Source organism: Micropterus salmoides, unplaced genomic scaffold, assembly GCF_014851395.1.
Source record: "Micropterus salmoides isolate LMB-PRFRI ecotype aquatic unplaced genomic scaffold, ASM1485139v1 Ms_hic_scaffold_20, whole genome shotgun sequence".
In the NCBI taxonomy this organism is placed as follows: Eukaryota; Metazoa; Chordata; class Actinopteri; order Centrarchiformes; family Centrarchidae; genus Micropterus; species Micropterus salmoides.
The window spans coordinates 8912180-9017376 of record NW_024041151.1 but is presented as its reverse complement, the minus strand read 5'-3'; the positions used below and the strand labels follow the sequence as shown (position 1 = coordinate 9017376).

The 105197-nt window shown below is 39.0% G+C and overlaps 8 protein-coding genes and 1 long non-coding RNA gene across 11 annotated transcripts; 5 read left to right on the top strand and 4 right to left on the bottom strand.

Moving 5' to 3' along the window:
• The first annotated feature begins 9114 nt into the window (after positions 1–9114).
• LOC119914106 (torsin-1A-like) lies at positions 9115–13103 on the top strand. The gene is made up of 3 exons (XM_038733132.1): positions 9115–9406; positions 10720–10803; positions 11193–13103. Exons 1-3 carry the CDS (start codon positions 9221–9223, stop codon positions 11235–11237), a joined length of 315 nt encoding a protein of 104 aa, XP_038589060.1. The 5' UTR covers positions 9115–9220; the 3' UTR covers positions 11238–13103.
• Positions 13104–16700: 3597 nt separating this feature from the next.
• LOC119915081 (torsin-1A-like) lies at positions 16701–21242 on the top strand. Its single transcript, XM_038734657.1, has 5 exons — positions 16701–17023; positions 19490–19755; positions 19846–20021; positions 20478–20602; positions 20702–21242. The coding sequence occupies exons 1-5, from the start codon at positions 16849–16851 to the stop codon at positions 20944–20946; spliced, it is 987 nt and encodes a 328-aa protein (XP_038590585.1). The 5' UTR covers positions 16701–16848; the 3' UTR covers positions 20947–21242.
• Positions 21243–22906: 1664 nt separating this feature from the next.
• On the bottom strand, positions 22907–24998 carry LOC119915082. Its single transcript, XR_005446888.1, has 4 exons — positions 24835–24998; positions 24113–24323; positions 23641–23796; positions 22907–22989 (listed from the first exon to the last, which is right to left on the bottom strand). It is a non-coding gene; the product is annotated as an uncharacterized LOC119915082 (long non-coding RNA).
• Positions 24999–48472: 23474 nt separating this feature from the next.
• Positions 48473–49436, bottom strand: LOC119914974 (torsin-1A-like). Its single transcript, XM_038734518.1, has 3 exons — positions 49405–49436; positions 49023–49144; positions 48473–48731 (listed from the first exon to the last, which is right to left on the bottom strand). Exons 1-3 carry the CDS (start codon positions 49434–49436, stop codon positions 48484–48486), a joined length of 402 nt encoding a protein of 133 aa, XP_038590446.1. The 3' UTR covers positions 48473–48483.
• Positions 49437–55141: 5705 nt separating this feature from the next.
• LOC119913989 (torsin-1A-like) lies at positions 55142–69103 on the top strand. The gene is made up of 5 exons (XM_038732959.1): positions 55142–55494; positions 65683–65948; positions 66038–66213; positions 66327–66448; positions 66540–69103. The coding sequence occupies exons 1-5, from the start codon at positions 55323–55325 to the stop codon at positions 66812–66814; spliced, it is 1011 nt and encodes a 336-aa protein (XP_038588887.1). The 5' UTR covers positions 55142–55322; the 3' UTR covers positions 66815–69103.
• Positions 69104–76134: 7031 nt separating this feature from the next.
• tor1 (torsin family 1) lies at positions 76135–83458 on the top strand. Of its 2 annotated transcripts, none has more exons than XM_038733736.1 (5): positions 76135–76460; positions 78420–78685; positions 78792–78967; positions 81780–81907; positions 82010–83458. In XM_038733736.1, exons 1-5 carry the CDS (start codon positions 76250–76252, stop codon positions 82252–82254), a joined length of 1026 nt encoding a protein of 341 aa, XP_038589664.1. In that variant the 5' UTR covers positions 76135–76249; the 3' UTR covers positions 82255–83458. The 2 variants fall into 2 exon arrangements, with proteins under 2 accessions (XP_038589664.1, XP_038589665.1); XM_038733737.1 differs by lacking the exon at positions 76135–76460 and adding an exon at positions 76771–77072.
• Positions 83459–84965: 1507 nt separating this feature from the next.
• Positions 84966–88885, bottom strand: nsa2 (NSA2 ribosome biogenesis homolog (S. cerevisiae)). Its single transcript, XM_038733738.1, has 6 exons — positions 88728–88885; positions 87416–87603; positions 86227–86377; positions 85931–86110; positions 85567–85759; positions 84966–85274 (listed from the first exon to the last, which is right to left on the bottom strand). Exons 1-6 carry the CDS (start codon positions 88728–88730, stop codon positions 85207–85209), a joined length of 783 nt encoding a protein of 260 aa, XP_038589666.1. The 5' UTR covers positions 88731–88885; the 3' UTR covers positions 84966–85206.
• A 221-nt stretch (positions 88886–89106) lies between these two features.
• Positions 89107–95594, top strand: gfm2 (GTP dependent ribosome recycling factor mitochondrial 2). The gene is made up of 20 exons (XM_038733732.1): positions 89107–89431; positions 89526–89610; positions 90208–90253; positions 90344–90441; positions 90834–90959; positions 91043–91131; positions 91229–91317; positions 91402–91462; positions 92014–92199; positions 92303–92383; positions 92477–92625; positions 93299–93439; positions 93552–93651; positions 93735–93921; positions 94004–94080; positions 94169–94307; positions 94493–94675; positions 94789–94904; positions 94984–95166; positions 95260–95594. Exons 1-20 carry the CDS (start codon positions 89390–89392, stop codon positions 95386–95388), a joined length of 2307 nt encoding a protein of 768 aa, XP_038589660.1. The 5' UTR covers positions 89107–89389; the 3' UTR covers positions 95389–95594.
• On the bottom strand, positions 95537–102799 carry hexb (hexosaminidase B (beta polypeptide)). 2 transcript variants are annotated; one of them, XM_038733734.1, is made up of 14 exons: positions 102477–102799; positions 102154–102305; positions 100548–100613; positions 99618–99664; positions 99419–99529; positions 99232–99333; positions 98983–99115; positions 98638–98818; positions 98460–98546; positions 98295–98367; positions 96712–96892; positions 96216–96306; positions 95988–96092; positions 95537–95864 (listed from the first exon to the last, which is right to left on the bottom strand). In XM_038733734.1, the coding sequence occupies exons 1-14, from the start codon at positions 102731–102733 to the stop codon at positions 95801–95803; spliced, it is 1650 nt and encodes a 549-aa protein (XP_038589662.1). In that variant the 5' UTR covers positions 102734–102799; the 3' UTR covers positions 95537–95800. The 2 variants fall into 2 exon arrangements, with proteins under 2 accessions (XP_038589662.1, XP_038589663.1); XM_038733735.1 differs by lacking the exon at positions 96712–96892 and adding an exon at positions 97560–97734 and having other exon boundaries at positions 102477–102798.
• Positions 102800–105197: the final 2398 nt, after the last annotated feature.

Here is a 105197-nt window from a genome sequence, read left to right as displayed (position 1 = left end):
AGAGATGATTTTGCCCACTGAGGTGAAGAACCTGTAGATGGCGCTACGCTGTTTTGGCGGTGTCATCAGATGATGTTTGACAGAAGAGGTGATCCACTGTTCAATTTCTGGATTCTCTAATTTCATTTTAACCAGCACCACCACTGCATTGCCCCACTTGCTACACAGGTCCTTGTAAATGGCCTTGTCAAGGTTTTTAACAGTTTCTGGGTTGATATATAAATTTGCACCCTCGAGTTCGGCCCATATTTTTTCTACCAGACGCCTGATGATGTGCTTTGATTGTTCAAAGATGTGGGCCTTGTTGCAGGTCCGCCAAACCAGCCTCTCCATGATCGCCCTGACATACATCAGTTTTTCTGCCTGTGCTGTTGCATCCTGCACTTCGTCTGCAGTGTCCTCCTGTAACGGTGTTGGTGCCAGTGATGTCACTGTTTCAGTGTCCCTTATTGCAGCTGTTGCCCTTTGGCTGTGGCTGCCAACCTGAGTGTTCAGCCACCAGCTCATCAGTGCCAGGAAACTCCACACTTTGTTCCGTATGTCAGTATACATGGGAGCATGTGACTGAGGAACAGATATCCTGCAAGATAGCCTCCTTCTAGCTGGTTGTGGGATAATCTCGGGCGTCATCCCATCTGTGATGTGAGCGTAGAGGAGATCACTAAGTTCTTGTGTTAATACCAGCACTTTATCACTGGAAATATCTTTGAACTTCCGCATCACAGCAACCTTCTTTCCAACTTGTTTTTCACCACCATCCCTCAAAAGAGAGTCGACACCATCTATGAATGACTGCACTGACTCCATGCTTTCAGCTTTAGATTCATGGAAGAATTTGGTCTTCAGCTGTGTTGCCATGTTGTGTATTGCCGCTTTGGCAAAGCGCATTGCAAAACAGTTCCTGATCTTGATCCTCAATCTTTTCAAAGACTGTTTGCATTTCTGTTTGGGTTTTGTACTTAGACCTGCAGCATCTGTCGTGTCCAAACTCTTAGCCTTTTCAACAATTGTCTGAGTAATGTCATCTATGACAACCTTAAGGTCCTGAGAGGTTTCAATTTGCAGTAGCTCATATGTAGGGTCTGACACATGATCCAAAAGCGGTTCAGTGATTTTACTCACCTCCTCTGTAAGGATTTTCTCGACAGCTTTAGTTGTTGATGTCACAAAGCTGTCCTCTGATGAGTCCTTTTCTGTAGTCTCGGGTTCCACTTTTCTGACTGGTGACTGAGAGTCAATGTCTACCAACTTCAGCTTTTCTTCTTTCTGTCTTTGTTTACGTGGTCGATGTGTGCAGAACACGTTTATCTTGGCCGCGAATGCCTTTAACATTTTGCAGGCATAACCAACCATAGCATTAAGCCTGCATGGGAGAGTGATGTGCTGATTTAGTAGAGGCTCTGCAGTGCCCATATGAGTGGAGAGGTTGGACTTGACATTTTCCAGAACCTCTTTACCAATCAGGTCTGTCAAGTGTGCTGAGCTATCACACGGGACGTGGTCCTTAACGTCCAGAACCTCGGCAAAACTCTGAGGGAGTGTGTCGCCCAGACTGGACAGAACATGCTCCTCAGACACGACTACATTCAAGTTCTTAAGAGCCATCAACAAGGCTTTTGACACGGATGTTATTATGTCCAAAAGCAGGTCTGCCAACAATATTTTTGTGGCATCATCAGGCGAACCTGATTTCAACAGTGCCCACCGTTCTGCTGGCATCCTTGTTAAGAAGGTTTCGATGAGTGGGCGAACAGCATGGTCTACTTTAACCTCCAGGATCTCCTCAGTCTGTGACATTGCTGTTCTCTCCATGGTAACTGTAACAGTTTTCTATGTATATTATCTTCGATGCTTTTGAGTTTTCTGAACTTCTTGGATTAGTTTTCACCACCTGTCTGTCAGCTGAACACTAGCAGGAGTGATGAGAACCTGAATGCGTGCGGCACAGGTAAGTTCTGGTTCGTCACGCGAATGTTACGTCATCAGAGATCAAAGGAATGCTTTGATCGTCCGGCTGCAGCGTGGCGTCACTCTTCGGCAGACTTCTCTTTTGTCATGAGATTCAAATGTAAACATTAATTGTCATGCGGAGTTTGTATGCCAACCCGATCTCAGGCGGATATGTGAGACGCCTGCGTTTGGCTTTTTGTGAATAAAAAAAAAACATTGAGCTTAACATAGGCCTTTTTGATAAAGTACCCTAAATGTCATGAAAAATATAATTTATTATAACATATAACGCAGAAAAAAACTGAAATGATAGGGGCCTACCCTTCACTAATGTAAAATATTGTTAACCAGTGGTGAAAAAAGTCAAAATAAGTCAAAGTAACAATATAACATTCATTACTCAATTTAAAAGTAATAAAAAGTGCTGCATTTAAATTCAAAACCATCTTATCACTAAAATCTAGCCTAATTAATTAAAAGGCCTAGTAGCCTACTTATTCTACATATAAATTGCCCCTAGAGTGATATAATATATAAAATTAGGACATAGGCTTGTCCAGCATTTTATTGTTGTATTGTATTAAGTAGCATAAAATGGAAAAACTCAAGTTACAAGTTACATACATACATTAGTACATGAAAAGAACAGCTACCTTAAGTAAATATACATAGTTACTTACATTACTGGTTATTTGATCCACTTAGCCTATATAAAAATAGAGCAGCTTCAAAGTGAAATAAAGATCAATATTCAATGCCTGACAGTTTAAACAGATCATACCTTCCCTATCAATATTGTTGCCCATGTGAATCTTATGAAAAGGGTCCCCAGGTCTTACTTCCTTTACTCCCCTTGCATGAAAAAAAGAGCCACAGGAAGAGTTTCAGGGCAATATTGAACTCTTCATCATTGGACTGTTACCTTAAGAGCATATAAAACTGTAAATGCAACATAAACTGATGTATTTTAGAGTGAAAACTAACAGTGAGAAAGACAGGAAAACAGAGGGGAGAGGGTGATGACAGAAAAATAGATTTTTTGACCACGGCCTCGTAAATTAAGTAATAAATGATTATCTAGGTGAACACTGCACATGATACACATTTCCTTGATATCCTACATATTTGTTTTTGTTAATTTTGGTATGTATTTTTCATTACCACATTGGTGAAATCATTTGTAGTAACTGTAATGTAGTTATTTGTGTTCTGCACTTCCCAAAAGACATCCCATTTTGCACCAAAAAGACAAAACCTGTTGCCAGTGAGCCCCTCCTGGTGGTGTTAATGGGTATAACAGTTCAGTTACATGCAAGTATCAACACTGTACACTCGTCTGTTTATTTTTAACACATAGCTTTACCACAGCATTTATCTTTCTATATGTCTGTCTAACTTTTACCTCCCAATCATGTCTCTGATTTTCTCATCAAATCCTGCCTCTGCAGATCATCTCTTTTTGGCTTCACAGGAATGTACCTTATTGGCCCTGATTCGAGTCTTTATGTGTCTATCCAGCTTGAGCTGCCACAGGGATTGGGGTTAAGGCAAGGGTTAGATTAGGTGAATAGAGGGGGAGTGGGGGTCAGTGCGTGGTGGCAGTGCCCTCTGTTTATAGTGAGATTAGAGTATGACCTGCCCTCTCTGTTTCCCCCTCAAAGCCCCGACAACCTCCACAAGTGCCCTCTCCCATTCTTCAACCACTGAATGAACCAGCACAGGAGAAATTAGTGAGGATAAAAGAAGAAAAGGCTTCCAAACAGGCAATAACATATGAGGTTCCCATCCCTCCCAAATGACTCTCTAAAGGGGCACTCCACCGATGATGTCAAAATCAGTTTACTAGTCAGGAAAACTCTGTGCCTCTGGAGGAGCTTTCTAAAGTCTATGAAAATTACACAAGTCATAACTTGAGTATTTTGGCTTGAGCTTGGAGACTACAAATGTTTAACAGAAAGCCTGCAACTATATTTTATTAATCAGGTATGGTCTAACTCTTTCTAGTTTCATTATGGGAATTGACTCTTACTAAAAACTTAAGGTCATGATATCTTAGCCTCTGGTTGGTCAGTTGATTCACTACTTTGGTGTAGATGGAAATAACAACTAATGGATGGATTGTCACGATTTTTGCTAAACATTCGTAGTGCCCAAAGGATTCAAAATCCGGATTACTTGCGATTACTTGTGATCCTCTGATGTTTCCTCTGGTGCCACCATGAGGTTGATGTTCATGTCCCTCAGGATTAATTGTAGTAATTTGGATGATCCATTAACTTCTCATCTAGGGCCATCAGGTTGATTTTAATTTGTTTGTGAATTACTTTTAATAGTTTAATACTGTGCAGCTATACCGCACCTACTGTAAAATCATGAAAGGAACAGTGCATAAAATCTGGGTACTTTTTTCCAAAGTGCTTGTGCAGATGCTTACAGATAACACAGGAAAATGCTTCAAGCAGAACAGGTATAGGGCTGCTTTCAAGTATTTCACCACAGCTTTCACAGCATTATCAAAGGAAGCTTAAACCCCTCCTTTCCCTCAGACTTATCTCGGCCCATGAGGGAGTCTGGGCTTCATCAGGAGTCACGGCCCCCTTGCTGTGCCTTTTCCCCTCCCTGACGAGCCACCCTGAGGAACTCGAGGAAGAGCCCTGATCCTGGAACATAAGGATCTGACCCTCTCCAGACCAGGAAGGACACGTCGCCTCAATGACAGGCTGGAGGAGAGGAAGGAAAAACACCAGCAGCAGCAGCAGCAGCAGCAGCAGCAGCAGCAGAAAACGAAGGTCCTTTGTTTGCCTTGTACCTCATGAGACAGTCTGTGTGGGCAGATTTATGGCCAACATCCTGATCAGGAGTTTCGTGCCACAGAGGCTGGGAGTCCGACTGCTGTGGAAGGAGATAAAAAATGGGAATTAAAGTAGCACTAACTTCTCTTTACAGCCGATAATTGGTCATTTTAATGTTAAAATGTTTTCCACAACAGTGCTGCTCTCTTTTACCTCTCTATCTCTTTATACGCATTTTTATTTTGTCCATTTACTACATATCCCGCTGCAAGATCAGCTTCAAACCGGTTCTCGGTTACACCAATCAAATCCATATCCTGTCCTCAAAGTGTGCCAAAGCCCAGGGCCAGGGGCTACAGAGGCTGCAAAGAGGATGAAGTACAGGAGGAAACATTTGGTATCTATAAACTACGCTTTCTTATTATAAGCAAGCCTGATCCAGAGAATAAAAACATGAACATGGAGCAAAAGGTTTCCTCGAGAGGATGTCCTTATGACACAAAGCAAAAAGAGGGCATTACCTCATATTGTCAAAATAACAGAAATGTTTGAGTCTGCCATTTCAAATACACTGAGTCAAGTCATGTCAAGGTTACATTATTCATAACCCAAATATCGCATACATTGTCTCAATGGGCTTTAAAGGCCACAGCAGCAGCAGTTCCTAGCCCAAGTTCTCTATGAAGACAAACTCCCCAAATATAGGGCAAGAGTAGTATTTGTCCAGAGCCTGAATGAATTAGAATTGTCAAATACAACATTCCCCTTTGCTACATTAAAACCTCTGGTTCAGTGGGTTGTAAAGAGTTTGATATGTATGTACCACTTTCATGCATGTGTACTTACCCAAAATTATAACGCTGGCTAAAGAGAAGGCATTAATCATCAATAAAATCACACACTCAACATTACTTCAATGTGATTAGATATGTTTTCCATGTTTGTTTGTTTTCTCCAGTATAGTATATTTTAGCTTTTGTTTTACTTTTTTATTTATTTGTCTATTTGTTTAAGTTTTACTTGATTAATTGAGTATAGATCGCTGTTGCCTGTGTGCGAGGATTGAATCTGGTTGCTGCTGCTGTAACAAATCTTATTTCCTGCGAAGGATCAATAAAGTATCTATTTATCTATCAAACCAGCCAATGTAAAGTGGACTCAACATTGGCACTTTTGGTGCATAACTCCTCCAAAACTGATCCAGAGGTTTGCATGGCTTTCAGGATGTTGTTTGAGAAGGATGGCATAAATGCGGGTGCTACAATCCTGATAAGTCCAAAGATGGAAATGGACAAAGACGGGGTTAAGAGAGGGAAGGTGCTTTTATTATTGCAGCTGCTTTTCCTATGGTAGCAGCTTCCTGCGTTATTTAAGCCACCCAAACTACCTGTATGGTTTAGACTTTTAAATACAAGTGAAAATATTTAATTTACATATCTTATTATTACTTTAGGACATCTGTAAAACAAATTTTTTAAATGTTACATCTTGAGACCAAGATCTTACCGGCACAAGCAAAAGTCAAAAACCTTGGTGATCATTCAGATGAATTGTAATAACTTTAGTGATCCCCTGACTTTTTCTTTAGTGCCATCATCAGGTAAAAATATGAAAACACTTTGGTTTATAAAAGAAAATGTTAAAAACTATTTGCATCAGCCTCAGCTGTACTGTTTGTGCTAATAATCAAACGTTAGCATGTCTGTGAAGGTTATCAGTCATCCAGGTCATTATATTGATAAATATCAATATTATCAAGATGATCGATACAGATGGTTTGTTACTGCTCCTGGATGTTGTAACGACAGTTGTTATGGTCATCAAGCCACACAAGGCACAGTCATCATTGGCATTCCCACCTGAGGCCAAAAGTGAACATTTGTTTAGTTTCCTAGTGATGAAGAGGACAGCATTGTAAATGGGTGATAAGTAGTGTTGCAGACCCCTTCCACTGTTAAGCGATGGTTTCTCAACCTGGGTGTAAATGGCTTCCTTGATTGCTATTTCAAACCACCCATCCTATCTGTCCAAAATGTGCATCTAGTGGTCTTTATCATTCAGATGTAGGTAAAATGCCTAGTCTTGACCTGAGGAACTGGCACTTCTGTGTTGTGTAGTGGTTGCTTAGTTTCCCCAATATACAGGTCTGTGCATTCCTAACAGCATTGGATCGCATACACTAGATTGCTTTTCTTGTGTTTGGGTGTGCGGTCTTTAGGGGGGACCCGTATAGCATGTTCTTGGGTTTAAAAACACAGGGAGGGGGTGGTTGTTAAAAATCCTCCTGAGTTTCTTTGATACGCCAGACACGTATGGAATGACAATGTTGTTATGTTTACTCTTCTTTTCCTCATCCCACATCATCCTGGATCTTGTGGCTGTTTTCAAAAAGGTCCATTTAGGATATCCACAGGCCGTAAGTGCCCCCTTCAGGTGCTTCTGTTCCTTTCTTGGGCTTGTGCACTGGGTGGTATGTTCTCAGCTTGGTGGTGCAGTGTTCTGATGACCCCTTGCTTGTGCTCCAGTGGGTGGTGGGAATCTAAAAGTTGGTATCGGTCTGTGTGTGTGGGTTTCCTGTACAGTCCAATGTGTACGGCCACCAGGTGGACAATTTAGACAGAGAAGATGGATGGTTTGAAAGAGGTGTCAAGGAAGATATTTACAGTTTACCTAGACATTAACCTTCCTTGGATAAATATTAGCATGCTTACATGCTAGACAATGATGGTGAACATGGAAAGGAATATATCTTTTTAACATCAGCAAGTCTCTTCATAGTTTTCAAGGCAATACCTGGTGTTTTGTCATGTGTATGTTGATTTTACTTCCATCATTTTTTATTATTTGTTTTATTTTTGGTAAAGAACTTTAAGGCGTGATAAATAAAAAAAGAGTTCAATACGATTTAGTAGGCTTATAAGTAGGCTAAATGTTTACAAACCTTACTTAAATTGTCACCTATGTAAGCCTATGCCTATTAAGAGCAATCTGTATTGCAAACAAATTGTAAACATGTTGTGTTATTAATGCAGAACGTAATGTTTGCTAGAAATCTAACCAAAAGTTCATTGGAGACTATCTGCACATCTGCAAAATATGTTCAGGTGCCATACTATTAGTCATAAAAGCAGGTCAGTTTAATAGTTGAGGAAAAAAGTTTGATCATATTTAGTTGAAATTGAAAACATAGTCAATTTATAATTTATCAGGTTTATAAATCTTCCTGATCAGCACCCACCTTATTGTGTCACTTTATTGTGCTTTAGCCACATAGACCCAAACAAAGTTACAATTTATTATTTTACTAAAAACCACACAGTAAATGTGGGTTCGGCAGGTAGGCTAATCCAGTCTTGCTTCCAGAGATTGCTTGTTTGGCAACTTTTGCAAACATATGCACGCATAGAGAACAGCTCGTGAAAAATGTTGCAGGACCGGTTTCACCTTGTCAAAGGTTAGACCGACTGCCATGAAGAAGCTATTTGTCAGCTGAATCAGATAGGTCTTACTGTGTTAAGATTGTTTTACAAGATAAAAACTCAGGACCATGAAGGCGACACACTTATATTTGTTCTTATACGTTTTTTCGACAGCCAGTGTGCTGGTAAAAACGTGTGATCATATTTTAATCCCAGTACTAGTAGGAAGTGTCAGTATAGTGTCAGTATATATAGGGCTGAGGATCGTTTTTTTTATCGGAATATGAAAGTTGCGGGCAGGAATGCATAGCCTTCAATGAAAGAGGTGAGAATGTGTAGCATGTAGCCTAAAAATGTAAAGGGACAAATATCTGTCACGGAAATAGTTTACCTTAACGTTCAGTTTATACGACAGTGAAAGTGCCATCATGTGTCAATCGTCGAAACGAAACCTAACTGACTGATTACCTTTCAGACCCCTTCATGCACCCTGCCACCCCGTTTCAGGCCAGGACTTTAGTGAGATACGGTTTAGAGTCTTCGTGCACTGTTTTATTGTTAGTGATTATTTTCATTGTTGATTAAAATGCTGTTTATGTTTTTAATGAATTCATTTATTGTTGAACAGCAGCCCATTCCCCAGAGACAGCTTGCTGTGACATAAAACAGAAATGAGCTGGGAATTCACAATTGAGAATCTGTAATTATCTTGAACTTTCATTTCTGGGTTTGTGTGCCTTCCAATAATGCTAATTTTGTTTTAATATCAGCTAGGCTATCAGTCACCTGTAAAACACTTTTACTCTACAAATTAAATTTGATTTCATATATTTAATGAGTGAGGCTGTTGTTTAAGCTGTCACCTAATAATGAAATGGCTAATGACACAAAATAAAGATAAACAATTTCCTGAGGGAGATGCTTCAGTCAGGTGTTTGCTGCCACTAGTCCTGTTGACTTTCTGCTGTGCACTCTCCAGGTCTCCAGGTTGACCTGGAAAAGAAACTGTTTGGACAGCACATTGCCTCACTCATCATCCTGAAAGCTGTAAATGAATTCATGAGAAACGACAACCCACCGAAGCCCCTGGTGCTCTCTTTGCACAGATTGTCCGGCACAGGGAAGAACTTTGCTAGTAAGCTGATAGCTGAAAACATTTACAAGAAGGGAATGAACAGCAGATTTGTTCATCTTTTGGTTTCCCCACTTCACTTCCAGCATAGTAGTGAAATTGAGACCTACAAGGTATGATAAAAAGTAAACACAATTCAAACACACTGACACTGACCTACTGTATAAATTAAATATACTGATGTTTTATGTACACAGCAGAGAGATGAGTGTGATAAGGCTGTAATAGAGAAGGAAAATTATAAATGTATATATTGGAGGCCTTAGAATGAGACTTTGTGCAGTTTCTTCTAATTAGATGGCACAAACAATTTTGAAAGTACATTATTTAAAATGAGTGATATTCGAGGTAACCTTAGTAGAGCTGTGGTTGGGATATGAAGCACTCTGGTGCCTATGGAGACAAGAGTGTTTTTTATGTTCTTCACACAATGTTTGCATTTGGACTTAATGGTCAGGCATTCAATGTGAAAGAAAATGTCTGTAATTTGCAACATGTTTCTTGCTGAACAACCACGGTTTCTGCTAGTCGTGCATGTTTTGTTTCTGCCTTTGCGCAGTGTTTGGTCATACTTTGATATGTTGCAGCAGAAAGCCAGTAGTCTATATCCTTGATGAAAGCCCAACAGAGTTGTAACAGATAGAAACAGTACAGTATCCTTCACAGATGGCAATAAAAATAAATAAATAAAAATAATAATAATAATACCAGCTTTACAGCAATCAATGGAAAACATAGACTTCTGAAATAAATATTAGTATCACACACAGTGGTGTACAGAATGTGAAGAATATGCAACATAAAACCAGTCAAAAAAAAAATTATGCATCTCACAGTGATTTTTAATTAACATATATAACATGAACAAGTGGATGTACAAATAATAAAAGAAATATGCATCACACATTGAAGGCTTTTTTGTAGGAACGAGGCCAGTTTATAGTTCCACCTCAAATACAGTGTAGGCACCCCATAAAATTTAACTACACTTCGGAGCGACAGTTTCCGGCTTCATGAATTATACAAACCATCTCCTCTGACATCTTCTCTCATATCTGCGTTTTATTAATTTCACTGAAAGTAACTGCTGTTCAACACCGATAAGCTCCAATTCCCAACATTAACACAGTGGAACATAGAAGCCTCTGACTGTTAATGTGTAACAGCAAGAACCTTCTATGAAGCGCTGGACCAACACACTACTCATCTCATTAACATCTTCAAATCTAAAAAGGAGTTGTAGGCCAGTCACTTGATCTCCTCCTCCAGCCAATCGTAGAAGTGATGTTTAACATTCTTCATCATTACCCCCTTATTAGTGTACTCACTTGACTCAAGCCCTACTGTACATTAGTATACATTTTATTAAGTGAATGGGAAAGTGTTTCCAAACTTGCTTATTGTCTTTTCACATCTTTTCCATTAGACCCAAGACATTACCACAACACGCACTGCTGTCGTGCCCCTGTATCCTGGAGATGATTCCAGTGAGTTCTTCCTCAGTTGCTCAGTAAGTACAGTCATTCATAATGATCACATTATATCCATCATACGGTGTACATATGATATCATCAGGCCTCAGCTTTTGCTCTCAGTTTTCGAAAAGAACAGCATAATTCCTCAGGCTAACAGAAATCAGAACAGTCTAGCACAGAAAAGTCAAACCAAACACTGGCTTTGGATAGGTACTTTTACAAGTTTCCTAGGTTCACGATACCCATTGTAAAAATATAGGGCTGGTGGCTGCCACTCTCTGCGTGGACACACCCAAAGGTGAGTCACAGAAGTTAGCACGCAAGTTAGCCGTCACTCACAGTTGAAGGTATGGGTGTGTCCCTGGTGTTATTGTGGGTCATAAATCCTACCTTAATCTTTTCCCTTGTTTTTTAATTTTTGCAGGGTTCTGATATAGCAGCTGACTTCAGCCATGTGCCTGAGGATTGACCACAAGAGCGAAACACCATTGCAGTCATCCTTGAAGTAAACATCTCATGGATGACATTTCCACACAGCATCAAGCACATTGCCTTCTATTTGGCATAATCTATGCACTCCACCAGGATTAACTGAAAAGTATGTAGTACACATGTGAATTTATCCAGAAGATATTGTTGAACCTCAGACATCTGAAGCTCAGCCCAAAACTGTAAACACTAAAAATATGCTCTTTTGAGCGGTTGTGTTGAAACCAGTTGAATAACTTATATTTCAATATTATATATTATTTCCTTTATTTTTCTATGTAATAATGAAGGTAAACTGACAAAACACTATTCTAAACATGTTGTGGTGCTTTAGAGATGTCCAAGTCTCCAGAAATGACAACACTTTTGGTTTGTACACAATTCAGTGAGATTGAAAATCACTGCAGTAACTGTAAAAATAACAGTCTGATTTTTGTTTTTAGTTTAATTTTTTTGATGAATTTCATTTATAATGTATTTTTGGTTCAGCCTTAATATGAGTAAGTGTTTTAGAGGGTGTTAAATGTATGTAAGATTAGCTCTCTGTGAAGATCATAAGCATTTCATACTCGAGTGGGTCAGTATTGTTTTGATTGTGTATTTACTGCACACTGTTACTGTTATTTGTTCATTAGCTGTTTTTGTATTTGAAGGTCAAATGAAAGCATATGACTATTTGGAAGGTAGCATAGGCTTGATTTAGGTCACCGTCGGTGCATGTGTTAACAATAACATGGATTAGTATTCTGAATTTTTGTCGCACTAATTATTAAAGTATATAAAGAAAATGATCATACAATATACACAACTGTGTATTTAGTGTTCCCTTTGGGACATGGTTTGGTTGAGTCAAAGTGATTTAATTTAAAAAGCTGGCTAAATGTTATCATGTCTTTTGCTTTACGGTGTTATTTAGGAACATGACCACTGAGAATCCAGAGCTTTCTGTTGGCTTATAACCAGACCAATCAGCTATCAAACATAGTATCATGCACTCACATACGTTTCACATTTATACTTACTCTTTGTCACACACAAACATGAAAAGCAGAATTTTAATTATAAGAAGATTTTTTTGGTTTCTTCTCTGTTAATTTTTCAGTCAGGTTGCTTCTCTTTGCTGAGAAATGCAGAACACTGAGATGTGGTAAACTTACATGCCTATTAGTGTTTACCAAACATGAACATGTAACACATAATCAAGTGGACTGGTATCCGGTATGGACACACAATGGTGGTATAATGATGTTGATTATGAAAAAGTAGTTTTAATGACTTTGGCTTTTTTAGGTGGTTCATTTGGCTAAACTGCGTGCAGAGATGTCCTACATTTAAATTAGTTTAAAAACACAGGAAATACTCATAGCTTATACTTCATCTTTCTGACAAACAAAGAATATCAAGGGCAAATAGGAGGGTTTAGACAAGGGCATGACTTGCTGAACCAATAAATCTGAAAAATACAAGGAATGATCAGCCTGACGTTTTCAAATCCAGTGCAGTTAGGAATCTTAATCCTTCAGTTTTCTCCCATCAACTCACTGATTGGCCTGGTTCACTGCTAACAGAAGGGTCTGGACTTGGGCTGTTCAATAAATCTTAATATTGGTGAACATAAATGACCTTGGGGGTTTTTGTTGATGAAGTGAATAGTTATCAAACTTCAAAATAGATATTGTGGTGCTAAAAAATGAGATTTAAGGAAACATTGCCAATGTTGCAGTGGAATAGCACTTGTTTATGTTTATTATATTGTTAATTTTTAAATATTCATTTACATTCATATATTTCAGCCACAACGTTTACTCTCAGTGGTGTATTGTCAATATTCTTATTATATGAAGAGAATTGTCAGTGCATGTGTACAAATATTCATGTAAAAATAAATTAGGTTTTTCGGAACCACTGGTTTGTAAGTTTTTATTTCAAAGTTAGCAACACTAAGGTATATTATGTGTGCATTTTACTTACTTGTTTACGTTACTTGTTCTTATTGAGTTCTGTCAACTTTATGAAGGTTCAAATCACTAATATAAAATAAGTGTTGAGTATTTCAACTTTCAAGTAATGCTCACTGGTTTTGGCAGAATATATCAAGTTAATGCTACTTATAGCTTTAGAGTTTAACAACTTAATTGAATTTGACTATACTGAGATTAACTAATTGCTCCCATCTTTAATATCAAGTACAGCTTACTCAATTAAAGCTAATTTTAAACACATACTCATTATACACAACGTGACACAGTTCAGTTCCTGTACTTACTTTTCCATAGGTAATCGGTTTCCTACCTATTTTTAAGTAAAGTTAACTTGTCAGAATTTACAGTGTACTGGAGGAAACATTTGGTATCTATGAACTACGCTCTCTTATAATAGGCAAGCCTGATCCAGAGACTAAAAACATAAACATAAAGCAAAAGGGTTCCCAGAGAGGAGGACCTTATGACACAAAGCAAAAAGAGGGCATTACCTCATATTGTTAAAATAACGGAAACGTGTGAGTCTGCCATTTCAAATACAAATAAGTCATGTCAGGTTACATTATTCATGACCCAAATATCACAGACATTGTCTCAATGGGCTTCAAATGCCACAGCAGCAGTTCCTAGCCCAAGTTCTCTATGAAGTAAAACTCCCCAAATATAGGGCAAGAGTAGTATTTGGCCAGAACCGAATAAGAAATGTCAAAGCTAAAGACAGCGTTCCCCTTTGCTCCTAAAGGATTTAAAACCTCTGGATCAGTGGGCTGTACCTCTGTAAAGAGTCTGACATGTATGCACTACTTTTCTGCATACTGTATGTCTACTTACCCTACCCAATACTCTCAATATACTACTCAATAAATACTCAACAAAATCACAAACTCAACCTTACTCAAACCAGTCAGTGTAACTCATCTTTGGCTCCATAGGTGCATTCCTCCTCCAAAACTGATCCAGAAGCATGCATGGCTTTCAGGATGTTGCTTAATTTGATGGAAGCTTGAGGAGTGAGATATAAATGCGGGTGCTACACTCCTACAACCCAAAATGCTTCTTTCCCCCCATCACCACTAATCAGTTTATAAAATACAATAAAACTCTATTTGTTTAACTTTTCTAATCATCTTTTGTTTTAGTCCTGGCACACATTTAATCGTTTAATTATTTCCAAATTGTGTGCATACAACATTTCTAATTTTGCTTACTGACACTACTGTTTTCCTAAAGCTTGCATGCTACTGAGATGGATATTGATCCAAGGTTTGTGTGTAAAAGGAGGTGTAGTACTTACGGAGTCACTAAAAATAATAAATGATTGGTTGCTATTTGTTTTATAAATTCGAAATGGATTTCCTTGCAACAGGTCAGGATATGAGGGGCTGGGTATCACTTGATAATCTGTAATTCAATTGTAGTTCAAAAACACCAACAACAACAAGGAAAAAACATGTACATCTGTTATTTGTTTAAACACCAACAAAACCTTTTTTTTAGTGTGAACATCAAAAAACACTAAAAATGGACTGGGTAGGCAATGTTGGAGTCCTAGCAAGAGGCAGCAACATTTTTAAAGTATCCAACAAAAACACACCAACCCTTCCCTTCAGGCCTCCCTCCAAGGCCACTCCAAAACACATTTTTACAACACTACCAAAACACATTTTCATGTGTAATGACCGCACGAGTACACACAGGTAGGCAGACTACATAATGGGCACTATTTTTACTATATGACAACATAAAATCCAGCAGGTTAGTGCTGAATGCAGAGGATGCTCTTGCTGTTACAGCCTAATAATTTGACGTCAGCAGGTTTTGTCATGATTATATAGGAGCTACATTGGTGTGATGCGCGGCTCAACTCTGACAATATCTTAATAATCATGTAGGCACAAATAATCCTACGGCCCCAACCCAACTAATTACTTTCTCAGAATTATCTCCACCTCTAAACTATTACCGATTTCTTTTTAGTAATGTGTTGTATAACTGCATGCATTACAGCAAAAAGCGATACATTAGGCTACTGTAATTGTGTTACTTTTGTATGCGCGCATTTCTACTCTGGAGCACCCCTAAGCGAAAATGTCTTCCCGTGCGTCTGGAGGAAGCTGTGACAACGTCTAACAGCAGGATGAATAGCTAGTACACCACTGTCCCCTTTCAAAAGTTATTCCCTTCTGTTTATCACGAGGGGACAAAATCAGCCATTTCAGAGGGGACATGTCCCCAGCGTCCCCAGTGTAAATGACAACTATGGGTGGATTCTTGCAGATGGAGAAAGCCTGCACATCCGATCTCTCCTACTACATCTAATGACAGCAGCTGGCTGCTTCATGAGTAAAATCAGCTCATGAAATGTATGAAAAAGCTACTGCGCTACAAACGTATTGGACTGATATAATGGAACTCAGCGATCGATCGGTGAGGAGTGATGTGACTTGCAAATAAATTGTATGGAGTAGTGTTAAACAGTATCTGATAATGAAATAAACAGAAAACCTAAAGCTGAGCGTCGGTTTTGATGTAAGTTCAATTTAACCTTTAAATTACATTTAACCTGATAAATCATAATGTTTAAAAGACACCATGATCTTCTAAATTATTCTATAATAAATTCAGAATAAAAAATCGGAATATCTATAAATACAGATGCAGATATTGAATAAATAATAAGCATTGTGCCAGTCGAAATGATCCTGTGCCTCTGAGTAGGAAACAGTATACAGAATGCAGGTTGGCCTTCATGTGCAGGTGTCTCTCTGTAGCTGTAACCTGTTAAACAGAAATATGGAGCTCAGTGATAAGCGTGAGCCTTTATTAGTATCAGCACAGAGTGCATATGTATGCAGACACAAACTCCAATTAAAAGTCACTCCAGCTGCCAAAAGACTGACAGCTGATCCAGGTGTGATCTGCATTGTCAGTTCAGGCGTTGCTTCAGGTGACGCTTAGAAAAATGTTTCCTAGTTCCTTCTCTCCTTGCATGGTTTCCTTGTGTCTCTCCAACCAGCCGGTGGTTGGAGAGACACTGGATCTGTTAAAGGGAGTCAAGTTTCTATAGAGAGCAGGAGATCCGGCTGTATGAGGGATACGCCAGAATGAGTTGACTAAACATTCACCTTATCAAAACTTGCATAAACAGGAGTGGCTACAATGAGGTTGTCCAACGCAAGGCAGCAGGCACATGAAACTCAGAGCAAACTGTAAAAATATGCTTTATGTTACTGGATTGCCTATTTCTTGCCTTAGATGTTTACAGAAATATATTTTAGTGTAGGCTAGGCCTACTGTTAAGCTCTAATTTGAAAATATTTCGGACCTGGCTCTATGTAGAAAACTGTCCGTTGACAGGTGTTTTTCTAGTTGGAGATACCTAGAAAGCAGCTCCGCCCAACAAGCTGTTTCGTCCCCCACTGGCAGTTCATTGGTAGCTGAGTACAGATGGTCCAGATGCGTGCTGGCAGTCTGTCTCGCGTTAAACCTGCAAGAGAGAAAAGTGGTGCAATTAAAGCATAGAAGCGGCACCCTTGGATTCATCTCTCTCGTAACATCGTCAGAGTAAACTGTAAGACGACTTAGGTTAGGAATTAAGTGGTTTCGGCAATGAAAGTGACACGCTTATATTTGTTTTTACATATTTTTTCGACAGTCTGTGTGCTGGTAAACACATTAGACCTATTCACAGTAACAGTGGCTGTAGGTGTCGGTGCGGCTCTCTGGAATTATTTAACAACTTGTGAAAGATGCGATCCGAATTGGATAGTCTTCAATGCAACAGGTGAGCAGCTATGAATACAGCACTATGGCGGCTGGTGAAATATTTTCTAGGCCGGGCTATGCCTTATCAAGTTCCTTATTGCCTCTTAAAACGTCTCTGGCCATATAATGTCAGTTTCGAGCATAGACTGGTTTGGAGTAATCATCCCAATACATTTTAACACAAATTGCTGGATACCAGTGCTCTGTGAAATAGTAATTATTTATTGCCAATATAAAAAGTTGAGGCATTCTCACACAAAAACATAAACAGCCTTTTGTACAAACAGTAGCCTAACATTAGCAATAGTGGATGAAGTATCCAGATCCTTTACTTAAGTTAAAGAATATAGCCTAACATAAATATATAAGTACAATCAGGAAAATATACTTAGTAAAAGTACTCAAAGCAGAAAGAAAAATGTCCCCTGTTAAACTTTTATAGGCCTATATTAAATCAGTAGATTATTATTACTCATGCATTAATGTATTTGGTTGAGGTTGAACTATTTTGTGTCAGACAGCAAATAATGATTATTTTCGTTATGGATTAATCCATTTTAAAAATTCTGAAAATAGTGAGAAATACTGTCCAAAATGACAACTTCACAATGCTTGTTTCGCTCAGGATTGGAATAGGCCGGTTTTTAGCTTAATCAGCCATGACTGGTGACCGGGGCGAGCAGCTTCAAATATCCAATTTTCTGCTGGTCACATTTACAGGTTCAGTGTGTAAGCTTTAGTGGCATCTAGTGGTGAGGGTTGTGAATTGCAACCAACTGTCCAGTTTACCTCTGCCCCCTAACCTTTCAAAGGGCGTAGGACAGCTCCGGTGGCTGAGTAGCCTGTCAAGAAATTAGGTTTCTGTAGATATATTAAGAAATTATATTTACTTAAGTATTCAGTAAAACCATATGTTGTTGTGACTTGGCCACTGACAGATAACATGGAAAAAGTAAGCCAAGAGTGTGAAACACTGTCACTGTTTCTGCACCCCAGTCCATTATAAACCAGATAATAGATAAAGTATATACAAACATTGACAAGGGAAACATTAATTCTCTCGGTGATTATGGATCATCGCCAAACTGCCCAGCAACAATAATATCTGGCCTGCGGTCAGATTATGGTGCTTTAATAGCGGCAAATAATATAAATAAATAAATTCTTTGATAGCTGTGCTGAAATAGATCTCAGTCATGACAGCAACAGTTACTCACATACTCACTTCCTCTTTAGTGGGTTTGCCTACAAAATAAAAGTGCAAAAAGCTTGTTTAATGTAATGCAGTCTTTGGAGTTGAACTGAGCTTTTACTTTAAAAATTCTGAATGACATTAAAAGAGTCTGTAGCCTGCTTGACACACCTCTGAAAGAGCCGTCAGAAAACGTGATTCAACTAAATTTTCTCTGCCTGGAGATATTGGGGAATTGCAAAAGCATTCTTAGGGTGATGGATGTGGATCAAATACTGAAACAAAAAAAGTGCAGCACATCTGAAAAACATTCGCTGCAGAATCTGTTTGTTGAATAGAGAAAAAAAAGGTTGTCTTGAGGTGGGATCAAACACTCAGCCCTTGGGTTGGGAGTCCTGCACCCAACTGTGCAAATGGAACAACTTGTTGATGCAACTCAATATTATGGCTTATATTCTCATCCACCATGGTTGAAAATATTGCTCCGATGCAAAACTTATTTGCACAGTATATTATTACTACTTCTTCTTTTTCTAACGTACGTATTCAACATAGTGATGAGTGTCTGCACAATGGCACAGACAGTAACTGACTATTGTCACAGCCACACAAACACGCTAAAACACACAGAAAGAGACACTATGCTGTATTAGTTTAGGAAACGCGGACTCTGTGAATATTTTAAAGCACAGACCAGGTAATAAAACAGTAAACACAGCTGTATGTGCCGATGTCAGTCCCATGGTGGTCTTGATTGGTAATTAACAACAAGCCTCCTCCACACCGCGAGTTGTCGTTATAAAAGTGAGGGAGAGAGAGAGACAGGTGTGTGCATGTGTGTCTGAAGGGAAAAGCAAGGTGAGCAGAGAGATGTGTGAACTACTCAATGACTCATCAAAACGGTTCCCCGACACATTTCTGACACATCGCCGACACCAGCCAGATATCTAGCATGCCAAATATCTGGAAGAGTAGGACGACTCCATATCCACATCCAGCCAATGAGAGCAGGCAGCTGGCAGAGGAGGCAGCTACTTTTCTGGTCTTATTATCAGCTAATGTCAGTTACCTGTAAAGCACTTTGATAACACTTTCGCTATAGAAATTAAGGTTGATTTGATATAGCTATTTAATGACTGTGGCTTTTTTTAAGCTGTCATCTAATAACAAAATGGATCATGATGCCAGATGAGGCGAGATTTTGGTGGCTACCTCAGCTAAAGAATTTCCTGATGGCGACGCTGAGAGAGGTGTTTCAGTAGTCCTGTTGACTTTCTGTTCTGCACTCTCCAGGTCTCCAGGCTGACCTTGAAAGCAAACTGTTTGGACAGCACATTGCCTCACGCATCATCCTGAAAGCTGTGAATGGATTCATGAGAAACAACAACCCACAGAAGCCTCTGGTGCTGTCTCTGCAGGGATCAACCGGTACAGGCAAGAACTTTGTCAGCAAGCTGATTGTTAAAAACATTTACAAGAAGGGAATGGACAGCAGCTTTGTTCATATTTTCACATCCGATTTTCACTTCCCACATAAAAGTGAAATTGAGACCTACAAGGTATGATAAAAAGTAGACACAATTCAAACACAGTGACTTTGTTCTGTTTTGCCTCCTATGTGAATTAAATATACTGATGTTTGTCCTCAGTCTCAGTTACAGCAGCGAATCAAACACAGTGTCAACAACTGTGCACGCTCCATATTCATCTTTGATGAGATGGACGAGATGCATCCGGGATTGATTGACAGCATAAAGCCGTTCCTGGAGTACCACAACAATCTGGATGGAGTTTCTTATCGTAAAGCCATCTTCATCTTCCTCAGGTAAAAGGATGAACACATTTGTTAAAGTATGGCCAATCTGAATTGTTTTTTAAAGCACAGAAAGGGGAATTCTGGAGAAGAAAAATGAAAAACACAAAAGAGACAATAGTTTTGGGAAAAAAAATAAAAAATTCAAACCTTTATGGACACAGGCAGGAGCACTAGGAGAGAGCTGTATGTGTACAGTTTTACAAGCAGAAATGCTGTCAGATAGGATGAAGATGTTTTTATCTTTGGAAGCCTTATAATATAATAAAGATTTTTGAGCAGTTCCTTCCAATTAGACCATCAAAATTGATGTCTGACTTTTTGTATCTACTAATAATTTACAGAATAATGTACATATTGACATTGTATGTTGCTGGTCACTGTTACTTTTGAGAGGTTACAGTACCCTGCACAGGTTTTAGGCACTTTAGATGTTAAGATGTTTAACAAAGCTGATCTTCCTCTCAGCAATGCTGGAGGGGAGACCATCACACAGACAGCTTTAGACTTCTGGAATGCAGGACGAGATCGAGAAGAGATTGAGCTGAAAGACCTGGAAACATCTATCTCTGTATCAGCATTTAACTACAATGGTGAGTAGCCTACATCTTTTAGTCTTGGTCATCAAAAAAACTAGTTTTTTTTATTTTATTACATTTTTTACTGAAGGATCTCTCAATCTCCTCCTGTAGGTGGCTTGTGGAATTCACATTTAATAGACAAGAACCTGGTGGACTTCTTCGTCCCGTTTCTGCCTCTGGAGAAACGGCACACCATCCAGTGTGTCATGGACGAGATGAAAGCGAGAGGACTTCGGCCAGACGAAAATGTGGCAGAGCAGGTGGCCAGAGATTTAGTATATTTCCCGAAATCGGACAGAGTTTTCTCTGTTAAAGGCTGCAAGACGATACAGAGCAAATTGGACTACTATATATAGTGTCAACATGTGATTGACGCTAAGGAGTATTTAGTTAGCAAATACTGCGCAAAGGTTTTAGGTAGATGTGGGAAAATGGTAAGAATGATTTCAAAATATATTATTTATCAAAATGCAAAAAGAGTGAAGAGGAAAAAATCTGTGAAAAAAATTTGTTGTGACACTATTTACCTTCAAAACTGTATCAATTCTTCTAAGTACACTTGCAAGTTTTTATGCACTGAAAAAAACATTATGTTGACTTTACTTAATTTTACTATGTGATGTGGTTGCACAAAATAAATTTATCTAATATATATCCTTCCAGATATATTTTTTAAGTTGAGTGTACGTATATTTTGTAAATTGGTTGTACTTCTATTTTATAAGTTGAGTGTATTAATCTCTTTCAGTAATTTCAGATCAATTATATTTATAATTTTAGCTAAACTATTTTGAGTAGAATTTACTAAATTTTTCTATGTTCAGTACACTAAAATGAATTATGTGCATCCAGATCAATTTAATGGTTTTCTTTCTACATACTAAAATGAAGTTTAATCCAATAGTTTCTTAACTTTCATTAATATTCAGATAAATGAAGCAAACCAAATATTTTCAACTCTTTATTTTCCTGGTCCAAGAGATAGAACACCATTTTTGCTCTCTCAAACAAGACTCCCAGTAATGTAACTCAGTAGTCACCATTCCTCAAATTGCTTTCTTATAACAAAATGCCTTAGTATCTTCCATTAATATAAAATACATTGTACCATTCGTTACAAAAACAAAACAAATGAACCAGAATAGCTTAAAGACAGCAGTGAGGACCCTGTGTGAGATTACATTAAACTGCAAACACATTGAGTCAATACCCATTTTTCACAAAACAAGCACCTATTTCTAGGATTGCAGTATTCATTTCGAGTAAATATTCCAAAACATCCCAACTACAGCTTTAAATGTTCACAACAGTAGCTGTATACATATATCCGCACACATTACTACAGACCACCACTCACTTTTCATACCTTCTACAGCTGCATTTCACATCATATTAAATTTGCTTTATCACTAAACACCACCCTAAACACACAATGACAATGCAGCTTAAAAGGGTTCACAATAGCAGCTGAAGAAAACCTACAGTCCAGCATTGATTTTGTTCTTTAGTCAAAGGACTTTGAAGGAAAGCCTTTTACCACCCATTTGCAAGAGCACAACATATACAAATAACAAAATACACCAGTACTATACAGAACAAAAATACTATAGAACCAGACCCGTCCACAGCGGCAACACTGAGGACCTGCTGCTGAGATTACAAAAAACTGTTAACAGTTACATTCAAAAAATACTGTAATTGAAGAAATATAATAATATACACAAAATAGATTTTATGCTTGGCTGAGGTAAAAAAAGTTGGTGTATCAATATGGAAACAGACTTACTGAATAAATCATGATATACATGAAACATGTGACTTAAATGTCCACTGAAGCTTAAGCTCCTCTGAGAATTATAAAAATAGTGGTAAATGAACACATCACATCTGTGTAGAGCAATGAGGAGGCTGTAACATTCTTACATGAAACTAACAAGAAATGTCATAATTCCATGTTTTCTATTTTAATGACGTCATCTCATTGTGTCCTCTTCTTATGCAATGGTTTAATAGCGCAGACGTCACCAACTGTTTATCTCAAAGTGCTTAACTCCTCCCAAACCAGATGTAAAAATGCAGCTTATCGGCATTCACAAGAGCAGCTGAAGAAATGCTATAGTTCAGCAATGATTTTGTTCTTTAGTCCAAGGACTTTGGGGGAAAGCCTTTCTCCATCCATTTGCAAGAGCACTTTTTGAATGAATTCATAGAAGTATTTCAGCTCTTTGGGGTAAGCCATGTTCAGTACATAGATGACTCCCAGCATCATTGCACATGCTTGGACTACAGATCCAATGTTTTCCAGAATGACTTCTCCTTCAACATAAATGCCAATGTCATCATAAGGTCCAATTTCTCCACCTTCCTTGCTGATGACATATACGCATGTCACTTGTAGCCTGTGTAAATAGATTAACTATTAAAATTTAATAAAAATATAACATATATACACAATGACTTCATTATACATTCTGTAAATGAAATGCCATCTTTAGCTAAAGAATGTTAGTGTATTGTGACTTAATTTTCATAAAATATCAGGTCTGAATGTGTAGGGCGATAGCACTATTGTAACTTCTACTTATTATCCTCACTGTTTACACCTAGAAGCTCCTAGAAAAACTAGTCAGATCTGCAGGCTACTGAGGATTTTCCCCACCTAGGGATTAAACTGGAACATTTCCAGTCACAACCCTGCTTCTCTAACCTGTATGCCACTATTGCCTCATAAAGGCATCATCAGATCTCCTTAGAAATCTATAAAACACTACCATGGAGTTTAAAATGAAAAAGGGTCGGCAGCGTTTTAAACCTTCTCCGTTTTAGGTGTTCGTAGCAGTTCAGTCTGGAAAGGTGCAAATGTAGCAAAAGGTCTCCATTTTAAAACAAAAATATTTTAGTGTGGATGTAGCCTTAGGAACCTTGCTCCTTACAAATAATCAAGGCTGGATTTGAAGTCTTCAAAGGTTCCATGTTGTACTAGACAGGTACATTTCAAGTACATTTAAGTGCATATGATATTTTCTACTACAATGTAAAAATATATTTACCTCTTGCAAAACAGCCAGATGTTTGGCTAGGTTCTGGCCAGAAACACCTGCCTTCTTCTTGAAAATAGATGTCAGCTGGGGTAAATGGCTGTCCAACTGAGCCATGAAGGTTGTTTCAAGTGGGATTGTTGTTATGCGCTGGAATTCAGCATTTATCTATTACACATACACACAAAAACAACAAAATAAGACAAAAGCACTGTCATCAGCCATCGGTGTAATGGTATTTTGTAGCTACTGTATCATTAAAAGATATTCTAATTTTGACCTCATTATTAAGACTGTCTCTGATAGCATGAGTATTGTGTGTTCTAGCCAAACATATTGCTATCAATCAAGGGTAATGGCAAGAAATTTAAACTGGACCAGCAGCCTGCATCCTTATTTAAACCTTGCTAATATTTTTTTTAATTTACAATGGGTCAAAGTGCAATGTAAAAACCCCAATTTCAGGGAGCAAGCATGTGCTTACCTCATAAATATGAAAAAGTGCAGGCCACCTGGCTTTAAACTCTCCGGCAGCTGGATTTTCCTGCACTACCTCTTTTCTTCTGTAGGAGAACGTTTGTGACATCTTTTTTACACACGGTGCAGTTTCTTTGTCTGACATCATTCAACAGTTCAAGTCTGACATTTTCTAAGCTTTCATCTGTTTTGCCAGCAGGGTGTGAAGGACACATAAACTAGACAAACCACAAAGAGAAAAGGGGACAAAAATCAAACATTAGTGATAATGTTGTAACAGTCACATCAGGGCCATGGTGACCCGTATCAACTTTGATGACATAAAGCTATGCTCTGTAAAGACAACTAAATGTATAGTTTAATGTGACTTAAAGTTTGGGCCATGGAATCTCATATTAAGCAAACAGAAGCTTTACTCAACAGATTATGGGTGTACTCACACTAGGCGATCTGTACCATGCCCAAGCTCGTTTAACGTCATTACTGTTATAGAAAGAACAAATACACAGAAGCACGCCTAGCAGGAAGCTACACATGAAGAAAATGTCTGTGTGTACTGGTACTTTTATAGCAGCACTTCTCTATGAATTATATGATAAAGTACCAGCGTTGAGATCCCCCCCATAAATAAAGACAAAAAATGTACACCACAGTTACAGAACATTTTTCTATTTTTCCTTAGCAGCACTGCTGTGATCAGTATAGCTGTTAAGAGGTTGTTAAATGCACCAAAACAATACGAGCTCCCCAAAGAATTAGATTCTGGTCCACATCACACCAAGACAATCAGATGTGAGAAAAACCTGAAATAAAAATGAGCATGAATTAAAATGATAAATCGTAAGCATGTTGAGGAAAAAAGTCCAAATAATCACATACTTGCGTCAGCACAGAACATGTTAAGCCCACGACTCAAATCAGATCAGTACAAACTAATAACTATAAAAATATCCAACAAATGGCAGATTAAGAGGGTGGAAGTGGACAGACAGACATGGACTTCATATTCAGGAAAGATTACTTATTTATTAACTTATTTGTTTATTCACAGCTGGACTATTTTCTTGCAAGTATGTTATTCCTCTTATAAATTACTTTAGAGCATTTAGAAATGACATCAGAAAATAATGCTTTTAAAACACATTTTATGAAACAAGAGAGGTATATTGACGTTTATGGTGTTTATGGTGTGAGTTAAGTACAAAACAGATTTGGTTTCTTAAATTAACTACCATTATGTGTACAACAATACATCAAATATAAACACCTATACAATATTTTAGAATAAATAATTGTGTAACATTATTTACACTGTGTCAGATCATATTGTATGCCGATTTTTTATTAACTGTTTGTGAAATCAGAAACAGAAAAATCTCTTCATAATGCAGTCCACTACAACAACTAAGTACATTGTGAGATATTATAACTGAGTCAACTAGTCAAGACCGCTTCCAGCTCTTAGTTTTGTGATTATGTCTTCATGCCATATAGTATTTGTATTTTTCACATTCCACAGTGATGCAGTGCCAACATAATCAGTCTTTGTGTCTTTGAGCAGAAACAAAGTTAAACAGCATTAACCTACTAGCTAAACCCACATTCTCATCCCTGTCATCTTCTGCCTGCCACTTCAGGTGGTCTTTCACTGGGCTGTGCTCGTGCTCTGCTAACGTTAGTCCTCTTCTGTCATCTGCAAAGCTCCTGCTAGTTAGTTATGAAGCATTTGCATGCTTCTACTTCAGCGGGTAAACTTTCAGCCCCACCTTTAGCCTACGTTTTAAGCTTTGTTAACGCGAGGTGAAGAGAAGCTTGTTTTTTTTCCTCTGATTGGTTAGTGTTCGTTGCCTTCGTTGGTTAGTTAGGTTGGCGCAAGTGGAGTGACAGGTTTTGAAAAATGTCATGGTCGGTCGGAGCCAGTCAGCGCCAGAATAGGGGCGGGTCTTCGCGGAATACGGGTGTGAAAAAAAAAATACATAGGCTACTTTTAAACGCTCCTGGCAAACAGTAACTTAAAGATAAATTGCTGTTGCAGTCTGCCGCTCACTTTGTGTTTTGAATGAACTTTAACGGCAATTCAGGCACCTAAGGTTACCTAGGACTGCCATTATCTAAAAATATAAACTCTTGCCGTCAGTGCACATTAACCACCTTTTACCAACATGATTTCACAGGTGTATTTTGTCCTAATGTTAACAAATTGACAAGATTAGAAAACATGCTTACAGCCAGTCGGGAATAACGTTAAGTTACAGTAACTTACAGCAAGGAAGGTGAAGCGACAATTAACGTTAACAATGGTAAACCTGTTTTGTTTTTATTCATAGTCCACAAACTAATAAATAAGTCTAACAAGACAAAGACTGAATTCACCACGTAGTTACACTTAAATTAACTTACTAACATTACACAACTCACGTTAAGTTAGTTGCTGTAAGGTTAGCTAATGTAATTTAATTTTTTTTTAAACTTAGCATTAGCTAAACGCATTTTTTATGTTTCAAAGTGTAAACAGAACCCTGTTTAAGTAACAAATATAACACACCAATGATTGTATAAGAGTGTATAACGTTCATTCCCTCGCCTTCAGTGGCGGCATGTGTCTGCACATGCGCAGACCGGAGAGTATGTGGAAATTAAATTAAACATATTTTTTTCTAATCACTTTTAATTGAATGAAATAAACTTGTTTTAAACAAGGGCAGTACATTTGAAAATTACTTTAAAAAAATAAGTAGGATTAAATAACACAATAAAATCTATGAAATAAACCAGATAAAAACATGTAACATTTACAAACCGTCATAATCAGTTTCTTCAGTGTGGGAACTTGACAGGTAAGTTCGCCCAGATATCACAGTTCTTCTGTGGATTTAGGCAGATTTAATCACAAACAGACTTAATGATGTTGAGATCAGGGCTCTGTGGGGGCCATACCATCACTTCCACTGAAAATAGTTCTTAGTGACTTTTGCTGTATGTTTGGGGTCATTGCCATGCTGCAGAATAAATTTGGGGACAATCAGATGCCTCCCTGACGGTATTGCGTGATGAATAAGTATCTCCCTATACTACTATATTCTGACCAAATCCCCAACTCCATTTGCAGAAATGCAGCCTCAAACATGCAAGGAACCGCCACTGTGCTTCACTGTTGCCTGCAGATACTCATTCTTGAGCTTCTCTCCAGCCCTTCTGTGAACAACCTACCTTCTGCTACAGCCAAATATAAATATTTTTGACTCATCAGTCCAGAACCTACTGCCATTTTCTGCACCCCAGTTAATAATAATAATAATAATAATAATAGTAATGATAATAACAATACATTGTATTTATAGGCACCTTTCAGAACACTCAAGGTCACCTCACAAAACATAATAACAGTGTAGATATAAATTGATAAAATGAACAACTATAATTACAGTGCATAAAATCACGGTACATAAACAACTGGAAACAAAAGATTGCTAAACACTGATCATGTTGGATATGCTAGTTTCCTCCCAGGCGGGATTAAAAATGGAAATGAGTCATCAAATTGTCAAGCAAATTTGAAGTGGACTTTTGGCAACAAAAAACAAAACAGGTGCGTTTCCATCATCTGGTTGGAGCAAATTAACAAGACTACGGCAATCGTAGTTACGTCAGTAGTTGACGTTACACATGGCTGTAATAAACAAGATGTAGGTCTATACTTTCGAAACCACAAATAAAACCAGCCGCATGAAACTGATGGCCATTGATCTTGATCTGATGGCCCTCAGAAATGTGTTTCAAGCGGGGAAACTCATAGACAGTAGACTGTATTACTGGATGAAGCCACCCAGAAGATTTGAATGGAGAAAAGTGAAGCCAGTTTATGACCAATAAAATATTAGTACAGGGCTACTTCCTGTTGGCACCAGCGTCTACTGCGCATAATCGCGCAGCATATCCATGATTTAATGACGTAAAGCAACGGAAGAAACATCGTAATTCTGGTAGCTGCATAGCTGCGCCAACAAAAACTTTCATGGCTCAGTGTGTTTATCTGACTCTGATTGTCACTGTTTAATCAGCCCACCTACGTAGCTCACCTGCCAAACACCAACGCAGCATCACTGATGGCTGAAGAGTGTTTTTAGATTCACAGAGAGTTTATAAACTAATCAATATGGTTACATCTTGTTGAGTTTTAAAAAGTTACAACAAACTTAATGTACTCCAGTGTTTCGGTGCTTTCTTCAAATGTAAACCTGCTGGGTTTTAGGCCAGACAATTGCATTAGAATGTTGATTAAACCATTGTTTGTATCCTCTTTGTAATGTAAAGAAAACTGACACCTCTTTGTTTAGTGCCAGAAGGACAGTTTTTCGACTGTTTCATTGACACTTAAGACAGGGTGTCAACCATTTTGTAGACAAGCCCTGTTGTTCTCCATGATTAGTTTAGAGCAAAAGACTGTTTATTCCTGTAGATTGAAGGGGGTTTCACGTCTGGGAATTGGCGCTCTTTTGTTCGACCAAAAGTACTATAGAGCAGTAAGGTACACCCTTCCTAATTGGGTGACGAAGAAGTAACCAAATGACCAATGGCTTTGGTCCTGAGCCATTTGAAGGAAAAGACCCGCCCATATACCTGGAGGATATTAACAATTAGTTTTGTGAGAATCAGGACTGTAAGCTGTAAATCTGAAAAGAGGAACAACTTTCCAGTCCACTGCAGTGTTATTTGTTTGTTCTGTAATGCCATCTCTTTATTCACTAATTTTGTAATTAAATCTTTTTGTTAATTTTCATTGGACTGAGCCTCTCCTTTCTCAAAATCTGAAAAAACGCAACAATTGGTGACCCCGACGTGATTTTGAGAAAAGGAGGACAGGACAAAACTTCAGACGGAGAACGGACGACTGCCTGATTCTCACACGGGCCCAAATATCGAAAGGTAAGAACAGAGACCTGTTTTATCAAAACTCTGTAGGTTATATAGGAGATTTTAGGTGTGAGAATCAAGCAGCGTCTACTCCGTAAGTCTGTTAATATTTTAAAGTGATTTAAAGTGAAAATACCGATTGTTAAATATCAGTCGAGATGGCAATATAGAACAATAGTATTTTATTGTTTGTCTGAAGCTTAAAAGCCTGTATGAAGGTCCATGGTATGTTATTGTTTGTCTGAAGCTTAAAAGCCTGTATGAAGGTCCATGGTATGTTATTGTTTGTCTGAAGCTTAAAAGCCTGTATGAAGGTCCATGGTATGTTATTGGTTATTTAAAGCTTAAAAGCCTGTATGAAGGTCCATGGTAAATAGTGCACATTAGAAGTCCGTGGCGGACGGCCTGGTTAGACCCAGTTAAATTTTAAATAGAAAGACCGTGGGGCCGGCGACAGAGACAGTCTCTGTGAGGCACGAAGGCGGGAATAAGTCTTTTTGAAAAAGCCAGGGTGAAGCCCTGTGAGGGAGTAGGGGTTGGTAAACGGGAAGCGCGGTGACGACGGCTTCTTAGTCCCATACAAAGACCTCTCATTTTCTGCCTTTGTGATCCTAGAGGTAAAAAATAAAACCTGTATGTAGGTCGAGAATTCTCTGAATTTTTCGGAGTCTTTCGGGAGTATAGAAAACAGTAGCGCCGTCTACCTATTTTTGCGCTACCTAGAGTTTCGAAAATTCAGGGTTTTTTCGGGGGTACAGAAGGGAGAAGCGCAGTCTTGTTCCTTTTGTATCGCCTAGTATTAAGTGTGAAAAACCTGTATGAAGGTTCGGTACCTTCCGAGGTCCGAGGTCACAAGAGTGAGCCTAGTATTGTGTGTGAAAATAGGTATCAATTGAATATAGGTCTGTACATACTGTAAATAAGTAAAAACTTTGTAAATAAGGATTGTTTGCATTGAAATCAGGAGTCAAAAGGAGTGAAACAAAGCAGTGTTTCAAATAACTGTTCTGTGGTGACTGAGCAATGTTTTGTTTTGTTTGTGTTTTGAAAAAACTTTGTTGAGATATTGGTTGATACAGATATTCAACTCTTATTGACTCTCTCATGACTGCTTCTGAGGTGAATTAAGTTGAAAGCAATCAGTACCTTGAGTTCTATTTTTATTTTATTTTTGCATAGGGTAAAAACAAACAAACAAACAAAAAAACACCATAAATAACGCATCTTAGAAAGACATTCCAGATGTTTTCCGTATAGAGTTTTAAAGAGTTTTTGTGAAGTAATAAGTGTTTGTTTCAAACTTTATGTTCCACTATAGAAGGAAAATATCTGGATGGGTATGAGATGATAAATACAGAAAACTCTGTGATAAACTCATTTCAGTGTCTAGCATACACAATTGTAAACAAAAACGAATGCACAATCTTGCAAATGTCATAGGACTGAGAGAATTTCTCCAGAGTTAGTGTGTGTTTGATAAAATCTGTCAGTATTACAAATATGGGAAGATCAGAGTGATTGTGTGAATGAAAAACCATTGCAAGTAAAAGCAAGTCTGTTCCTGTGAGTCAGTATAAAACATGGGGAGCAAATTGGGGAAACTTAATTCTTGCCTGACACTCTTTCAGGTCCAGATAAATTAATGGCAGAAAAATGGGGAAAAGGTGTGGTTGTTGATGTTGGCCTTTTTCCTATCCCGGGCACACTAAATACAGATTGTTTTAGGAAGGTGTAGAAAATATGTTGAAAAACCATAAGCTACCAGTCTTTTGCCATTAAAAAGAGACAACTCTTTCACACATAACAATTAGGCCTAGGCTACTGACCCCCTGCTGACCAAATCCAGAAAGAAGCTGACACACAGGTGAGGGGACTGTGCCCTGACCTGACGACTGTTTCCCCAGTTCACACAACAGTGACTGAAGTAAGACGATATGGGGAGAAGACTCAAACTAACTGTCCCAAGAAGCTTCTTTTTTCATTTGCAGCCCTCGAATACTGGCTCAGGAGAAATGGTGAAGAGGGGATGCACAGCTGTTGCAGATGGTAACAGAGTGACATCTCCAAATCCCCTGCCGCAACTGACGGGAGGGCAGGAAACACGCCCACTGGGATTCAAAAGGGTCTTTGGACAGATCATGGGCAGCTGGATGAAATAATACAAGTTGCAGAAGAACCACATAACCCTAAAAGGATTGATGGTGAGGGTTACATCAAAGAGACAGCCAAGTGAAAAAAGGGGACATGGTGACAGAAAGAGGGAGATGGAAAACACACTTTGAACAGAACAATACAAGCAGAACAGGAAGTGTCGGCACCGGAACTCCAATGACAAGACCTGTTCCTCCTTCCTTCTCCACCCCGGATCAAGGACAAATGTGTAGAGAGAATGAGTGCACTGGAGATGGAGCCTTCAGGCTCAGGGAGGAAGCCACAATGCTGGGAAGTGAAAGACAGAGACTGAGGCAGAGACAAACAGAAGAGGAGAAGAGAAAGATGAAGAGTAAGAAAAAGCCTAGAAAACATAGGACTAGTTATGACAGTGAAGGACAAGAAGAATGTGAAGAAGAAAATGAAAGGAAGAAGAAGGGATGTGTGACACATCCAGAGAGGAAGGAAAAAGGTGAGGACACCTCCAGTGATTCTTCTGAGTCAGCAAAAGAGGACAACAAAACATGCATACTCAGACTAAGGGGCAAAGTAAAGGTTGCCCTGCCCCCCACCACATCTGAAGGAGATAACAAAACAGAGGGAGGAGCATGCCATCCAACTACTCCCAGATGCCAATGACTGCCTGGGAAGAGGAACAAGGTCCAGAAGAATCCTGGCCACACGCACCATCTGGGGGCCTCACTGTGCAGTTTCCAGGGGTCCAGTCAGTACAAAAATAGGATGCAGCAGAAAGCAGTGAGCAGCACATAGGCCTAGACACAGACCCACACGTAGACACCACTGATGGGAGGGATAAACCAGTATTTACATAAACACCCTAGTCTGATTTCTTGTAGACTCAGAAGCAGAAGTTTCATTGATTAAATCTAAAGTGCTCCATAATGCTCATAGAACATGAATTTCTCATTCCTGACACAGATGTTGAAACATCCATCAAACCTATTTACATGTAGACACAGATATTTTACACACATTTATTTTTTAGGGAAAAGAATATACCAGTTGTGAAATGCTCTTCTTACACCATGCAAACTCCCCCATCCTGCCTCTAGAGAAAAGGGTCTGCTGGTAGTTTTTCAAGATCTTAGGGAAATAAATAAATGACCTTATGCGGTAAAGCTATTGTCGTGGGTTCTAATAGCTCCATGTTGATTTTCTGTGATTGATTCAGCAAAATGTACATTTAAGCATTAAGTTTTCATCCTGACTCAAGATTCAGTTTTGTCTTCACATTTTTGCAATGGGTGATGATTATATTTGTGTGTATCTCCCAAAACAGGAGATTGTCAAAGTGACACAGTGTCACTATTAGGTTCTTAGCAGAGAACTGTCATAAGGATTTTTCAAATAATAAGGTGGATTTCGTTCCAAAAGGGGTGCGTTTTTAATTTGGATCACAAATCAGGTACAGGAAATCCAGGATTTTCCAAAGACCACAATACTAAATTCTCTTGGCTCTAGCAGGCTAGTGCCTTTCATGGATTATAATTTTTCCTTTGTGGAGATCTCCACCCCAGACATGGGGAAACAGCTGGCCATTGACTGATTCTTATTTTTTGATTTTGAACTGCTAGGCAGACACATTTTTCACTGACTTAAAAGCATTTTGACCAACTTTTGACTGACTTTAATGACTGGAAGCAGGATTCTGTCCAGCTTTTCTTTTGTTTCAGACTGTTTGACGCAGCTAAATCTTTCTAACCTTAACTCTGCTTTTTGTTTTGTAGATGGAGTCAGTGCGGGCAGCTATGTGACTTGATTTGTAGCATATGGTTCTTTGTCACCCTATAACAACACAGTATGCATTTTGATTCCCAGCATGCATTAAAATGGCCTTTTCTCTTCTACAGGTCCGGCTCACCAAGAATTTCTAATCAACCGATTGTTTGCATTCTTTCCTCACCTGCCTTCTACTGCTGTATGCAAATTGTAGGCCCATACAGGTTTCTAACGACCCGGTGATGCTGCCCTGCTTTATCCTAACTGCATTTGCTTTCTACTGTATTTTTTCCCTTTAAAGATGTCTCCTAGCATTGATACATGGTTCTTCACCATGTATCAAAAGGAGGGATGGGGAATTGTAAATATTATGGTGCGCACCAAGGGTTTTGGGTTTCAAATTTAATAATTTTTTTTGAGTGGTGTGTTGAAAATGTTGAAACTAATCGACTAACAAAACTAATGAACTAATGCCCCACAACATCCAGACAGGCAGCGAAAGCAGTGAGACCATCACCAGACAGTTAATACGGCAGGTGATACGGCCAACTTCAACTGCCGCCAGGGTAGTTGAGAGGGACACATGGGTCCATGCATCACAGTGCGAAGTGTTTCCCCAGCGAGGATGCCCTCCAACAACACAGACAATGGCTGCAGTGCTCACCACTGTCCTGGTCAGCACAGCTAGGGTACTCCAACACCAGCTCAACAAGATAGCAGACGTTTTTCTACAAGGAGCTCTCAACAAACAGACTCCACTAGTACTCATATAACCACAACACTGACACAGATTATAGATTCATTTGCACTCACCAGTCGAACTGATGTCATTTACACTGATTTTCACATTCACACTGTTTCACAAAAGGAAGGAAAATAACTGTCATAACCAGTGAAGATGCAAGAAGAGGATGCAGAGGGGAGACGTAACATTGGCATGTTACCAACGCAGGAAGAAGAGGACAGAAGAAGAGGGATTCAGAAAAACCACAAATAAACCATGCAACCAAGAGAACACCACCTTACACATTGCACATCCACTCAAGCCCCCTCCCAATCAATAGAGGAGGTTAGAACTGATTTGGCCACGCTGTGAACATGAATTAGGATTATACACAGCAGATCCAGAAATGTTGACTCTGGTAGTAGAAAACTCAGTCATTCTCTATTTATATTTTATTTTTTGTTTGTTTTCTTTTTCCTTCCACATTTACCTCATTTGTTTTGAATCACAGTTTCACCAGCAAGACAAAAATGGAATTCAAGGGAGGGAATAAATTTAGGCACCTAGAGTTTTGTGGGATAAAGGGAACAATATCAACTTTAGCCGTAATCATTTCTCTAGTTATAACAATAATCCTATAGTCTCATCTCCAGAAAATAGGTCAACCACAGAACCCATTCAGCCCATTAATACTGCACACATAATAAACTTTATCCCACCAAACAGTACAAATTTCACAAAAGATTTAGAAGACCCAGGAAGATTGCTCAACCCATGGAAGACGAAGAGTCAGATAGTGAGGTCAGAGAAGAGGAAGATGATTTCTTTGCTTAAATCATGATTTGATTTTACAACTTCTGACATTTCAATGACATAATTGTAGATATGCTAAGTCTAATAGTGATTTCACACCAATAAATGGTGTGAAAGGAGGGATTGTTGAGTTTTAAAAAGTTACAACAAACTTAATGTACTCCAGTGTTTCGGTGCTTTCTTCAAATGTAAACCTGCTGGGTTTTAGGCCAGACAATTGCATTAGAATGTTGATTAAACCATTGTTTGTATCCTCTTTGTAATGTAAAGAAAACTGACACCTCTTTGTTTAGTGCCAGAAGGACAGTTTTTCGACTGTTTCATTGACACTTAAGACAGGGTGTCAACCATTTTGTAGACAAGCCCTGTTGTTCTCCATGATTAGTTTAGAGCAAAAGACTGTTTATTCCTGTAGATTGAAGGGGGTTTCACGTCTGGGAATTGGCGCTCTTTTGTTCGACCAAAAGTACTATAGAGCAGTAAGGTACACCCTTCCTAATTGGGTGACGAAGAAGTAACCAAATGACCAATGGCTTTGGTCCTGAGCCATTTGAAGGAAAAGACCCGCCCATATACCTGGAGGATATTAACAATTAGTTTTGTGAGAATCAGGACTGTAAGCTGTAAATCTGAAAAGAGGAACAACTTTCCAGTCCACTGCAGTGTTATTTGTTTGTTCTGTAATGCCATCTCTTTATTCACTAATTTTGTAATTAAATCTTTTTGTTAATTTTCATTGGACTGAGCCTCTCCTTTCTCAAAATCTGAAAAAACGCAACAATCTCTCACGTGCGACGGGATGTCACGGGGTTTTGACGTAATTTTTTGGCGTCCATGCAGGGTTTGGTCGGCTTCACTGTTCCAACTGTGGTTAACCCCCTTGGAATATCCGGCCAACAGCGGAAACAGACGTGAGTTCGCTACGTCAGAACTTATTCAGCAAAAGTGTTTCCATCTTCCATTTAGCACATTAACAGTTTTTCGAGGCAAAAATCAAATTAAGGATTTTTTTTCAAATGTTGCCATTTCCAATAACCTTTTCTAATGCGATTCTTCAAAATGCACATAAAAAAACATTGATGGAAACACGGTTAATGGTATGTGTTAAGAAGAGAGTTCACACACATACGCTTTAATTACTTTACGCTTTAATTACTTGTTTTATGAAATGTATGAGGTTCATTGTTCTTATGTAGTTTGTGTGATGCTTTGGCAATATTGTTGTTATACATTCATGCCAATAAAGCTAATTTGAATTGAATTGAATTGAACTGAGTTCCAGAGACCTAAACTCCATGGTGGTCACATGAGCAGGAGGTAAAGTGAGGTGAACAGAAGAAGACCCAAGAGTATGGGTCGGTGTGTTGATATGAATTAGTTCAGTGAGGTACAGAGGAGCAAGGTTGTGAATGGCCTTGAAAGTCAGGAGCAGAGTCTTGAAATCAATGCTGTATTTAACTGGGAGCCAATGAAGCTGCTTAAGGAGTATTATGATTAATAGAAGAGGTTCTGGTGATGAAACGGGCAGCAGAGTTCTGAACCAGTTGAAGTTTAGGAACGGCTCAACTAGTAGTTGAGAGAGACTGTAGGAGTTGAATGAACTGAGTGCGGCCAGAGAGGTAGCCTATAATTTAAACCAGTCCAAGGGTATATCAGAGATTGCCAATAGAAACTAATTTGTCAAGGAGGATGTTATGAGAGATGGTGTCAAAGACTTTTAGAGATTTTAGAGAGAAAAGGTAGGTTAGAGATGAGGGAACAATACTAGAGGGAGAGAGTAATGGTAGTTATCAGGGAGGAGAGAGAGGGTGAAGATGTTTTTACCAAGATAGAGCGTCGAGCTGACAAGTAGTTGGTTTCATGTCAAATATTTTAGCAACGGAGGGAACCGAGAAACTCGAAAAAGAACAAGAAAGAGGTGTCGGGAGACCTGAAAAAGACAGACTGTTAGAGGTATTAGTAGTCAGTTGCTGGTGAATCTTGTGTACATTGGCAATAAAAAATGACATTAAGGAGTTACAGTAAGTGATTGTGAGTGGATTTGGCTGTAGAAAGAGCGTCCTTGTAGTTGAAAATGTGTTTTTTGTACATTTCTTGGTGAACAACAAGTCAACATTCCAGGCAACGACCTTTTACTTTGAGCAGGGGTAGTTTGGATGTAAACCATGTGGCAGAATGGGTGAAGGAAACAGTCCGGGCTTTTAAAGGAGCCAGAGAATTTAAAATGTTTTCTAGGCCATCGTCAACCAGTTCATCAGTGTTGGATAAACAGTTTATACTGGGTAGGCAGTCATTTCCACTAGAGAGTGTGTTTAAATTAATGTCCTTAATATTTCTGAATGAAATGACACGTGGCAGTTTTATTTTGGACAGTTTTAAGTTGATTAAAATAAATTAACGTGAACAGAAATGGGGAGGTCGACTGCAGTGCAACCACAAAGAGTGACACCTGAGCAGCAAACGTCCAAAACATGACCTTTGGAGTGAGTGGGAAAATGAATATTTTGCTACAATCCAAAACTGTCCAGGCAAGATGTAAATTTCCTTGTGTATCCATCTGTATATTAAAATCCCCCAGCAGTATTATGTTAAGGGAAAGTGAGCAAATAAAGGTAAGAAAAGCATGATTTTTAAAGTCAACATTGGGCTTAGTTGGACGATTCACAGTGGCTACTATAGTAGGAATAGGGCTGTTCAGTTGTAGGGTGATGGATTCAAATGAACCGTGAGAAGGCACAGAAACAGGTGAGATTTTCCACTACTCACGATAAATTATGGCCAGACCTCACCCTCTGCCTGAGTCAAAGGGTTGACAGATGTAAACAAACCGATAGTTCCAGTGTTTCTATGCATAGTTGCGATGTCTTGTTTCCATATTGGATGTATAGCTTTTTGGCCACAAGTCTTCCATGAATGCCACTACTGACCAGACTTCTCCAAACAGTAGATGGGTGTACCAAGGTCCCACTGTTTTCTGCAGCTCTGAGCTAATGGCAGTACTGGACATCTTCTGATTATGGAGGGAAGTAAACATGATGTGTTACTCATCTGCTGCAGTAAGTTTTCTTGGCCGATGACTACGGTCTTCAGCATTGCCTGTTTTCTTTGTGGTTCCAAAAGCAATTCAGTTTTAGCCTCCCAGCCATATCAAACGAGACAAGAAGACAACAATCAATCAAGCATTCAGAATCACTGTCAATGATATCATATTGCATTTAGGCACCAGAACAAAGCAGTGAATACACAGGTCACAATACATAGACTAACCAGGGACCATAGTATAAATAAATAGATAGATAATAATACTAAGTAAATAATTAATACAGAGGTTTATGATGCCATTATCAGCAGTATTTAAAAGCCTGATGGCAGAAGGAATAAAATAATTTGCATATATCAGCCATGTTGTGTGACTTTTGACAGTAAACTGTCATCAACAGCTTCACCTTAGCAGAGTTTCCGTGTTCACCCTGTTTCTCCTACACAGCTGTTTCTGTTTCAGTTAATGATTGTTTTTCAACATCCTTATAAATGTATGATTTTTAGCACCTGTTTGGTACAACTGTTTACTGTAATCATACCCCTGACGATTTGCTTATAAAACCCTTGACTTTGTACAAGGGTACCTAGAAAAATAGCTTGTGTAGACAGACACTGGATCTCACTCTTTGTAGACTGTATGTTTCTGTGAACTATTTCTTGCAAGAAATAAAACTCTTAAAAACAAACAGATGTTTCATGCTTTTATTCCATTAGACTGACAATATTAAATTTCCTTGATGTTGACTGTAGAATATATGAGGATACTTGTAGGTACAAGACAGAAAGTAGCCTTGTGAGAGACCTGACTACTCATCACCAATTATACAAATTATGAAAGAAATATGGTGAATATTCTACAAGTTAACTCAAATGCGTGATTTGATTTAGTTTTCCTATAAGCTACAAGACAGTCTCAGTGCAAAACAGTTGCAACAGAAGAAAATGGAGATTTATTCATAAAAGAAGGCAAAGAAGAACATGTCAATGAAACATGTAATTTTGATGAAAAATCATTTGAAAGCTTTGTCGTTTTGGAAGGCAGAATCAGAAAATAGGGGAAAGAAGAAGTGTGTCAAACAAACACCTTATAATAATGGACGGGATTGAGAATAATGAGGGTTTCTGGACTTGGAAATCAATGGTGCACATCCTGAAGCCTCAACCTCCCCATAAATATGGTAGACATGGAGCACATGGGACCTGAGACTGGATCTCACCTCTGCGATCAAGAACTAACTGGAGAGAATATTGATAATAAAGTTTAATAATTTGGTTCATTAGAAATATTGGTTGAAGTATTGTTATTGTGAGTATAATAAGTTTGCAATTACAAGACTTGATTAAAACCGACTCCAATATTAGGCTAAAACATTAACAACTACAAAAGATAAATTGGGATTTGAAGGAGAAAAAAAATTAAACAGTGGTGTATTTAAATTTTAAACATTTATCTGAATAATAAACGTTTATGCTACCGGGTAAATTGAAGATGATAAAAAGGTTGCTCATTGTATTGTGACTAGAATCTGAACTGCTTGAACATGGGTTTAAACACCAGCTAGAAAAGTCCAAGGAAAAAGGAGACCTTTGACAAGCTTTTGCCCAGCTTTCAGCATGTGTTGACAAGTTTTGAACCAACTGGATGTGTGGAAAACTGACTGTGATGTTTTGTGATGCTGAAGAGGTGATGGATGAGAGACAGAGAAAGAAAGACGAAAGAAGAGAAAACACCAATTCCAGGTTGGTAAGTGGTAAAGTTGCAAGCCTTTGAGAGGGTGTGGACATGGCAAAGGATGAAGTGATGGCACCATTCACCACTGAGCCAAAGACTGTCCGAAACCAAAAGAGAATGCCGAGACCTGTCCAACTGGGGAACTGAGGACAAACAAATTGTTGTCACATGGAATGTCACCTAGTCACAGGAGGAACAGGGATAGAGGTTGTTAGGCAGGAAAAAAAGCTCTACAAATTATATTTTATAACTTAGAAGAACCGTTGTGTGTGTGAGTGACAACTTACAGGAACAAATCAACGATTGGATGTGCCAGAATTTTCTTCAGTTAAACAAAGATAAAACTGAAGTGATTGTTTTTGGAACCAAGGAAGAGCTTTTGAAAGTCAGTGCTCAGCTTCAGTCGGTAATGTTAAAAACCACAAACCAAGCCAGAAATGTTGGTGTAGTCATGGACTCAGACCTGAATTTTAGCAGCCACATTACGAAAATTACAAAGTCAGTCTACTATCACCTGAAGAATATATAAAGGATTAAAGGACTTATGTCTCAGCAGGACCTGGAAACCTTGTCCATGCATTTATCTTCAGTCGACTCGACCACTGTAACAGTGTCTTTACGGGGCTCCCTAAAAATCAATCAGACAGCTGCAGCAATTTCAGAACGCAGCTGCTTGCGTTCTCACTAAGACCAAAAAAGTGGATTACATGAGTCTAGTTCATTACACTAGCTTCATCTCTGTCAAATAATTCATTTTAAAATACTGCTGTTGGTTAATAAAGCACTGAATGATTTAGGGCCAAAATACATTTCTGATCTTCTGTTACATTATGAACAATCCAGACCTGTCAGGTTGTCTGGGACAGGTCTGTTTTCTGTCCCCAGAGTCAAAACTAAACATGGAGAAGCAGCGTTCAGTTTTTAGGCTCCATATATCTGAAACAAACTCCCAGAAAACTGCAGGTCTTCTGAAACTCTCTCTTCTGAGACTTTTCTTCTTTTCAAATCTAAGGCTGTAGATTAATAACTTTTACTGTCCTGTTGTATTGTGTTTTTATTTTCTATTCAGCACTATACAGCACATGTTTGAACAGAGAACCAGTGTAAATGACACCAATGTGTGGATTCTTGCAGATGGCATGAAGAGCACTAGGAGGAGCCAGAGGAACCAAATTTTTCCCACTACAGAATATCCCTCTAATGTTCTAACATCAGGATTGTAAAAGTTTCAGCAAATATGACAAAAACTAATTTTTAAAATTCCCTACTGCAGTTTTAAACAAATTTAAATGCTACCTGACTCAGGCTGCTTGTGAGTGGCACGTTGCTGTCACATCACCTGTCCTCTTGTAGACTGTCACATTTAGCAAGCTTGCTATCAGACGGAGGAATCAGAAAGAAAGATTGAAATGGCATGTTCAAAAGTGAGTGCTGAAAACATTTACAAAGAGGGAATGGACAGCAGCTTTGTTCATGTTTTCACATCCAAACTTCACTTCCCACATAAAGTGAACTTGAGACCTACAAGGTATGATAAAAAGTAGACACAATTCAACAGTGAGTTTGTTCTGTTTTGCCTCATGTATAAATTAAATATGTTTGTCTTCAGTCTCAGTTGCAGCAGTGGATCAAAGACAGTGTCACTAACTTTCCACTGTGCATGCTTCATGTTCATTTTAATGAGATGGACGAGATGCATCCTGGATTAATTGACAGCATAAAGCCGTTCCTGGTGTAAAACAACAAGCTGGTTTTATTTGTCGGAAAGCCATCTTCATCTTCCTTAGGTAAAAGGATAAACACAATTTGTTGAAGTATCACCAGTCAGATGTTTTTTTTTTCATTTATTCAAAACAAATCAAATGTTTGTTAACGGTTTTACAAGCAGTAATGCTGTAATTTCTCTCAACTCTTTTTTTTCTCTTGACGCTTTGACGCTTTCTTGACTCCAATGTGATGACACATTAATTATGTTACATGGATTTTAGTCATGTGCCTTCACAGCAAGGTCTTTTCATGGAAGAAGGCTGTTTTCTTATACTGTCTCATATTACCTGATTTCCCAATAAATGTGAATTCACCCTATTCACTTCAGGGCCCAGGGCTCAGTTGTTCAAAAGTAATCTGATCGGATTTCGGCTATCGGATTGGTTCAAATCTTGAAAACGGGTTGTTCAAAAGAAAAAAAAGGATTTTGAAATTGGATCAGATCACCTAATCCAATCCTGGGTTTGATCTGGATCAAACCTTCAGTTTGTGTTGTTCAAAACATTTTAGTAGAATTGGGATCCCTTTGATCCAAAAAAAATCAGGATTATCCTGATCCCAAAAGAAGGGTGGATTCAGGGTGGATTTCAGGAACAAAATGTGATAAAACTTTTGAAGTTTTCCCAATAATACACATTTATTTATATTTTGTGTTCAGATGGTCTGACTGTAAATTTAAAATGGAAGGAAATGTTTGTGTTGTTTTATTGTGCGTTTTCTGTCTCTTCAAATAAAAGTGACTCCATGCAGACTGTTCTACCTGTTGGTTTTTATATCACTAACGGCCTACATTGTGATATGTATTTGTTAATCTTGAAAAGTTTGTCTCTGGATAAGGGTGATCCAATCAAATGTTGCTTTGAAAAACCGGCACAAAAGTAAGATTGATTGTGTGATACTGGATAGCAAAACATGGGATTTCCAAATCCGGATCATTCTGATCCAGATTAAACTTTTTGGACAACTGGGCCCTGGGGCCCTGGACGAGGAGGAGACATGAGGAGATAGGAGTCGAGGAAACATTTATTTAACTACATGAGATGTCCTTGCCTCGGAGCTGTCATTTTAAAGCAACGTGAGTTAAATATGATGTGCTGCAGAGCTGCATCATCTGTCCCTTGTTTTGAGCCTGCCATTGTGATCCCTGTCAGATGAGCAGACCAGCTGTCGGCACTAATAGGCTACATAAAGGCTAAGAACATATCTTCACAAAACAATCACGGATTACAGTAAGCTATAAGCTATCAGGCACCACACAGATATCCAGTAACTGTTTTTTGGAGGTGTGCCTTTTGCCTGTAAACGGGAGATCATTACAGCCCTCATCTTGATGAGGTGAGCGTTTCATTACATGTACCTGTAAGAAATGACACAGCTGCACAAAGTGAAACCCAACTAATGTCAGCATGTTTATTAGAAGTAAGACGAGATGTGAAATTAGGACAAAAGGAGGACCACACCTATTTTTTAGCACAAGAGTCGGACATGTCTGATACATGAGCTGATACAGAGTACATGGGACATAAAGAAGTGTACAGAAGCCTAGACAGATATATAAGAAGACATAAATAATAAAAACTTTTCCAGGGGTCGTATATATTATATTGACAGTTTTCACAGTCTTTTTGTTGTTGGATTTAGAAATTGAATTGATATAATGTACAATTTCAAGGAGAAAAGGTACAGTTTTTATTGCTAAAATTATTTATGAATGTGGAATTATGCCATTAGGATTAATGGGAAAAGGGCCTCTCCGAGGCACGTAAATACACACTGAGCAGTTGGTGGCAACTCGCAACCCTCACCACTAGATGCCACTAAAACTTGACACTGAACTTTTAAATTATCCATCCACCCACCAAACTAATTATTTTCTCACATTTAGAAACTGCACGGGCATGGACATGTTACCCCACCTTTACCTGTCACTGTAGCTTTCAAGGTGATTTCTTTATTGTGTTGCATGACGTATAACTGTTTTCTTTAATGATTAACTTTAATGATTAGAAAGCCTGCTATCACACATTTAAACGTTTCCATGCATGCAGTTACAGTCCCCTCCAAAAGTATTGGAACAGTAAGGCAAATTCCTTTGTTTTTGTTGTTCACTGAAGACATTTGGGTTTAGGATCAAAAGATGAGTATGAGACAAGAGTTCAGAATTTCAGCTCTTCAACTCAGGACATACCACATTTTGTTTGAACCCACCCATTTTTCAAGTGAGCAAATCTATTTGAACATGTGACTGACAGATGTTTCTGCCTTTTAGGTTGATTGTCCAAACATTAAATAGTTCTGCATGACTAGTCTAAGTTTTCATCCTTGGTTCAAACCTAGAAAGACTGCATTTCCTGTTAAAGAGGATAAACCAACATGAAGACCAGAGAGCTGTCTATGGGAGAAAAGCAAGCCATTGTCAAGCTGAGAAAAGAAGGAAAATCGACCAGAGCCATTGGATAAACATCGGGGAATAGCGAGCACAACAATTCGGAACGTCCTGAAAAAGAAAGAAACTACCGGTGTACTGAGCAACAGACGTCAAACAGGTCGGCCAAGGAAAACAACAGTATTTGAAGACAGAAATATCGTGAGATCTGTGAAGAAAACCCCCAAAACATCAGTAACTGACATCAGCAATGACCTCCACAGTGCAGGGGTGAAGGTATCACAATCCACTGTTGGAAGAAGACTCAGAGAGCAGAAATATAGAGGCCACACCACAAGATGCAAACCACTCATCAGCAGGAAGAATCGGAAGGCCAGACTGAAATTTGCAAAGAAGTACAGTAATGAGATGCAAAAGATCTGGAACACAATCTTATGGACTGATGAGACCAAGATTAATCTCTACCAAAGTGATGGAAAGGCCAAAGTGTGGAGAAAGAAAGGAACTGCTTATGAGCCGAAGCATACAAGCTCATCTGTGAAGCATGGTGGAGGTAATGTCATGGCTTGGGCCTGCATGGCTGCTTCTGGAACAGGCTCATTAATATTTATTGATGATGTAACTGATGATGGTAGCAGCAGAATGAATTCAGAAGTGGATAGAAACATTTTGTCTGCCAATTTACGGAGAAATGCATTGAAACTAATCGGGAGGAAGTTGATCATGCAGGACAATGACCCAAAGCACACTGCCAACAAAACAAAGGACTTCATCAGGGGGGAAAAGTGGAAGGTTTTAGACTGGCCAAGTCAATCAGCTGACCTTAAACCAATAGAGCTGCATTTCACCTCCTTAAGAGCAGACTGAAGGGAGAAACACCCCGAAACAAACGAACTGAAAGAAGCTGCGGTAAAAGCCTGGAATAGCATCACAAATGAAGAATGCAACAGTTTGGTGATGTCGATGGGTCACAGGCTTGAGGCAATTATTGCAAGCAAGAGTTACGCCACCAAATATTAAATGTTATTTACTTTAACATTACCTGTTCCATTACTTTTGCTCACCTAAGAATGCTGTGGTCTAATACAAACGGTGATATGTCCTAAATCGAATACCAGGAAATAAAAGCTGAAATTCTGAACTCTTGTCTCATACTCATCTTTTGATCTTAAACCCAAATATCTTCAGTGAACAACAAAAACAATGGAGCTTTGGATTGATCAGGAGGATGGCTGCTTTACTCCAAACAGTTTCACTGTATGAACCTGGACATTGTGTGAGACAAAAGCCGATGAATTAACATTGGATCTTGAGCGATCCTGTTGGCCTGTCTGGAGATTTAAATATTAAGATATGTTGCTGTGATTTATGCGTAAATGCGCACAGCAACTCTCTTAACCGGGAGATGGATTCGGGCTTATTCAAAGTGTGTATTCACAAAAACCTGCCTGCCCATCCACACATCATATTCAACAATAACATCATCGGTAATATCATTCCTCATTAAGGAATCCAGTTAGAACAGTGCTTTATCACGTGCTACACAAATGGTGATGGGCAGAAAGTTTGATTGCCATGGTTGGTTGTATATTTCAGCTGCATGTCACGCTTCTTTTAAACGTCACGGCTGCTAAAAAGACTTCTAAATCCTCGCTTTAAGCCCCTCAAGCAAGCCCCTTCAATGTCCTTCAAGATGGCACGCTGAGATCGATTTCCGGGTCACAGGCGGAGGATTGAGGATCGAGGAGGCACAAAAGGCAGATATCGGCTTTACACCTCAAATCCTTATGTAGACACAATATAGCTCTCATATTAACACACAAAGAGTAGGTTGTACATTTAAAGTGATAATTATTACAGTTTACTAATGCTAGGGTGATATAGCCTATATGCTTTATTTATTTGTTTATGTATTTAGTTAAATTTTCCTCTCCTTAATCATTTGGCTGAGAGCATTTGAAGACAATAGAAAGAAAATACAGCACATAATAATCTTGTGGGTCAGTCAGATGCTGACATTATAGGGGGAATTCAGGTTTATTGGGAATCAGGTTATTTGGGACAGTATAAGAAAACAGCCTTTAACTTCTGCCCTGAAAAGTGTCAGTCAGAGTTATTGTTGCTAAGACCTTGCTTTGAATGCATATGACTAAAATCAAATGACATAATTAATGTGTCGTCACATGGGGGTAGTCTGCATCTCACAAGAAGTTGATCCCAAAAAGCGTTAAGAGAAATCACAGCAATACTTGTTAAACTGTAAACAAACATTTGATTTGGTTTAAATAAATGAAAAATATTCTTTTTCAACAATTCCTCTGAAACTATTGTCACTGTTATGGCCCCCGTCTGTGCTTTAAAAGAAAATTCTGATTGGCCATGCTTTAACACGTGTTCAGCCTTTACCTGAGGAAGATGAAGATGGCCTTTATACTGTCAGTTAATCCAGGATGCATCACGTCCATCTCATTAAAAATGAACATTAAGCGTGCACAGTTGGTGACACTGTCTTTGATTCACTGCTGTAACTGAGACTGAGGACAAACATCAGTTTATTTATACATGAGGCAAAACAGTGTGTTTGAATTGTGTCTACTTTTTATCATACCTTGTACATTCACTTTATGTGGGAAGTGAAGTTTGTATGTGAAAACATGAACAAAGCTGCTGTCCATTTTCTTCTACAAATAAAGACCACCAGAGGCTTCTGTGGGTTGTTGTTGCTCATGAATCCATTTGCAGTTTTCAGGATGATGCGTGAGGCAATGTGCTGCCTGAACAGTTTACTTTCCAGGTCAGCCTGGAGACCTGGAGAGTGCACAGCTCTTGAACAAGATACTAAACAGTTCACAAAAGAAACAGGAATCACACTTTAAAATGACATCACAATGGACACAAATGTTAAAATATCAAATAAAGTAGCCTACAAACATTTATGTTTAAAAGTTTTGTTATTCTTTATTTGACGCAGAAATTGTGTATAGGCTGCCTGATGGGGTCATTCTTACAGTCTTACCCTCCTTACTTGGATTTCAGGTTTTGGCGGTAATCACTCACTAGTTTTGAACATGCCATTTCACTCTTTCTAAGATTCCTCCCTCTCATAGCTGTGACAGCCTAAGAGGACAGATGATGTGACAGCAACTCACAAGCAGCCTGAGTCAGGTAGTATTAAAATTTGGTTAAAGCTGGGGAATTTTAAAAATACGATTTTGTCAGGGCTTGACATTAACTTTTTTTTACAAAGTTACTAGCCATGCAGCATTTTCACTAGACACATTTTTGTTGTTGGAAAATTACGTTTCATCTGATTAAAGCTGACAAACGCATGCTTAAATTGGCATGCTAAATTTGGCATGATTACTTTTATTAAAACATAGAATTAACTCTGGAAAGGTAGTTGTGATATGAGGATATGATGTGACATATGGCAGCTCTGCTAGCAGTAACACCATGTCTCTAAATCATAATAAAGATATCTGCAATTTTACAGCATTTAACAGCGCTTTCCTCCTGCATTTTCTCTGTCTCAGCTCTCCCGTTTCTCTTTCTCTTGTTCTCCTGTGCATTTTTCTCCACGCTGCTCGGCCACGCACACTTACGCACTGACTGAACGCTGTGTTTGGTTCCTCTGGCTCCTTGGGGTCATGTACTTGGGGACTTTCCCCACCACATTTTGAAATGGCTGATTTTGTTCCCATCCCATTTTGAAAGCATTTGTTAAAAATGTACTGAAAAATAGCTTGCACCAAGAAATGTTAATTAACAATAAAATTGCTTTGAGAAAGGTTTATTTGCACAATAAGAAAACATGCAATGCGGTGTAAATATAGTTTCCCAGATAATGTCTTCAGAATGCAGGAAATTAAGTGTTTAATACTCAAAATCTTCTGGGGAAGAAATACAATTTTACAAAAAAAGAGTTAAATAGAAAGTAAGTTTTGCTGTGTAAGTTTTTAATCTACAGCCTTAGATTTGATTTTATAAAAAGCAGCAGTAAAAAGAAAAGTCTTAAGTTTTTATTTAAAATAACTGAGTTTCAGCAGACCTGCAGTTTTCTGGGAGTTTGTTCCAGATATATGGAGCCTAAAAACTGAATGCTGCTTCTCCATGTTTAGTTTTGACTCCGGGGACAGAAAACAGACCTGTCCCAGACAACCTGAGATGTCTGGATTGTTCATAATGTAAAAGAAGATCAGAAATGTATTTTGGCCCTAAATCATTCAGTGCTTTATTAACCAACAGCAGTATTTTAAAATGAATTCTTTGACAGAGATGAAGCTAGTGTAATGAAATAGACTGATGTAATCCACTTTTTTGGTCTTAGTGAGGACTCAAGCAGCTGCGTTCTGAAATAGCTGCAGCTGTCTGATCGATTTTTAGGGAGCCCCGTAAAGACACTGTTACAGTGGTCGAGTCGACTGAAGATAAATGCATGGACAAGGTTTCCAGGTCCTGCTGAGACATGAGTCCTTTAATCCTTTATATATTCTTCAGGTGATAGTAGTCCATGACTACACCAACATTTCTGGCTTGGTTTGTGGTTTTTAACATTACCGACTGAGCACTGACTTTAAAAACGCTCTTCCTTGGCTCCAAAAACAATCACTTCAGTTTTGTCTTTGTTGTTTGTTTGAAGCAAATTCTGGCACATCGTTGCCACACCTGCCTAAAACCTTTGCATAGTATTTGTATGCTGACCTTTTAGATCCTTGGGCAGAGGTCTGCTATCTGTTCCAGAGTCTCGACTGAAAATAAAGGGGACAGAGCGTTTGCTATCAGGGCCCCGAGGCTCTGGAACAGCCTGCCTGAGGAAATCAGGTCGGCTGAGTCAGTGAACTCTTTTAAGTCCCTTCTTAAAACATACTTTTATAGGAGAGCCTTTCCCAATCTTATTAGACTTTATTTTATCCCTTTTATTTTATTGTATTTTACTAATTTTATATTTATCTTAAACGTGTATTTTAGTCTTTTCAATGTTTTCATGCTTTTATCTTGTATTGTATTTGTATTATTGTCTCTTGGGTATTATTGTCTTTACACTTGTTAAAGCACTTTGTAACTTGTTTATGAAAAGTGCTCTACAAATAAATATTATTATTATTATTATTATTTTATGTAGTAGTCCAATTTGCTCTGTACCGTCTTGCAGCCTTTGACAGAGAAAACTCTCTCAGTTTCGGGGAAATAAACCAAATCTTTGGCCATCTTCTCTGCCTCATTTTGGTCTGGCTTAAATCCTCTGTCTCTCATCTCGGATATGGCACACTGGACAACGTGCCGGTACTCCAGAGGCAGAAACGGGATGAAAAAGTCCACCGGGTTCTCAACAATCAAATGTGAATACCACAAGCCACCTACAGGAATAGATTGAGAGATCCTTAAGTGTTACGACCCCTAAACCAATCCCTAACCAAACAAACAGAAATAAAGCCACGAAAACTAAACTACCAGTTCCATCAGAAATATAAGTAAAGAACAATAATCAAAAGAAATACTAATCAGCAGCGGTCTCTGTGGTCTGCTGCTGCCATGGCTGGAAGGTGGACAAGAGATCTAAACCTAAAGCTAGTTTTTTCAGAATCTATTTTTCTATCTACTTTTCTATCTTTTTTTCTGACTAGGACTAAAAGAAGTAGTCTACTCACCATTGTTGTTAAATGCTGAGACAGGGATCGATGTTTCCAGGTCTCTGAGTTCAATCTTTTCTCGATCTCCTGCTTTCCAGAAGTCTAAAGCTGTCTGTGTGATGGTCTGCCCGCCAGTATTGCTAGGAGGAAGATCAGCTTTGTTAAAAATCTTAACATCTAAAGTGCCTAAAACCTGTGCAGGGTACTGTAGCCTATAAAAAGTAACAAGTATGTGTCTGTCTAAATTGTGTGTAGATACAAAAAGTCACAGAAATAAATATTGATGATCTATTTGGAAGAAACTGCTCAAAAATCTAATTCTAAGGCTTGAAAAGACGTCAACATCTTAATCCTATATGACTCAAGCATTAGTCTACTGCTCGCAAAACTGTAAACAAACAGCTCTCTCTCTGTGCTCTTGTCTGTGTCCATAAAGGTTTGACTAAATTAAAAAACATTTAAATTCCTCCATAACAACTGTTCTGATTCAATTCGGATTGGTCATACTTCAACAAATGTGTTCATCCTTTCACCTTATGAAGATGTAGATTGCTTTCTGAAAAAAGGAACCTCCATAGGGATTGTTGTTCCCCAGGAACGGCTTTATGCTTTTAATCAATTCAGGATGCATCTTGTCCATCTCATCAAAGATAAATATGGAGCGTGCACAGTTGGCGAGATTGCATTTGATCCACTGCTGTAACTGAGACTGAGGACAAACATCAGTATATTTAATTCATATACTATAAGAGGCAAAACAGAATGATGTCAATGTGTTTGAATTGTGTCTTTTTATCTTACCTTGCAGGTCTCAATTTTGCTTTTATGTGGGAAGTGATAATCAGAATGGAAAATATGAACAAAGCTGCTGTCCTTCTTGTAAATGCTTTCAGCAATCAGGTTACTAACATGGGTCTTCCCTGTGCCAGTTGGTCCGTGCAGAGACAGCACCAGAGGCTTCTGTGGGTTGTCGTTTCTCATGAATTCATTCACAGCTTTCAGGATGATGCGTGAGGCAATGTGCTGTCCAGGTCAGCCTGGAAGAGTGCAGAGCAAAAAGTCAACAGGACTATTGAAACCTTTCTCAGCATTGCCGTCAGGAAATTCTTTAGCTAAGGTGGCCACCAAAATCTCGCCTCGTCTGGCTTCATGATCCATTTCGTTATTACGTGACAGCTAAAAAAAACCCCACAGTCTTTAAATAGCTTTATCAAATCAACCTTAATTTGTATAGCGAAAGTGTTTTCAAAGTGCTTTACAGGGGACCGATAGTAATAAGTTGGGAAGTATTTATGATACATGTATTTAAAATTCAATTCTACAAAATTTTGTAGTTTCAAAATACTGTAAAATACTTTGTAAGAAATCTATCATAAAAACTGTGATTAGTGCCTTCTCAGTAATTTGCCCATAGTTGCATTCTTTCTCCTGTGGTTGCAAAACTACTACTTCTCACCTTATTTATTCCCTCAGTAAACACTTCTAATAAGATTATTGTCTCAGTCATTAGTTTCAAGTCTTCCTCAATACAACATGATGTTCATTTAGTCAATTATGGTCCCATTTAGAGGAAAATAGAAGATAAAACAGGGTATGCTTTAGGGCGGGACTACCTTGTAATTGACAAGTCATTACCATGTCGACCTGTCAATCAGGCTAGAGGCGACTTGTATCCACTGCACTGTGTAAATTTAACCAGCGTATTAAACAAGCTTATTAAGAGTCGGTTGTTCATTTTTTCCTTAAGTACGTTTTGTTTTAAGGCTGTTTTTTGCTGTATTGTTCATTGTTAAGAGCAGATTGCAGAATGCAGGCTATTACTTTCCAAGTTATGTTTCAGTTGACAGTAAAAACACCAAAGTCACTAAATTTACATTATCGATGTGGCTGCAACGTTAATGCAGAAGCCTATATAATTCAGATAAGAACTACAGACGTTTCTTCCTTTAGTCGCATTGGAACAAACTCAGTTCACATCGCTCAATTGTCTAACATTACTTTTACATGTAGACCTACTCACCTGCTGCATGGTGGGCTGTCCATTCATGATCGCATTTTAAATCCATTTGTATGTGTTTCCTGATATTCCAGAAATCTGACAGTATTTCTGTCACAGTGTCACACGCCATCATGCAGTGTTCATGCATTTCTTGCCGCAAACAGGCTGACGATAATGTGACACATAACAGCAAATATAAGATTCCCACTTTCATCGTAGAAACCACTTAATTCCTGACGTCAGTCGTTTTTTTATGTGGTAAAAGAACAATAATCCCACGGTGAACCGCGCTAAACCAGCAGGTTTACTAACTTCTTTTCAATTTCCTCTGACTATTGAGAAAGTTGAATCCAGCAGTGCTTCTATTCTTTCATTGCACCACCGTGACATCACTTTCGTTATAAGCGAGAGACAGACTGCCTCCAGTGAGCAGCATCTGGCGGGTCTTATGGTGCGTTCAAGCCCACTTGGAACTCAGAAATTTACAACATCCTCCAACCAGAAAAACACCTGTGGATGGTCAGTTTACAGTTTACATAGAGCCTGGTCAGAAACTTTTTCATGTTCCAGCTAAACAGTAGCCTATACCAAAATATTTTCTGAAAACAATTGTGGCGAGAAATAGGCAATCCAGTAGGCCTTACGGAATCTTGATTTATCAGACCTGCATAGTTTTACAGATTGTTTTGAGTTGCATGAGCCTGCCGCGTTGCGTTGGACAGACTCGTGTTTGAAAAAGTGAAAAGTGAAAAAGACATATACTTAAGTAGCACTTTTTTCGGATGCACTTATCACATTTTAATTGTACTATACTAAGTTGTATATTAAATGTGTTATTTTGGAACAACTTAAAAGTATGTTAAGTGTCATTTTAGAAATACTTAAAGTCAACTTTAATATAATTGCAATATATTTTAATATACTTAGTTGTGTTAAATTACAGTAAAGGTACTTAAAGTAGGTCCATTACTAGTAGTACCTTTACTGTAATTTAAATTTACTTTTTCTAAATTTAACTTAAAATAGCTATCCTTTTGTGCTATACTTGAAGAACAGTTTAAAGCCCCCCTCCAGTGTATTTTGATATTTCTATGATATTTCATATTTTTTGGAGTCATTTCCTTACAATGTTGATTACCCATATAGTTTGCCAAATATTTTTTAACGAATAGCTTAATATTGTGCTCAAAGTTGCAAATGTTGCTTAGTTGTTAAAATGGTGTTGTGACGTATGACTATAGTAATTCCATAAGTAATACGTCTTTCTCCAAGCTTGTGCAGGTGAATTGTCATGACTTGTTAAAAAACTGTCACGCCATCACGCCTCAAATTGCAGAGCATTGTTGTGAATTTTTTGTAAATTACAAAAATAAATTCCATTTAGGTTCAGGTGAAACCTCTCCCAGTTAATGCTCAGTTCTTCCATTACAACATGATCAAAAACATTACATAAACACTACTGTACATTCAGCCAAGGAGCTGTATATGATAAAATGTTATTAGATAGGTACAACAAATAACACAAACATACAGATTTGCTTAACAACTGTGCTGTCTACATGTCATTTCACATTAAAACAGACAGCAACATATTAGTTGCATTTATTACCTTGATTATAACCTCACTGGTCATTTTAACAAATGCTCCGTATTTGTATAGCGCCTTTCTAGTCTTTTCAACCTCTCAAAGTACTTTTACACTACATCTACATTCACCATTCACACACATTCATACACTGAGCCTAAGTGCTCAAAACGAAACTAACATTCACACACATTCATTCACTGGTGGAACAGCCGCCAGGGGCAATTCAGGGTTCAGTATCTTGCTGAAGGACACTTCCACATGCAGCCTAGAAGAGCCGGGGATTGTTTGGGCAACCCGCTCAACCTCCTGAGCCACAGTCGCCCACAGTGCAAAAGCAGAATTTAGGGCTCATACACACACATGCAGGCCTGCCTTGTTAAAATCTCATGCATCAAATTCCAGCAACAGGGTTGCTTTGAAAAACAGGCACAAAAGTAAGAGGGTTTATGAGATCTGGGATAACAAAACATGGGATTTCCAAATCCGGATCATTCTGATCTAGATTAAACTTGATTAAACTCTAGATTAAACTTGGCCTAGGGCCCACTGTTCAAAAGTAATCTGATCGGATTTCGGCTATCAGATTTGGATGAAATCCTGAAATGGGTTGTTCAAAAGAAAAAAAGGATTCTGAAATCGGAAGGGTGGATTCAGGGTGGAATTTAGGAACAAAATGTCATAAAACTTTCCAAATTTTCCAAATAATATGAACTTGATTTGTTTAAACTTTACAGTGATAAAGTAGACATTACCTATTAAGCCATTCAGTACAATAAAGTAAAAAAAAAAATCCCCCAAGAAGCAGTCAATGTCAAACAAAACATAATGCATTTCATTTCAACTGTCATTCATTACTGTACATGATTTACAAAGGCACAATCATCAGAGGCGATCCATTCAAAAGTAGTTTGCAACAATTACATCCCTTATTGTACGTCCAATTAGTCCTTCATTCTGAGAGAACACTGGAGGTTTGTCCAGGTCTTCAACAGGCTCAGGTGCTTCATAAAAGTCATCAAAGAGACATTGCGCCTGGTAGCAATGTTGTGCAGAACAATACAGGCAAGTTTTATGTTGCACACTCCTTGTGGTTCCACTCGCAATGCAAAGCGCCTCTTCAGAACTCCATTTAAATGCTCAATTGCACACCTTGTTTTGCAATGAGCAGTGTTAAAGCGTGGCTGCTCAGGTGTGCTTGCTTGCTGCAATCTCGTCATCCTTTGGAAATGAAACCAAAGGATGACGAGGATTGATACAGCTTTCACCACATTACTCACAGGTGATTTGTCCATTGTGGTCACGAACCACTTGGTAGAAAGTCCCAGATGCATAGAAGTGCAGAACAATGAGACACTGTTCTTCTACAGACAGATCCTGACTCCTTTGGGTCCTGCGCTGAAGGTGTGGCCTGACAAGGTCTGTAATGTACTTAATATTAGCATTCCCAAAGCGAAACCGAGCATAAAGTTCTTCAGTGGTGTATTGCTCTAGGGGTTTTGTAAGCTTAACATACACCCACTGATAGTGGCGATGGACATTACCTGCCATGCCAGTGCCTCTCCGAGAAAGACTGAATAAGATGGCTGTATTATTGGTTGTTTCAAACACACACCCATCACACCTCAATTAGCTGATTTGCTGTGGCCTGTGTGAAATTATATCAGTCCTGCCCAAGGCCCTCAAACTCCATGTTCCCCACACCAAACAGGTAGAAACATGGACTCAAAAGGACCCAATTTCACTGTTGCAGAAACACACGCACTTCTGGAGTGTGTTAGGTGCCTCAATAGGAAGTTTTAATTCTACTAAGGGCGGAGAAGTAACAAAATCAAAATGGATATTTTAATGCCATGGGATCTGGCCAGAAGAGGACCACGGAGCAAGTGAAATTAAAATGGAAGAATCTAAAGGCCAGGGCAACAAAGGCAACCATGCTGAAGCAAAAAACAAGCCCAAACAAGCCCTTCAGGAGAGGTGACTACACAGATGTGGTTCTTGACATTAGGCAAACATTCAAAAGTTGTTTGTAGCAATTGCATCTTTTATTGCAGGTCCAGTCAGCCCCTCATTCTTAGATCGCCTCCCAAAAGCTGCTCCCTTAACTCTGAATGATCTTTATTTTAACTACTGCTACTGCTTTAATCTGGCTGGGCAAGGCATGACGGATATGCCACTGAGAGTTCACCACTGACCAGTCCCTTTGTCAAACTTTGCATAAACACGAGTCTGTCCAATGCACTGTGGAAGGCTCATGAAACTCACTACAAACTGTAAAACTATGCAGGTTTGATCAAATATAAATCAAGATTAGGCTATGTTACTTGATTGCCTACTTCTCACCTCAATTGTGTTCAGAAACACATTTCAATGTATGCTGCTAATGTTTAGCTGGAATATGAGAAAGTTACTGACCTGGCTCCATGTTGAAAACTGTCCATCCAAGTTGTTTTCTGGTTGAAGTCGTAAATTCCCGAGTTCGGAGTCGCCTGGAACGCACCATAAGCAGCGCCGGATGCTGCTCACTGGAGGCGGTCTGTCTGTCTCGCGCTTATAACATCAATGATGTAAAGTTTGTGCAATGAAAGAATAGAAGCGCCGCTTGATTCAACTTTATGATAGTAACGTTATTCAGAGGAAATTGGAAGTTCCCCGTTGAAAAGAAGTTATCCTGCTAGTTTATCGCGGTTCACCACATTAGGTTGCTGAGGCCAGGAATTTATTGGTTTCTACGATGAAAGTGGCACACTTATGTTTGTTATATATTTTGTTGACAGCCTGTGTGCTGGTAAACACGTTTGAACTGTTCATAACGGCGGCTGTCGGTGTGGCTCTCGGGAGGATGATCTGGAATTACTTACAAACTGAAACATGCGATCCGAAATGGACAGCCATCAATGCAGCAGGTGAGTAATGTTTGCCTATACAGTTGAGCGGTGTGAATAGTTTGTTTCAATGCGACTAAATGGGGAAAATATCTGTAGGCCTAATCTTAATTATCTATGCTACTACATAACGTTACAGACACATCAATAATGAAAAGTCTGTGTGTTTTTACTGTCAAAACTGAAACTTGGAGAGTAATGCAGTCTGAAATATCCTCTTAGCAATGAACAATGTTTCCGGGTTCTGACACCAGCACCCATCATACAAGACACGAGGTGTTTTATTGCGCTGAAATAATTCTTTGTTTTGTTTGACCAGCAGTCCAATCCCCAAAGATATTGTGTACATCAAGGGTCCTTAACTACTAGGGCTGGACTCATTTTCACAAAATTAAATTCTCAACTCAACTCAACTCAACTTTATTTATAGAGCACTTTAGACACCACCAGTGGAACCAGAGTGCTGTACAGAAGGTATAAAATAGAAAATAAAAACAGAGTCAAAAAACAGCAAACTAAAGTTACAAAGCATTATCAAATGCTAAAGAAAACAAATAAGTTTTAAGCGCACTGTGAAAGGTACTCAATGAAGGACAAGTTTTTACAGAGAGAGGAAGGTCATTCCAGAGCCTAGGAGCAGCAACAGAGAAAGCCCGATCACCTTTACATTTTAAATTGATCATTTGAGGGCAGAGATCTACTGGATTGACAGCGGCTGACTAAATCAGTAACATACTCCATGCAGAGACTTAATAACATACAACAACGTTTTGTATTGAATTCTGTATCGTATGGGTAACCAATGTAATTTAATTAACACTGGAGTAATGTGCTCTCTCTTCTTGTACCCGTTAAAAGTCTGGCAGCTGAGTTCTGAACGAGCTGCAAACGGGAGCGAGAAGCCTGACTCACACCCAGATACAGCACATTACAATAATCCAAACGGGATGACACAAAGGCATGAACAACCTTCTCCATATCGTCAAAAGAAAGGATAGATTTCAATTTAGATATTGATCTAAGATGGAAGAAACGACCTCAAATTTAAGCTCAGAGTCAAAAATGACACCAAGGTTCCTCACGCTATACAGTTTTTTCCCAGAAAACAACCCCAGGCAGTCATCATCCACATACTCCTTATTTCCAAATAAAATCATCTCAGTCTTATCCTCTTATCCTTAGTTATTCGCAAGCCAACATGCATGAAGAGACTGAATGGTACATTTATGCCCATGTTTCAGTGGTAAGTAAATTTAAGAGTCATCCGCATACAAATGATACTGAATCCCAAATTTCTCAAAAGGGAAAATAAAATTGGTCCCAGTATAGAGCCCTGTGGAACCCCACACACAAGAGGGGTAACAGAAGAAAAATAATCCCCTAAACTGACAGAAAAAGTCCTATCCTTCAAATAGGAAGAGAACCATTGTCAGAGGTGTCTAAACTGTTTAAAAAAAAAAGGGGGCTGAATAACCGCATGCTTAAAACTAACTGGAACAACACCAGATGACAAGCTGATATTCATAAGACACAAAATACTTGGGCCAATTGAATCAAGTACCTTCTTAAACAGAGAAGAAGGGAGCACATCACCAGGAGACCTGGTGGCTTCATATGAGCAGTTATATCATTAAGCTGCTGCAAAGAAACAGGCATAAAACTAGTTAATTTGTTCGTAGGGTCAACAGAAGGAATAAAATCAATGCCAACAGATGAAATCTGAGATCTAATTCTATCAACCTTACCAATAAAAAAGTTTAACAACTCTTCACACATGTCAGCAGAAGGAGTGAATGAAGGAGTAGCAGTAAGATGAAGAACAGCATTTACAGTAGAGAAAAGTACTCTAGAATTATTACAGTTTCTAGAAATGATGACAGAGAAATAATTTGATCTAGCCAATTTAACAGCTCTTTGATACTCGTTCAAACAGTTCTTCAAAATCTCATAAGAGACTTGTAATTTATCTTTAACCCATTTGCGTTCAGCCCTCCTACACTCCTTTCTAAGAGCACGGGTAGTGCTGTTCATTAATTAAGTTCGTTAATTTCTTAGCCTATATCACTGTAAACAGGTTCCTAAAAATCATGTTAAATCCCTTGTAACTACTTAAAATAGTCCAGGTGATATGTTAAAATTATGTTCACTTTTTCTTAAGCATGAAACTTTGGGGGGTTTGGGGGGCCTGAACATTTTCAGAAATGGAGCTATCGCAAAAACGCCTTGTGGTGGCCATGGTGACCATTTTACTTTCCACCATAACCAAATTATGTATATATCTCCTGAACCAAACATGGTAACACAGAAAAGGTGATGTCTACTCCTATATTGTGATGGTAAAGGATTGCAATGATACCATATACAACATCACAAACTGCTCGGGTGTTGTGTTAGAGTCCATAAGGGGAAAGCATTTTTCAATTGGAGCCTTGTGACAGTTGAACTGTCACTCTATTATCACGTTGGTAACAGGGCTACACTCACAGTAAGTAAAAGTAAAAATACACTTTCCTGAGAGTATTTGTTCTATATATATGACTGCATTATTAAAAAAATATTTATTACTGCATAACATATAAGTCAGTTAATAAAGAAACTGAGAAAATTAATAGCCATAATATTAAAGTGGGTGGTGATGGGGCAGTGGATAAGCCTTTGCTGTGAGAGACCTGGGTTCAAATCCACTGTGAGACACCATTGTGTCCCTGAGCAAGACTATGATATATGACCGAAATATGTCAGAAGCTATAGCTGTGTTTCAACCAAAAGAACGGTATCTACGTACTGTAACTCCAGATTCACAAAACCCCTGACTCTTCTGGCAAAATCAAACACTTTCCTCAAACCATTGCACAAAATATTGTGCAATCGCAAAATCAAAGTCAATGAGAGAGTCATTCTACCTCAGCATCCCGTCTTTGTGCTGGTTCCAGCCAGAGGACTTTGTCCACATCACATGCAATGTTGTCCCTTTCTAGGCAACGGGGGAAGAACCCTCTTGTGTGCCGGATCCAGCCTTGACAACACTCCACACCTATGTCACCACAGGCCAATTCCATTGCCTGTAAAAGATTTACCCTTGTATATGGGTTACGGTCATATACCTTCGATCGCTACGCAGAGAAAAACTCTCCTATTAGGTTGAGGAAAGGGCTGTATGGTGGAAGGCAAACATTCATGAATCGCTGGTTGATGTTGAACCACTCACGTATTCGGACACCACGGTGAAACCTGACATTGTCCCAAACCACAACATAGACAGGATGCACTGCCTGTTGATGATCCTGCTGCACACGTTCAAAAGAAACATCCCGAAGACCACCCAGAAATGTGAGAAGATGGTCAGTGTTATATGGCCCCAGGGTTGCATGACGGTGGAGAACCCCCCCATTGCTTATGGCTGCACATAGGGTGACATTGCCACCACGTTGGCCAGGGACTTCCACAATGGTTTTCAAAACTATGTCTCCTTTTTTCAAAACTCTACACACAATTCTCCCAACTGCTCACACAAAATGCAAAATACCTCATATGTCCTTTAAAATGAAACACTGCATTCAAAATGTCCTAAACACATCCCAAAATGAAGTATTGGCATCAGATGGCAAACACCTTTTTCAAAATAATAAATTATTGGATATACCATGCGCACACTGTTGTTCTAAATCAAAAGGTAATTTGTCTTTCACAGGCGTGTTTGTACATTTCCATACAATGTTGTAGAGTGAAACTAATCTGCTAAGATGTACTGAAAAGTAAACTGTTAACACTTATTTGGAAAATCAGTTATTTTGTATTTTGTATACAGTAGCATCCAAGAAATGAAACCCATAAACATATGTAAACCAAAAGTATAATTTTTACTTTTATTGCCAAAAATTAATACTTATTTTACTGCTGAAATAACCAATATATTGTTCCAACCTGTTCTAATTTCTGAAGGTTCAAATTATGGACGCCACTGTAAAGCTTCTCTCATGGTCAACCTGTGGTCACATGATCAATAAATGTGGCCCTAATCTCATCAGTGATGGCTCTCCTTCCTTCTCTTCTTTGCCCTCGTCCTCTTCCTCCTCTTCCTCCTCCTCCTCCTCTTCTACCAACTCTTCCTCCTTGAACTTTTCCTCTCTGTCCATTGTTCGCATCCATTGTTCAAAACAGGTAATTTGACCTTTGACCTATGGATAGGTCTACTGTATATTAAAACAGTGATTGGTTAATGATCATTTAAGCAGTTAGTGTTTACACATGTGAGGAGGGGCTGTGTGACCTGGTGAATAAGTGCAGCATTTTGATTGGTTGTCTGACAGGTCACTTCCTGTTAGAATTTTGTGTTGGTTGTGTTTAGGTTGAGAATTGTGTGTAGTGTTTTGAAAAAGTGTTTTATGCGTATGCGTTCGAAAACTGAGTGAAAGGACGAGAAATAGCTAATGAGTTTGGAAATTTGGGATGAGGTTTTGCTCTTTGAGTGAGAGGTGTTAAAAATTGTGTGAAATGTAAAGATTTTGTGTGGAAGCAGTTGGAAAAAACTGTAAAAGAGATAAATAAATAGTTTAGTAAGTGTTACAGAAAGACATACTTCTGCAAAAGTGTATTTAAATGCACTCCTGATTTACACTACAATATAGTGCAGTTACAGTAACAGTATAGTACAATAACTGTAGGCTAGAAACTTGTACTGTAAGCATCAGTGCTGAAAGTGTACACTTACTTGCACATACTGATATCGTAGATCTTTGACTCTTTCTGAATTGCGCTCAAAGGGTACTCTGTACACTTGCTTCATGCGTACCCTGTTGCGATGGAGGACACGGGCAATGGTAGAAAGGCTGACACTGCTGATTCCTTCAACAACTGCTTCTACAACTATTTGCTGTATTTCACGCATGTTGTGTGTAAACAATGACAGCTGTGTTGTAGTTGTGTTTAACTTATTATTTAACTAATTGTGTTGCGGCATTTGTATTTGCGTTGTGGCTTTTTTGTTCGTGTTGTGGCTTTTGTAATTGTGTTGTGGCGTTTGTATTTGTGTTGTGGCTTTTTTGTTCGTGTTGTGGCGTTTGTATTCGTGTTGTGGGATTTGTGTTCGTGTTGTGGCTTTTGTATTAGGCCTGAAACCTACGGGCCACCATAATGGGTAGATGCTGGCATGTAAATGTGTTCAGGGCGGGACTCTTATCAAACGTGTAAAATTTGGTACAGATCTGAGCATGTACAGTCAAGTTACAACAACTGTCATGGCGAAGAGTTTAACTTCACCGCCACATCAATAACTGCAAACTCACAAGTTTCACAACGTAACTTCATCCATGTGTAAAGGGTTTTCTGGGACTGTTTTGAAGTTGATATGTCCAACCTGGTAGGCTTGGACATATCATTTCGTAAAAGTTACTTCCTGTTGCCAGCAGGTGGCGCTTTGACTTTGAGTGAATATTGGCATGTGGATGTGTTCAGGGCAGGACTCTTATTATGCATATCAAATTTGGTGCAGATTTGAACTTACTGTTTCATCAGTTTTCGACGACACACCTCGGGCAAACCGGTCGACTGGTAATAACCGTACAACTTTTAATTGTCAATGGGTGTAGACAGCAAAGCGAAAATCTGTCGATCTGACTAACTCCCTAGGAGAAGGTTGTTAAAGTACAAAGTGTGTAAATCGCCAAAAATGACCATTAAATCCAAAACGGCTTCCTGTTGGGTCTCTGCCATCGCTCCAAGAGGCTTTTTTGTACATTTGGACATGATACACGTACTGCAGAAATTTCGCACATGCACATTTTGTGCCCAGGCCCTAATTATCCAATCTACTATAGAGCCTGTTCTCATCAATTACCATTCATTCAATCATTTTACAATCTAATTTGACTAAATAGAAAACTAGAAAATGCATTCAGTAGATCTCAGACCTCCGCTTACAAGGTGTATTGTGAGTCGGCCCAGGCGCCCTGTGGAGAGTAATCGACCAGAGTTTGAAATGAAAGGGACTTGGCGTTACGGAGATGAATGGATGTCTATGGGAGCGTTATTTTATATACGATTAATAACGCCACCTAAAGGCCGATTGACACCAAACAACCATTGTAAACCTAAGATATGACATGACTTCATGTTTTTAGCATTTTGCACAAAGATTTGTTAGCTCATAATTGGAACGATTTTTCTTCTTTTAGCATTAGACCTGTTAGAATTTACTCTCCAATTTTTTAATTGTTTTTTTTTCTTTGTTTGGGTGTCATGTCTTGGCTTACTTCAATACACCACTCTCTTAGTTTTTGATACCTTCAGAGATACAAATATTATAAACACTAACACTATGCTAGGGCTGGGCGATATGGCCAAAAATGATATCAAGATAAAAACATTTCATATCATTCGATATCGATAATTATCACGATAAATGTCAAATCATTATTTCTTTCAAGTTTAAAGGCTGATTTTTGCCCCTGAGTGAAAATCGGTGAAATGTTTCTTTATGTTCAGTATGTGCCAAACAGTGGATCACTTAACAAATCTGAGGCAGACCATGCAAAACTATTGTGACAAAATCTTTTTCAACACATATGCATTTCTAAACAAAACAAATATTTTAATAGAAAAAGTAAGTGCTAATTTCTTTGTGGTTCAAATTAATTAAACCAAATATTTATTGACGATATATTGAACATTTATTATGTTGTTATTGAGGAAAATTATATTGCGACAATTATCATTGTTTTATTGCCCAGCCCTACACTATGTCAATAGTGAAAAAGAATTTAACATCAAACATTAGCGTAAACAGAAAGCAGATTGTGTACTCCGCAGTTGTGCAGTATGAGTATTCGCAGTTTTGCATGGGCCTACAACAAGGTGGAACTATTACTGAAAGTAACAGGGAGTCCCAAGTATTTTGGTGGCGGAAAATAGACTGGGAGTCTTCGCAGAGCAAATACGGCAACATGCACAGTACAAGTATATAGCCTAAGTTTTATTTGCACTGTACACGATACTTTAATATAAACACCAAAACAAAAACACTTTCAGTAGCATCGTGTTTTTGCTTTGCATGACTGATAATACCCAATCAGAAAGCCTAATGTAAGAGTCTGTGTCATCGTTTTCAAAGTATTTTTTTATCATTTATAATACGCTAAGCTGGAGTTTAGCGTAGTTTAGCGAGAACGAAAACGGGGTCGCAGCTTTTTCAAACTTCTCTGTTTTAGGTGTTCAGATTGGCCATTTAGTCTGGACGGGAGGTGCAAATGTACCACAAACTCATTAGGAAAGTGTTTACTGAGGTAGAAAGTAAAGTCAGAAGTAGGGTAATTTTACCGTTATTACAACCGTACTTCTTTTAGCAACCAGTGGAGACGCTCCCTGCTGGCCATTACAAAGAATGCAGGTTTAGGTTACTTTTGCATGGCTTCACTTTTCATACCCGGAGTTTGCCGCTTAAGATTAGAGAAATTACATACACACACTCGTCACAGTACTACAATCCTTAATTGGTCAACGGTGCAAGCGAGCTCTCCTGTATCCTGTTTCTGAGCCCGAGCGAATGAGAGAGCGAGCGGCATAATGTGACGAGGAAAGTTAGCGGAGAAAAATACTTGCAGTAAGTTTCAGTCTGGCAGTAAACGTGCAATGAAGTTCACAATGTGCCAGTTAAAAAAGGCTGTAGTTTCCCCAACTGCTGGAAAAGTGACGGCAGTTAGCACTAGCTAACATCTCCCCTGGGCAGCACGTTTTTTGGCTGTTATGTAACGTTAGCTAAATTAGTAACAAAGTAATATTAATTAGCTCAGCTTTATGTCATTGCTAAATTACTTGTCAAGGGTTGAGAACATCAGGTACAAGCGTAGACTAAACTGGTGTACAGCTCTGTCCTGTACACAGACTGGAAATCCTGATAATTATATTTCAGTTTTCAGAGGAGTCTGACAACTGGTTGTTAAAGAAATGAGGGACCATGGAGCTGAGGTTAATGAAGTAAATTAGGGATGCAAACTAGTCCTTTTAAGCTAATTAGGAGATGTTTCTTTTGGATTTTAATGCGCAAATTAAATGCTTAGTCATTTTCTAGAGATCCTGTATGTATAGAAAAAAAAAGATGCATCGATAATCATTTTATAATCGAATTTCAGCCCTCTGAATTGTAATTGAAATGAATTGTGAGGTGCCCAGAGATTCCCACCCCTAGTTTCTAATGCACATTGTTTTTTTGTTTTTTTTAAATAATCATAATCAAACATTTATTGACAATATATTAAACATTTGTTATATTGTTATTGAGGGAAGTCATTTTGCAATAATTATTATAATTAATATTGTTTTTTTGCTCAGCCCTTCTGATCTAAAACAAAAATATCTAACAAGCAATAGAAAACTATTCTGATATTAATCACTGTAACATCATAATTCATTACCGTAACAGGCAACAAATGGCACGGTAATGAAAGATTGGTGTTACGGCAATGAATGCACTTTAGCTTAGCTAGCATAAAATGGCGGGAAACACAATGACTTAGCAAAAAATAATACTCCATCACTACATTCCCACACTATCCTTCGTATTGTTATGTTCAAAATGAATATTTGTTTGTGAAATATTAAATACTACATTGTTAAGGTAATGTACACCCATGGTGGGGTAAGAGGGGAGTAAGACAGCAAAAGTAGAGACTTTAGCTATCAGATGTTAACAGATGATCTTGCCTTGTAGCCATCTTGAATCTTCTGTGTCTTTCAATAACACTTTATTTATAAATATATCCAGTCGTTTTGAGAGATGTGAAAATGTGTTACGGCCATATATGGAAATAATGTTTTAGAAATGTATCAAAATTGCTATTGGAAATTAATATTATTTTAATAGAGACAATTTTTCAATGTTTTTTAATATATTTAATATATTATTTGTTGTGCTGTAAGAGAGCAAAATACAAAAGTTTTGTTCGGACACGTTACGGTAATGAAGTTTATAATAAAACAAATAAATAAAAAATACTTTTTAAAACTAATATTTGAAAACAATTAAGTGAACATTGAAGTAAAAATTGTGTACTTTAACATTAAAATTTGTTGAGAATCACCCATATAGAAAGCTTTTTTAATAGCACGAGAATCTGCACAACTCACTCTCTCCTGCTGTGCCGCCACTCGAGGTGCACCAAATATGACATCCAGGGTTTTGTCAAATTGAGGTTGACCCTCCCTTCTTATTTTAACTTGATGGTTTGATCTCTGTCATCACACGCGACTGGTCACATGCATAACTAACACACATCAACACAGCGGTACATACTCTTAAAAAGCTTGTTCAACAGAGCTGGTTAAATTTACACAGTGCAAGTCTCCTCTAGCCTGATTGACAGGTCACCATGGTAACAACTTGTCTGACAATCATTACATTTATTCATTTAGCTGACGCTTTAATCGAAAGCGACTTACAATTACTATACATGTCAGAGGTCACACGCCTCTGGAGCAACTAGGGGTTAAATGGCCTCCCACACCAAAGGCAAGCATCTTATCTATGCGCCATCACCACCCCAAGCACAAGGTAGTCCCGCCCTAAAGCATACCCTGTTTTGTCTTCTATTTTCCTCTAAATGGGATCATAATTCACTAAGTAAACATGTTGTATTGAAACTAATGACTGAGACAATAAACTCACTAGAAAAGTGTTTTCTTAGGGAATAAATCAGGTGAGAAGTAGGGTTGTTTAACCATTATTTCTAATGGAAGCTTTGCAACCACTAGAGTCTCCCTTTGCTGGCCGTTAATAATGCAAGTCTGAGCAAATTACTGAGAAGGTATGAATCAGTTTTTCACCACACAACTTTTCACAAAGTATTTTACAGAATATCTTGAAACTAATATGAAGGCATTTTCATCAACCCTATCAAAAACAAATGAAAAAAAATCCTATTTTGTATTTGTAATACATATTTTAAACACATGTATCATAAATACTTTACTTTTCTGGTCTTATAATCAGCTAGTATTGGTCACCTGTAAAACACTTTCGCTATACAAATTAAGGTTGATTTGATATAGCTATTTAATGACTGTGGCTCTTTTTTTAAGCTGTCATCTTATAACAAAATGGATCATGATGCCAGATGAGACGAGATTTTGGTGGCCACCTCAGCTAAAGAATTTCCTGACGGCAATGCTGAGAAAGGTTTCAATAGTCCTGTTGACTTTTTGTTCTGCACTCTCCAGGTCTCCAGGCTGACCTGGAAAGCAATCTGTTCGGACAGCACATTGCCTCACGCATCGTCCTGAAAGCTGTGAGTGGATTCATGAGCAACGACAACCCGAAAAAGCCTCTGGTGTTGTCTCTGCACGGATGGACGGGCACAGGGAAGAACTATGTTAGCAAGCTGATTGCTGAAAACATTTATAAGAAGGGAATGGACAGCAGCTTTGTTCATATTTTCATCTCTAGTTACCACTTCCCACATAAAAGTGAAATTAAGACCTACAAGGTATGATAATAAGTAGACACAATTCAAACACAGTTCCTTCATCTGTTTTGCCTCCTAAATTAATTAAATATACTGATGTTTGTCCTCAGTCTCAGTTACAGCAGCGAATCAAAGACAGTGTCACCAACTGTGCACGCTCCATATTCATCTTTGATGAGATGGACAAGATGCATCCTGGATTGATTGACAGCATAAAGCCGTTCCTGGAGTACCACAACAATCTGGATGGAGTTTCTTTTCGTAAGGCCATCTTCATCTTCCTTAGGTAAAAGGATGAAGTATGGCCACTATAACTTTTCTTGTTACTATTTATTGGCTACAGTACCCTGCAGAGGTTTTAGGCACTTTAGATGTTAAGAAAGTTCATCTTCCTCCTAGCAATGGTGGAGGAGAGCTCATCAAACAGACAGCTTTTGACTTCTGGAAAGCACAACGAGGTCGAGAAGAGATTGAGCTGAAAGACCTGGAAACATCTATCTCTGAATCTGCATTTAAAAATGGTTAGTAGACTACTTCTTTTAGTCCTAGTCTTACACAAAAATAAATTTTATGAAAAACAAAATAATTAGCTCTCTGAATCTCCTCCTGTAGGTGGCTTGTGGAATTCAGATTTAATTTACAAGAACCTGGTGGACTTCTTTGTCCCGTTTCTGCCTCTGGAGAAACGGCACGTTATCCAGTGTATCAAGGCCGCGATGAGAGCCAGAGGATGTCCACCAGACCAGAATGTGGCCGACAAGATGGTCGAAGATTTAGTTTATGTCCCCAAACCTGAGAGCGTTTTCTCTGCCAAAGGCTGCAAGACAATAGAGAGCAAATTGGACTACTACTTCGAATGTAAGCCTCTGCAGGATGCACAAGGTTAATATTTATAGTTAATATTTATTTAGGGGGTACTCACACTTGGCAATCCATACCTTGCCCGAGCACATTTAACCCCCACAGTGTGGTTCGTTTAACCAGTGTGATCACTGTGCTGAACTGTGCCCGGGCCCGCTCGAAGAGGTGGGCTCAAACACGGTTAAGCTGTCCGTGCGATATTTACTACCAGCTATTTGCTTCGACAACCCAGCTGTGATCTAACATTAACATAGCTATCCTTATTAGATAGGCTCATTTCATGCTTGCTATTAACTTTTTTGACAGTGTTGTGTTGGTGAGATTTGTGCAGCTGTGTTCATGAGAAAGAGAGAGAGAGAAAGAGAGAGAGAGCGGGAGCTAGCAAGCAAGTGAGACGAAGTGCTGAGTGAATATATATGCGGCACGTAGCTCTGCAGTCAAATACAATTTTAAATAGGCCTGGTAAAAAAACACACAAATAAATCAATGTATGGGAAACAATGGAGTGATGACTTAAACATTCTCCAGCTTGGATCTTTAGGTGCAACGTGAGTGCAGGCCAGCTGGGGGAGTGGTCCGGGGTACAATTGTTCTCAGGCATGGGACAAGGCAACCGGGCCTAGTGTGAGTACGCCCTTAGTTAACAAAGAAAAATGCCCTTGACTGAGGAGAGGAAGGCAAACGAAGCCTTCACACAGTACTTGTATCTTTGCACAGTACTAGTAAAGGTTTTAGACAGGTGTGGTAAATTAGGAATGCTTTCAAAAAAGACATTAGTAGATTGTATTTATCAATTAACAAAATACAAAGTGAGTTAACAGAAGAAAAATCTAAATCAAATCAATTTTGGTGTGACCACCCATTTCCTATTTTGCTAATGTATGTATGCTAATGAAATGTGTGTGCCATATATGTCCAGTGCAGGGATTGGTCGAAGGTTTATGTGTATAAGGAGGTTTACTATCTGAGTCTCTAAGAATAATAAATGATTGGCTGCTGTGTGATTCATAAACGGAAATATTGGATTGCATCAAACATTAATGCATAATATTGTGTCTGTATGGCAAATCTATAAAGAGAAAGAAGTGTATGAAAGAAGGAGGCCTGCAGAATCAAGATGTTGGCCGACTCTTATTTATGTGTCTTGTTCTTGAATCGCATGTCACTGTTATCTGGAGCAGAGCGGGACAACGACAGGATTTGTCACATTTCTGTTACTTTTATATGATATTGCACTAACTAGAGATAACTAGAGAGAGGCTCGACTCGCCTCGACTCGCCTCGCTTTTGTTTGGTTTTTCATTGTGGAAAAGTTGCACCTGCTTCCGGGTACTTTTTGTCGTATCACCACCTTCGAGGTTCCAAGCGAGCTGAGGCGATACTAATTTGTGAGGTGAAAACACGGCAGACTATTGATTGGTCAGAGAGAATTGTCACAAATCACTGCGTCATTATTGCGTACGCAAGACAGAGGCCAGCAACAGAAAGTTTTATATTTAACAGTTTTTGCATGTAATTTCATCACTAAATCCACTTCTGCAAAGTTTTGAGGTGAGAAACCAACTGTGTAGATTTCGAATATTGACAGTTTTACGAAAAGTGATGGTGGAACAAAAAGAGAGACGAGGAGTTCCACAAGTGGCGGCGGGGGAAGCCTGCACCAACCGGGAGGAGCTCCTGAAGCCGGCCAGCCGCCCGCTCATAGGGCCTGATTTACTAAAGGTTTGCGTGATGAGGGATTATGATAGCATGATTTTTGTATTACTCAGGGTAACCAAAATTATTGTGTTTTCTTATATTGATCTCTGATGTATTTTATAGGTAGAAGTTTATATGTTGGTTTATCATGTATTAAACTAGACCTGATGTGTGTGTTTTTTGGAGAGGTGCAGAACAGGGGGTCACTGCATGATCAGATAAGGACACCCCTCACAATGGGTGAGGGGTAGTTTGGAATGTGGTACAAACATCTCTTCTCCAAGATATCTCATTTCAGGAACTACGCTCATAATCTGCCAAGCAACAGCATGGCGATTCGTGGAGTCAGAGGACAAACATTGGGGTCAGAGGATTTGGGCCAATCATGGACTGACCTACACTTTTGTTTTATTGTTTTATGACATGATGATGTATACTAAAACACTGGGTCAGGGAGAGATAGCCAGTCAGACTTCATGAACTGATACAGCTTGTTGTTTGTCAGAGAAAGGAAGATCGACCCAGAGCTCTATTAGCTTTATTCATTTACTTGTAATAAAACTGATTAACTTGGACCAAAAACATCTTCTCCTATTGCTTCATGAAAGAACACGCAGGACCAAGAACTACACATAGTTTAAAAAGGGTAATTTAAAGTCACGGTCCAACAGTGAGTAAAAACGTGCAAACTGGCCAGCAAATTAGCACACAATGTGATCTATCAAGCCTAAAAGCAATTTCACAGCCTCTGTATTTAATATGTTTGAAAGGAAGGTGCAAACCGCCAAGTGTTGTGCAGAGATGGCTTCTGTTATTGTTGCCAGAAGGAGACACAGCCATAATGAAAGAAAATGTAGAGAAATTAACAATATTAGATAATATTATTCTATATCAAATGTATAGAAATAAAATTATTTTATTTTATTTATTCAATGAACTATATGAATAGACTTGGCTGAAGATACTGGAAGATGTTTCGTCTCTCATCCAAGGGACTTCTTCAATTCTGACTGACTGGAAACCTGGAAAGTTTAGCTTGCATGTGCCATTCTTCTTTTTGTTTATAATGTGATGAGCTTTTATCATCAGGGCAGGCCTGCGAAATAAAGATGTTAATATTGTTGCAACATTTGTCAATTAACGGTCACAAGGATAGTGTTTGTCTTTACACTTGTTAAAGCACTTTGAAACTTGTTTTTGAAAAGTGCTCTACAAATAAGATTATTATTATTAGTGTGACTAAATTGCAATGGGTTTCAGAACAAGTGAACTCTTTGGGACATGTGATCACTTGAAGGCAAATCCCTCTATGCCAAGGTTCCAAAACAACCAAAAAACAGGTATAGAGAAATTAATTTGTTTTGTAAACAAAGGATCCAAAATTATGCAAAATTTAGGCACCATAAGCTGCAGTGACTTATGGAGAAGGCCTAACTAGCAGCCAAGACTGAAATGATTTGGCCAGAGGAAGCTGACAGATAATTCCCTGACTTAAACAAGAAAACAGCGCTGCATACAAAGCCCATCTATAAAGCCTGACCAGGCCTTTACATAGACTATCGATGAAAAAAAAAACTTTTCCATGACATCTGTTTTGACTGCAAGACCATACAGAAAGACAAAGATCAAACTTGACTTTGTGGCTGAAGGACTATCTAGATGACTTAGAACTGTAGCTGCAGCTGAGACAACAGTATTTGCATCACACTTTCTGACACTTCATGACTATGCCATATATATATATATATATATATATATATATATATATATATATATATATACATAAAATGTGAAGGCGAATCTGTGACAAACCATTTAAACTTCAGGTTGATGCCAGTCATGTAGAGGCAGGTGGGGGTGTAGCTCTGTACCAAAGAATTTAACAAACATCAGTTGAATTATTCTGTAATAGAGAGAGAAGCGTTAACTCTGATTTGGTCCTTGCAACACTTTGAGGTGTATGTAGGTTTCAGGTCCGGTGATCATTTATACAGACCACAATCCCTTAACATTTTTGAACCCCCTGCGTTGTCCAAATTAAAGACTTGTTATGTGGTCTTTATTCCTCCAGTATAACTTGGATATACATCATGTAAAAGGCATAGGTAACATTGTTGCAAATGCTTTGTCCAGAGCCCCATGCCAGTGATTGTTCAATATTTCTTCATTGTGGTGTCTCTATCTCACTCTTAAATTGCTTCCAGGTACCAGTTGCAGGGATGAAATGTGATGCTGCAAGATGGAGGAGGGATGAGAAAGTACTGTTCAGGGGTCTCATTTAAAAATGGTGCACACGTACAAAACAGGGCTGGAAACATGCATATTCCACTTCCTAAGCAAAGGTTGTGATCTATAAAAAACAAACATGATGGGCGAATGTGCGGTCCTGTAAGTAAACTCTGAACCATGCGTACGCACATAAAGAGGAGAAATGAGAAATGGCGACTCACATGGCAGGAGGATGAAACGGTTTGAAATGAATAGGCCTGCCTGGTGCAGCCAGAACAGTCTGGAGCTCAATACCCTGAAGACAGTGGAGATGGTCGTGGACTTCAGAAAGAGCCAGCCCCAACCTCCCCCATCATCCTGTGTGACTCCCCCATTGCCACTGTGGACTCCTTCCGCTTCCTGGTCACCATCATGTCCCAGGACCTAAAGTGGGAGCTGAACATCACCTCCATCACCAAAAAGGCCCAGCAGAGGTTGTACTTCCTGTGCCAGCTGAAGAAGTTCAGTCTACCAAAGTCAATGATGGCGCACTTCTACACCGCCATCATTGAGTCCATCCTCACCTTCTCCATCACCATCTGGTACGCTGCTGCCACTGCCAGGGACAAGTGCAGGCTGCAGCTTATCATTCACTCTGCAGAGAGGGTGATTGGCTGCAATCTTCATTCTCTCCTGGACCTGTACCCCTCGAGGACTCTGAGGCGTACAGGAAAGATTGCAGCTGATTGCTGTATGTTTGTCTAGCTGATTCTGATTCTGATTTAGTGAGGTTTCTACACACAGTTTTATAAATGAGACCCCAGGTATGTGTATGTGTAAGTAACTTTGAGAAATATTTTAAGTAAAACTTTATTTATTTATAAAGTTATAAATATATATGTGTATATATATATATCAGTCGCCTCCATCGGCCATTTTTTTTCATCCTTCATAGAGAGACAAGAAGTGGCTGATATCAAGAAATCCTACCAGTGGCTGGAAAAGGCTGGACTAAAGAACAGCACAGAAGCACTAATCATAGCAGCACAGGGAACAGGCAATCAGTACAAGATCAATAGAGGCAGGGGTCTACCACACCAGGCAGGACCCCAGGTGCAGACTGTGCAAGGATGCCCCTGAGACTGGTTTCTTCTTTCTGAACTCCACCATTATCTCCTTGGTCTTGGAGGTGTTCAGCTGCAGATGGTTGGTCCTGCACCACCTCACAAAGTCCTCTACCAGGCTCCTGTACTCCCGCTCCTTTCCATCCTTGATACAGCCAACTATCACAGTATCGTCTGAGTATTTCCGCATGTGGCAGAGCCCGGCGTTATACTGGAAGTCAGATGTGTACAAGGTGAAGAGGACAGGAGACTGCACAGTCCCCTGTGGTGCTCCGGGGCTGCTGACCACAGTGTCTGACGTGTAGCCCTTCAGTCTGAACTACTGTGGTCTCTCTGTGAGGTAGTCCGTAATCCATGTAACCAAGAGTGGGTCCACCCTCATCTCTGTCTCTCAGCTCAGCTTGTCTCTGATGCCATTCTCACAGCGCCGCTCTCCTTGTCCAGATGTGAGTAGGCCCTGTGGAGCAGATAGAGGATGGCATCCTCCACGCCCACCTTCTCCTGGTATCCAAACTGCAGTGGATCTTGTGCATGGTGAGCCTGGGGTCTGGGGACATGTAGCAGCATCCGAATGTGCATGATGTGTGATGTCAGCGGTCTGAAGTCAGGGTGTTTTTTCTTGGGAACCGGGATGAAACATGAAGTCTTCCAGAGCACTGGGACCCTCCCCAGCTGCAGGCTCAGGTTGAAGACATGCTGGAGTGGCTCCCCCAGTTCAGCAGAACAGGCTTTAAGCATCCTTTGACACTCTATGTCTGGGCCCGCTGCTTTCCTTGGATGGAGCCTCCTCAACTCTCTGCTCACCTTGTGTGACATGAAGCAGAATAAGAATAACTCAGATGTGGTAAGAAGTGTGGTGAAGGCTGCTGAGAGGAGTCTTGGGGTTGTAGAGATTGAGCCAGCTACTCTCTATAGATATGTGTTCTCAAGAGATAGAAGGGGAAAGAATAATGGAGAACAAATGGAAGATGATGATGATATATGATTTTATCCTCCAGTGGAATGCCAGGAGTTTGATAGCAAATGGGCAAGAGTTAAAGAGATTTGTGGATGCTTTTAAAGATAAAACAGAATTTATATGTATACAAGAGACATGGCTAAAGCCAACTCTGAGTTTTGTGATACCAGGGTATGTTTGTTTAAGAAAGGATCGAAATATTTCAGGTGGTGGCTGTGCAGTGTTTATAAGTAAAGAAATCCAATACAGGAGAGTAAATATAGAAACTGATCTTGAGAGTGTGGTGGTAGAGGTATGGAGTAAAACAAGGAGATTTTCAATGATTCATTTTTACAACCCTTGTATTCAGTTGGAAATGCACAAATTAGATGCTATAATGGAACAGGTACAGTATCTGGTGGTGTGGGTAGGAGATTGTAATGCACATAATCCTTTATGGGGCAGTAAAAACAGGGATAAAAATAGAGCATTAATAGAATATTTCCTGGACAAATACTCACTTGTGATGCTGAATGATGGAAGGTCAACAAGATTTCAGGTTGGAAATGGAAAACTGTCTTGTATAGATTTAACTTTTGCATCAGCAGAATTAGCTCGATGTGGGAATTGGGATCTTATAGATTGATAGTCTATGGGTAGTGATCATTTCCCTGTACTAAGTAGGTTTGGCAAAGTCTTGCAGGTAGAGAAGGAGAACATTGGAAGACAATTTAATTTTCAGAAAGCAAATTGGGATAAATTTTAGTCAACAGATGTTGTCAGGTTTAGGATAAGTTTTAAGTGAGGGCAGTGTTGACGAGTGGAGTGAGTCTTTCTGTGGTATTGTGAGAAGAGCAGTTGAAAAGTCAATTCCCGTAAAGGGATATAGGGAAAGGAAGAAAATAGTACCTTGGTGGGATCAGGCTTGTAATAAAGTGTCATCCAGTATAAGAAATTGCGAACGGAGGCAAGTAAGGTTATAAAAGGGGCTAAGAAAGAAAGAAAGTTGGCACAGGTTCTGTGGGACAATAGGGACGGAAACAACTGTCCGGGATCTTCTAGACCAATAGCCCTTTCAGCAGTTATATGAAAAATAATGGAAAGAATGGTTACAGATAGACTGGTGCATAGGCTAGAGCAGAGAAAGTACTTTTCGGTCTTTCAAAACGGATTTAGGCTAGGTAGGGCAACAATGGATTCAGTTTTATTATTAGATAGAGAAGTTAAAAGAGCTCCAGTAAACAAAGAGGTGATGATTGGTGTGTTCTTGGATATAGAGAAAGCATATGACATGTTGTGGAAAGGTGGTTTAGTAATCAAGTTGTATGAAGCAGGGATTCGAGGGAGGATGTTAAATTGGATCAAAGACTTTTTGAGATCCTGGACCATACAGGTAAAAGTGGGGGGAGTCTTTCGGGCACTGTTAGTGTTGACATTGGGACCCCACAGGGGAGTGTTAGTAGCCCCATTTTGTTTAACATAATGGTGAATGATATGTTTGATAAAGTGGGGGATGGATTTGGTAGATCTCTTTTTGCAGATTACAGAACAATATGGAAGAGAGGCTGTAACATAGGGTATTTGATGAAGCAGATGCAGAGTGCCTTGGATAAGGTGCAGGGTTGGGCTGATAAGTGGGGATTTAGTTTGTCTATATCAAAGACAAAAGATGTGATTTTTGGCAGAAAAAAGAAAACGGGTACCCAGGGGCTATCAATGTATAGCCTCTAGAAAGCGGTAAGGTTTTTAAGTTTTTAGGAGTTTGGTTGGATGAAAAACTGACATACAGAGTGCACATAGTTCCCTGTGTGAGAAGGTTATAAATATTATGAGGTGCTTATCTGGGTGTTCTTGGGGGGCAGATAGGAACTTGTTAATGATGCTTTATAAATGATATGGACAATCTTTGATTACGGGTGTTTGGCATTTGGTTCTGCAGCTAAGTCTGTACTGGCTAAGGTGGATGTTGTTCAGTGCCAGGGCTCTGAGGATATGCACTGGGGCATTCCGGACAGCGCCGATTCCAGCGTTGCTAGTTGAGGCAGGTGAGGCTACACTGAGACTGCGACGGACAAAATTAGTATTAAATTATTGGGCAAAATTAAAAGGATTTGGAACAGCTCTTCCATCATTTTCCATGCTAGAGCAGTGCTGAGAGATTGAAAAGGGGGGGGATAGGATTAATTGGGACACTTATATACAAATAGTAAATCTTTATTTAGAGAAGATGGGCTTGAGTGGGATAGAGGTAGGGCCGTCGGTATGCTGGCCAGCTGTTCCTCGATGGTTATGGCCAGAAGCTGACATTGATTTGTCTATTAAAGAGGCCATACAGATCGGTGAAATGGGAAATCCTGCAGTTTATGCAGAGGAACACCTAAGGAATAGATGGAAGTACTATAGAAGTGTATATACTGATGGGTTAAGAGACCCTGAAAGTAAAAGAGTGAGATTTGGCTTGTATGTTCCTCATGTTCAAATCTCTCAGTGTAGAAGAATCACTGACAGGATTTCAATATTCAATGCAGAATTGGTTGCATTATTGTGGGCACTGTGGTGGGTGGAGGAAGGGGGCTTGGACAAGGATATACTATGTACAGATTCCTTATCTGCTTGATGGCATTGGGTGGCGGTGAGGGTCGTAGAGCTAGGCCAGACATAATTGGGGAGATTTTAATGAATGAATTTTAATGATTTTTAAACTGGAGAGGCAAGGGTGTAGTGTGGGTTTTCTTTGGGTTCCAGCACATGTTGGGGTCAAGGGTAATGAGGTGGCAGACCGGGTAGCTAAGGCAAGTTTGAGCAGGGATAGTGTAGAGGTGCAGGTGCCACTGGGTAGGATGGAATGCTGCAGCATCCTCAGTGAGAGATTGAATCTTCTATGGCAACAAGAATGGGATGCAAACAAAAGTGGGAGAAAGCTGTACAACATTCAACCTGCAGTACAGCTCAGAAATAAAGGGGCCATGCCTCGGACGGATGAAGTTAAAGCGACAAGACTAAGACTGGGACATTGCGGGCTAGCAAGTGGACTGATGCTAGTGGGGAAGCATATAGATGGCAACTGTGAACACTGTGGAATCTTGGAATCTATACAACATGTACTAATTCACTGCCCACTCTATGCCAAGCAAAGGAGGGAATTATTCATAGAATTAGGCATATTTTCCATCAGAACACTGCTAAGTGACAGGGGAATTCAAAAGGAGAGATACAGGGAATTAATAAACTTCCTTAAACCCACAGGTCTATATCACAAGATATAGCTCTTAGGTAACAAAGTATGGCGATACTATACCGGTGGGAGGCAGTAATGCACTAAAACAGTGCCGAGACTGCCGGGAAAAAAAGAAAGAAGAAGAAGAAAACCACAGCCTGCCCCGCCCATCAGACTCCGCTGTGTTGACTCAGCCCACGTTAGTAAACAATTTCACGCGCTCACACCCATAACAGGCACACTGTGTGTGTTTTTTTATTTTTGAGCTTTAAGTTTGATGAAATGCGAAATGAAGCCGAAGAAGCGACACGTCCTGCTGCTCTGGATGCTCGTCTGCTCCGGCATGACGGAGGCGATCGAGCCCATCAGCACCAGCATAGCGGTCGGCATGGCTGCGGCTCTGACCGGGTTTCTAGCTAGCTACCAGAACATACTCTACTATTTCCACGAGTGCTGTCGACCCGAGTGGATTTCTTTCAACAGGACAGGTAAGCTAACAAAAGGAGGGAACTTATCCAGCTAACAACTAAAGTAAGCCACCACATTTGATTGTTTTGTCATGTTTTCTTACTTAATAACGGCTGTTTACTGGCTGTTATCAGCGATTGTTTTTTTTAAAGTTAGCCGAGCGGGTGCATCGGTTACACCGTCTGTTATCTTAATAAGAACCTAAATTGTATACGGTTAACTGTAATACTGTCAATCTATTTTATTATAATCAACATTGTTAAAACATGTCTGATCATGTTGTGTTGAACAGAGCTTTGTGTCGCGGGTGTATGACGTGTAAGCTAAGGAAGTTCCCCGTTGTAACGAAGCTAACGTTAGTTAGCCTGCTGTAATAGCGCGGGTTCACGGTCGTATTGTTGTTCTTTTACCTCATAAAACGACTGATGTCAGGAATTAAGTGGTTTCGACGATGAAAGTGGCACACTTGTATTTGTTGTTGCATATTTTTTCGTCAGCCTGTGTGCTGGTAAACGCGTTTGAGCCGATTACAACAACAGTGGTTTTAGGTGTCGGTGCGACTCTGGGGGGCATCATCTGGAAATATTTAAATGAAAAATGCGATCAGAAATGGATAGCCTTCAATTCAACAGGTGAGCACATGCAGCATGTGAATGTGTACACAGTTGCGAGGTGTGAATATTTTGATTTAACGCGACTAAAAGGGAAACATCTGTAATCTTAATTATTTAATTACGTGACGTTAAAGCCACAACGGCAATGAAAGTTAAGTGACTTTGGTGGGGGTTTTTTTACCGTCGTAAACCGTTGAAAAATAAATTGGAGAGTAAATTTCCTCTTAACAATAACCACCGTTGGCCCATTCCGGTGTCGTGCCGAAAACTGATTGCCGTCTGCTGGAGCTGTATTGCCCAGACTCTTCAATCACTTTCTGGCAAGTGAAATGGCCTACTGCATTTTTTGGGTTGTATTGGCCATTTAAAGGTATTTTAAGAGGTAAAAAGTACTAGGTGAGCTATAATCTGTCAAATATAACTCTTCTGAATGAAATCAACTAATTTCAGGGCAGAAACACTTTTCAGCATGACACCTGTCTCCATTAAATTTGCGACAATGCACACCACGCTTCCCTAAAGCCAGAGGCAACGTCTTCCTTGCTTGTTTTGTTAATTTCCTAAAGATATTTAGTTTACTGTCACATAAAACAAAAAGTGCAGAAAATCATCTCAATTGAGAATCTGGAATTAGGCAGTGTTTTGAATATTGCTCTTTAAAAAATCACAATCAAAATAGTTGCAGGTTCATCTTGACTAATCCATTTGCAGAATCATATTTCAGCACTTAAAATTAATCCTTTTTTATGTAATAAAACCTGAAACTTGAGAAAATGTGCAAATTTCAAACAGCAGAGACCTACGTGGTCTTGCACCAGCCTGTTTTGGCTGACAGCTTGCAATGTATGAACCAGGACAGACCCTTGGGTGCACTGGCAAGACTCTTAGTTGTCTGGGGATGAGATAAGATGAGCCTTGATTGATTCCCAAATTCAGAGCTGAGAGCAGATTAAAGTGTTGGTGTGTTTAAACATAAACTTAAAACTTACCTCTTCAGCCTTTTGATTTGAATGTTTATGCCCGGCAACTTCATTTAATCATATTCTTCTTTCAATGTGTGGCATTTCTGTTTGTGTGCATCAGTCCAATACCATTCCTGTTATTATATATGTGTAACGTCTTATTATCAGCGAGTATCTTTGATACACTTTCACTATACAAATTAAGTTTAATTTGATACATTTAATGACTGGCTCTTGTTTAAGTTATCACCTAATAACAAAATGGATCATGACACGAGATGAAACAAGATTTTGGTGGCTGACCAACTCAGCTAAAAATTTCCTGAGGGAGGTATTGGAAAGGTGTTTCACTCAGGTGTTTGCAGCCACTAGTCCTGTTGACTTTCCGCTGTGCACTCTCCAGGTCTCCAGGCTGACCTGGAAAGGAAACTGTTCGGACAGCACATTGCGTCACGCATCATCCTGAAAGCTGTGAGTGGATTCATGAGCAACGACAACCCGAAGAAGCCCCTGGTGCTCTCTCTGCACGGATGGACCGGCACAGGGAAGAACTTTGTTAGTAACCTGATTGCTGAAAACATTTACAAGGAGGGAATGGACAGCAGCTTTGTTCATGTTTTCACAGCGGAGCTTCACTTCCCACATGTGGGTCAATTGGATACGTACAAGGTATGATGACAAAAATGTGTAGAAACCAATTTCTTGAAATGAAACACAGTGACTTTGTTCTGTTTGATCTACTGTATGAATTTAATGTGCTGCTTTTTCTCCTCAGTCTCAGTTACAACAGTGGATCAAAGGCAATGTCACCAACTGTGAACGCTCCATGTTCATCTTTGATGAGATGGACAAGATGCATCCTGGATTGATTGACAGCATAAAGCCGTACCTGGACTACTATGAAAAGCTGGATGGAGTTTCATATCGGAAATCCATCTTCATCTTTCTCAGGTAAATAGCTGAAGGAATTCCCTAAGTCTGCAAGTCAAAGTTTTTCATTTGAACCACGGAAAGATATCAATCCAGGGAACAGAAGTGTCACTTGTTTGTAGTATGACATTAATAGCATGTACTGAAAAGAAGAAGGGAAAAAAATGGCTTAGAATAGTTGTATTGTAATAATGCATTAAGAAAGGTCAATTGGAGGTATGAAATTGGAGGAGCTGTATGCCACATTCACTGCTACTAAATGTCGCACTAGAGAACTAGTATCTCAGTCAAAAACAAATGAGTGCTCCAGCCCACCAGACTCCATTGAGAAAAACAGTAATTTTTCCTCGCAGGTCATCATAAAACAGACGTCATTAAAACTAGATAGAATCGACCAACTCCGGTTTAGTCTAAATAAACACTTGATTCACAGCTTTAGATGGGAAAAGAAACAGCCGTTGTATTGCTCTCCTTAAAGCTAACAGACTCGTTTGCACCAGCATCCACGTGAGGCTGGACCAACTCCAGAAACAAAGAACAGAGAAGCTCAGATAACAACAACCACAGAGGGGATGTGATGTCATTACTCCACTACATATTTACATAGCTTCACTCCTGTCCCATCCTGCTCCCACAAAACTACTCCCGTCCCAATCTCAAAAGAATGAGTCCCGTCCCATCCTTTCCCCATCCCGTGATGAATGGTGAAATTGACTCCCATCCTGCGGGAATCTCACAAGAATCCCTGTCACAGGATTCCTAAAAATTTGCTGCTGTATTAATGTTCATCTCCTTTACGGACATTTAAACTGAGCATTTACTAAATTTTCTTTCACTTAAACAACAAAATGTATGCGCAAGAACATAATGCTAAACTTGGTGATGTTTAATGTAACTCTAGCAGACTTTTTACAATGGTAGTGATACTATGTGCTCAGTTTGAGGAGATGGTTTTTTTAGAAGTTGCATTTAACAATAATGAAAAAAAACTGATGCATTCATTGTAGAACATTTTTGAACCAGTTTGCAGTGTTTGAGATATATTTGGTTGCAATATGCTCTGTCCTGCTTATATAGTTCAACCTTCACTTTCAATATTTCTTTAAGAAAATACCAGCAATTTATTAATTCTAATAATCTGTGAAAAGCTGCAAAGAGGTGCTACGCTGAAAAGCTAAATAACAGCTTTGCAGCCAACGACCCTGCGTCAGTGTGGAGAAGCCTACAGGCACTCACAAACTACAAGAGACCATCCCCAACACTGCTGGTACGCAACGACTGGCAGACGAGCTGAATGGTTTCCACTGTAGCTTTGAAAAGCCCAGAGTCACACCTCTCCCCCACTCCAACGCCATCTTCAAACAGTCACCTTTCCCCTCTGCACTCAAGATCTGTGAAGAGGACGTGAGCCACCTCTTCCAAAAGCAGAAGATCAGGAAGGCTCCTGGACCTGACGGTGTGTCACCATCGTGCCTGAAAATCTGTGCGGACCAGCTGGCCCCCATCTTCACTCAGATCTTCAACAAATCACTAGAGCTGTGTGAAGTTCCCTCCTGCTTCAAACGCTCCAGTCATCCCGGTCCCAAAAAAACCCTCCATCTCTGGACTAAATGACTACAGACCTGTCGCCCTGACATCTGTAGTCATGAAGTCCTTTGAAAGACTGGTGTTGGCCCACCTGAAGGACATTACAGGCCCCCTGCTGGACCCCCTGCAGTTTGCCTACAGGGCTAACAGGTCAGTGAATGATGCAGTCAACTTGGGTCTGCATCACATCCTGCAACACCTCGACTCTCCAGAGACATATGCTAGGATCCTGTTTGTGGACATCAGCTCGGCGTTCAACACCATCATCCCGGACATCCTCAGCACCAAACCCACCCAGCTCACTGTGCCAGCCTCCACCTGTCAGTGGATCACAGACTTCCTGACTGACCTGAGTCAGCAGGTGAGGCTGGGAAACATCCCATACAACACCCGGACTATCAGCACTGGCGCCCCCCAGGGGTGTGTGCTCTCCCCACTGCCACTGAGTTATACATTTCCAGAGTCAGGAAACGAGCAGGAAACATCACTGCAGATCCATTTCACCTCGGACACAACCTGTTCCAGTTCCTCTCCTCTGGTAGGCGCTACAGAGCACTGTACGCCAAAACCAACAGACTCAGGAACAGTTTCTTCCCACAAGCCATCACTCTGATGAACAGCTGATTTCTGACTCACAGTGTCAGGAACAATTCCTGTGCAATAACCCAGTAACTCTGTCTCTAATCAGCACCTGTTTACTAGTTTCCACTTATTATTTATTTATTCACCATTCTCTATTTCAGTGCTGTTCATGCTATGTCATATTGTATATACTGTATACCAATACACCTACCTCAGGTCATAAGGTCATAGGTCTTATTTATTTATTTCCAGCATCCTTTGCACTATGCTCCATCACACTGTGTACATGTGTACATGTATGTGTACTTGTATATCATATCCACCTTCAACATGTACATAATGAGAATAGTTTACTCTGATCACTGCACTATTTGTCAATATGTCTATATTGTTTTGTTCATACTGTGTATATTAGTGTTGTCTACTCTGTAGTTTGTGTCTGATTTTATTATTATTTTATTATTGTATTATTGTATAAGTAAGCACATCGTGAGCAATGTACAATCCTGAGTCAGATTCCTTGTATGTGTACACATACCTGGCAATAAAACTGATTCTGATTAATAACAAGTTCGAAAAAGAAGAATTAGTATATTTGTATGTGTTGAATTGGTTGTTGATAAATGTAAATAGTAGTAACACCAGGCGTTTCTGATTTTTCTAGCAATGCTGGAGGTGAGAACATTGTACAGACGGCGTTAGATTTCTGGAAAGCAGGACAAATTCGAGAAGAAATAGAGCTAAAAGACCTGGAAACGGTGCTCTCTGTATCGGTGTTCAACAGCAAGAACAGTGAGTATGAATTAAATGAATTCTTTGTGTTGCCGTATACGTTGGAGTCTGTGTCATTCAGATACCAGATATGACTTGAAATATCTGTATCTCCTCCTGTAGGTGGCTTGCGGCATGCAAGTCTGATTGACAAGAACCTGGTGGACTTCTTCGTCCCTTTTCTGCCTCTAGAGTACCGGCACGTCGTCCAGTGCGCCTTGGCTGAGATGAAAGCCAGAGGGCTTCGGCCAAACCAGGAAGTGGCCGACCTGGTGGCCAGAGACTTAGTCTATTTCCCCAAATCTGAGAGAGTTTTCTCTGTCAAAGGCTGCAAGACGATACAGAGCAAACTGGACTACTACACATAATGTCAACATCTGATGGACACAACGTTCAATCACTGTGTGCACTTTTTAAAGGAAAATGCTCTCGGCCAAATGACTGAGAGGAAGCCAAGCTGATAGAACTCTGAAGAGGTCTCTGCGGAGGTTTCTGTGTCTGAGCCCTTGGCCACATGAACGATTTCAGCAGGCTTTCTCTAATGTCGCATCTCGCTTACACCAACTGAAGAGGCTGATGAAAGAGCACAGTGCCAGTTGAATGAAAAAATAATAAGATGGAAATGCTATCCTTTGTAACTGATTAAGTTAAGGGTTTGATCTCTGCCTTCTTGTCACACCACAATGAGTCTCAAGGACGGTTTTGTTCTTTTTGATGACCAACAGGGCGTCTGTCAGTGAAACTATGGCATGTCACTATTGTGCACTTCTTTTTTTTTTTATGTGTACTCCATATACATATATATAATTTGTACGCTTGTGTCCATATCCACCATATCAGTTTATACTCTAAAGTTGGCCATGGTGGGCAGGGCAGGGTCGTCTGCAGGGCTCACTATTCAAATACGTAATGCAGAAAATTCTGTTTATATGTATCATATCATAATCAACATTAGAAAGCTGTTTTTATACAGTGCAGCCACACAGTTTTAATATCTCATTTGGTTAATATGGTCATTACAAACAGATTTTGTTTAATGTAATATACACTGTAACTGATATGGATGTGTCCATAGTGAAACATTTCCAGATGTTATTTTGCCTTAAGAGTTTTTGAACAGCTACATTTGGACACTTGTGTATGAACTTGCAACACACATTTCTTTTTTAATTCTTAAAATGCAGACAGTTCGGAATACTAAATGTTGATTATCCAATTAGTTTGATTTAAAATGTAGCAAAAAAATCTTTTTTTCAAAACACAATACTCTGTAACTTTGTTTTTAAAGAGGAGGAAGTGTTAAGTCTGTCCTTTTCATATTGTGGAAGGAAATGTTCCCTTAGGTTCTCAAAATCCGACACGTTTGTCGTCAGGTTTTGAAACCACAAAAAAAAGAGAGAAAAAAAGTCACAAATTTTTCTTTACAATTGCTCAGTTACCTGTAGGTGAAGGGGCTTTTAGTGGACTGTGAAAGAACATTGTTGGTGTGAAAGGAGAGCAAACACTGGCGAGCTTCTCTACTGTAAACACACCAGACAAACAAATCACAAATAAAATGAGATTTTCTTAGTGTCACTGTTTTTTAATGCACGCTTCTCACCAGTCTGAGAAATACTGTGTTCATGTGCTTGTGTTAGTGTCTCATGTAAAATACCAAACTTTTTTTATTTCACAAACATTTATCTTCACTTTGAACTGCAATCATTCAGATGTGGCTCTCCTCTTTTCTCTATGACATTTGGCGTGAAATAGGAGTGACACAATAATCAAATAGCTTGCAAAACACTACTGTGCAAAGTGCAGCTCTGGGCTAAATGCTGTTGTTAATGCATATTGTTTTTGCACGTCTATCTATAAAGCTCTCACATTGTAATACATACATTCCAAATTATAAAATCACATAGTTTACACTAATAGACAGTCACTACATTTTATAGCTATACTAGTTTATTTTGCATTACACTCACTGTGTTGTTGGATAAATGATTGTTGTTTATGGCCAGATAAATGATGCCAGACTTTCCACACAGAATCCCCAGATTGGTGCTCAGCTTGGCACCAGGTCTGAGGCCTGTTTTGCAAATCTATAGTCTGTTTGGTTTTGATCCATCGATGACCTGCAGAAATCTGCAGCCCTCCAAGATAGATCCTTCTGCTCCAGATGCCTTGTGCTTTTAGAAGCTATTCAATTGTAAGCTGCTTCCTGCCATATTCTCCCTCAAACAATGACACGTAAAGCTTGGTAGTTAAGTGCTGTTTGACTCCCTTTTGGGCTGACATTTTCTATGAAAATAATAGATTACAGTTATACTGATAAATATTGATGTACTGTGTTTCCATTGACCACCCTGTAGTTTTATAGCTCAGATCTGGCCAGAAGATATTAGGGAAAACTATATGCTCAGCAGAGGGAAAGAGCATACACCATGTTTAATGAACGTAATACTTTACTTTAATCCAGAAACATCTCAACTAGAGCTGTTGTTCATCTTATGTCACCCAATAGGTCACATCTGCCCAGGTATTACTTCAGATTACTGCAATGAAATCAGTCCACTACTTTTGAATATAAGGAGACTGCTACCTAAAGTGGAATATTTTAGTGATACCGTGCCTCTGTAAGATGTGTTAAAATTATACAGTTTGCATCTACTACCTGAGGTGCTGGTAACAAACTACAAAATATATGATCACATTTATTGCAGGGTCATTTTATTGTACAATTTTTGTTGTGTCCTTTGTTGCCATTTCATTTTTCATGTTATATTGAATGTGTTGTTCCGTTTCTGTGTTGTGTCCCTCTTCATAAACATTAATGAACTGACATTTTCAAACCATGCAGGAATTAATCTGATTACATTAGCTATGAGGTGATTTCATGGAACAGCTTAATCCCGTTGGTAGGATCACACCTCGCTTGTTATTCACAATGAGCTCTGTTTCTTAGCCTCCTTTATTAAACATCTCTGGACCAACAGGATATCAGCACGGGTCTGTGTTGCTGAGGCAGATAAGTAGCTTAACTGCTTAAATATTCACTTATTATGTGGAATATGTGGAAAAGAAAGTGAAACGTATCTTGTGTCATATCATGTTTATTTATATGAACTTTAACTCATTAATCACCCTATTTTATTTTCCTTTGAGCATCCTCCTGTTAGAAAAACTGTCGTGTTGCCAAGTGCAGCATCAGCGATCTTCCTGACAGTCCCGTGATTTGAAGCCCATTGCTTGTTGCATCTTTGTGTTCTTGGTTGTAATCAACACTCCTTGTTTAAATTTAGAGTTACCAGGCACAGTCTGTATAAAGGTCAAGAGTCTTATACCAGCAGGACTGCATTGATGCAGCCATCGTTCTCTGGGTTATTTGTCACCTGGGCGTATTTACCTGGGAAGTAAAAGAAATTTCTTTGTTACAACATCTCATGTTGTTTACAACATCAGGTGTCTTGCACATGCATTTGTACAAAGCTATGGATCAAATTTGCTAGGTTTTTATGGCAATATCTCACATGTTTATCAAGTTATTAAGCCTCTAAACTGAAAATGGAAGCTGGATTTATTGTTTAAACATGTTTCTGACATATTTCCAAAAGTAGGTAATAAACACATTACTGTTACTGAGTGTGTGATTACACTGTCCAATGGACTTATGGATTCACACAAAATTAAGCACTCACCCCAGATAACCTTTCCTCCTTGTGTGACCAGGCCCAGCTCGCTGACATTGACCTCTATGACTGTTCCTTTTGTGATGACTCCTAGAGAAGTGTAGAGGGGCGAGGACGGGTTCTTCTTCACTCCGAGGATGGGTAGGCAGAATGTGGCCTTCAGCTCTGGATGTGTGACATGAGCCTTCTTAAACCGCAAACCCTGAAGTAGAATAAAGAGAGGGAGGTCATTTAGGAGGAGTAGGCACTTAAAACAGAAATGCACAATTTAACCTGAACATTAATCCTAAAGGCATGTGTAGAAACATTGTTACAGATTAGTGAAGAATTAACACGACAAAATATTTCAAGTCAAACTATACTGTGAACTTACCATGGGTCTGATGAAACGCTCATATTTTGGAGGTTTACGGGTGAATCCGTCGCCGACAAAGCAAACTTTGGTGACCATTCTCTTCCAGGCTTTCTTTTGTCTCTTTCCAGTTTTGATGACTTTAAGCACTTCGGTCTCTCCCTGGGCACGTACCTTTGGCAGTGGAACCTCCCATTTACCCTACAGAAAACATTACACATTCATCAGACGGTTTACATAAAAGCAAGAAATATTTACTGTGGCATGTTATGAGACAACCAGCGGAAAATGGTGAGCAGATTTCAGCTGATACTTACAGCCTTCTCTTTCCTCTTCTGTTTGATCATGTTGGAGAGGACCTTAGCACGGGACTGTCCCTCTCTGTCCAACAGGTAGGCTGGCACTGCTCCCGATGGGGTCTTGTCATCATCCTTCTGCTTGGTCTTCCTCTGTTCATGCATTTTGATGCTGCAAAGATACAAGTCAGAATTGTCTGGCAGTTCATTTAAGTAAGTAAGTGAAGTTTATTAATATAGCACATTTCACAGACATATGGGGTCACAAAGTGCTTTACAGCAAATAAAAGAACAAAATGACAACTGCATGTAAAAGGTCACAATACCACAAAATTAGAAGACAGCAAGAGCACATTGCTAAATTAAAAGCTTGTTTAAAAATAGGGATGCACTGAAATTAAAAGTAAATTACATGTGTCCATTTGCTTTTAATGTACACATGTAATATGTTTTATACTTTCTGTGAATATAATACAATTAATCTTATTTCCATACCGTATAGACACCTTATTTTTAAACCCAGCCGTTGCCATGTGTGTATCCTCACGCTAAATTCATCAAGTCTGACCCAATTTGATAAAAAAAAAAAATTTGTATGTGGTTCTCGTATCGCGTAACATGAAGACTTCACAGCCTCTCTTCAGGCAGGACTCTCATACTGCAACACTAGTCTTTGTAAAGACAGAAAATGACAGGATAGAATCGCTAACCTGCCTGTCAGCTCGCACTGGTCCGTTTCAGTGGATTTCATTCTCAGAAACGAGTGACCAAAACACTCAAAGCAGGTTAGAACGTTTTCTAAGCCTTTTCTAAGAAGTCAGCCACAGATAATGTGGATGTGCTAGGAGACAATTCAGCAGACCAGTTTCTGCAAACGGCAATTTTTGCGTCTTTCTCGGACACTTTAAAATGATTGCACACTGCCGACATGTCAACGCAATTGTTCGGTAAAATTTATTTCGTCTTTAGACGTATTAGGCCAAACACCAGCAATTAATTTCGGTGGCCGAACATGTTTTTTAAAATGTTTTAAGACGTGTTTTGGGAATGGTTAAAAAAATGTTGGCATGAAGACCTCAGAGATCAACCAGGGGTGTGTGCATGTAAAAGGTTGTGAATGTTTTGTATTTGGCATAGTTTTCATGGCTTGTTTATTAAAGCAGCCAGCATTTATAAAGACAACCCCAGTTGTTCCTCTGTTTATACTCACGTCTTCTTCATCTGGATCTTCTCTGCATGTCTCTGTTTGTGGTACAGTTTGGCCTTCAAACCAATTAACTTCCTGGCTTTTTGAGACCGCTCATGGACCTCACGGCTCTCCTTCTTCCTTTTCCTTTCATGGTGGTCCAAACGGTAGCCATGCCGCTTGCGGTGTAACTCAATGTGCTCGTTCTGGGGCTACGAGAGAAAAAGAAAACATTTAATGAACTTGATTACGAAGACTGATAAATGCACAGGTTTGGTTTGGTACAGAAATCTACAGTTTATAGTTCCAAGTAAAAATTAGCAATTAGGATGCCGCATACAGTATAGATGCTTTAATGTGGGCAGACATTAGAGCCTGCTAATGGTGGAAATTTGAGAAACTGACATGGAGTAAAGCTGTGTTTGCAAATTTTACATTTAACCTCTGGATTACATGTTGCATACATTTTTAGAAGCTTTCATTATTTAAACAGGCACATAACTAAAGGTCTTTGACAACCAATCTACATCGTTTGTCATTTTTCAAGCAAATATGCCAAACATTCTCTGGTTCAGGCTTCTCAAATGTGACAAATTCAAGAAGTCAAGGATTCAAGATAATTTAATTGTCATTTTATGATAGGGTTGTAAAATGAAATTCCATTTGCAACTCCCTTCTGCTACATAGCAGACAATAAACAGTCAATATACAATACAATAATCATAAAAAAGGTAAACAGAAATAAACTGATAATAATCTGATGGTTACCTCTGTTTTATATCTATGCTATGCTTCTGGGATTGTTGATGAGCAATCAAGCAATTTAAAGACGTCACTTTGGGCTCTGAGAAATCATGATTTGGCAGATTTCTCAATAATGAAAATCATGGTTAATTGCAATCCGAATCTATCAATCTCTCGTTTAATCGTATGGTAACACGAATGCCAGAAACGCCTCCAAACCAATCCAGATAGATAGCGAATTACTATTTGATAACTAGATTGGGCACATAAATGAAATCTACACTGCATAAAACCTAACGTTAATGGCTATTCACACGAATGTTAAACTAAAAGGTTTTGACCTTTTGACGTTAGGTAAGTAACGTACAAGTAAACAAGTAGTACACGAATTTTCAGAAAAATCGTTCATGCTCATACACATTTTATTTAAATCTCAGTCAGTGGAGGCCCGCTGGTTTCAATATAAACACTTTCCACACCAGCCCGTCACCCTGCCACATGTGAACTAAAGCTAATGCTAGCACAATATGCTAACCCGTTAAACGGCCTGGTAAAAGTAAAAAAATACAATTAGAAACGGTTGCTTTCTTACCATTTTGAGTGTAAGGAGTTAGGTGTTTCAGTGAATATGTCACAGGCGGTACCAGTTGAAAAAAACGCAGAATATTTGGTGTTTTGCTGTGAGGCTGGGGTCCTTTAGATGTTGTTTTCCCCAAAGCCGATACTTAGAGGAAGTACGTCATCCTAACGTAACCGGTTGTCCGTTGGTTTAAAATGAACGGCTTCGGATTAAGAACAGTTTACCGTGAATCGTAACCGTTTTATAGACAAAAATACATTTATTAATAAATATTGTTAAGAAAAATATGTATAACTGTATGTACGTATGTTAAACAATTTTACAATTGTTAATATTTACGCAACCAATTTTGTTTTCGTACCCGGAATCATGAACCACACGCTTGTTCCTAGGGATGTATTTTGGAGCTGTGCCTTAAGAAAGCGTGACATTAGACAGCTGTATATGAGTTTTGTAGGACTTTTAAGCCTTTAGTATGGGATAAACTTAGTATTCATCTGCTGGTTATAGCTATAAATCTCCCTCCTTTGTATTGTTATGGTGTAGCAGTTACAAGTGGGCTGACATTGCTCTTCTAACGTTAGTCTTTTGACCGCAGTGTTGCTCCTCAAAGGTTGGTCTAAATGTCAAAATGATTCTGAGGAAAAGGCTTGGAAGATAAGCAGACACTAAAGATGCGTGTTAGAGCCTTTCCGACATTAAGCAGGATGATTTGGGTAAGATATAATTTGTGAAGCTAAGGGCTGTCAGTGATGTATTATGTTCAAATCATGTTGACTGACTTCATAGGAGGATCGTTGTCATTCACAGGGAAGGTATTTATTAACAGCTGGGCTCCAATGCTGCAGATGTAGAGTGAGCTGTCAGGTAAAAAGACATCACAGCTTTCTTCCAGGTAAGTTGTTTTCTAACTAGACCCAGGATTAACCAGTGCTGACGTTGGTTAATTCGTGAAGCATATATATATATATATATATATATTTACTAAATTTACTGGAATTATTTATTTATTTATTTATCAATTATAATTATTTATCAGGTAAGAAGTTTGAAGTTTAAGAAGGTTGAAGTTTTACAGATGTTTTATGGAGTCTTACATAATTATTAAAAATTCTTTTGTTGAAAAAGCACTCACCACTTTTTTTTCTGAGCACTTACGAGAAATCAAGTCATCAGATAAATATCTGCTGATGAAGATAATATGATATGAACTAAATGGAATTTGTTTTGTTAATGGCAAGGTGGTTTGCAAGGTCAAGAATGAAATCTGAAACTCAACATATATATTTTTCGGGGGTTTCTGAACTGCATTCACATTGAATTTCTATACCTTGTGATGTGCATTAGTTATTATTTTGTATATTGTATTGACTAAATTATAAGTCCTTTAGTCAGTTATATTATGTATAGCATAGTCAGTCATAGAAACTTACACTTAGAATCACCGATTCAGTCAGATCATCATTGTTATACTGTATGTTCTCTGTCATAGATGATGTCAAATCATTGCGGGCTGTGGTCAACCCTGATATATCCAAGTAAGTAATTGTATTCTGCAGTCAGGTGAAATGCTCTTTAGACACAGCTGTGTTCTTGGCTCTGTGATAACCCGTGCACTGTGTCTGCAGGATCCGAAACATCGGCATTATGGCCCACATTGATGCAGGAAAGACAACAACCACAGAAAGGATGCTTTATTACTCTGGCTATACAAGAGCACTAGGAGGTGTGTAGGATGGTTAAAACAAGATGTGGACATAGTAGGGCTGGGCTATATGGGCAAAAATGTTATCACAATAAAAAATTACAGATCATTCGATATCGATAATTATCATGATAAAGTTCAAATAATTTCTTTCAAGTTTAAAGGTTGAATTTTGCTCCTGAGTGAAAGTTGAAGAAACCCGATTCTTTATAGTCAGAACATGACAAACAGGTCTGAGATAGAACATTCAAAACAGTTGTCATATTGTTTTGGGGGAAAATTATATTGCGATAATTATAATTATTGTTTTATTGCCCTGCCCAGCCCTAGGACATAGTTAATTCTTTCTTACCCATGCATTACCTGTTTGTTTCTGTCTCTTTCATTTATTTCTGTTAATTGGTTGCTTTCAGATGTGGACGATGGGGATACAGTCACAGATTTTATGGCTCAAGAGAGGGAGCGCGGCATCACCATACAGTCGGCAGCGGTCACGTTTGATTGGAAAAGTCATAGAATAAACCTTATAGACACCCCAGGTAGAAATAGCATCCATGCAGGAAGAAAACATTACAATGAAAATGAGAAGGAGCAGCGACTCACTGAGTGTGTGTGTTTACAGGACATGTTGACTTCACTCTCGAAGTAGAGCGGGCACTTCGTGTTCTTGACGGGGCTGTCGCTGTGTTTGATGCTTCTGCCGGTGTTGAGGTTAGCCCACTGCTTTTTGCATTTAAAATGTTGTTGTGTTACATAACTGGGTACACTCTGAACACAGTCGCATCTGTTGCCTTGAAAACACCAACAGGCCCAGACTCTGACCGTGTGGAGACAAGCAGAGAAGCACCATGTTCCCTGCGTTTGTTTCCTGAATAAGATGGATAAGCCTGCAGCAAAGTCAGTGAATAAACAGTTTGACCATATACATGTTTTTTTCTTGTTTTTCCAAAATTAACTAGAAACTGTGTTAATTTTTTTCAGTGTACGCTTTTCCATTGAGAGCATAAAACAGAAGTTGAAAGCCAATCCAGTCCTCTTGCAGGTATACTGAAATAAGTAGCAATCATTGTTCTTCAGCTGTCTGTATTAGGATTTATTCATTTTATCATTACTGTACACCTGCCTACCATATTATATATATATATATATATATATATATATATATATATATATTTTTTTTTTTTTTTTTTTTTAAATACACTATCTTTTAACTTCTGCACTATTTTATGTCTTATGTCTTAGAATCTCTTTTTTACTTGTGCGATTTTCTTTTTTTACATATTGTTCAGTGAGTGAATTTAATTGCCGCTTCACTGTAATTGTTGTGCATGTGACAATAAAATAACATGAACTTGTGCTAGGAATAGGCATAGGGGTAAATAAAGCTCTGATTATTAGTATACTAAAAAGAGGTTTGCACAGATCAGGCTTATTAATAACAAGCCAAGAAATCAAAATGTATTTTTATTACTGTATAATTTGTAATGACTCAATCGTAAAACTAACTACACAAAGAAAGTAAACCTAAACGCCTAATGGGAGTATGTCATCACTTCATTTAGTTGTCTCATGGAGAGCCATCCTGTTTCATAGATTCCTGTCGGCAGTGGCAAAAACTTCTCCGGTGTGGTTGACTTGTTAACCAACCAGAAGATAATATGGAAGCTAAGATCTATGGGAGATGATGGAAGAATGTTTGAAAGCAAACCTCTTGACCAATCTGATGGGCCAGAACTCCTGCAGGAGGTCAATGAGGCCAGGACAGCTTTAATTGAGCAGGTACATGTCATAACATTTACAGCAACATTGACAGTTTTTAATGTTGAAATGTTAATATGTCCAAGATGTGTTCTCCAGTATATATTTCTATTCTCAATCACAGGTTGCTGATCTCGATGATGAGTTTGCTGAATTACTGCTGACTGATTTTAGTGAAAGTTTTGATGCTGTTCCCTCCATCAAAGTAAGTGCTGCATTGCATGGAACTACAATATACCCCTATAGAGTAGCATTGTGCCTTGTGAATACAGATTAAACAGTGCTAATGTGTCCTCAGCTACAGGAGGCTGTGCGGCGGGTGACTCTGGCCCGTAAAGGCGTCCCGGTACTCTGTGGGAGTTCTTTGAAAAACAAAGGTGTTCAGCCTCTTTTAGATGCCATCACCGCCTACCTGCCTGCCCCCAACGAACGGCACCACGACCTGGTGTGAGTGAATTCTTTAACCTAAAACTAATTCAGACCAGAACTGTTCTCACACTGAGTTAAGACGCATGAATGGAGTTTTTGGGCCAGGCTCCGTATTCTAATAAGTTTTTTTCAGTGCTTTTAGCATATTATTCTTTGCCATTTTCTTCTTTGTGCAGGCTTTATTTTCTGCTTCAATTAGATTTTTCCAGACTGCTGCAGAGGAAATAAACTTTGTTTGTCTATTGACTGGGTTGGGAGATGAAGTTTGCCACAGAGAATGTCAGTATTTAAAAAAAAAAAAATTATTTGGAGAGGAAAATACAAACATCAAAGAAGCAGTGATAGGAGATTAAGACACATGTCTGTCTCATTAGCAATGCTGGGGGGGGGGGTTTAATAGGATGACATTGGTGATCGTTAAACAACTTTCCCCTGTCACATGGAATTTAATGGCTCTGAAAGAGCCTGAGGAGTTGTTCAAAACTGATTTATAAATATCTTCTACTGAGACGCACACAAGTAGACTGTTGCAATTCATTTGAAATGGATGCAAGATGGAAAGAAATAAGCAAAAATTACAATCATGCTAGAATTATTTTTTGATGAATATGCAATGCCTTTATAAAAATATGTTTCTATGTACATTTGTTCATTGTTATCCGACCTTAACCTCATGTTCATCATCCTACAGGCGGTGGTATAAGGATGACTTGTGTGCTCTGGCCTTCAAGGTTCTCCACGACAAGCAGCGTGGTCCAATGGTGTTTCTTAGGATTTACTCTGGAACTCTGAAACCTCAGACTGCTGTCCACAACATCAACAGGAACAGCATGTACATAGTTTCCATTACATCTATGCAACCCTGATCGACCTCTGCCCTACCAATCAGTTTTGACCAAAACCATTTGTATATGTTGAAACTTACTCTATCATATTGTGTGTAGTGAGAGGATGAGCAGGCTGCTGGTGCCGTTTGCTGACCAGCATGTAGAAATTCCCTCAATGACAGCGGGGAACATCGCTCTGACTGTTGGACTGAAGCAGGTACAGCGTCACGCATCACATTCCTTATTTGCTATTTTAAAGATTTTCCAATCAAAAAGGTTTGTTTTCCAATTTCGCTTAAGACAGTCACAGGGGATACCATCGTTTCATCTAAAGCTTCAGCAGCAGCTGCAGCCCGCCGAGCCCAAAGTGATGGCAGGGCAGAGAAGAAGCGCGGCGAACATGCCAGTGTGGTCCTTTCAGGGGTGGAGGTCCCTGACCCCGTCTTCTTCTGCACCATAGAACCGCCCACCATGGCCAAACAGGCTGGTCAGTGACAGTGATTATAGATTTCTTACTCATGTTTTACAGCTTGTACTTAATCACATATTGTATTTTGTTTTCCTGAAAGATCTTGAGAATGCACTCAACTGTCTCCAGAGAGAAGACCCCAGTCTTAAAGTCAGGGTTGACCCTGACTCTGGCCAGGTAATACCATCAATGGATTAGCCAGGACTTTCAGTCAGTGCATTTGCCGCAATGAGTCAAATAAATGTCTGTCACTCTCCATCCTCAGACCATTTTGTGTGGGATGGGAGAGCTGCACATTGACATCATCCATGATCGAATCAGAAGAGAGTATGGCATTGAAACTCACCTTGGACCACTACAGGTTGCTTACAGGGAGACTACTCTCCGTGAGGTCTCTACCACAGGTACAACACACATTTTTTAATCTATAAATTAGGTTACTGGTGGGTGCTACATGTCAACTATGTAGCACTTTGTAACCTGTATTAAAAAGGGTGCTATATAAATAAAGTTTATTTAATTACATATTGTACTTGTCCAAATTTTGTTTTCTTCCCGTATGAATTTTTCTGCTTATCTTATAATGTAGATACGCTGGACCGTACTGTTGGGGAGAGACGGCATGTTGTGACAGTGGAGCTGGCCGTCAGACCTGTGGACATCTCTACAGGTGTCTCATGCGAATTAGCTTTCACAGAGGACCTCGGGGTGCAGCTATCGCCAGAAATGAAAGAGGCAGTGGAAAATGGAGTACATAGCTCATTTCTCCAAGGTATCATTGAACAAAACAAATTTAATCTCTTGCAAACATGTCTTGCCCATTTTGTATTGTATAACCAAACCCACTGAAATGCAAATGTTTTCAATGCCTGCTTCCACCTTTAGGTCCATTGCTAGGTTATCCTTTACTGGGTGTATCTACACTGATCCAAAGTGTCAACATGGAACCAGGAACGTCTCCTGCCATGGTGTCGGCCTGTGTGTCACGCTGCATGCTTAAGGTAAACCAATATGGCTTACTGTCATTACTGTAAACCACAGGGTTATTATTCGATAAGCCAGTTGTATCTTTGGATGCAGGCCCTGAAGCTAGCAGGAGGTCAGGTCCTGGAGCCAGTGATGTCACTGGAGGTGACTGTCGGGGAGGAACACCTTAGCACTGTGCTGGGGGACTTGGCCCAAAGACGAGGAACCGTCCGCGATATCCAGAGTCGTCACGACAACAAGGTGCTGCTAGCAACTGTGCCCCTGGCTGAGATGATGGTGAGATGACATCCAATTCGTTCGACATTTTGTTTGCAGTTTAATGAGTCACACTGACAATTATTTACTATTCATACCCGTTTCTTTCTAAAGGGCTATTCCACCATCCTGCGAACACTGACATCCGGCAATGCCACCTTCTCCCTGGAGCTGGACACCTACGAGGCCATGAACCCCCAGGACCAGAACACCCTCCTTAAAAGAATGGCTGGTCTGCTGTGATTTGCTGTTCTCAACACTGTGAAACTGTTCATCAATGGGAACAATGGCCTTCTGAGAGAGAGGGGCATGGCTAACTTACATTTCCAGGACCTACAGTAAATATCAGACTTGACTACTGAAAAATAGCCTGTAACACCAGACTAACAACTAAAATGTCAACATTTTATTCACAATCAATAAAAAACAGAATGCATTCATAAAATCAACATGTTTATGACAGTAGATGTGATCAACAGTTCTGAAGAGCAGATTGAAAAAAGGATGATGCATTTCAGAGCATCATTACAAGTGACATCTAAAAAGGCAGTTTAGCATTTGGTTTCTCAGTTTAAAATACAACCAGGAAGTGAACAGTATATGGATTTGCTTTCTTTTCCCTTTTTTGTTCCCTTGGCCAACCCTTCAATTGCTTTCAGATACCTTTGTACTCATGGCGACAGTAGCTGGAAAACAATGGCTCAGCTGGGATGCCGCGCCTTAGATAGAAAAATATAGTTTAGTATCTGACAATAGCCATAGTGTGTCTGTTAGATTTAAAAAAAAAGACTAGTACTGATGTACATGCAAATGAATAGTTTAAACAGACGTCAGATACTTACTCCACCATACGACAGCGGTGCATAGACAGTCTGTTGTAGGCATCGCCAATATCCGTCACATTCTTGGCACTCCACAGCCGCTCTGCCACAGCACTTGCACGAGGCCTGGGAGTGAGGGAAGAATAAAAATAAATTTTAAAAAAGCAGTCTACAGTCATGTGATGTGACAAGGTTCAAAATACATAAATTTTCTGATAAGAGTTTATTAAGGCATCACATGAGCCATACCAGAGTCTGGGTGTCAGGTTGGTAGCATCCACAAACTCTCCCCATAAACAGGCTTCTCCACCAATCACAAGCTTTTTTTGTTCTTCAGTTCCTGTTTTTAAAAAGTAATATTTGATGTGATCAGGAGCCTCAACAACATCCAGAGAATCTCCACTGGACTGGAGTGATAAATGAAATAAAATGTTTAATTTTAATTACATTTCAATGGTGATTTTTCTCCCCTCTGATAGCAAAATATTAAGATATGGTCCCTCTGTTCATTCGACAGGCTTACACATTGCACATTTGCACAGGAGTGACAACTTCAAAACATTTTAGATCTGTCGAGTCAACATAACCGCTAATAAAATCTGAGTCACACCAACAACAGAACAATAAAACTGAATCATATGAGCGAGGCAAAGTCCCAACAACCTTACGTAAAAACTGAAAAAAGCAACCCAGCATAAGCAGGAAATGACTTGTCGAAATGGGCAGGGGAATGAAAGTCACAAACCATTGAAATCCTGTGGGTCGGCCTTGTAATGGCCCTGCCAGTCCTGGCCGTAGGTGATACGGTTCAGGTACCAGGGAGTAGACAGCAGGGTCTGGTACCCTGATGATGTAACTTTTGCCATCTCATTCTGGTATTGCTGCTGGTTTCCTTTCCAAACGTGGATAAGTGTGTCTGGTTTCAGCTACACAGCACACATACATGCACATACACGTAAGTATCAGTGTCAGCATAATAAAAAGAAAAAATGGCGGGAGGAATGAAGGCAAAAATTCCAGAGCCTTCGATGGTTTCCGAGTTCATTTCAGACAGTGATGTGTCTTTTGTGTCTTTACTTCTACTTATATTCTTTATATATTCAATGCCACATAATTTGCATGGTAACATTTTAAGGAAGTGTTTGGAAGCCGAAAATGGTTCAGCCTAATCTCCGTCTTGGTCCAGGTTTATGCAGGACCAAGCCTGAGTTATTTTCTAATGGCTGGCGGATTTGAACCCAGGACACCCAAGACAAAGCGTCTACCTTCTTGTCATGCCACATTGTTTAGTCATTGTGTTTATTTACTTTGTTTGATTTGTGTATTTAGCTTACTGGGTTATTGTTTCAACTACACCAGAATTGGTCCTCCACAGTGGTGAACCATCAATCCATGAAAGAAACATCTTAATCCGCCAACCACACTGCCCTATCTTCACTTCAAGTCTGTCAATCTGACATACACTCCTTGTCACAACTGTGCAGTTTTCAAGCATAAGCCTGTTGAACAAAATCAAAAGTGTTTTTTTTGCCTCATTAAGCTAAGCCTAAATCAGAGCTTTCCCCCAACAAATTATTCGACATGAGAACTGACCGTTGAAGTTGAGTGGCTCAACCCTGTAGTACTTCTGCCAGTCCTGTCCGTAGCTAATGTAATCTAGGTACCATGGGGCGGAGAGGATAGTGGTGTGCCCTGCTTCTGTCACTTTGCTCATCTCCTCATTAGACCCGCTTCCGATCCACACATGCACTACTGTGTCTGCCTTTAGCTGAAATAGTTACAGACCAAGCTACTGTGCTTAGGTTAAATTCTACAGGAGTTGTGGTTTTGGTAAAAGGAATAGTTTTGACATGTTGGGAAATGTGTTTATTTGATTTCTAGCTGAGAGTTAGATGAGAAGAGTGATACCACTCATGTCTGTATGCTAAATATGAAGCTACCATAAGCAGCCAGTTAGCTTATCTTAACAGCTAACGTTAGCCTCTGTCCAAAGACAACAAAATCTGCATACCAGCACCTCTACCAGCAAGCTTATTAATTAACAATATTATATTTTGGCTAGCTTTCTGCTAAGCTAACTAGCTGCTGGCAATAGCTTCATATTTAGCATTCAGACATGAGAGTAGTTTCAATCATTCATCTAATTATCTATAAGAAAGCAAATAAGCATAATTCCCAAATTGTCAAAGTATTCCTTTAATGACATAGAATGAAAAACCAAAAAAAACACAAATGACCTAAGAATGGTGATAAAGTACTTACAAACATTAAAATGTTGCCCAAAATCCAAAGTGCCAAGGTCTAGTTAGCATTTTAAAGTCTAGTTACCTTAACACCATTGTCAAAGACCTCCTGCCAGATAATGTAGCCTTTCTTGGTGGTGGTGACAATATCTAAGAGTCTATCAAATAAAAAAAGAAAATCAGATTCTTTCTCATTTGTATAAAAGATACTAAACAACCAACCAACCTCAGTATAAAATGAGCAACGCACTTTTGTATATAGAATGATTCCAGTTTGGTGTAGTCTTCTCCGAAGCCTTGCTGATCCATGAACTTCTGAATGGCTGGATTGGACTTCCTGCAGAGCAAAAAAACAGCAGCCGATATTAACTACTGTCTAGTCTTTGATGCAGAGGAGAAGTTTTTTAACATTGTGTCCACAGTCTCACCAGCAGCTGAAGTCCACCTCATCGCCTCCCAGATGAACATAAGCATCGGGAAACACTGTGCTGATCTCCTTAAAGAACTGGCTCATGAAGTCATACGTGGTATTCAGGATGGGGTTCACTGGTCCAAAGGTGCCAGAGGGTTTGGAGCCAGAGTAACAGGGTGTGAGCAGATCTGCCTGGCCTGAGAGGAAAAGACGTGGAGTAGATGTGCGTTTTTCATGCTTTATTGTTTTCAGATACCCTTGCTGAGAGCTTCCAGGAAAATGAAAAAAGTAATTTATTTATAAAGAAATCATAAAAGACGGGAGTGTCTTCTTTCTCTTTACCAAAACTTGCAAAGCTCACCTTTGCCCCAAGACTGTGTGTGTCCCGGAGTGTCGAACTCTGGGATAACACGAATGCCTCTCAGACGGGCGAACTCAATCACCATCTTTACATCAGCAGGTGTATACGCATGTGTGTACGGATGGTAAGCTCCCTGTGAACAGTTTAACGACCAAGCTTTTTGGTGGATTTTGACAAATACAAAGTCCTAATATGAAAAACTGTACTTGTCTTTGCTGCCATTTAACATCGATAACCAGTCTGACTGACCTGCTGGCTCAGCTGTGGGAATGTTCGGCTCAGGTAAGGGAAGGATTGATCATCTACAATGTGCCAGTGGAATACATTAAATTTGTTCATTGCCATTGTTTCCTGTGTGGATGAACAAAGAAAAAAGAATTAAACATAAAAACATCAAAAATGAGAAAAACAAAAATATATGGTCTTACTAACGTACCAGATTAGCCAAGATAACTTTAATGGGCAGGAAATGCCGAGAGCTGTCCAGTAAGATGCCTCTATGTGCAAATCTGGGGAAGTCACTGATTGTCGTTGAATTGATGCTTTTCTAAAAAGATACCAAGTTAAAAAACAGCCTGTCTCATTCAACAAAATATCCTCATGAATAAAACATCAGAAGCAATTATATCACTTACAGCTCCATATTCATCTTCAAATACCAACTGGCTGAAAGTTTCCAGACCTAAAAACAATGGAAACAAAATATGTGATGCAAAGTAAACACGTTGTACGTAATCATGGAAAGTTCTCGGAAGTTTTTAAGCTTCCATAAAATTAAGCAACTGTTACCTGATAAAGCACCCTAGATACATTAGCAAAGTTCCACAGTAACAAACACACACACACACACACACACACACCGAGTGTTAGTGTTATACTGCAGTGAGTTGCAGTAAGTATGCTCTGCCACATCAGACATAGCATCTTAACACAACACCTTCTGCATGCACATATTACACATACAATTTCATGCAGTGATATACCTTACACATACATTTTTAGATGTGATCATGTGTTTGTAATGGCCCAGAGTAGAGCTGAAGTGATTATAATCATTTGATCGACATGAGAGAAAAAAAGAAAAAAAAAAATTCAATAACAGCTTTGATACATGAAAGAAAATATGACATTTTGGGGATTACTGAGAGTTAGAATAGAAGATTGATACCACTCTCAGGTCTGTCTGTTAAATACGAAGCAACAGACAGGAGCTAAGCTTAGCTTAGCATAAAAATTAGAAACGGGGAAAAAAATAGCTCATCATCAAAAGCGATTAAGAGTATTTCAGTAAATATTTAACTATTTCTTTAAGCTATTTATGAAACAAAATGTCAAAAGGTCCTCTGTTTCCATTGTCTAATTTCTGAGGACTTTCTGCTAGTCTGTGTTTTATATTATTATAAATTGGACTTCTTTGGGTTCTGGACCACTGGTCCAACAAAACAAGCACTTTCTTTAAAAAAAAAAAAAAAAGGTGGATTTTGGTGGATTTTTAAAACTGTTAGATTCAAACCTATTGCAGAATTTGCTTTGTAATGGTACAATAACGGGCAAAAACATCCTACCATGCAGGGCTCCCCAGACCGTTGGTGCTTTCAGGACAGCGTATGGCTGATTGACTGACAGTTCATCTGTGGACACAAACAGTTGCATGTGCATAGTCAGTGTTGTTAAGGATTGGCAGGTGGTTATTATGGTACTAAAGTCAGGGTCTTAAGCACTCTGGGGGGCTTTAAACATTTAGTCTATTAACAGTGTTAATCCTATCTACTGTCCAGGTAATCCCGAATTCCACAGTTAAGTAATAAGTAAACCCCCTATCTCTGGTTGTAAAATATAGTATGAGATAGAATCAGATAGATGCCCCATATTATCCAAGTTCAGATCCTTTTCTTAAGTAAAACATACAAATACAACAATGTGAAAATACTACAAGTCAGTCATGTCTGCACAAGAAAGAGTACAGAATTATTATCAGCAAGCAACAAAAGGTAAAAGAGTGTTACTTTATGTTACATTATAAGATTGACTTTTGCATCAGTGTGTAAGCAGCATTTTACGGTTGTAGTTGGTCCTGGTGGAACTAGATTAAACTACTTTTTATACAGCTTGTTGAGTGTTTCTGATGTTTGGGGTCAGAAGTCACAAGATAAAACTGTGGAGATCCTGAGATGATTAGTGGAAAAGGAAACAAGATAAAACACTGTTTTTTTAATTTGTTTTTTGAGATATTGGATAATTTTACCTCTTTGGGCCTAAAACAGTTTTAAATAAAATTTAAATTATAACCATATGAGCTGCTTAGAGGGAAAACTTGGGTGAAACTGCAAACAATCATAGACATCTTAAATGTGACAAGGGGCCCCAGCTACAGCTGCTGTTTTGTAAGGGGTCACAAGCCTCTAGTTCAATCTTTAAAAATGCATTGTATTTTACAAGCTTATGTGTTTCTGTAATGTAAAATATTTATTTGATAAGTAATGACTAGATCTTTCACATGAATGTGGCGGAGTAAAAAGTACAATATTTCCCTCTGAAATGTAGTGGAGTAGAAGTATATAGTAGCACCTACTTAGCACAGTACTTGAGTAAATGTACTCACAAGTTACTTTCCACAACTATATATTATATAGTGTCTATATTTTGGGGGCTTATACCTAAACAAAGAAAAAACTGAAGTAGCAACAGATAAATACTATAACCAATCAGCAGAGGCCTTCAGATAACAGTGTGCAACTTCCATTTCCACAGAAGCAGGGGAGGTATTCAGATAATTTATTGTTGCAACACTGCAACATAAAAATACTGCATTACAAGTCCTGTTTTGAAAATGTCAGTAAAGTAAAAGTAATGTAAAGTAAATGTAAAGTATGAAAAAGTGAAAGTACTCATTGTGCTGAAAAATGTTGCCTGTGACATTCATTAATGTGTAAATTGCGCAGTTTAGCAATTACAATGTTTTGTCTGTAAAATCTAAATCTGTTAAGTAACTAAAGCTGTTAAATGAATGTAGTGGAGTAAAAGTAGAAGTTTAAAGTAAAATAAAATGGAAATTGTCAAGTATAGTATCTTAAGTGCTTCCAATTTGCACTTAATTACAGTACTTGAGTAAATGTACTTAGTTACATTCTACCATCATAAAAACAAGATACCAATGAGGAAGAGACTCACATGACTCGTCAGAAGTCACACTGGGGAAAACGTCACATTCAGAGTCAGGTGATGTGATCCACACCTGCAGCTCTGTCAGCTCAGATGGACCTGTTCGCCTGCTTTTGTTCAGGCCCTGCTTTTTAGCACTGCCAAACATGTATGCATAATACCTGTTGAGATACACAGAGAAGGGGAAACCCTGTTTATCATGCGGTGGCAGGTCCCTGAATGCATCACAGCGGTTTGTTTTCTCATAATAGAAAAAGGGGACCGAAAACCGTCACGTACACAGTTTAAACCTTCCTTTAAACAACCAGACTGAATAAAACACAGCTTCTTACCTCCTGTACGCATCCTGCAGGACGCTACAGCTCGCGCCTGCGGAGGACTGTTTAGCATCAACAATCCTGAAGCTGGTCAACTTGAATGACACCTCTGAGATTTGCACTTTCTGCGGCAGAGGCCACAGAGAACCGTATTTTGAATCTTGTGCTACGAGCTCAGCCTCTTCCTCGATCTCCTCGATGTAGTCGGGCTGCAGCCCCTGGCTAAAGCCAAAAGCCAGCAACAGTAGTGTAAACTTCAGAGTAGCGTTCATGTTGAAATAATACAGTAGAGTCACAAGACCTGGAAGAAGACAGCAGTAGGATGAGGGAGCTGGGCGGGTCTTCACATGCGGAAGTCAAGTTTGTGCAAATATTTAAAGGGGAACTCCTGCTTTAAAAATTAACATTGTATTTAAATGTGTTTTTGTCCAACATACAACAATCTCGAAGATTTTCATTTAAATGTATGTATAGTAGTCACCAGGCTACATATCGCCGAATGAGGTAACACAATGGTGACAGAGCCGATGGTCCATTGATGAAAGTATTTTAATATTTATATATTTGCAATATAACGAATTAAGTGTCGTTGGCAACATTTCTGGGGGGGCGTGCTGTATTAAGTTACTACAAATGCAAACCGAACATTTTCTACTGGTGCAGCTTCACATTAAAAACATTTAACTGGCGAAACACGGGTTGACTTTTATTATGAAGTACAGTCGCAGGAAATGCAATGTTTTTGTCAGCGCTCACTGACCACTGCTGTCATTCATCAAAAGTGCATCGATCTACAAAACAAGATATTTTTCTGCATTTTTTTGACAGCGGGCATGAAATGTTGAACATGAACGAGCAGCCATTACATATGTTTTGCATGTTGCCTATCTGCTCATTCTGTGCCCATCAACAGTATTTTAGTCCCAGGAATAGTTTGTCCACTAGCTGTCTCTCGCGTCACATGTATGAAGCATTTACTGCCATAAAGATTATTTTCTTTACATACCTCTATCATTCATTTATTAACTGTTTGCATACATGAAACAATCAGGTCAGGACGTACTGCTCCAAAGCTGAGTATACAAAACATTTTTGTTCTGCTGAAAAGTAAATTAATTGATACATGAAACATCATAATATTTATTAATCAACTGTCAAATAAAAAAATACCACTTATAATTAGTCTTTATCTTAAAGTTAAAGTTGAATTTGTTCATAAGAGGTTTAATAGGTTTATCATTTTTAATATTAATAATGTAATTATGTAAGTATAACATATCTGTAAATTACTTTTTGCCAAACAAAAGCAACATATAGGCCTAGGCTATTTGTTCATGCGCAGCCAATATAACATAAAATATTTTCTTATTTGGTATAATACAATGCTTTCTGATATATTTAAATAAATAAAAAATTGTTAATTTAGCAGACATCATTATATATTTTTATTACATTATAACAATGAGGAAGTAAAGCCAATGTTAACCAGACATAAGGGTTATTATTTAAATAAATCGTTTTCTGTTGCACTTTTCTCTTCTTAACTGTGTCAGTCTGTGTAACTCCTCCAATTCCAGCTTCCAGTCCTAGAAATGTTTTGTCCACTAGATGTCTCTCCAGTCTTAGTATGAAGGCTACGATAATGAGTTTTTCTTTCCAACTAAATACAGTTCTCTAAGGAACACTGTGTTGTATTATCTTTATTATTGAAGCTACAGCAATAGTGTAATTTCCTTCTTCATAAAAACAGTTGATGGGAAAGGAAACTGGATGTGAGTAGCTCCAAATACCCCAACATAAGTACACTACACATGAAAACAAAATAATAACATTATAGCCTCAAGGGTCCAGTGAAGAGTTTAGTCACAGCCAAAAGTACTGTTAACAAGCGCCACGGATGTGACTCACACAAGGAGTAAAATTGAAGTTCCCGTTCTAAACTACCCCAACCAAAAACCACAATGCCTTTGTAATCTTGTAAGACTACCATTCATGGCAGTCAGTGGTGAGTTTGTTGACACTCAGCCAAACATTTTTGTATTTCATATATGATATTGTATGGTATTGTTTTGAAATGTATCACTGTAGTTTTTTTCTCCACAAAAGCATAGCACAAACAATTCATTTTATTTGCGGTGGGCCCTGATGACAAACTGGATCCTAGCCATAACATCTGCACATCTTGGCTATAAGGCAATATTCCTTTCCTTCCTCCAGAATCACGTGTGTCTAAAAAAAGCAGTGTTGGAAGGAGTACTCAGATCACATTATTAAGTAAAAGTAGCAATGCCACACTAAAAATACTTCATTAAAAGTATAGGTTCTGTATTCAACATTTTAGTAAGTAATACTACAGAGGTATTATCAAAAGCACTCATTATGCAGAATAACCCCTGTCAGAGTTTATTATTGATGCTCAAACCAAATGGTCAAGGTGGAGCTATTTTACTGCTTCATAAATGTTTTATATATTACATTTATTTATTCATTTAGCTGAGGCTTTTATCCAAAGCGACTTACAATTGCTATACATGTCAGAGGTTGCAAGCCTCTGGAGCAACTAGGGGTTAAGTGTCTTGCTCAGGGACACAATGGTGGATGGGTCACAATAATCTTTATATGCAATCTTAGTGGCTTGGCTTTGTCTAGTTGAGGTTGATTATCCTCCTATCCTAGGCCTACTTTTACTTTTGACACGTTTTTGTCTTTCAGTAGGCTACATTTTGCAGCAAATCC

Bases quoted from the DNA above. Each gene is read 5' to 3' on its own strand.
- LOC119914106 (XM_038733132.1), top strand. From the start codon at position 9,221: ATGAGAAACGACAACCCACCGAAGCCCCTGGTGCTCTCTTTGCACAGA. The intron at 9,407-10,719 runs GTATGATAAAAA...CTTTTCCATTAG, and splicing joins GTGAAATTGAGACCTACAAG to ACCCAAGACATTACCACAAC. The intron at 10,804-11,192 runs GTAAGTACAGTC...TAATTTTTGCAG, and splicing joins AGTTCTTCCTCAGTTGCTCA to GGTTCTGATATAGCAGCTGA.
- LOC119915081 (XM_038734657.1), top strand. From the start codon at position 16,849: ATGAAAGTGACACGCTTATATTTGTTTTTACATATTTTTTCGACAGTC. The intron at 17,024-19,489 runs GTGAGCAGCTAT...TGCACTCTCCAG, and splicing joins GATAGTCTTCAATGCAACAG to GTCTCCAGGCTGACCTTGAA. The intron at 20,603-20,701 runs GTGAGTAGCCTA...CTCCTCCTGTAG, and splicing joins ATCAGCATTTAACTACAATG to GTGGCTTGTGGAATTCACAT.
- LOC119914974 (XM_038734518.1), bottom strand. From the start codon at position 49,436: ATGGACACAGACAAGAGCACAGAGAGAGAGCT. The intron at 49,145-49,404 runs GTTTGTTTACAG...TCTTCCTCCTAG, and splicing joins AAGAGCACAGAGAGAGAGCT to CAATACTGGCGGGCAGACCA. The intron at 48,732-49,022 runs GTGAGTAGACTA...CTATTCCTGTAG, and splicing joins CTCAGCATTTAACAACAATG to GTGGCTTGTGGTATTCACAT.
- LOC119913989 (XM_038732959.1), top strand. From the start codon at position 55,323: ATGAAAGTGGCACACTTATGTTTGTTATATATTTTGTTGACAGCCTGT. The intron at 65,949-66,037 runs GTATGATAATAA...GTTTGTCCTCAG, and splicing joins GTGAAATTAAGACCTACAAG to TCTCAGTTACAGCAGCGAAT. The intron at 66,214-66,326 runs GTAAAAGGATGA...TCTTCCTCCTAG, and splicing joins GCCATCTTCATCTTCCTTAG to CAATGGTGGAGGAGAGCTCA.
- tor1 (XM_038733736.1), top strand. From the start codon at position 76,250: ATGAAATGCGAAATGAAGCCGAAGAAGCGACACGTCCTGCTGCTCTGG. The intron at 76,461-78,419 runs GTAAGCTAACAA...TGCACTCTCCAG, and splicing joins GATTTCTTTCAACAGGACAG to GTCTCCAGGCTGACCTGGAA. The intron at 78,968-81,779 runs GTAAATAGCTGA...TGATTTTTCTAG, and splicing joins TCCATCTTCATCTTTCTCAG to CAATGCTGGAGGTGAGAACA.
- nsa2 (XM_038733738.1), bottom strand. The intron at 85,760-85,930 runs GTAAGTTCACAG...ATTCTACTTCAG, and splicing joins AGCGTTTCATCAGACCCATG to GGTTTGCGGTTTAAGAAGGC. The intron at 85,275-85,566 runs GTGAGTGCTTAA...TTTACTTCCCAG, and splicing joins AGGAGGAAAGGTTATCTGGG to GTAAATACGCCCAGGTGACA.
- gfm2 (XM_038733732.1), top strand. From the start codon at position 89,390: ATGCGTGTTAGAGCCTTTCCGACATTAAGCAGGATGATTTGG. The intron at 89,432-89,525 runs GTAAGATATAAT...TGTCATTCACAG, and splicing joins CATTAAGCAGGATGATTTGG to GGAAGGTATTTATTAACAGC. The intron at 92,384-92,476 runs GTAAGTGCTGCA...ATGTGTCCTCAG, and splicing joins ATGCTGTTCCCTCCATCAAA to CTACAGGAGGCTGTGCGGCG.
- hexb (XM_038733734.1), bottom strand. From the start codon at position 102,733: ATGAACGCTACTCTGAAGTTTACACTACTGTTGCTGGCTTTTGGCTTT. The intron at 96,893-98,294 runs GTAACTAGACTT...TGTGCTGTGTAG, and splicing joins TCTTTGACAATGGTGTTAAG to CTGAAACCAGACACACTTAT. The intron at 96,093-96,215 runs GTATGGCTCATG...CCTCACTCCCAG, and splicing joins AACCTGACACCCAGACTCTG to GCCTCGTGCAAGTGCTGTGG.